General features: G+C 26.0%; 5 protein-coding genes and 1 long non-coding RNA gene across 11 annotated transcripts in view; 3 read left to right on the forward strand and 3 right to left on the reverse strand.

Moving 5' to 3' along the window:
- Nucleotides 1–10,045: 10,045 nt before the first annotated feature.
- LOC112691072 (dnaJ homolog subfamily B member 14-like) lies at nucleotides 10,046–18,052 on the reverse strand. Its single transcript, XM_025565211.1, has 10 exons — nucleotides 17,959–18,052; nucleotides 17,648–17,885; nucleotides 17,476–17,577; nucleotides 17,304–17,370; nucleotides 16,576–16,721; nucleotides 16,390–16,509; nucleotides 16,130–16,278; nucleotides 10,811–10,917; nucleotides 10,516–10,679; nucleotides 10,046–10,454 (listed from the first exon to the last, which is right to left on the reverse strand). Exons 2-10 carry the CDS (start codon nucleotides 17,778–17,780, stop codon nucleotides 10,333–10,335), a joined length of 1,110 nt encoding a protein of 369 aa, XP_025420996.1. The 5' UTR covers nucleotides 17,781–17,885; nucleotides 17,959–18,052; the 3' UTR covers nucleotides 10,046–10,332.
- Nucleotides 18,053–29,617: 11,565 nt separating this feature from the next.
- On the reverse strand, nucleotides 29,618–33,161 carry LOC112691055 (dnaJ homolog subfamily B member 14-like). Of its 2 annotated transcripts, XM_025565182.1 has the most exons (8): nucleotides 32,777–33,157; nucleotides 32,288–32,362; nucleotides 32,121–32,222; nucleotides 31,213–31,371; nucleotides 30,858–30,936; nucleotides 30,231–30,376; nucleotides 30,052–30,162; nucleotides 29,619–29,974 (listed from the first exon to the last, which is right to left on the reverse strand). In XM_025565182.1, the coding sequence occupies exons 1-8, from the start codon at nucleotides 32,907–32,909 to the stop codon at nucleotides 29,826–29,828; spliced, it is 954 nt and encodes a 317-aa protein (XP_025420967.1). In that variant the 5' UTR covers nucleotides 32,910–33,157; the 3' UTR covers nucleotides 29,619–29,825. The 2 variants fall into 2 exon arrangements, with proteins under 2 accessions (XP_025420968.1, XP_025420967.1); XM_025565183.1 differs by lacking the exon at nucleotides 32,121–32,222 and having other exon boundaries at nucleotides 29,618–29,974; nucleotides 32,777–33,161.
- Nucleotides 33,162–33,714: 553 nt separating this feature from the next.
- Nucleotides 33,715–38,055, forward strand: LOC112691057 (protein TFG-like). Of its 2 annotated transcripts, XM_025565187.1 has the most exons (7): nucleotides 33,715–33,757; nucleotides 33,893–33,982; nucleotides 36,007–36,148; nucleotides 36,458–36,679; nucleotides 36,751–36,876; nucleotides 37,471–37,629; nucleotides 37,694–37,920. In XM_025565187.1, the coding sequence occupies exons 2-7, from the start codon at nucleotides 33,923–33,925 to the stop codon at nucleotides 37,918–37,920; spliced, it is 936 nt and encodes a 311-aa protein (XP_025420972.1). In that variant the 5' UTR covers nucleotides 33,715–33,757; nucleotides 33,893–33,922. The 2 variants fall into 2 exon arrangements, with proteins under 2 accessions (XP_025420972.1, XP_025420973.1); XM_025565188.1 differs by lacking the exon at nucleotides 33,715–33,757 and having other exon boundaries at nucleotides 33,923–33,982; nucleotides 37,694–38,055.
- Nucleotides 38,056–45,604: 7,549 nt separating this feature from the next.
- On the reverse strand, nucleotides 45,605–47,250 carry LOC112691038. Its single transcript, XR_003149276.1, has 4 exons — nucleotides 47,170–47,250; nucleotides 46,346–46,916; nucleotides 46,032–46,252; nucleotides 45,605–45,917 (listed from the first exon to the last, which is right to left on the reverse strand). It is a non-coding gene; the product is annotated as an uncharacterized LOC112691038 (long non-coding RNA).
- Nucleotides 47,251–48,322: 1,072 nt separating this feature from the next.
- LOC112691037 (phosphatidylcholine:ceramide cholinephosphotransferase 2-like) lies at nucleotides 48,323–95,935 on the forward strand. 4 transcript variants are annotated; one of them, XM_025565145.1, is made up of 8 exons: nucleotides 48,324–48,779; nucleotides 51,878–52,034; nucleotides 77,570–77,717; nucleotides 93,850–94,192; nucleotides 94,259–94,469; nucleotides 94,895–95,169; nucleotides 95,239–95,414; nucleotides 95,609–95,935. In XM_025565145.1, exons 3-8 carry the CDS (start codon nucleotides 77,571–77,573, stop codon nucleotides 95,765–95,767), a joined length of 1,311 nt encoding a protein of 436 aa, XP_025420930.1. In that variant the 5' UTR covers nucleotides 48,324–48,779; nucleotides 51,878–52,034; nucleotide 77,570; the 3' UTR covers nucleotides 95,768–95,935. The 4 variants fall into 4 exon arrangements, with proteins under 4 accessions (XP_025420931.1, XP_025420930.1, XP_025420932.1 ...); XM_025565147.1 differs by lacking the exons at nucleotides 48,324–48,779; nucleotides 51,878–52,034 and adding exons at nucleotides 62,882–63,324; nucleotides 64,479–64,573; XM_025565146.1 differs by lacking the exon at nucleotides 51,878–52,034 and having other exon boundaries at nucleotides 48,323–48,779.
- Nucleotides 95,936–110,120: 14,185 nt separating this feature from the next.
- Nucleotides 110,121–111,908, forward strand: part of LOC112691034 (protein transport protein Sec24D) — a 12,143-nt gene continuing 10,355 nt past the window's right edge. Inside the window, 5 exon segments of the mRNA XM_025565142.1 lie at nucleotides 110,121–110,323; nucleotides 110,394–110,500; nucleotides 111,010–111,107; nucleotides 111,178–111,904; nucleotides 111,907–111,908. The exon segment at nucleotides 111,907–111,908 is cut by the window's right edge and continues 843 nt beyond it. Coding sequence (XP_025420927.1) covers nucleotides 110,226–110,323; nucleotides 110,394–110,500; nucleotides 111,010–111,107; nucleotides 111,178–111,904; nucleotides 111,907–111,908 — 1,032 coding nt within the window. The 5' untranslated portion in view covers nucleotides 110,121–110,225.

A 111,908-nucleotide genomic window follows, 5' to 3' on the forward strand; every position in this document is an offset into this window, starting at 1 on the left:
TTAGTAAAAAGTTGTCAATAAGAAAAAATGCAAACAAATATTTGTTCTAATTTTTACCGAGTAAAATATAGTAACATTATAATAAACACTACTGTAATTGTTAGTTTTAAATTGCAAATCGAATGGTTAAATTTTATTTTAATGTATTTTTGATCAATTTGTTGTTGTTTAAAATCTTAAAACATTTTACTTTAAGTACGTGTACACAACGCATGTGTCTAATCTAACATGGTTAGCGATATTGGTTCAATAGTTTTTTAAATATAATTTTACCATTTATATGTCTACAGGTCTATATTTTGTATACAATAATATATACTGATTTCTATAGAAATTTTATACTTATTTATCTATGTATATAAAATTATCTTGTCACAGCGATTGTTATTGAACTCCTCCGAAACGACTTGACTGATTTTATTGAAATTTTCTGTGTATATTTGGCAGGTCTGAGAATAGCTTCTAAACTATTATTAAAACACCTAGTTGTTAAGGGTGGCCCTACCCAAACGTATAAATTGTCAACTATTTTTTGAAATTTTTTACAACATGACCCATGTGTTAATCTGAATCGTCTATAGTCTTACATGATAGATGGTAAATGTACAAATGGTTTTCCGAAAAATCTCACTAACGATACTATAACTAATGTCGACCGTTATCCAATATATCGTCGAAAAAATACCTATAATAGTGGACAATCCTTTATAAAAAAATATTAACGGGCAAACGTAAAATAAAAATTTCTTAAATAGAAACTACCATTTTTGACACTGGATTTGGTTCGCTCTATTTTTTTTTTTTTTTTGAACAACTTTGATCTTTACAGTTTTTAGAAACTGTATAATAAAATATGAAAAATAAAATTTAATTAAGGCCGTAACTGGGGGATCCAGGGGTCCGGACCCCCCCCCCCCGAAATTTTGAAAAGTAGAAACATTTTAGCAATGCATATAGTTTATTAACTATAAATTGTATTAAATAACAATGTTAGACCCCCCCCTCCGAAATTTTTTTCCAGTTACGGCCTTGTATTTAATATCAATTTTCGTAAGTATTCAAAGGATTTTTTAAATTAGTCTCTTCGCTTCTTGGGAAAGTTGCCAGGACACTTAAGGCAGCTGACATATAGAACATAGTGAGTCACAACGTGACAATTGTGGTCTGTAGATACTGCATGATATTAAATCCGTATTGGTTATGTATTTGTTGTAGTTGTATTGTTTATAAATGCTAATCAATGAGAGGTGTAATAATGAATCTTCATAATCGAAATGCTAGTATTAACTCATTAAATAAATGATACACCTATTTGCTGATTTTTACTTGTAAAACATAAAACCCTAGTATTCCATATTCTAAATTAATTTTATATTCATAGTAAAATGTATGAAAAAAGCATAAAATTAAAAAATGTAATAAAATTTGTTTAAAAAATCGGTTAAATATTATGATTAATAAAATTATACTTAATTAAAGGTAAATTATTTACCTTTTTGGCCGAATCATTTACTTTATTGGTATAATTTTAAAGCAAATAAAGCAATGATAAACCTTCGTATTTTAAAAGAAATCAGAGCGAAGGTTGGGATTAACAATTGTATATTATAAAACATTGAAATCGTATTTAAGAGTCGTTAATATTCTTATTTATAATTTTGCATTATCTTATAATCTTTACTACCTAAGTTAAATTTACTTATATCTAAATATTTTTTAAATGATTTAAAAAAACTCATGGTTAGCCTTGAATAGAATTTCCAAATCATAAAATCACTTAATTAATAAGAAGAAATATAAACTTTAACGAAGAACATATTTTACATTATTGCTAAATTTTATTTTGGTTTTCCACAAATTATAAATTATTATACTATTCATATTTGCGTATGGTTGGCCTAACATTAAAGACCCTAAAGTTAAATATGAAAATTACTTACAACATTAAAATACATATTTTAATGTAGTTTACGCATTATGTATGACGATATAAAAATTATGTAACCCATTCTTGTTTGAATAAATTTGAAATTATTTAAAATATTGTTGAGCTTACAGAAAACATTAATAAAAAAAATAAAAATAAATGTATCCAATATTGTAGATTTATTACTTATAGACTTCATATTCTTAAATAATATTCCTATATCTAAATACCTATAATTTAAATTTATCATTTTTATTAAAGAACAAAACATAAACATAATAAAAAAATAGTTTAAAGAGTTTTTTTTAATTTATTTGGCCGAGATGTATTTGAAATTAGAAGGAAGAATTCAAAGATAGCAGGGTCGGACTGGCCTGGACCGCAGGGTTGGACTGGCCCGGACCGCAGGTTCGCGATCGCAGACTAGGCCCAAGACTTCATGTTCAATGTTCATATTTTAAAATTTTATATGGTATTACTATTTGATTAATTGAACTGTATTTAATCATGTTTTAACATTAAATGACTCCTTATTGCGATACAGCGATCTGAAAAATATTTAGACTGTTGTCATGACGTCATTGCAGTCGAACCAAGGCCGTAACTGGAAAAAAATTTCGGGGGGTCTAACATTATTATTTAATACAATTTATAGTTAATAAACTATATTCACCGCTAAAATGTTTCTTCTTTTGAAAATTTGGTGGAGGGAGGGGTGTCCGGGCCCCTGGACTCATCAGTTACGGCCTTGAGTCTAACCACTATAGATAAAATGGTTTTGTGTTCACAAAATTAATTATATTCATATTACACAATTATATTATATTATTATTATATTATATTATTATTATATAATTTTATTGTAATATCGGTTTTTCCTGTATTGCTTAAACTCTATTCACATTAGCGGTCTCGGTTCGGTCCGATCACGGTCAAGTCAACATCGATAGTACGTAATCCAACGGCATCGTACACACTATCGATCACGGTCAAGTCTCGACCAGTCGATGCACGATCCAGACCGCCGCGGTCACGAGCTTTTTTATCGAGACCGCCTAGTGTGAATAGTCAACCGCCGCGCTTATCTCGGTCATATACATTGTTTTGATTGTTTTTTTAACACTTTTGTATACTCTGTGGCAACGTGTAGATAGAACTTGACTGATTGTGACCGGTAGTGAGAACTGTACATCATAATCCTTGATCGTGACCGGACCGAACCGAGACCGCTAGTGTGAATCGAGCTTTAGGGTACCAGTGATAATTATTTTCCATCTGTAAATTTGAAAGGTTTTATTTGTTTAGTCGAATTTAGGTCTATATTAAGATTATATTACTGATAACTACTAAACATTTTTAAAGTTGGAAAAGTTTATATGATTTAATTTCAAGTGACTTTCATAAATTAACTTTAGATATTTCTAAAATTTTAGGTTGCTCTTTCAATGGAGCAGCTAACATGAAAAGGCCCTATAATGGTTTACAAGCACAATTAAAAATAACTGTATGTGTGCAATCACGCACGTCTGAAGTGAATACTTTTTATTAAGGAGTAGTTAGGAAGGGAATGATTTTATTGTCATCAGTTTGCTTTTCTGTTAGTCTGGTAATACTGATGGGATTATGATAACTGAAGTATAATACAAAATGCTTTAGTTCTATATTTTCAAGTTTCCTGGCAAATACAGCATCAATGGTAGTATCATTCGTAGGATAATTTCTACTGTTCATCAATCTCAAAGACAATTTTTGTTCAAGGAAATCGAGCAATGGTTGAGCCTCTGGCAATGAAAAGTTAACATTAAAATTTCGTGTCAAAACTACAGGTCGATCGCATTAATATACTAGTTCATCAGTTATTTCCTCGAGTCTTCGGGAACCTGCGACTGTTAATGGTAGCAAAAGGCGTTTTCAAGAATTTTCAATGGGGGGGGCTCTAAAAATTTATTAGAATAAAAAAGTGGGGGGCTCTTCCTCCCACACCCCCCATAGTCATAATAATTACAAATTTTATACTGTACAATTTTAATTTTGATACCCAATAGTAAAAAAAGTAAAACTATGAGCCGGTTTTAATCGTGAATTTCAAGAATGGGCCGCATTAATCTCTTGCTACCCCCGAAACCGGAGGCAGCGCACGCCTATGGTGTATATATAAATATTGGTGTTAGTTAGGTTTTTTAACCTCACACTCAGAGTACATAAAAGTATTCATCGTAAATAATTAAAAGTTATACAGAGGGAATATATAAAGATAAAAAATATAGTTAATTTATGAAAGACAGAGCGTGGAAGTTTCTTGCAATCGGAGCATTTATGTGCTTTTAAGCCAAAAGAATGTATGAGGATAATGTACAAAAATATGAAACATAATAAAATCAAAGCAAATATTTTTATTATTTTACAACGTTCCAGTAAGATACAGTTGAAATAAATAAACTGTACTAAGACTAAAATATTTTCTTATAATATTAGGAGAAAAGTGCATTAATTATCAAGCTCTTGGGTATAACAGTACTACACTCATGTCAGAGCATTTGTTAATTCATTACTCTGAAAATCACTATGAGCAAAGTAAACAATATAGTTCAAGGTATATTAAAAAGACATTAATATCATAGTGAAATAAAAGCGTTAAAAATTATAATCCGTACCATGTTTTCTTTATTTTACAGCTGTATTTGTTTAGAATAGTATCATTAGCACCAAAAACACATTGAATTCAATTCCATTCCAATGAAAAAAAGTGTTATGAAAACATATAACTGGTATCTCCCTATATTATTTGGAAAAATAAATCAAATTGAATGAATTTAACATATTTAAAAAAACAAAGTTATATATAATAACTCTTTCCTCATATTTTTTTGGTAAAACAAATAAAAATTAATCTATTTAACATATTTAAAAAACAAATTTATAATTATATGACATAATAATTTAAAGAATCAATTGATTCATAATCGAACGATAGACTTAATAAACATATGTGTGAACAATAGAATTATAAAAAGTATTGCATATAATTTTTTTATCTGATTGTGTTTATAAAAATATCATTAAAGTCAATCACATTCCTTCTCAATCAAAACATACAGTAGCTCTGTCCTTATATTTGTTGGTAAAACAAATAAAAATGAATGCAATTAAAAAATGTTAAAGACATTTAAAGCATTTAGTATAAAGAAAATAATTTACAAATAAGATAAAACTTACTGGGTTTTCTTATTTTCATAATATCTTATGATATTATATAAGTTATTTTTAATTTTTATATTTTTATTTTTAAATATACATATTAACCTTTTTCAAGATTATTTGCTGTTTAAGCACTTCCCCTGATCTCCATAAGTACTACATAAGTAATATCATGTACAGTTTTTATTAATTATGTTCCTGTAATTTGTGTAAAATATCATCCACCATATAAATTTTTCTATTAAATTCTATTAATTTAGAGGAAAATTCTCTTAATTTCAGATCTGATGTAGATTTTGTAGCCTCTTTTAGAGATATATCCCAATGATTGTCATTCTCTAACAATCCTCTTCAGAAGCATACCTAGGAATTTTTTAGGGGGGGGGTTCCAAAATTTTTATTTTATCTGTTCTCTTATTATAATTATAGTTTAACTCAATACCAAAAAATCACTGTTAATATACTATACTATGATTTATACATTATAGGTATATTATATAATCTATACATTTTGTCTGTTGAAGATAATGGGAAATTAAAATACACTATATACTATTATTATATACTATTTACTATTAAATCGTTGAGTATGTAGAAATTTCAATGGGGGAGGGGTCCGGAACCGAACTCCCTCCCCATGGGTACGCCCTTCATCCTCTTTCCTTACATGCATCTCGAAATATCAAAAATTCCTGATTATTGAGCTTTTCGAAATGTTTGAAAGAGTTTGACTCATGTACAGTAGCGTATTTTCAATTTTTTTGGGAGGAGAGGAGTTAAATTATTCTAAAAAATAGGTGATTTACAATATTATAAAAAAATATATATATGGTGAACTAATAATTATATTATTCTATTATTATTATACATGCAAAATAAGTTATTTACAGCCAAATTATATAAATGAATGTTCTCTTTCTATGTACCTTTGTATCAAGTCATTTATGACTTTTGAACCTTTTTCTTCTTCTAGAAGAAGGGTTGAGACCCGGAAACCAAACCTTCCACCCAAAAATACATGACTACCCACGTACATAATGTAAAATCATTCTCAAGGAAACAGAATCATTCCATATTACTAATATAAACTGTGTAAACTCAAATCTAAGTCATCTCCAGATATGATACCAGACCAATTCGAAGCAGGACTCCATGAATTTTTTGTTTTCATTATCTTTCTGTTGTGTTCCAAGTGTACCTCAACATACATAAAAATTCTTGAAAATTCTTCGTGGTGAGTGTTAATTTTTGTGGAGAAGATAGTCGCTCTTGAAAATTATATTCAGTAAAATGGACACGTTCTAGATGTACACTGAGGTGTATGACGATGGGATTCCTTTTCGTTTTTTCGATTATTGCACAACAATAAAATAACAATTGCATGTTCGGGTTTTATCCGTTGAACTGACGCTTTATTTTCTTATTTTTCATGACAAAAGCATATGTCCTTCTCCGAAATCTAATCTATCGCTCTGTACAACATTTTATCAACATCGATTCCGTAGTTTCAGAGATCATTCTGGTGAACTAGGTTACTAGGTGTAGCTTTGTGAATGTATATAAATTATGCGTAGATGTGAGGTAAGCACTTAATTTACTATCTATTAGAAATATCTCATTCGATTTTGATTATAAAAAAAAGTTTTTTTTCAAAACAAGCATACATTCTAATAATATTTTGTTTTCTTATTAATAATTATTCCTTAAATTTTTTTATTTTATAATCATTTTTTTTACATAAAAAACCTAACAATTTCTTAAGAATTATTGATTCTTGAAGTTTTTCTCGAGTGATATTATTGTTATGTATATTGTCTTAATGTATTATATTCTTTATGAAAGCTTTCTAATACATTTTCTGACAGTTGTTCTTACTGGAAAAGGTAAAGATTTTTAATATCAGCTTTGTGTAATAATAGTTTGTGAATAGTGGCACTCATTTAATACCTTCCATAAAGTGAAATAGCTATTTTGATCTAAATGTTAATCAATGTAAAAAATTAATAATTGAATAAATCTAGTAATAAAGTGGTCCAGAAAATAAAATTTGTTTCACTAAGAGAAGCCACGAACAATTATAAAAGAATAATTATAATAAAAGACGAAATACTAAACGTTTTTTTTTGTACAACATGAAAAAGTAATTTATAGTGTATATGCTTCAGGGACGAGGTCAGGAGATATAGTAGGGTTTGAGTGTTCAACCCCCCCCCCCCCGAAATTTAAACAAATTTAGAAAAAAGTACTGTTTCATATTTTTATACAATTAAAATTTAATATTATAAAAATTTGCCATGGATAATACAATAATCCATAGTCAATCTATCTAGTATTATTAAATTAATTATTACCAAAATTAACTTGTGAAATAAATACGTTTGAAATACGTGATAGTAAAAATATTAAACCCTCCCCTCCCCTGAAAAAATTTCTGAGAACGCTTTTGATTTGCTTGCTATAAAATGTTAATAAGTGATAAAACTAAATCAGAAAAAACTTGTGCAGTTACAGTATGAGCAGTTGACTATTTTATCGCTTGAATAAAATAAATAAAAATAATAGGGATAGGTTCTCCCACACTTCGAACCCTCGAACTTTAAGAAATTCGAACAATTCGAAGTTCGAGAAATATGCAAGTTCGAATTCGAACATAATACATAAAGTTAGTTTAATAAAAAAATATAAATCAATAACTAACAAGTTATATAATAATTAGAAATAAATTTTAAATAATAACATTACTTAATAATTATACTTCTATTATAACATTAAACTTTTTAGTTTGTCATACCTAGTTAGTTAAAACTCAAATTTTTAAGTTTTAACTTTTAAATGTTTTAATTTTTCAAAGTTCGAAAGATCGAAAATAGTTCGAAGTACCAACAAGTTCAAGTTCGAGTTCGAGAAAAAAATTATGTTCCGAGTTCGGGTTCGAGTTTGTGAAAACTTCAGTTCGACCCATCCTAAACAATAATTACATTAGCCAACAATTTATTAGTTTTTATGTACCTTAAATTTAATGATGTTATGCATATGATTAATGAATTAAAATAACTATCATTAGATCAAAAACTCATCAACAGCTTTCATCACTAATCTCAAAAGGAATCTACATATAAACCAAAAAATTAAAAGTAACTTAAAACATTTCGGTAGCAATTTTATTGACTTCATATATAACTGATGATGTATTATTAATTCGAAATCTGTCATAAATTACACATTTATTCATTAACAACTTTAAAAAATTTTGTTTAAAAAGAAGATAGAATATGTAACACATTCTTGTATACTAAAAATATCTTATAGCCATATTATGTAATATTAAATATTAATAAATAATAAAAAAATAAAATAAAAATGTATTAAATGTACTTGTAAATTAATGTATAAATAATTAAATAAAAACCCAGCTTGATGTAATATTATACTTATAAGTATGACTGATTTTGAATCCAAAATTTATCTTCAGGTTTTTATTTATTTATATAATTCTATATATAATCTATTTGTTTATTTATTTATTAATAATAAATTGATAGTGTTTGATAGGTAAAGAATATATGGATAAATTTACTTAAATTTATTAAATACTATTAAAGACCAGATTTTACCTTTTTTTTTTTTTTTTGTATAAACTGTATAAATTTAATAGGAAATTATGATAGGAAACATAAGAGAATACAAATTACATAATTTTTTTTCAAAATTATAATATTATTAATGCCGCATTCATGATATTAATACTTTTCAAAAATCATTTTTTATAATAGAATATAAATTATATGAATTGTAGTTATTTCTTATAATTTATTAAAATGATTATTTATTTATTTGTTTTATACAAGTATACTATGAAAACTGATAAATTGTTTAAAAAAATGTTTTTTAAACATTATTTTTCAAAAAAAAAAATATCATTTAATTATTAAATTAATACAATAAAAAAAATAATCTTTAAACAACAGATCACTAAATAACATATTAATATGACAATAAAACAAATATATAAATAAAAACATATAAGCAAAAAAAAAAAAAACCATTACTTGAAGCTATTTAAGATATGCCTAATTTCAAAATCATTAAATTAAAATTGTACATTTGTAACATAATACTTATAAATTGTCTTGTAATATAAATATAAAGAATAGGTATAATTCTTTATAGATATTTTCAAGACCAATAATTACCAATACAAATAATAAAAATGATTTATCATATTTTAAGTTTTAAATATATTTTAGTTAAACCCAGGTAGTTTAAAAACAAACAGAATACAATAGAATATAATAATTAATAGATAACAAAAATATATAAAATTAACAACTAACTTTTATCCCAATATTGACATAAAAAAACAATTTAGTGTCTTTTACAATGATTATTTCAAATATTTTAAATATTTTTATCTTATGATAAAAAAATAAAATTGATAACATAACACTAGAAAAATGATTGGAATTAACACATTTAGTTATTCTTGAACAAGTTATTAATGTGTTCATTTACAATAATTCAAAATGCATTTAGTTTTTTGTTAACCTAAACAGCTTTGTTTCAATTATTTTATATTTTGTCAATGTGCAAAATAATTATTGTGTTTATCATACACATAAAATCAAGTAATATAATAACATTTTTAATGTGAAAGAAACTCACTATTAACTAAGTATTAACCTAGCCATTGAAAGTAAAAATTAAAAATCGTAATTGAATTTATTTTTTTTTTTATAAAATTATCATTATAATTATTATAATTTTAAGTTTCAGAATTTATCTTTCCTTAAAATTGTATTAACACCACAACACTAATTATAAGTTTTTATATACTAAACCAGAAAAAAAAATTTGAATAAAAAACAATAGAATTATTACAATATGAGCTAAATTTATTAATTTTTAAATGATAATCTTAGGGGACTTTGTTTTCAAACACAAAAAAAAATATTTGTTTTTATAGCATAGAATATTAAAATTAATTATATATGTGTGGAACATTCTAAACACTTTGTATAATTGTACTACTTTAAGAATGCTATTGAAACACGAATATTACATTTTACTATTTCTATCTACTTTTATATTATAGATTTAGTAAAATGTGCTCATTGATAATTCCACACCGTGCACATTTTACATAAACATCTATATTGATTATTTACATAAAACAAAACATAAATAAGTAATATTATAAAAATATAAATTTACTTATACTTTTGTTTCATTAATGTTTGATACTCTTCACAAGATTTCATTTGGTATTTACTTGCTTTATTAAATAAGGTAGAATCGTCATTTAAGCGTGCTCTCCACATTAAGGACTCATCTAAAATATTTTAAATTTTAGTAACAATATTGAATACATAAAAAATTCAAATACATCATACAATATTCTTTTTCTCGTATACATTTGGTGCGAACTGTATTTATATAATCTTCTTCAATGGTATGCTCTAAACGTCTTAAATCACCAGTATAGTCCGTATGAAAATTATCTTTTACATAATATGAAATATCTCTAAATGATGTATGACGATGAACGGGATATTTTCTGAATTAAAAAACAAAAAATATATTTTTATATATTTAAATAAGTTTATAATACATAGAAATAATGTTAAAATATACATTTCATAATCACCATATGGTAAAAGTTAAATAAATAAATACAGAAATACTCACGAAGAATGTTTTAAACTGTACACAGGATCATAAGAAAAATTTGAAAATAATGACAGCAACAATAGTAGAAGAATTGGTAATAGTTGAAAATATATACTGGATGATTCCTATTAACATAATATTATATTATACTGATTGTAAGAGAATTTTATAGATAAGTTCAGTAAATATTTGCTTATATTAAAAAGATAATAAAAGGTTCTTCAATTTATCAGCCATTTCAGGTAACTAAATTAATTTTATAGAGAATTATAACTATGGTAAAATTGTTTTATTAAAATGTGTTTGTTGTTTTGTTATAGAGTAAGACCTCGATAAGACAGAATCGTTTAGGACCATGAAATTTTTCCATGTTAATGGGGTTTCCGTTTTGACAGGGTTAGTTAATTATATGTAATTTGAAAAAGGACCACAAAAATGTTCCATAATACCGTGGTTTCCGTCTTACCGAAGCTCTGTGTTATTTAGGTTTTACTGTACCTACTAAATACTAATAACTTTTTATTTTTAACTAAAATATAATAATAAATTAATCTGAATACTATATTTTTTTTATCCTTACACAGTAATTTATATTTCTGTTTACAATAAAATATAGAATAATTTAAACTGAGAGTCATAGCTCTAAGGAGCATCACGAATGTTGGTCAGTGAAGCAACAGCAATAGAGAGAAACATGTGCAACTTTCTTAGCCAAAATGTTTTGACTAATAATTATTGTATAGTATGTCTTTAATAGTTTGGTTGCCACCAAAATATTGTGAAGGGACAAACTATCCATTGAATACTTCTGATAACTACAACCAGTTCTTAATTTTAAATCAGCAATAATTAGTCTAATTCAAATTAAAAATAATATAAATAATAAGGACTGATATTAGATTAAAATATATTACCTCATTAAAATAATGAGTAATTAATTAAATAATTAAAAAGGTGTATTTATAAGATAAAGTAATGTTTAAAATGCATCTGATTTTAAGTTTATGGTAAAATAAATAATATGATTGGTCACTCCTGAATGAGTTTTAAAAAGTTTAATAAATTATCAGAAAAATAATTATCGATCAAAACCAAAACTCATGAATAGTAATAAAATACATATTGTAATATTTTAAAACATTCAAATTTTAAATGTTTAAACATAAACAGAATATGGTTTAATTTAACTTAAGACTTAAATAACTATATCTTTTTTTTTAATAGCAGTTTAAATTGTTTTACACCAAAAAGGTTCTTTATGATATTAAAATTATATTGAGTTAATTAAAACTATGTAAATAGTCAGTATAATGAAATTTATAAATTAAAAAATAAAGAATATATATTATTTTAATAGCAAATAAATAAAATATTATTATACTTTCAATAATAAAAATTTTGAATTTTTTAAAATATATTATATTAGAAATTCAAATTTCAGTTGAAATACAATAATGGTTAAACACTGAAACCTAAATAAGCAAGTGTATATCAACAAATTTTAATGTATACCATGTTACTATAATCCTTATAAAATATATTATAGATAGTACTGCTATTTAGTTTAAAATAATTGTATTTAAATACTATTTACTTTGTTTAAATAATTTTAAGAATTTTAAAAAATAAATAAAATTTATTTTATGAAAATATAAATGTATGTATGATATAAATATATCTATAATATGATATAAAAATTGTCTAACATTTAGGAATTAAAAATTAATTATAAAATTATAACTTTTTTTTTTTAAAAAAATAAGAGCTATATAAAAATTTCAAAGACCGCTCATATTATATTAGATAGTCTAGGTTAATACATAATATAATAATTATTAATTTATTGTAAGATAGAAAAGATAATAATCTAATTACAAATTACAAAATTCATTTTAAAGATAAAACAATAATTCAAAAATTACATCTTATTCCAACATTGTAACCAAATTGGACTTAAACTATTCTTAACATGTATAACATATAGGTAATTAATCAATGGGAAATCATATCTTAAAATGAATTTTATATTAGTATATTGTTTTTTTTTAATGTATAGATCAGAAATTTTTATTTCACAATTAAAAACAGAAATTCCAACATCATAATTTAAAAAAAAATTGTTCATAAAATAATTAAATATTAAATAAAAATTTAAAATTATTAAATGGTTAATACTTGTAAATTAATAAATAAATAAATAAATAAATAAAAGCTTAGATTGAAGTATTATTATTTTTCTAAAGTATGACCAATTCTGAATAAAAATTTCAACATCAGGTATATAAAGTCAATAAAATTGCGACTGAATATGAAAAAATAAAACTGTAACTCTATTCTGATTAGGAAAAAAAATAAAAGTCAGTCTCTTATTTGTAATTTTATGGAAGTTTTAAATACCTAATGATGAAATTTTAATTTTAAACTAATCAAACTTTACAAATTTAATAATAATAATAATCCAGATGATGCTTTTATTTATTTATTTCTATATATTTTAAATTTTTTTCTAATTTACATATTTTAAATATATACATTTCTTCTACGGTTATTATAGTACCAAAATTAAATTTATAAGATTACAACATATAACAATTTATTTCATCAGGCGAGTAACAAATTTAAAATATATTTTCAAATGTATTGTGTAACTAAGAAAAAGTTAACTCATAAATTTTAATCTTAAGTCATTGCAAAACCAAAAATTTATTCAAACAATTAATTTAATAAATAATAAAAATACTGTCAATACTGTCATTTTATTAAAATAAATATTGATTGTTGAATTTAATCTAAAAAACACTTTATGAATAAGATTTATGTTTCAAATTTTTATAAAATAATTAATAATGCTAAATTTATGACACATTTTTGTGTACATTAAATTAATAACACAAGAAATAACTGTGTAATAGAGTACAAATAGATAATAAGTAATTTTTTATAGAAATATTAACATAAAAAGGTTCTACTTTGCTTTGATCAGATTATTATAGTCTATAAAATATTATTATAAAAATAATGCACAGACATTTTTATAAGTATTTAATAAATACTATTTTATTAATCAAAAATCCAACAACAATGTTATCATCAAAGATTCTATGTTTATAGTTCTTAAATAGATAAGTTTTAAAAATAAAAATAAAATATACACAAAGCAATCTTTTAACTATGAACCAATAATTAATTTGGAATATTTTAAACAATTTTTAAATTGTTCACATTTTAAAATATATTGAGCTCTTCTAAAGTATTATTTCTTTGTAAAAAATAAATGAGTAACCATCTTTAAGAATACTTGATTTTTATTATTATTATTTATTTTATTTAGTTATTTATTTATTTTTTTTTTTTGACATACCAAAACACAGCAAACTATTTTATTTAATAATTAAAATATTTGTTCTTAAAAGGTGATACATGAATTAAAAATTTTAATTAACAATAATTAATTCTTAGTTACAAAATATTAGGGGTCTGTAATGTTTTTTGAATACCATTATTGTTTCAACTATGGCAATAATGTAAATAATAAAATTTTTATTACATTATCAAAAAATTATTTGTTTATTAACTATTCATATAGCGATTATTATATTTATTTCTGTTAAATATTAATTATTATTTATTTAAGGAAAATATCTATTTAGAAACAATTTAAAATTCTGTGAAACTTTTAAAAAAGTTTGAAATATATATACAGATGACATGAGATAAATTATTAAATAATATAAAATTTCTATTTTATATTACTCAAAATATACTATAAATTTAGAAAACATAACAATATAATACAATTTTAGTATTGAAATTTACTTAAAAGTTGCCAATATTAATGTATCAAATTGTTGCAAACTCCTATTAAATACACCCAAGTTATTATTAAAATTAATAAAATTTGTGTACATCATCGTAATGATATGGGCGTAAGCAATCATATATTTTTAAAATTTAATGTATAATAAAATAATTATAAGAATTTTTAGCCATTAAAGATAAATAATATAACGATAAAATATTACAGACACACATACGCGTGCACACACACACACATAAAATTAGATAAAGGAACTCAGTTTATAAAGAGATGCGTTCTTATTGTCTTTGGGTACAGACGGTCAAAGGCGAGTATAAAAGACTATGCAGATTGGCAATGCAATAAGATGTAGAGAGTTTTAAACATTTGTAATAGTTCAAAATACATGTATTAATGTATGTTAAAAAAGTTTAAATAAAATTAACAATAGTGAGTAAAAGAAAAAGTTATTATTATTTTAAAATACAAATTGGTCACCTTATCTTATACCTCAGACATCAACCACCATTTCAACAGGCAAGTCGATACAAGGATCAAATGTAATATTGTTTATTTATAATATAATAAGTACTTGAGTTAAGAACATATAACTATTCCAGGTAACTTCGTAACTAATTTTAAATCATGCCATAATTTAAAATTTTTGTAAAAAAAATTATTTTTATTTTTTAATTAATCAAAAAATGTCCAAATAAAAATCAAGTAAGCAATATTATTAAAAATATCAATTAATTTTTTTTAAAATATAATTTAAAATTATGGATCCAATATAGAGGACAAATTGTAATACTATTGATGATTCAAGAATTTCATCAGACTAAAAAAAAAAAAAAAAAAAAAAAAATTATAATTTTTAATGTAAATTATAAAAACTTAAGACATTGTATAAAAAATACACAAAATTATTTTAAAATAAAATAAATTTAGCTATTATCAAAACTTTTTTCTAAGTTATTTATAATAAAATAATAAAAAATTAAATTAAAATTAAAAATTAGTAAATAGTTAATACTCATAAATTATTATATAAATAAATAAACGCTTAATCTAGAGTATAATTGTACTTGTAAAGTACAACTGGTTTCAAATTAAAAATTCATCACCAAATATATACAAAGTCAATAAAATTAAACCAATAAAGACGCGATTTTATTGACTTTGTACTTACATGATGATGCATTTTTAAATCGAAACCGGTCGTACTTTACGTGTATAATTATACTCCAAATTAAGTATTTATATATTTATTTCTATATATAAAGTATCTATTTATTTGTTTATACTTCAATAAATTTATAAAACTTTATACTATGAGGTCAAACGTGTTTAATTATCTTAATATACTTTAACCACTAAAAAAATTCATACATTTTTCGATTTTGATAGAATTAAGTATTTAGTCATATTTTGAAATTATTAATATTAAATTTATGAATATTTAAAATATTACTGGTTCTTTATTTAGATTTATATTTAAAAAAAATATTCATTATTTATTATAATAAATAAAATAAGCTTACCTGTTGTTGATGATGATTGTCATTGTCAGAATCAGGTGGCCAGCGCCTTGAAAATGATCGAGTATAATATGGATTAGTCATTGGTCCCTGTCTTGTTGGAAAAGCTCCATTAAAGAACATATTGAATAGTTGTTCAGCTGTAATATCCGCTAAAAGAAAATTATTTCTTTATATACACAATTTATGTAACAACAAAAAAATATATATATTATATTATATTATTATTTAAATTAATATTATAATTTTTAAAATCCACTTACATTCAAACCCATGATCATAATTTCTATGTACGTGATCAGAAGTCATACTTTCATGACCAACCTTATCATATCGTTTTCTTTTTTCTGCATCAGTCAAAGTAGCAACAGCATTACCTACAGCTAATTATGAAACATAAAAAAAAAATTAATTAATATTCCAGAAAATGTTCACATACGATTTTATACTTTTAAAAGCTTCAGCTGCTCCTGGTGCATGATTTTTATCTGGATGTAATACTAGGGCTAACTTTTTATATGCTTTTTTTATATCGTTATCAGTAGCATCTTTTTTTATGTTAAGAACATCATAAAAATCTTTGCAATTGTTAACTCTATAAATAAAAATAAAATAAAAATTAGGATGTACAATTTTAAAGTTTATTGTATAATTAATATAGAATCGTATAGATTTCAGAGCTTTGATAATTTAATAGAACTATAGTAAAAATTCTTAGTTAAATTTAATTAAACAGTAAGAATTATATTTCTAATTCATAAGTACTAATAAAATAACTTAGGTATGGCATTAAATACAATTTTTTTAACAATAATAATACCTACTCATTTTATTAATGAATTTTGGACAATATTTAACATGATCTTCATTGACCCCCAAAAATTATAAGAACTACTAAGAAAATTATAACAATGGTTTATCTTGATCATGTTCAATTTTAATTAAAAAACTTTGCTATTTATAATTTTTGCTGTACACTTATTTATCATAAAATAATTAATTTAAATTACATTTTTAACAAATATATTTCTTATTTTATTCAGATTTTAAAAAATATTAAGAAATTATATCCATCAATGATTTTTAACTAATTTTTTTTTTTTATTATTATTATTATTCAATATATGTATGCATCCAAATATGTAGTAGTTAAGTACTGATAAATATATGCTGTTACTTTTTAACAATGTCCAACTGGGCTTTTGTATACGTAGGCTGATTAGCTCTATCTGATCTAGGACTACCTGTACATAAAATTATTATTATAATATAAATATATATATATATATATATAATATACAATTTATATTATCTAATGATCTAAAGTTAATTATGTGTTAATATAGTACCTGGTGGTGTAATTTTACGTTTCTTGGTATTTTGTCCATCAGCTTTTACATTAGAAGTAGAATTTTTTCTTGCTCCTTGACTTTTTAATTTGTTTAAAAGTTCTGTAAAAAAAATAATTTATCTAGTAATTTAGTAAATAATTTAAAATGTAAAATAATATAAAATATCAACCATCTGCATCAGAAGTAGGAAAAAGTCTTTTGCTTTTATTAATGAATTTTTCTGCTTTTTCGATGTCACCTTCACTGATATAATATTGAGCACGATCTAAACATCGATAAGCCTCATCTTTGTTCACTTCCATAGTTAAGATGTAATTGTATTAATAAGAAAAATTATTTACGAATTCTATTCTCAATGAATACACACGGAGTGCTTTGACAAAAACATTCACGAAAAATAGACGTACCTAATTAAAAATCAAAATATATGTCATTTCAACACTTAGAGTATTAAATACAGAAACATAAAACGGTCTTAACTGTATAAATAATATTTGTAGAAAATTGACTAGTTAAAAGAGTAATCAAATTGGTTAAGCACCTAGTACTATATTGGTAGATAATAAGTACACACATTAGTCCAGAATTGTAAATGATAGAACAGAATTGATCAAAATTAAAAACAGCTGATCGATAGCTCGACTACCACAGACTACAGCACAGTCCCGGCAGGAGCGTCTAAACACAGGAATGCACCTTAAGCATTCTGCGCATGCACGTAATTTATTCCATTATCTTAATGTTAAGTTGTTACATAGAGCTACTCTTAGATCATATGTTCTAAGGAGTTACTCAATGGGCTGTTATCAATATATCATATCAAATCACTATAATACGATAATAATATGAGTTATGAATCAAACTATTCAAAATTTAACTACGTACTTTCTATATAAATAATATATTGTCATTTTATTTTAGTTGTTAAATAATAATGTTCAGTTTCGTTATAATTTTTTTTTTGTAGTAGTATATTATTGAGATGTTTAGTTTCAACTCTAGTATAATGTACTATGTATACATTATATTTTTTCATATGTATTTTATAGTTACTACGTAATTACAATTTACAATTATAACCATTAGCAAATTAACAGAAGTAATATGAACCACGTGCGAATCGCAAAATCTCGAATAGGAAAAAGTTGTAAAAGAGCATTAGCAACCAAATGTATCCAGTATATACGCTCTGCTTATATTTGTTACTATCATTTACTTTGTCTATGTTGATGTTATATTAAAGAGTGTTAAGTAAAATATTAGTAATTCCGTTATAAGTATTCTTGATAAAGTTATTAATCTAACTCTAAAATCCTTACATCCTAATACTGTGCAACGGTGTTGAACTCACAACTCGGCACACTACACTAGTTGATTTTAATTATTCATACTTGTACTTACTATTAAGATAATGTCATTTATATACAGTTCTCGACTTGGCAAAATTAAAGAAGGGGGACTCTATTTACTTTAAAAAAAAAAAGGACGTCCCCAAAACTGGCTGAGCGTTATGATTATAGCGTAATAATAGTAGAGGGGCGCTAAAATTTCTGAAAATTAGTTGGGGTACTCCGTCCGCCTGCGCCCCCCCTCAAGTCGAGCACTGTTAATATACATATTAGATAATATTGAATTTTTATGTTTAAGATGTTTGTGAATTGTTTTGTTAATACTCAATAAAACATTTAGTAAATAGCCTTTGTGTTATACATTTTGATAAAGTCTGGTTTATGAAATGTTCAAATAGGTAATTGGGTAAATGTAGATATAAATAAACATTATTAAAACCCATCTTAACATATTAGATAGTTATTGGTATTTTGATTTTTTTTTTTTCAAATGTATCTGGTATGTATAATGATATATTTCTGAAATGGTCGAAGCACAAAAAAAAGTGTAAAATACGTAATTAGTATGTTCAAATTTTTAATAGTTTGATTCAAAACTCATATTATAATATTATCGTATTATAGTAATTTGATTTAATATATTGATAACAACCTAACATGATTGTGGTGAATAAATTACGCACATGCGCAGAATGCATAAGGTGCATTCCTGTGTTTAGACGCTCCTGTCCCGGCAGACATTATCAATTTATCAGTACATTAGTATAGATAAGACTATCTATAACCGCGATGACGACTGATGAAATACTTTTGAAAACGTGGAATGGTCGAATGGAAATTGAAATTGTGATTTTCATACTACATCAAATACACATCTATAGGGAATTTTCCATTACCAATATCAATGATCTGTTTAAAGAATATGTCTCCAGATTGATCATTTTGCAACATGACACGAATATTCTAGTTTAAATGTAGGTAATACCTTGACATTTTTTCACAAATTGGAGGATTTTAAACATGCATTCAGTTCATCAGCTGCGTTGAACGTGGAACCACTGGTAATGTTTGGCAAAAGTCTCCTGATAATGAAATTATTGCGCCACCAAATTAGTTTTGGTTGTTCCGTAAATCTTTTAGCGTTCTATCTAAAGCCTCTAAAGATTTTTTATGCGCCATCGTGCATTCATCCCACACTATTAGTTCATATTGCTGCAAAAACTTTGCCATTGCCGAATTTTTGGAAATGTTGCAGGTTGTAGTTTTGTTGCTTTGCCTATCCAATGGCAGTTTTAAAGCTGAATGGGCTGTTCGAGCTCCTTCAAGCAAAGTTGCTGCGATGCCTGATGAAGCAAGAGCTAGAGCAATTTCAATTTTCGAGCGAATTTTTGCCAATATAAAAGTAATCAAAAAAGTTTTTCCTATACCACCAGAAGCGTACAAGAAGTAAATCCTTCCAGTTCCATCATTTATTACTTTCACAAGAGTATCAAATACATACTTTTGTTCTTCGTTCAATAGTGAAAGATTTATTTGAATCGATTCTTTCAAAATATTGAGATCATACAATTTTTCACATTGTGATTCATGATGAAAAGCATTATGCATTGGGCGATTGGGCACAGCCATCCTCAATCGATATAATAACTTGTTTGACATCATCAAGCACATATCCTCAATAGAAATCAATGCCTGATCGTAAATTTCTTCACTTATTTGTAAATTCAGATTCCCTGTTCTATTGCGTATATTAAATAAAATATCGTCACACATATCATCTTAGAATTTTATTCACATATCAATTGGTTTTGATAGGAAGCATGTACATATGATAATGGAAAACAATGTATTTGATGAGCTTGTGATGAAATTACAGCATCATTGAGAGTTTGATCTCAATGTGCATCGTTTTCTAACAGTTGCAAATGATGACAGGCTTCTCTGTAAGATCCGTAAAATTCACCATGAATTGTTCGTAAATGTTGGAATGATGTTGGGCCACGTACATTAACTAATAGCAGTCGTAAATGAAAACATTCATCGTTGTTTGGATGAACGGAATAAATTCGACCTATTGCATCGATTGAATATACACCTGGGTAACCTAGAACTGGTTTTCCTTGTTTTCTTCGCATAAATTTCTTTTTTTGATTGATTCCAAGTATAATATTTTGGCATTTCAGAATATAACAGTTTTTGTGCGAAATTATTATTTTGGCACGTCTCGAAAAAAAATGGTTAAGGTAATAGATGGTGGCTGGTGAGCTCTCTGCACCTACTGCATTCTGAGCTATAAAATACATCTCTATACTCTCTGTCCATTTTCTAAGTGCACGACTAAGTGAATAACTGTGGGGTGTCTTTCATGAATTAGAAAAAAAAAAAATTCGCCAAAATGCTTCATGACTGCTACCATAACGACCCATTTGGTATTGGATTACTCCATCATTCGAATTCTCTGCACCAAATCCATCGGTGAATATGGAACAATCCAGCAATTATCTATTTAAAGCTTGTTGAATTATTTTAACAATTGTCAATCTTCCATTCTCTGCTAGTGATCGCCGACGATAGAGTGGAAAACCATTATTTCCAGTAATTGTTTTCGATGTTTATGTTCGTGGATAGCGCTTTGAACATTTACCATCTACCATACACGGTATATTTTGATTAAGTGTTTCACATGCACCATGTATCATGTTTTTGATATATACCTCATGCAAGCCAGGATCTACTTGTTTATTAGGAATTTCAGCTGATATGAATTCATCAATTTTATTTGACCTAATATTTTCAATCAACCAAATCAAAAAGTGTGTATGCGGCAATCTATGTTTCTGCCACTACAGAATAAATCCAGCAGTGTGTCCTCATACGTAATGTAAACACACAATGTTTAACAATTAAATCCATTTTATATGTTAATAGTTCTAATTGACTTTTAATTTTACTTTTTTTTAATCTTTTGTATGGGAATATAAAAAATGTTGTTTTTAAACTTTTTGAGGCAATATTTTAAAATGTTTTTTCCATAAGAACCATCTTCGTACTTCAAGGAATATTATACAAAAAGAATTAGACAAAACGGACCGGCCGTTCTCGAGTTTTAGCGAGACTAACGAACAGCAATTCATTTTTATATACATAGAGATATGTATGTTTGCTGTGGATTGGTGGAATTAATAATTAACATTTATGATATATTTGATTTTAATTTTATTTTACCCGTGGAGAATTATTATATTAAATAGTTTTTTTAAACACTTACGGTATAATCATTGATAATTAATAAATTATTTTAAATGATAAATAAATGATAGTATCATTTAAGTGTTCATAAAAGTGAAATTTATGTTTATATATATTTATAGATTAAATGCCTAGTAATAAAAGGAATGATATTATTAAGTTTAAAAATTAGAAAAGCCTGTCCGCAACTATCGATTCTTTCAATTTCTTGTTAAAAAAAAAAAATATATATCGCTGCGTAACATTTGGAGTTTATTTCATTCATAAATTTAATTAAAGAAAATGTCTGTAAAACCATTTTGTTACTCTTTTTACACAGAATGTAAAATTAAGGTATGAGAAAAATAATACCACAATAACTCTAGGGATTCTACTCCAATCTGGATTATTTAACCCCTATTTAGGACTTATAACAGGGGCATATTTAGACTTACTTCTAGGTGGGAGGGGGGGCAACTCAAAATTTTTCTTTAATTCAGGCTCAAAATGTACAAGTCAAATTTTGGTAATATTTAAATTGGGTGAATCCTAATATTTGTTTTTTTTTTTTTTTAATCTTATGTCAGATTCACTTAGAATCGACTTTTGTGTAGTTATTTTTTAACACCTGTCTGAGTTTTGAAAGTTACGCTTGTGTTTTATTTGATTTTTCACTAAATATGGACCCGACAAAAAGCCCAATTCAGTATTCATAGCCACGCGTAATTTGATTTCGTTACAAAACTATCCACATTGAAAAAATTCCTTAAATACGTTTTCAGGGGGGAGCGATCGCCCCCCCCCAAATACGCCTCTGACTTATAAACAACGGAAATGAACTAACCCATAGAATAATAGAAAGGATAATTGAAAGTAAAAGGGACCAAAGACGTCCGAGAACTTAATTTGTCAGTCAAATTATCTCCGAGACAGGGATAATAAGTTACATCGAACTAAAAAAGCTAGCTAAGAACAGAGCAGAGTAGAGAGCATTATCCAATTGCAAAACCAACCTTAAAGGTCGAATACTAAAAAGAAAGAAAGTAGATATTTAACTGTAAACTAATTTCGGATTACTCTCATTTAGTACTAGAAAATTAAATCATACAATATCATACATCATCTTCCGTCATCTACTTAGTTCTAAATCTAGATCCCAAATTTTCAGTTCCTAAAAGGTATAATTTCTGGCTGGCCTAAATTTCTTCGAAATACAGCGGGTTGGGACTAACATAGTTCAAGTCTTTTAAAAAATTTTAATGCCGTCATCAGAACAAAATCTGCCTACGATTCTATTATTTTTGTCTTTTCCTCCCTCTCATATCTTTTTTTTTTTTTTTATAAAGTTTATAGAAAATTTAAAATCTACATTAAGGCTACAATAATTAAATTTGAGGGAGGAATGACAATGATGGGACGATGAAAAGGGAAGCTCACAGTAGAGCTACCTTTATATGAATCTTACATTTTTTTAGTCAATATTAGAGGTCTCTGGACCAATTGCGATTTAGACGTCGGGTAGGGTAGCCTGGAAGAGATTTTGAGTGTAGTTGAAATATTAGTTGGTTTGGGTAACCTTACAATTAGGAGTGGAGTCTTTGGTAATAAGTGGCTGCTGTCTGGTTGATGGATGGGACTTTGAGGTCTTTATGTAGAGTGGCATTTGTGACAAACTAAGGGACTTTGGTGTGCATGCGGAGGCATATGGATTAGAACGCTTGAATAGTTCTAAGATTTGACGGTTTAGCAGAATCCTAAAGGGCAATTCCGTATGACCATATTGGTTGGAGAAGATTTTTGTATGAAAGTAAACGGTATGACAAGTTCATATTAGACTTGAGAAAGTGTCTGATAATATACAATAGTATACTTTAAAAAATTGTTGGTCAAGTTTTTTTGTTTACATGCTATGGTGTTTGTAAGATTTTATTTCCAAAGGTCAGTAGCGGCTCGAGTTTAGGTGTACAGGTGTAATAACGACTTGTATCAAAAGAATATATCCGGTTCTCTATTTGCTAAATTTTACAGTAGTAGCTTACTGTAGAAGACTATATATTAGATTCTTATATAAAAATTAACGCTGAATTTCCACCAGAAATATGGTCAGAATATTTATCATGGACATTACGCACGAATAACAATAGCGAATTTTCCCATGGATATTAAATAGTTCGTTTAATTCTTCTCACCTTAATATTTTTAATTCTATAGATATTTTAAAAAATATACAAATTGATACTTATATAGTGTTACGAAGTCAGTGCTCAAGGAATATAATAACAATTGAAAAAAAAAAAAATGGAAGAATTAGAAACTAAAAAAATTACTAAAATTGAATTAGTGAAGCAATTTTCATTCAAATTTTTACCTACATTTCAACATTCCGTAAATGGTGTCGTTTTTTTGCAATTTTTCATCTGTTTTCCGCAATAATTATTATTGGGAAAACGATTGAGAAATATAAAATGAACTAATATAACATTTGCTATCGAAAACCATCCCTGATGTTGTTGATAGGATCAATTTTATTAAGAAAAATCGTGTCCACATTCATAAAAAATAAAAATATGTGTATGTAAAAAAAATAAATATTTATAATTGTATAGAGTCCACGAGGAGTTAAACCCCCATCCTTGACTACGCCCATGAATATAAATATATACATAAAAGGGTAATATATAAATAAATATAATATACTAAATGTCTATATGCATAATTCGAGCGTAAATCGATTTACTAAATAGCGCAGAAATAAAATAAAATAATTTGTACAAAAAAGAAAAAAAATGAAGACAATAAAAAAACGTATGATAATATATTTTTTTTGTTTTATAAATGGACATTTACATTATAATTACTAAATTACACACAATTCATTTGAACATCACGAGCCGCCACTGTTATAGGTACGAGTAGAATGGTGTACCCTATTTACTTTAATCATTGGTTTTATAATATCAAATCAAATTTAAGAAAAAATTATTATAAAATAGGTACCTATTTAAAATGAATTAAGCAGGAAAGTGTACATTATAACACAGATTAATACATTTTTGAACACCATGGAATATAACTTACAAAATGTATTTCGGATGCGGAAAAATTCAAAGTTGTCTGCCTCTACATAGTGGACTTGAAATTCTATAACAAAACACCTTACAAATTTACGCACACTAAAACTGAACAATAAGCATACATAAGTATCGCTGTTTTGTTGTATGTACCTACATCCATTCAGACAATAAAGAGCCATAACATTGATAACGACGAAAAATCAAAATAACATGGACTTTCTAATTCTTCTCCCTGTGATCTACAGTTCAAGTTTCCATCTACAATTTTATGACACTTCATACGTTGCACTTTTGTTTGTACCAGTTATCATTGTCGCTTCTAATTTTCTTTCTTACACACCTAAGTAATTATTACGTCTTCCTAAAATCCCGGATGAATCTCTATTCAATGATTAAATGCTGTCCAATTATCTTAGTTCCCAACACGTTTTCACTGATGGTTCCGTGTATACTAATTCATGTGGCTTTTTCTTTTTTATCCCCACGCACAATATTTCTTTTTCTGATAAACTTATCGCTCTCGCTTCGTCTTTTACTACTGAATGTTACACCATAAATAATGCTTAAATTATTTTAGTTAAATACGTTTTCCAATTGTATGACAATACAAAAATTATTTTCGTTTTTTTGGATGGCTAAAAAGTAATGTTTGCTACTAGAAAATCCGATAATGATAATAATAGCATCCATCCTACATTTTTTAATTTTATTATTTTTGTTTAAATCCAGAGGTGTTTAAGTTCACCCCTTGCACCCTACTTTCGACGCCCATGGCTTCTACTATATTACATTATGGTATTGTGGTATAAGTGAGTTTTTACATTTCTTATTATTATTCCATTTTTGTTTATCGTTTTTTAGTTTTTTTAAATTCTATTACTTTATACTTTTTTTTCTTTATAATGCTTTAATATTTTAATTCTAATATCATGAAGAGATTATGATTGGTATATCTGCTCCGCAATATGATTTACTTTACCTAATTTGGTTTCTAAATTTTTGTTTTTTCATAATGTTATTAATTTGATACCTCCAGGAGCTTTCTAAATATATCTTCTTTGTTTATGATTCTTGAACAAGATGTTTGCTAGCACAAGCAAAAATTGTTTGAGTTTTTCGTCTCTTTCGTTTATTTTTCCTAGTCCGAAATTTCTTACTATATATCCATCGTTTTGTTCTCTTGCTGACACATTCTAAATACCTAAAATATTGACGTTTTCTCCAAATTCTATCATATTTAAAACTTCATTAATATACCGTACACTTCTTCAACATCATTGACATCATGCATTGTGGTTGGTATAAATATTTGAATAATTATTAGATAGGAATTTATTTTACCACATTGTATATCCATCAGGAAATCTACTCCAGTGTATGAATCATTTGAACCTATGTGCACAAATCTATATTCATCACTCTAAAAATCTCTACATTCAGGTCATATTCTTTCACTATGACTTTATGACAATATTCAGTCAATCATTTCCAGTTTAAGATTTTCAAATTGCCCACATCATCCAAGAAATCTTATATTCCAGATACCAATTTTTTTTGTAACTTCACTTTGTGTCTTTCTAGATAGTCTCCACCTGGACATCCATATGGGAAACTATTTTGTATCCAGAATTTTTTACATTGAGTTTGTAAATACTAGATTTGTTATATGGTAGTTTCTCATCTCCTACCATATTGCAGTACTGTAGTCTTTGAGATAACTTTCAGTACCATCTACAGCTATTTGATATGCAGCTGTACCAGCCTGTTTGGCCTCGACCTACATCCACCACTGGATAAGCTGCTGTTCACATTCAGTCTCTTTTAGCTGCCTTTTACAGGTAGGCAAAAACTAAATTTGACTAAATTATGCTAAAAGTTATGTTAACATAGCCAAAAAATATTTCATAATTTAGGAATAAGTTACTAAAAAATGAGATTTAAAAATAAAATAATAAATCAAAATGTAAAATATATATAAACATTTAACTGACAACAGTTCGATATATTTAAATTATAGCAAAATATACACATAAAGGTTAATAATAATAGGTGTATTAATTACATTAATAATTTTTATTCCCAAATCTATAATAAATATGGTTATCTTTCATGAGACTAACCAACATTAGTACACAATATTTAATAACAAATTATTTTATAACTAACTATTAATATATAATACACTGATATATTAACTAACTAAAAAAAACTCAAAGAAGACATGTTACATTGTCTCAAGTCTCTATACTGTATAGGTGCTATATAAAATCATGAGTGACATATTTTTATTTATTTTTTAAGGGAATTGTATCTTACATTATCTTATATTTAATAAATTTAATTTAAAAACATGTATATATTATTAATGATTAAATTTCAGCAATAGTTTTCAATTCCATGAAAATAATTAACAATCACTCTAAGATCTATGAAAAACAAACAAGTAAAAAAAAAATGTTATTATAAAAGTTGTTAAATCACCAAAAATTTTATAATAATTAATAATCATGTTCAAATACAAATTTTATTATGTTTACTGAAGATGAAGTAGTTCTAGAAATTGTTTCAGGATATTTTATAAATCAAAATTAATACAATTTATAAATTAGAATAATAGCAAAATTAAATCATGATTTGTACCTGAAAGGATAACAGTTGAAAAAAAAAATTAAAGTTATATAAATTTCAGTTTTTGTAATTTGATTATATCATGATTTTACCCTTAAATTTTGGTATAACAATTTAAACAATATTGTTATACACTAAATAACATTATACAGTCAAATACTTAAAATAAATATATAATTATTGTATAATATACAAAATTATTAACAGAAATATACACTTTTTTTTTTCAAATAAATTAATATTAATTCAAGAAGACACCGTTAACAGGAGGGTTGAAACCCACAGCATCTGTAAATTCGAAATCTGACCCCACCCTCTAAGAACAAAGATATATAGCCACCGGAAAATAATAACTGTTTTAAATTGATAATGAATGGAAATAATAAAATTTATTATCCAAATATGATGTGTAACTAATTAAAAAGAAAAGCTTATTTCAGTTTATTAAAAAAAAAAAAAAATAAAAAAAAAATATGAAACACTAATCTATTTCATGTGAACGGAACATTTCAAATTTTTTACAAGTTTAATACATACAACTACTATGCTTCTATTATAGTTTGTTTAATATATTCTATAAGTACAGTGTTTCTTACTAATTTTTATACTTATTTTCAGTGAAATCATTAAATAAAATGTTGAAGTAGCAATTTACACAACTTACACAACTCACAATTTGATCATAAATGAGCAGATATTAATGCATTTATCATATTTTTCTATAAAATCCAAATTATTTTTTGAAGATAGATATGTGATTTATTACTAGAATAATTTAAATAACTAATTTAATTTTGTTTATTTATTATTTTTACTATAGTTATCATATTTTTATATTTACTCTTCTTTTAATACATATTTGAGGTTTTTTTTTAATATATTAAGTTAAATATTCCGAACTGTATGATGATTATTTATCCAAAATGAGAAAGTTATGCAGACAGGATACTTGCCCATTTGTTTGATAAGTTTTCAGATTTTTTAATACTTAGTTGTTTCTAATATTTTGATATGCACATTTTTCAAATTAACAAAGAGTTCAACAACAGTTTTTAATTTCACATAATTTTAAGAACTTTTCATTTAATGTTATACATTTTTAATAGAAATCATAAATAAATAATTATACATTTACTTTTCGTTAATTTTTATTGATGCATATTTCAAATACATTAAAAGCATATATTCATACATTATACTACATAAATGCATGCATACCTCTTGATTTTTTAGAGGATGAACACACACTCACTAATCATATATAAGTATTAAAGGTTACTGATTTCATGGTTTGTTAATGGTGAAATGTCTAGACTTAAATAGTGGTAATGTTAATAAAATAATTTTGAGTAATTTTTTTGGACAAAAATTCTTATTACTTCACAAAATTGGAAATTAATTTACTTATTATTTTATAAGTATTCACCCAGAATGAATCAACGAACAAACCATTAAGGAAGTTAACAGATAAATTATTTGAAAATTATAAACATCCTGAAGTAAAGTTTCTCAACAAAATTATTTTCCGAATGTAAATTTTCAACAATAATAATTATATATTCACGTGATTACTACTCACCCAAATATTTATTAATTTATTTAAATTTCGTAAATTTTTTCAAACTGTTGTTTAAAAAGAAAATTCTAGTGAAAAGAAGAAGAAACTGTTTATTAATTAGGCGATATTACTTAAACAAAAAATGACAAAAAAATTATTAGGAAAAATAAATTTGTAGAATTTGATTGTTATAAATTTTAATCAAACTATTATTGTCATTATACTTTATAAGTATTCTAACAAACAATATTATGTAAATTAAATACAAAAATTCATAATTTACATATTAAACCATATAATATTAAATTAAATGTACTATCTATTTTTAATCATACCTTTAATTATTGGATGATGAGTTACAAACAGTCCTAAGTATGTTAAAATAGAAAAAAAACTATTCTTTCTTTCTAGGACTCAACAAATAAATTATATTTTTAACATTAAACCAAACTAGTATGAGCCATTTCTTTCTGTATCTTTTTATTTTAGTTTTATTACATTAATTAATATTCATTCAAATGATTCATAATAATCAAAGGTATCTTCAGTTTCAGAAACATATTCAGTATCTTCAAATTCATCAGAAGAATCACAAGGTCTTTGATAAAATTTATATGGGTTTCTATGTGCACCATATGGTGGTTCGTAGCGGTTATAAACTAAAAATATAATAAATTAAATTAATATTTGGAAATTTCTCTTTTTATTAAAATATAAAATTTAGCATACTACTTACAACAATTATTTCTAGTATAACTAGATGTAGAAATAGATGGTTTCCTTATACTTAAATCATACGTTCTACGTTTTTTACAATCACTTAATGTATCAACAGCATTACTAACAACTGATAAACATAAAAAAATAAAATAATTTACATTCAAATGAAATAATAAATGTTTAATTAATTCTTACCAATAAATACTTCTCCAGAACCAGGAGCTGGATTTTTATCTGGATGTAATAACAACGCTAATTTTTTATATGCTTTTTTTATTTCAGGAACAGTTGCAGTATATTTTATATCCAACATTGTATAATAATTTTCACTATTTTTTACTCTAAAAACACATCATAATATAAATGTATAATATGAAAAAAATTGAAGGATACATATATATATATATAAAACATATCGAATGAAGAATTTCTGTAATGTATACCAATACATATCAGTCACAAATTATTAAATTATTGCTGACTTAAATAGTAAAAGAAATTAAAATAGCAGTAGCTTTTAATATTGCACATTCGCTCGATTTTTTTTTTTTTTTTTTTGTGAGAGTACTAGAATGAAAATCAACAAATTTATATTAATTATTAGACTTAAAATACTCAACATTTTAAATTTTGGAAATCCTGAAAATTCTGAGTGGTTTGGGTGAACGTGGATATTTAAAAAGAAAATCCAGAATTAACAAATAAAAAATACTGAAAAGTGAGTTAATTTTATACATATTTGCATGTATGATTATAATTTTAATATTTATAAATCAAATAACATAACAATTAAACAACCTCTTATAACTAGAAAACACTTACTTTCTGACAACATTTGCTTGTTCTTCTGTATATTTAGGCTTGTTGTCCTCTTGTATTTTTTTAAGTTCTTGAAGAAGTTCTAAAGAAGGTTTTTAATTTAAATTTTTTTATAAATATTGTAGCAAATATTTACTAATATTAAAATTATTTTAATATATTTTTTTATTCACTTTATTAATTTTTTTTATATTATTTAACATAATACTATTGAAATCTCATTAATAACTAAAAAAAAAAATAACTGATTAGGGAAAATTAAAAGAATACATGAGGTTTAACATACTATGTACTACAATGTCTATCAAATGTTAATAATATTAATATTTTAAATTTTTTTCTCAACAATAATAATTACCATCAGCTCTAGTTGTGGCAAAAAGTTTTTTTGATTTCAGCACATATTTTTCTGCCATTCCGTACTCTTTCCTTTTTATACATTGTTCTGCTTTTTCAAGACAATTATAAGATTCATCTTTATTAATTTCTTTAAACATTTCATATGAATAAGCAGTACCTGATAAAAAAAAAAAAAAAATTATATAAATATTAGATTTTTTTTTTTTTTGTTGAATTATTAAAAATTCTAAATTTCCATAAGTCTAATTTCTAAAATTCTAATATTTAAAAATTCAATAAAATATTGACATTCGGTACTTTTTTTCATAGTAATAAATAAAACAAATATTAAACGAAAAAATATGCAATATCAGACAATATTCATAGAGAATTTTGGACATATTGGTGTAAGATAAGAATGTAATGATCAGCACAATATGCTACCACATCAATTTTGATATTGAAAATTTTAATAAATTAAATCATAAAAAAGTTGAAAGTAAAGAAAAAAAAATCATATTCGCATTATTTACACATTAATTCAACATGAATAAACATAGTTTCAGTTTATTTAATTTCTTCAAAAGCTATAATTTTGTAAATTAATTATTTATTATTTTTTACCTAATTGCTTAGCTGAAATGTGTTTAACAAAGGAAAAAAAAACTATATACCTATTTTACCAAAAATGCATCAATATTTTTATTTAAGCTAAGTTTACAATTTTTGGATTAATTTTATTGCTTCAAAAATATATTCTATTCTATTTTATTGTATATTTAAAACTAATTGTTTTAACGAATACATGTTCGTTGAATAAATCAACAAAAATAATTAAAAATAAATAGTAACTAATAAAAATTCATAAATAATTTTTAAAATGAACATCTCTACATAAATAATACATTTATAAATTATTCAACCAACTTGATTTATAGCTTTTTTTTGGCTGATTTGATGATTGTCGTGTAAAACCATCACTTGATGATGAGTTAGAATGATCGCCATTATAAGATTCATCAGAACCATCTTTTAATAATTAAAATAAAATAAAGTAATATGTAATTAAAATTAATTATTTATTTTTCACAAACCAGACATAGATTGATTTTTCTTCATTGTCCGACACTTTTGATTTCTTAACTTAGACTTCAATTTTAACATTAAACCTAAAAATACATTTAATTATTTTATAAATAAACATAAATTATATATATATGGTACACTATAGTAAGGCGTACATAAAAAAAATAAAGACATAAAAATGAAACAGAAATGTTCTAAAAACATAATCTATATGACGTTCTACAAACATTAACATTTTAAAATTAAGAGATTGTTTAGTAGATAGTGATTTTTTAAATATTTATCAGATTTTTATAAATCCTTACAACTTTTACACTTTACAACTATTATGCAATAAGATGTATATTAATTTTAGGACCATTCATATCTTTGTGGAGTAGGGTCATATTTGATTAGCCACACACCCTAAGAATAAAGTTTACACACGATTATGATAGGAATATTAATAATTCATTAAACAATTTCTTTTGTTATTTTATAAATAAATCTGAACTCACGTCTTGTCTCATTTGATGGAAATAATTTATGAGCTTTAACTGAAAATTTCCATGCATTATCCAAATCTTTTTTTTTAATATATAATTTCGTCAATTCAATGCAGCGAGAAGCTTCATCTCGATTGCCCTCCATAGTCTTTCAATATCAACACGTTTGTAATATCATAAAATTAATAAAATAAAAAACTCTATTCAACTTTAATGTAAATGTATAACAGAAATCTTATAAATCCATATTTTATTATAATATATAACAAACGGATTAATTAATAGTTTGTTTAAAACTGTACGATAACTTTAACGGTTGTTCTATAATATCATTAAGACGTTTATTACTTAATTATAACACAAATTTAATGTCAATAGTCAATACTAAGATATGAAAAAGAAAAAGAATTTATATCTGAATTTGAAATAATAATAAAAAATTAATAATTATTTGTGTACAAATATAAATAACACTGATAAATAGAATTCCACATTATTCAATAATATTTAATATTTAACATAACTGCAAAGATCGTCACAGTATTAACTATTGACCAAATGATTCCAGTATTATATATATATATATATATATGCCATAGTTATTATAGCTATTATCTAATTTGTTGCGGTACCATTTGTACTTATTGCCCTCAACCACGTTTTATACAGTATCTTAAACCGTACCCCTAACTATGGTACATATTATGACATAGTATTCTGTCTATGTTGAGACCATGGTTTTAGAAGATAAGACCGTGATTGTGACCAACTCTTTTTTAGCAAACAAGGTGACCAACTCACTTTTAAGATTTTCTTTACTCCATTTTGTTATGTTCATTTTTTTTTTCTTTGGTGATAACTGCCTGAAAAATAAAATTTTTACGCTTGATTATTTTATTGTTTCGATGTTTACATAATTTCTTTATTAAAATATTTTAGTCATTTTGTATTTATATTCTACGTTTTCCCAAATTTTGTATTATACTTATAGAGGTAAATATGATACATGATATTATTTTCTTACTATGTTGTTTAAACGATTTGTTTTAATTATAATTTGTTGAGTACGATAAGTATTAATCCATGACAATGTTGTTTTTGTTTGTTTTTAACATTTTTAAATGTTAGACTTAGACGTTTCCACTTATCTCAACTAATATGGAATCAAACAAGTCCACGTTTCAACCCATAGACTTAGCGGGCAAAGTTATCATTAAAGTATGTGTGTTTTTGTTAAACCTTAAATATTTTTTTAGTGCGTCATATAATTTTTAAGTTTTAATAGTTAAAGTATAATATATAACTTATATTTTTTCTATTTCATTTAACAATAATATTAATTATTTATCTATTTAATTAAAACTATTAAATACATTGAATATCATCAGTTTTCGAATTGATTGTTGTATGAAATGCATCTATAAGCCAACATAAACATTTTACTTTTAAAACCTTTTAATCTACATAAAACGTGTTAAATTATTTAAGTATATAATTAATGTTATTTTATTTGTGTTTATGTTAAAAAATAATTGTGATATAAAGTATTTTTTTAAATTTTAGCTTCGATTTTACAATATATCATTAATGATCTGGTAATATTTTTAATGTATCTGTTTATAAAATAAATTGTTTTAATTGAATTATCATTATTTTCAAGTAAATTAAAATAAATATGATAAACACAAGCAAATACTTTCACTTGGAAAATAAGTGTTATTGGCTATTTAAAACTATGATCTTGAATTATATTTTGTTTTAAGTGAACTATATTAATCAGTATCATTGTATATTGTAATACTGATTCAGACATCAGTTAAGTTAGCTATTTTACAAATATAAATTTTAATCATTACAAATAAACACAGTTATAAGTAGGGTTTGTAAGTTCATGCTCTAAAAAATGCCTAAATAAGCATCAGTGGCATATATAGAAAATATTTTTGGGAGGGGCTACTATGGACAGAGTTAAATTACCACTGCTATTTAAGAATTACTAACAGGACACAGTAGGTACTTATCTACATTTTATTTACAGAATGTCCCAGAACGATTTGACGTTGGACACAAATTCTTAATAAGCACAAAGCACCATTAAAATATAATAAATGTTTAAAATAAGTTTTTTCGTTTAGGAGGAGGCTGTAGCCAACTAGGCACCTCTCCCTTGTATAGGCCACTGATAAGCATGCATTTATGCACTTAAAATTGACAAAATATGCATTTATATGCATTAAATGTCTAAAATTATGCACTTTAAAAATGCTTATTTAAAAAAATCATAAATCATTTTTGAAATAACATAAATTATCGATTTATTTTTTCATAGCTATATTTTTTTTTTTTTATGTCACAATTAAAAAAAATAAATTTTAAATACTATTGAATACTTTTCTTGAACCTTCGTAAACTGGGTACAATGTATTTATTTTTTTCGGTAATTCATTTTAAATCTGAAACTTTTGAAATTAATTTACTCATTAAATCTACGAGTATCTAAAAGATAATTAAAGAAAATATAATACAATTTATATTTTTAATTTTATTTATATTTTCCACTTCGATTTCTTGATAGATTCTAATATAATGTTGTATAATATGCCCGATAAAATAGAAACATGCATAAATATGCCAAATTTGCAAAAACATGCAAAATAAGATTTCACATATTTTTACCATGGTAAGTTGAAATAGATTTCTATGTAATCTAGCATTAAATACAACTTTGCAAGATTGATATGAACTTTTGCATGAACTTACAAACCCTGGTTCTGTAACTATAAATTACAGTGTATGCTGATTGAGTTATTTGTAGATGTATGCCCAAAGGTAGAATATAAAAAATACATATTAACTAAAAATACTAATTATAATAATTATATATAATGATACATTTTGTATTCTGTTCTATATCCATTTATATATGTCATCATTGTGATGGACTTACAGAATCTTATTGGTGAATATATTTGAATCTTTATATTTTTAAATTTATTATAAAACTTATTATAATATTTTGTACAGTCCATATCATGGGAAAATAATTTAAAATAATATTTCGACATGGTAACTGCAGGGTTAATTGGTCACTTGCTAACCTGATCTGATTGAGTTATTTCTCCATTCTTTGATCACTAGTTTTTAGGCGTATAATCGTGTAATGTGTCATTTTAACAACATAATTTAGTTTTAAAATAATTATTAAAATATAACTATAAAATTTTATAATTTTATGTATTTAGGTTCAATTAGGTGAAGATATAAGAAAAGTATTACTTCATAATGAATCAATTACATATGATGAATTATTACTTATGATGCAACGGATATTTAATGGAAAACTAACTGCAAATGATGATCTCACAATCAAATATAAAGATGAAGGTAGAAATTATTTTTTTTCTAGATTAATATAAAATAGGACTTTTTTTTAAATTACTTAAGTCCATTGAAAAAATCTCATTAATATAATACTATACTTAAATTTCCATATGCATAATAAATGTTATAATAATCCTATAAATTTATATTTTTTTTTTAACCGATTTCATGAATTGTTAACTATAAAAAATATGCTCTATGTATTTTATTAAAAATCATGATAACCTTTATGTGTAGTTATATTACAATGTATTATATATATTTAATAGCTATATATTTGTATATTTGACTTATATTATTATAAAATTTTAGATGGAGATTTGGTTACGGTATTTGATAGTCAGGATTTGTCATTTGCTTTGCAAACGAGTAGAGTATTAAAACTGCAAGTTTTTATGAATAATCAAGAAAGATCAAAAGCATCTTTAAATTCTGAAGGACTTCAGAAACAATTACGAGAAATAAGAGATGCTGTGACATGGTTATTAGATACAATGGATATTAATGAAGGAAACAATATGTCAAATCCTATACGTAATAATAATTTACATAAAATTAAAAGCTTTGCGATAACTATGTGTCTTCCTATTCATTTGTTTTATTAGAACAAGAGCCATTAAATGTTATAACACCAGAAATACCAACAGATAATGGGGTTACAAAAGAATTTGATCCATTGCGAAATTCAAAAGAAGAACGATCAAAAACTCCTCAAGCATCACTAGTTAAATGTAAGAGTATTTTTGGTCATCATTTATGAGCAATTTCTTTATAAATAGCCTAATATATTTTTTATATTTGTTTGATACAGTTATTAAATAAATACAATATTAATTATTTTTATTGTTTTATACCTGATGGTATAAATTAAAACCATCCGTAAATATTAGTACATATTATGTAATAACATTCCAAGAATTAATATTTAGTTATTATTTTTAGAGTACTGACTGCAAAACTGTTTTATTTTATTTTTTTTTTCATTAAAAACAGTATATATTTTTAATTTTGGTTTTTGTCTGTCACAATCTTATTTTAGTTATTTGGAATAAAATAATTTTTTGTAATGAATTTTCTTTTAATTTACTTATAAGATGTATATATAAATACACTGTACAATTTATAAGTCCACTATTATTAATATAGATCATATATTTTATTAAAAACAAGTAGGTCGGAAATAATAACTGTATTCAGTAGATGATGTATAACATCTGAATAGATATATACTATGTATTCTATGTTTATTAGTAACTAAGATTAATGCAATTTATGAAATATTTAATTATATTATTTTTTTTTTTTTTTTTGTATTTGTATTTTAGCTGAATCATCTCAAGAAAATATTGTTCCATCTCAACCACAAAGACAAACACCACCTGTTCAGCAACAGTCCCAAATTCCCCAAAATTTGTTTAATGGACAATCTCAAGGCTCTATGAATCAACATAATCCATACTCTGGAGGACAAATTCCACCACAAGGTTTATAAACATTTTATGTTATAAATAGTTAATTATAAAAAATACAAAAAAAATCTTTTTATAGGACATCAAGGTAAATGGTTAAATACTTATCCACAAGCTGCAATGAGAGCATCCTATCCAACTGCGCAGTACTCTTATCTGTACTCAACACAGATACCAGCATCTGGATACTCTCAAATTACAACACAGATGAAGCCACCTACTAATCCATCAGTTCATTCAATGTATTATTCAACAAATACAACTCCTAACCCACAATATTCAGCTACTCAGTATCAAGGGCAATAATGATAATTTACCAAAATAAGATTTTGAAACCACCTAAGTGAATGGACTGATAATTACCCATTTAAAATATAGTAATTGTATTTTATAACTACCCAAAAATCATTAAATATTTATTTCAATTAAAAACAATTATAATATTAGTACCTTATAAAACTGAATGATTAAATTAAACAAAAGATTTTTTTTAGTTTGTAGTGTTTTCAAGTATGGAGTTTTCTTTTTTTGAATTTACAATTTTTATATTTAAAATTACATGAGTATATAAGATACAATTAAGTAAACTTCTTATTTATGTATAAGTATATAAAATAGTACATTTATTTTCTAATTCTTGTGTATACTGGGTTTAAAGAACAGTAGATAATTTTTAGTTACAGATTTTTATCAATAGTTAAGTAAATTATTTGCAAAAAATTAATAAATTTATCCTACTAATATACTTTTCAAATTGTATTTAAAGTATTCATTTTATAGTCTTAAAAGTATTAATTTTTCTAGCAAAGCTGTTTAAAATATCATAAAAATACTCAACTTTTTAAAATGTATTTACATAAAATATATTTTTTTTAAAAGCAATTTATATACATTGTAATTATTCATTGTCTTAGCAATTTTTCATTATATTTTCAATTTATTTAATACATTTATGTTTACATTTAAAATATATCGAAAAAAAGATATCCATTCTTGTAATTAATTTTGTATGTAATATATTTGAATACTGCTCATGTATTGTAATGTTTCTACTTTGAAATATTAAAATAGTTTGAATAAAAATAATTATAATAAAATTTTTTTCTTATAACCTGGGTTAAATTGTAGTAACAGTGATTAGAAATTATCAAATCTCATCAAACCCCATATGGTTTAAATCAGTGGTCGCCAGCCCATGTCCGCCAGAATATTTAGATGGTTCGCAGAAAAACTTAAACATTACTTACAGAATTTTTTTTGTCGTTATTTCCCCAAAAAATAAAACCCTAGACATGGTTTTATGTGGATAATAGATCCATTTGCAGCAAACAATTAAAATAACAAGTTAAATTTGACCAAAAAGAAATACCTTATCAATTTATTTAACGGTATTTATGTAAAAAGCTATTTTAAGCTAAAAGTGATCTGTAGAATTTTGAGTATGTATTTAGTGGTTCGTGAGGTCCAAAAGGTTGGCGACCGCTGGTTTAAATAACAGATTTCCTCAGTAATTATTTTAAAATGGTTAAAAAATATTTTATTTTATTATGTTGGCACGATTGAACTCTCATTTGATGTTTTAATAATTCTAAAATTCCAAAAAAAATTTCTATAATAATTTAAATTCAAAAAATTATAGGAATCATGGTGGTTCTGGCAATTATATTAAGAAAATGAAAGAAAATGTACGTTTTGTCAACTATGACTGTTTGCCATTAACAACCATTAATAAAAATAGTTCAACTGAATTAATCGTTTTATAACTCATGAATTCTCGTACATCTAAAGAATGAGAGTGGTCGTTTTTCTAAAGTATTATTGTTAGCATTAGGAATTTTATGTGCACTTTTCACGATATGTGTATGAAGTAACTGATTTTCAATGTTTGTTTGGGGGGACATAAGTGACATATTCGTATTATTAAGTGTCATAAGTTGAAGATTACTTTAACACGCACAACAGCAATTTTGCTAACGAAGCCGTCGTTTCGTGCGATTGTCATTATTCTGACCGTAATGTTTTTATTGAAAAATTATTTGAACTCTTCGTGAAATTTACTTAAAAATATCTATCACGTATTTTTTTATGTTAAATTCGAATTATAAGAAACATGAATTGTACAATCGAAAAAATAGAAATGTATTTCTACCATCAATTTTTACCTACGAATATACAACATATTATGTTCGTTGTATTTCCACTACATACTTTATCCTTGGTCACATAATCACATTAATCCATTGTATTATTATTTCATAGAGGTTGTAAATATTGTAAAAAAACTTAAAAATGCCTAATATTTATGTACCTATTTGAATAATCTAGAGTAGGAAATGTAAAACATAAAAAGGCTATTTCTCGTTAAGTTCTGGGTGTAATTTATTATACCAAATTCACTTTGCATTTTCAATTTTATTAGGTACTAATAAATGTCATCTTTGTCATGGAATTTACTATAAATTTTTTCAAGCGGAAAAAAAGAGATTTTGCCAACTTCAGGATCAGGGGCGGATACAAGGGGGGGAGATAATGGGGGTAGTTGCCCCCCCCCGTTTAACAAAAAAAGTATTAAATTTGACTTTTATAATTAATATTTCATTTTTAGAATTTGGGCCATCAAAATATGTATACCTATCATTCTATTCCCTTTTCACTATTACTACTTACTACTGCAGCTTTTACGATAACAGTAATCAATAAATCTATTTTTAAATTAACTATGCATGCCGTATACAATCATGATTTTACTGCTACTTGCGAGGCTTGCATTTGATTGTCGCTGTCGTATCATTCAGATTAAAATCATCTTGTTTTGATAATATTGTGTTAAAAATATAGTACAACATTGATATATTATCGAGTAAATTAAGTAATCGCATATTTGTTTTTCTGCACTTAAGAGATTAAAAACTTGGCTGCGGTGCAACATGTTACAATAAAAACTTTCTAGATTGGCGATTATACATTGTCATCGAGATACATCAACATATTGACATAGATGAAGTGATAGAAAAAGTGAAAAAATAATAGAAAAAAAGATTTTATAATTTAAAATATTTTATTAATTTATTTATATATAATATTTATCATATATAATAATTAGCGGCAATTATAAAGATTAATAAGTTTTTTTTTTAAATAAATACATAAAGTTCTTCATTATCTAAAATATAAACACCTTTTTTTTAAATAGATGATATTTTTTTAGCCTATAACTAATAAATTGCAACCCCCCCCCCCCCCCCGTTTAGAGCCTCTGTATCCGCCCCTGTTCAGGAGTCCATTGGTTTCTTTAAACGGAACTGTGATTATTTCTCTCCAATAATCCATCTGTGCATAACATTTTATATACATTTTGCCTGATTGACAGACGAATCCCATTCGAGAGTCAGTAAAATATGCTTATTATCGAGGTAATTCAGGCTGTCACCATATGTAGCTGAAAAATAGTCTATTCGGCCATTCAACACACGATTATTCAGCCTATACGTAGACACGGTGAGCTGCTTCCACAAAAAAATCATATTTCACCCGTCCAACATTTTTTTATTCATACATTTGAAAATAAAGGGACATTTCCTTCTACCACCGAGACCTTTTCGATTTTATCCCATCACTAGGGTAGATACTTTTAAACACTGGCCTCATGGGTACTTGAAATTTGTATATGTCTTGTGTTTTCCCACCTTACCTAATTTAAACTGTCTTCCGTCCCGAGGTCGTAATTGCACGTTTCAGAATCAAAACGAGACTTTGAAGCGTATTTCTTTATGTTTGTATTTTGCCCTAAACTCCTAAGTTAATTATAATCATTTGATAATAACCACACTAGATTATATCTATACATTAGTGGTGTAGTGGAGGGTACACAGGGGTACACGATGTGTACCCACTTCCATTTTTTTCAGAATATGCGTGTACCCAATAAAAAAAATCAAGTTTCTTTATTTATTTTATAAATATATTAACATTTGTTAGTTAACAATTTTACCCAGGTGTTTCATGTGAATTGTATTATATTATCATCGTTAATTTTAATTCGTCATGTATTAAGTATCACTTGAAAATTATTTTACAATATGTGCAATTATCATGCAATATTTTATAATTTATAGTTGCTATAAATAAAAATGAAAATGTATATTGTCTGGGGCGGTCGCAGAAAAAAATTTCGAGGGGGGGGGGTTGAAAAAATAAGAATAATTACCGTTAGGCCCATATTTAAAAATTTGGCGCCCCCGAGCATATTATTTATGCCCCCCCCCCAAAAAAAAATAATAATAATAATAATATAACACTTATTATTTCGTCCATAATCGAGATTCTTTATTATTAAAATATAACTGTCGTTGCTATCAGCTCTTATAAAGGATAATAAGGGTGCTTTAACAGCTGTATAATGAAAATGTACTATTGGAATAATTGCTGTGTGAATAAAATGAAATAAAAAAAAAATAATATTAAACTTTAAATGTACTGTATAATTGAATAATCATGATAATAATAGTAATAATAATAATAATGTAAATAATAATAAATTTATAATAATCAGGATTTTGTAATTTATCCACTTTGGCTTAAAACATTTATTATATTATTTTTTATATAATAACTTATAAATGAAAATCGTTTAATACTTTTTTTAACTAACAAATTAAACAAATTATGACATAATACAACATACCATTTTCTTTTTTTTATTGTTTTATTTTTTTTTTTCATTAGGTACATCATTTTTAAAATTAATTTTGCTAAAATATTTTGCCACCCCTATGACTTGACGCTCCCGGACATGTGCCCTCTCTAAATACGGGCCTGATTACCGTTATTTTGAAATAATTGACTATTGACTATAGATTGACTATTTTCGATCGTTATCACATGACCATACAACACAAAATTTAGAGAAACCGTCAATCATAATGTACTATTGTAAATAATATCATATCGATTATGTATATTTACTTATTTTTACTTACCGACTTACAAACACGCATTATCTTTACGAAGTATTGCCATCATGGAATTTCAAAAATTTGAGTTATAGTACCAATACCTTTTAGAACGTTTGGAAATTACAAATTATTACAAATTCACTTTTCTTAACAAAACATTTTTTTTCTACCATATTTTAATTGTATTTTGAACAATTCATTTTTTTTAAGGTACATAAAGTAGGATAACTACGTTTGAAATTAATCATCCATTAATTTGGGGGGGGATTGAACTCCCAAAACCCCTCCCTGTGTCCACCACTGTAAATTGTAATATGTGAGACATAGCTGTAACATTTTATCTAGCACAAAATTTAAACTAAATCATAATAGACCACTGAGTTATATTACATTCAAAATAAATAATATTGTATAGTTCATATTTGATGACTGAGAAATTATATTTTTAAGAAATTTTAAGGGGGTAAGAGGGGCATAGCCCCCCACATCATATTTTTTTACTATGGAAATAAATAAGAATTACTTATTGGCTTCCTATATATATTTGAAGTATACACTATTCCTTTTTTCTTTCTCCTCTTTTAATATATATATGATTATTTTATCATTATTTATAATCGCTTATTCCATTTTCAGTGATCTGTGAACGACAAGTTATAAATAACACGTGTGTGCACAATTAAATATCGACTAAACAAAACTGAAAATAAATGCCAGCCGCAACGTTCAGCCGTATTGATGGAAACCAGTAGACACACACAACGTTCAATTGCAGCTTGGAACAATTACATTTACCCTCACGTCGGCCCTGCCGACAAATGTTTTTAAAAATTGGAGAAATCGGCAAACTCCATCACACATCCAGTAGGATGCCTGTGCTCAAAGGTTCCGCCGTAGCTCACTCGTATACGACGGCACATATGGCAAGACGATTACTGTGCACGTAAAATATCGGATGTGCGAAAACGCGTATCGCTCGTACCCGGTGGTAACGCGTACGGTGCGACCAGTGCCGCGTTAAGCTATGTAACCACCCCGTGGCAAATTAAAATATGCTACTCTTAAGAAAATTACAATTCAAAATAAAAAATAATATATGTAATAGAAATAATATGTATTATAGTTATACATTCACACAAGAAAAATTTTAATTAGGTATATATTTTTTATTTTATGTTGATCCACAAAAATTTGCCCTCGTTAAACGCGACTCTGGGTGCGACCGACGATCACTAGGCGGCGTAAATACGTCCGCGATACACACTCAGCGGCACGACGGTCGGACGCTCACAGACCAAGTGTCGCCTGAACCGGCCTGGAGAAAAGGTGTCCGCGACAGGCGATAAGAGTCCACCGCGAGAAGCGCGCCCATAGAAAAGTCGAGAACATTCCCAACCGGCAGTGCTGCCCAGTGGACCGGTTGCAGCGGGAATGGCTAATTGTGATGGTCCGTTTGAACATCCTCCCCCATGGGAAATTCATACTTCCGTTATAGAGATCCGATCGCATCCGTTGGTATTTCTCAACGCCGGTCCTGTCGTGTAAATGGTAACGCGCACGAGATTACACATTTTAGTTTAATACAAAAAAAGAGAAAAATAAAAGAAATGGAAAATTAAAATGCATAAGAGTAAGACAACTAATACACAAACAACGTAAAATAATTTACATAACAATAATAATAAAAATAAAACAACAATAACATAAGAGTTATAAATTTGTGATGTCAAATTACAGTCTCGCACATAAAAAAAAAAGAAGAAATTTGACTTACATGTCAGTGTTGGAGCGACGGAATACCTAACACGAACCACAAATAAACCGGAGACAAGACATTTTTATGTGATATAAAACAAAAAAAAAAAGAATATATAATTAATAAATGTTGTTTGATTACGATTACAATCAATTATTATTAATTAATTAAATAAATAAATTATTAATTAATATTATTAATTACAATTGACCTTAACTCTTCCGAAGTTCAAACGCGGATAGTAAAATTAAATCAACGACAAAAATGGACGCAATTTGTACGATAATACAAACCGACAATTAAGAATGTTTATTTTCATTTTTTTACTTCTTACACGGTTAGTACAAAGGACGATAACGACGCGTTAACATTTTACCACATATTGCGCATATTGCGTTTAATGTAATCGGTAGTTTTACCACAGTGAGTTCGTGTGATCAGTGGCGTATATAGGTTTTCATTTTGGAGGGGACCGATTATATATTTCATTTTTGGGTGGAAGGGAAGAAGGAAGCACACTATTACGAAAAAAATTACTTTAACACTATAAGATTTCTTGACTGTCTTTAAACCATCAGAGAAATAAGAAACTCAATTTTTTTATAGATTTATTATTTTTTGAAAGTATAAAAACTACAATGTAATAAACAATTTTTTTATTAGAGTCAAAATTCACCATATATTTTCTTAAAAGAATAAACATATTTTATAAATATAAAATTTTATATTATCGCATAAGCAACATTCTTAGTGTCGCGACAAAGTTTCGGAAACCTCCAGCATTAAGACATATCCATGTTAAAAATAACAATCTTTAACAATGGTGTTTTTATTTCGGAGGGGACTCGGGCCCTCTCGCCCCCTCCCCATAAATACGGCCCTGTGTGTGATGACGGTCTGCTTAAAAGTAACGACATTATAAATTAAATATAAACATCACAAGTGCATGCCATGAGCACCTGATCTACCGCACTCATAGCACAGAACATGGTCGCATTGAACAATGGGCTAGAATACAAATTTAGGCGGACATTTTTTTTTTCTTAAACTTACTGTAAATTATTCAAAAAATACAGTAAAAATAATAAAAAAATTATAATCACTATTGAACGGTATTTTAGTAGGACAATTCAATTATAATTGCTATATACATGAATTGAAAAAAAAATTGTTACACTTAATTTGAATATATTTACTTTTTACTTTTTACTTTTATCTTAAACTTATTATATAATAAACTATAAAGTACATAATGTTTATTTAATTAATATTAGTGTATTTAATAATAATAATAATAATATTCTTTATTCAGTCTGTACTCGAGGTAGTATCGGAACTAGAGTTGTTCGAATCAATGTCACTTTCGTCATTTGAATTATTTATTTCTAGAATTAATGATTTCATGGCTTCATCAAGCTTGCACTTTTTTTTTCGGTTAAGTCTAATACTAGATATATATGGGTAAGATGACGTTAGTAACTTATGTATTAGATCTTCATTTTGTTTTAATCTTGATATTTTTCTGGTGTGATTCTCTCGAATATTTTTAAAATCTTTATTACGCGCTTCTTGTGCCTCTTCTGATAGCAAACCTGTAAATAATAGTTAAATAAAATAAACGCTAAACATGTATATATATTACCAATTGGTAAGATAGCACATCGAATTACATCTGCACCGTGAATTAAAATTTTGTGTACACTTACCGGCATGTAGTACCTTGGGTACAATTCTACATATAGTTGTGCTGTTTCAATTGCATATTTCTCAAACCGGTTGGTATCAATTTCCATACCACATGCTAGAATTCTCAATATAACACCAGATTCTATAATTAGATTTAGATCTATTCTAGTTACATTGGCAGTTTGTTCATAATTGTGGAAAAATCGACGAATGGTGTTCCCATCATTAGTGGTTCCATTCCCTATAAAATTGTGTAGTATTTGTTATATATATAATATTACAATGGAATAAAAAAGGTGCGCATTTATTAAATGAAATAAAACTTTTAAATTACCTTGTAAAAATACATTAATCAATAAACCAGTTTCATTCCGAAATCGTTCTTGAATATATTTTTTACGAGTGGCCAAACATATTTTATCTTCTTCACTTACGACCTATTACTATGCTTTTGCAATTTATTTTGAGTGACAAAAATAAGCTCTGGTGAGGTATAAATTTTAGTTAAAAAAATTATTTTGCTTTTAGATCTATCACTACAGTCAGAAAATAATTTTAAAGGTCGTTCAACGACTTTATCTCCTGATGATAATGGCAGTGGAGTTGTGTTAGGCAGTACAAATTTTTTTTTTTTAGCTATTTTGTATTATTATCAATAAATCTTTTCAATACACGTGATGATTTAACCCATAGTTTTGACAAAACCAAACAAAAATTTAGTATTTTTTTATCAATAGCCATTTCATTATCAGGTTTCCAATTCTGACCATTATATTTTTATTTAAATATTAGAAGCAAAAATCGTCTAGAATCAATATTTGTAGGATTTAAACTATCCCTATTACGTAAAAATGTAAATAAATCTTCATGAGTAAAATTTCTTAAACCATCACTACTAGAACAAGCTGTAACAAAAAAAATTACGGTCATTACAGATGTAGGTCGCTGCAGATGAAAGTATAGTTTTTAAAATACTGACAACATAACTGATTATACCTATAAGTCAGTTTACGATAAATTTGGATTAACTTTTATTAACAATCTTTCAAAAATTGAAAATATGTTTAAATAAGAGCATAATATGCTTATATTATAAGGTCTATTGAAATAAGTATTCAAAGTTAGGATTTAATAAATACATTAATATTTTTAACTTACCTGTTAAATCAATATCCATTTTGACAAAGATTTAAAAATATTGAAATCAATAAATGAGCACTTCACAACGCTACACAGTTAAATGTCTCAGAATAGATAATCAAGTAACAAAATAATTTATATTCGTCTTATATTTTATCTATAAAGATACGGTTATCTCTATAATATATTTATACTATACCTAATAGAGGAACTATAATAATATTATTCAATAGGTTGTATATAACAAGATAACATAATTTGAAAAACGATTAATGATAATTTCAAAATTGACTTTTGTCCGCCTAAAATTGTATTCTAGTTCACTGTTCATTGGTCGTGTAATATATGCGTTGGAAGAGTACCTACACGATTTTGTAAACATTTTCGAGTACTCGATTCGATAAAAACAGTGTTGTACTTGTAAATACGAGTACTCGATTTTACTCGACTTACTAAATCAAATATTTGACTCCACTCGACTTAAATCAAATATTTGATTACACTCGACATTCGTCAAGTACTCGGCATTTTTCGAGTACTCGAATTTTGAACTCGACTCGAGTCGACACCAAAAAAACAGTACTCATCTAACTCTAATATACATATATACCAAGGTGGGCAAGTTAATGAAAATAATTAACTCGAGTTAAGTTAAGAGAACACAATATCAATAAGTTAAATGTTAACAGTTAACAATTCATAAATTTAACTCGATAAGTTATAAGTTAATAAGAAAAAAAATATTAACTTAACTCAGTTTGAAAAAAGTTAATCTATTTTTTTTAATTAGTAAGTAGATCACATAAAAAATGACTTCGTTCTTTAGAAAGATTTATTTCCTAAATTATAATAAACAATTCTATTAAATTTTTTATTAAAAAAATCAAAAAAAAAAATAACTTTTTAACTTAACTTTAGCGTTTTACCAAGTTAATGTCCACCTTTATATATATATAATATATGTCAATGGACACTATTAACTGCAACGTCGCGCCGCCGCTAATAAAACATTATAATTTGATATCGGCCAAATCAAATGTGTCGACGGTAAGTTGATTTGATAGTAATAATTGATAATAGGTTTTTATATTTTTGTATTTTATTCGTTCTAAATAAGGATTTTTGTAATCTTACGTTGACCACGTCGGCTAGGTAAAAAACTTTTTATTATTATTATATTACGGGATGTTTATTTTACTAAAGCTGGCACAACAAATCTCACGAAATTTAATTTTGGTGATATCCCGTTATCAAAATCGCGAAAACCGTACCAGTCCCATGTGTCGACACGAATCGCTGATTGTACACTGCTTCCGCCGCGTTACACCGTCCAGTTACGGTCCGTGCTTACCTGCGGCTACTGTTCTTTTTCGTGTTTATCTTACCGCTCGAATGTAAATATTATTATTATGTTTTTGCAACGCGGGTTGACGATAAGTGGTGACGACACGTTGTTTTGAAAATCAACCATTTACTTTCGCTCCCTTTTCTCACGCGTACGAACGTCGCAGCGTTGCGTCTGCCGACCGAGGGCACGTCGTCGTATTATCGCGTAATCGCAAGTGCTGGTGTAATGCCGGGCGTAGTGAGCAGTGCCCGCGGATCCGATGGAGGTCAGAAATCAATCTGTGAGTTTTAATCGTTCGTTTCTACGTACGATTATTTAATTATTTGTCGATTTAAAAAATAAAAAATTGACCTTACCGTGTTCATGACCTCTGGGATTGTATGGTTAAAGGTTATCGATTGCATTCGAAACTAGAATGGGAATCATTGAGATGGACACCGCGTATGAGTGTTGCCGTCGAGTTATTATTATAAATGAATAATAACTATTAGTGAGCAATGTTGTGAGAATAGAATTGTGTTGTTATTACTACAATATGCTAAAAAGTATATATATATATATATATATATAAATAAAAATCAAGATTACAATAATAATTATGTAAACAGAATTGTATTTAAGTTAACTAGGTAAATAATAATAATTATCGAAGTGTTTTACAAATTATAATAAAATCAACAAAAAATTATTTAATATACTTTTATTAATTTTCTTACTAAATACTTAATTGTTTGTGATATTTTTGATATGTTAAGTGTATAATTGATGATTACTTATGTTATATGTGTTATTGTGATTTTGATAATTGAAACAATTTTCATAACAATAGAAATTAGAGTTATAACATTATTTTTATAATTGTGTCTAGAATATGGTTGGTTTAGTTTTATTTTATTTTTTTCTTTCAAAATTTTTATTCTATATGAAAGATATTTTTTTACTACACTTTATTTATAGTATTTTTTTAATCAAGTTTCTGGAATATTTTAGGAAATAAGCTAAAATAATAGCTGATACAGTTTACGATAAATAACTGTCTATACATAATTGAATCAGTGACATAAGGAATGACATTTATACTACCCAAGTTACCGATACTGAGAGATGCTCATACCTAAATAAGAATCTGTATTTGTTGTTATTATTCATAACTTACTGAGTGTCTATAAATTTAGGCTTCAAGTGCTATTGGATTACAACTAAAGATCTTATAGATATTATGCCATCCCTAGAAAACTTTTAACCCATGTAGTGATCGTATACACTTTTTGTTCATTACTAATATTTATAAGCTTATAGGTTATATAAAAATATTAAATTAAAAAAAAGAAAATGTTTTATTACAATTTTTATATTAATTTCAAAAAGTTAGTTTTTTAACTTTTAATGATTTGTAAAATTGCATTATACTATATTTATTTGTATTTGATACCTGCTTGCAGAGGTGGATAGGTAGTTTTTTTGTTACAGGGAAATATTTTAATGGAGCCACCAAAATGAAAAATAAAATTTGCTTATAAAAAAATGTATTATATTTACTTATCCTAATTTAATTTAAATAATTTAACTATAAAAAAAAAATAATAAATTTTCATGAAAAAATTAATGGTATCAAGGGGGCCACCGACATAATATAGGGCGAAGGCCCACAGGGAAAATCCTTTTTTCCCTATGGGCCTATCCACCCCTGTCTGCTTGTATATCACTTATAGTATAGAATTAAATCTTACTGTTTCACATTTGGCACCCATGTTTGGAAGGATAACATATATAAAAACATCACAAAATTAAATTAATTGAAGTTACAGTTTGATAAGATGGGTAATGTTGGCCTTTGTGTCAATTATTAAATACCTAATTCGCATATAGGTGACTACTTATAGGAGAAAACGGAGTTCTGCATGTCATCTGTTTAATTAATAATTGTACTTTTAAATTAACTTGTTATCTATTAATAGGTTCTATAACTTTTTAAATACATAGTTTGTTAAATGCAATAATTATTTTAAATTTAATAATTTTGATGTTAATTTTAATATAGTCAATTTACTCTCTTAAATTATTTAAATATATTTTATGGTTTTATCTGAATTATCAAATTAATATAAATATTTTTTTTGTTTTTTATAAAAATAAGTATTTGAAATAAAAAATTAAAATTTAATTTATTTATCATCATTAGCTAGCGCAACAAAGTAGTTTGAAAAAATTAGCCAACTGAAATTTCTTAAAGTACCAATTATGAGATGTTGTTAATTTATCTCAGATATATTAGAAATATAATCATAATTTTCAAAAGTTGTTAGTTTATTTTTACTTGTACTATTTACTTGCATATAAAATTGGATATATACCAAAGATTATGTATTAATATCAACTATATGTACAATATATTGAAACAAATAGACTGGCCTGATTTTGTTAGGCTATAGATTGTATTTTATGACTGTCTTATATATTAGAAGTTTGACATAAAGATTTTTTGGAATTTAGAGAGGGAAAAGAAGATTTAATTTTATAAGGAATAATTTTTTTTTCCTTTATAGTGACTAAACTAAACTACTCCAAGTTAAATTTTAATTATTACTTTAATCAAATCAATACTAGTTTATAATATGTAATGTATATTTAATAATATCTTTTTATTTTTGTTAAAATTATAATCATTTTTTAAAAATAATAAAATTCATTTTCAATAGGTTTACAAAAAAATTGTTTATGTAAATTTTAACCGACTTGAGCTATAGTAGGCTGGTTCAGACTTATTTTATACCTAATTATAAGTTTGCAAATATTTATAAAGTAAATGAGCAGTTTTTATATTTAAATTATTTATTTCTTTTAATGTAATAATTTTTTTTTTAAATGTTAGTATTCAATTTGTTATAGTTTGATAAAATCAGACGTATAATATAGGGCCTATATAAAGTTTAGGTGTAAGTCTAGTTTATAATTTCATAACATAATCAGTTAAAATATTTGAAAAGTCAACAAATAAACTGTTCATCATCAACCATTATAATATAAATATACAAAGTTTCCATACTTAGGTATTTTATTTGTTCATAGATATAGAATAATAGATCAAAATATTTTATATGTGTGAAATAAGTAAAAATCTATTTTTATAAAGTTTATACTCTTAAAATTATTACTAATATTTAAATATAATTTATAAGTATAGTAAATGACATTAAAAATAATACAATTATTATTAATATGTTTATAATTTAAATATTTTATTATGCTATACATTCCATTGATACCTAATCTATATATAATGAACTGTTATAAAGTAATAAAGTCTATGATTGTCACTAATTTCAATAGAATATTGTGTTTATGTTGTATTAACTAAATTGTTATTGTTGTTTTCAGAAACTCAAATGTAACTCATTGGAGTCAAAAAATTTAAATTAGGTGGTTTAAAATTATATTATTTGTTGAAATCATATAAAATATGGTTTCTTTAAATATTAATGACTTCAAAGCAAGATTAAAGTAGAAAACTCCTTAAACAGATTTCTTATTTTGGGTGAGTTTATTAAAAATATATATTATAACTAGTTTAAGCATAATATTTCAACAAATGATAAATTATTTGAATTTCTATTGTATGATATAGTAATATTTATTTTTATTATTATTTATTTGTGATAAACGGGTAATAACCCTTTTGTGTGAGCAATATCAGGTTTACATTTTAAGTATTTTACAGTAAGAACTAAAATTAAAACAATATATATATTGAATATTGAAAATATATGTAATATATTGAAAGACATATTTAAGAGTAGTATTGCCTTACATTTAATTATTTATTTTATTTTCAAAGTATTCTATACCTTAATTATACAACAAATTATTACTCATTTAATACTATTATTATGTATATTTACGTATATTATTAATTACTCGTCTTAAGGTATTACATAAACAATTTGGTGAAACTGATAATCTTTTTATATACATAGGTAGGTTATAGTGTTCGAGTGATATTAAAATATTCTCTCAGTACTGTTGGTGTTCCTTAAAATTTATTCTGAGGGTGGGGATTCCTATAATTGTAATAATATTGAAAATAAGGTAGGCGATAAATTCTTTTAAAAACACCATTTGCATTTCCTGAACTTACCTTTGTATATTATATATACTTAACTAACTTTTTAGTTTATATACAGTATAAATAAAAACAGTAGTAGTGATGTATAAATTTAAGTATTTTTACATATCTATGGTATGAATGCAATACTTAAAAATATCACTATTTTTTTTGTAGACAATTGATATAATCACTTTTTTTGCATGATAAATTGTTTATTTACTTTTTTTTGAAAAATTTGTTAAATAATGTTTAAAAGTTAAATTAAATCAGAATTTAATGTATAGTATGTTGCTTATATGTATAATATATTCATTTAAAAATGACAAATTGTAAAGTTGAATCTATAAAATATTATATATTATTTTCATTTTTATATTTTTTTATTACTATTATTATATTATTTTTACTTTCAATTTTTTCTGTTGTAATAAACTCAATTATTTATTTATTCAATGGTGGATAACTCTGATATCTAAATGTTCTGCAGAATATGAAGAATATATGATAATATAATTTTTATGGTTCTGATAAATTTATCTAGGTTAATTAATGCCTTGGAGATAATGGAAATTATGGAATATGTATCATTAAGCTTGTGTTTACAATTTAAACAATAAGTTTGAGCATATATTTGAAATTTTTATTTAAAAAATAAAAATTAAATAATTAAAAATAAAAAATTATTTTTAGACTTAAAATGCAATACGTATTCAACTCAATCTTATTTAGTTAGTAATTATAATTATTATTACTACTCTAATTTAAAAATGTCTGTTAACATTTTTTTTTTCTTTAGTACCTATTTGAAGTTGGAATTTCGTCAACTCTAATCATGAAAATTCGATTATTTTAAAGACATTTTTATTTATTTTTATTTATAATATAATTAAAATATATTACCTACATCATTTATTATTAATAATATAATTCTATACTTTTTAGAAAAAATTGATCCTCATCTAGTTAAAATTTGAAAATATGCCACTGCATAGTGATAGATACAAGGTTTGAATTATATCTCATTTTTCACTATAATCCTATGTCCCTGTCAAAAGAGCAAATTAACGATAAAGGACAAGAACTTGGTCCATGAATATTCAGTCCCTTTTCATTAATATTTAAAAAAAAAAGTACATGATTATTATTCATATTCATATTAAATCAGAAGTCTTAGATGGTTAATTCACAAGAAGGGGTTAAATACGTAATTTTTGTCTTAGTAATTATACAAATTGATATGGTATAGACTTGCATAGGGTTCTACAGGTTCCACCGGAAAAAGGAAGTGTCAGTTTTGAGGCGTGGTACCACTGCACGCAAACTTGCCTTTATGCGAAAATATCGATTCTTGACATTGTGGAATTTCCACCCAAAATATCTAATACGCCCTTTTATCGTTGTTCCTATTTTTAATGAGGGTGGTGGTATTTCTTTTTTTTTCTGGGTATTAGTCCGTAATAGGTCAGTAGTTAAATTTATATTTTATTCTTATTGACCAGAATAATTTAAAATTAATTAATTGTGGACAAACATTTTAGTTATCATGTGTTATATAAGAGCAATAAGAGTAATTTTGGAAAATATAAATTATTTATTATATTTAATAATTTATTATAAGTTTCAATTGGTATTATTGATGATGTTCAATTTAATTTTTCATTAATAATATATAAAACACTCTAAAGATTTATGTTACTACTGTTTACATTATACTTTTTTTTTTCTTTTTTGAGAGAACATTTATGCTTTAAAATATATAAACTTAATACAGTCATATGACATCCTTGATTTATTCAAATTCCAAAGGTTCAAAGTATTTTTTCTCGGTTTCAGACATTTTAGTATTTTATAGATTTTTCATAATTATATTATACTGTATAATTTATACATAACATACTTGTAATGAATACACATTAATTTTTTAAAAATGAAAATTAATTATTTAATTTCGTCTTTTTTAATAATAGTTTAACGTGTTACTAATAATATTTTTAATTATCTATATGACTAATAATAATAATTCAGAAAATATAATAATTACCCATATATCTAACTTAAAATAATTCCCACAATACTTGTTATTAATAATTTTATTTTTTATCTAAAATACCATTTTATTGATATTTATTATTTAGTTAGTAATTTATATAAATAGAATAAATATCAACAGAGTAAGTTATTATTTTATTAATGATAATTTTGAATATTGAATTCATCTAGTGGTAATAACCTGATTAACGATTATAAAGTTATTATTGCAAATTATATTATTAAATAAAATCCAGTGTGAGCAAAAAACAAAATTTCGTATTTTGATTCAGTATTTAGTAAAATATATTTATTTAATATATAAATATATGATAAAATCTATTGAATCTTTTAAGATGGTGTATAAAAAATGTGTTAACGTTTCGAATTATATTTTTATTTTTAAATTTTTAAATTTGGTTACAATAATTTTATTTACACTAATTACAAGTTAATTGTTTTTAAAACAAATATATAAATTGTGTTGTACGAATTTTTTATATCCATTAATAATAAGAACTAATAACTGGATAATCGATGTTGTTTGTAAGTTATTTTTGGATGTTCTAATGTGGTTCTTTGAAAATGTTTTATAGCTATTAGACATGTTCGTGACAAATATCGCCATATAATAAAAATACTTGTCAAAGATGGGTCAAGGCTATTGCCTAATAAATAATTATTTTAAACTCAACAAAATGTATTTCTTTTAACCAACTTCGAAGTATTTTTGTCTTGAATGATTATAAACTTATTTATTGATTTAAAACAATTTTTTGATTAATTAATAATCTTTAAGATTAGTGTAGAAGATTATATAACTTAAATTAACCTTTTTTCGTAAAAAACTTATAACTTTTTTATTATGTACTCCGTCGTATATCTGCATTAAAATAAAAGTTACTAAATACATTTAGTTGATACAATACATAATAAGTTAAAGTAATCTTAACATAATATGGATATTATATTTTGAACATGTCTTAATAAGATAAAGCATGTTATCTATAAGTCGCCGTTAGTAACAATAGAGAAATTATAAAAATATATATATATATATATATCTACTAACAGTTTTTTTTTAATTTATTCTAATGATCATATTATTTTTAGTAACTAAAATTATAAAATAATAACTACTACACTTGTGTCTTGGTAACAAGTGAATAATTATTAATTAAGTTGTTTCAAAGAAAAATAGCATAACGAATAATTATTTTTAAAAAAGTAAACAATTAATAAAAAATTTAAGATAAATCAATACTAAGAATATTAGTTTAAATTGTACTCTTTTTTTTTTATTATTCAGTTATACGATCTTATATATAACTTAAAATATGTATTTTCTTATATCTCTTATCTTCCTGACTTTTAAGACGTAAAATCTCCCGATTCCAAGTCTTTTAGGATTTAAAACTAGTCATTTGACCTTACCCCATTAATTAACCTAAATATTTTGTTTTGCAATATTATTATTATTAATTATATTGAAAATGTAGCCAGCTGCATATTAATATAATAATATATACATGTTTATAATTCTTACTAAATTAGTGTCCTACGGTAAAATATGACATTTAAAATATTTGTTTCGTGTTTGTTTTTTTAGAGTAAACGGAAATTATTACTCCATAATTTTAATTAATAAAATGTCTTAAAATGTTATGCATCTATTAACAAATATACTAAATGTTAAATAAGTAATTAATCAAAAGTTATGCTGTTAGTATTAGGAACCATTAATTAAATACCTCTTGTTTATCTTTAACTTATAATATCCAAATATTTGAATGAGTTATTCATTATTTAATTTTAAAATTCGAAGATTAGGTTATATTATATATCAGAGGTAGCAAAATTTTTTTCGGCCACGATCTACTAAAAATATACGTCAGCTTTGAAGATCGACATTTTTGGAAAAATTTTTTATAACCCAGAATAAAAGATAAAAACTATACAGATAAAACTAATTGACAATTTGTTTATAACCACCACGATTAATTTTCGTGCACGTGGCCTAAAAATAAATTTTAACATGATCGACTCTGAAATCGTCTGCGATCGACCGTTTGGCCGCCCCTGTTATATATTATATATTTCATAAACTGAAGAAAACAATTTAACCCTGTGAATATAAAAAATAAACCTACATTTAAATTATCATTACCTGTAATGTCACAATATTTTTTACTGTGTTTTAATCCTACGTATGTTCATGTTTATTTTAAATTATATTATACTTGTCAGGTCAGTGGTGAGCCAAGCTATTTTAACACAAAGAGAGATGATTTTAGTCTACTCACCCACCCAATATTTTATTAAACATACAAAAAAAATTTTGTTCGCTACGTTTACTGAGATATCGAGACCTAATGCACAATAATTCAATAAAAATAACACACATTTCAATTTAACGTCAGTTCTTGTAGAGAAAACCAGAAACTGTGAGTGAGAGTATGATGCATTCATGTTCATTATTAGTATATTATTAATTATTATGCTTTTAGAGTTTATACCACGAACTATAACGCGTAATAATTATAAAAGTATAGCATACAAAATTAATATTATAATTTGTGATTTTAACAAATTAATATTGTAAAGATTTTAAGCGTATTCACAACAAATGTATTAATATATAATTAGATTATTTTGTTGCATCCATTAATTCATATTGATATATATATATATATATATATATATACGCTAGTACTCCTAGGCGTGTCTACGAGTCGTTTATTTCATTTAATGTCCAGACATGACCTGCACAATTTTACTTTAATTATATTATCAATTAATACTAGTTTAAAGTTATGATTCCGACAAAATGAGGTTTAGAATTATTTTATTAGGAATTAAAAATATTTGTTATTATATTTGTTTATGTATTATAAGGTAATAATAATTTTTTATAATTTAAAGATTGTATTTTCTTTGCCTTTTGGTAACTCAGTATCGCATTTATATAATTTTCTTGCGTTGACCTGCTAAAAACGTCTGGTTTCGCTTAAGAACAGTAAGTTAGTAATTTTTTAAAATTCGATTTGTTAGTAATTTTCTGTGTAAAAATCTCATTTAATTTAGTTAATTTAATTTTATTCTAATTGTAATTTAGTATTCTTTTACTATTTTGAATTATAATTTAACTATTTACAATATGCTATTAATTTTTTTTAAATACATTTCATTATCATCGACTTCATTGTGGTATTTATTAAACATTTATTATCAACTCGTTAATAAGTTAAGTTATTTTTATTTATTGAAATATTCATGTAGAACAATTTATTAATTAATAAAATCTAATTTATTATACTGTAGGTACATCGATATATGTTTTAAAATATATTATATTCTTACTTTCAACCAAAATTTTCAGATATTCTTGATTTAAAGTATAAATATTATTTATATTTTTATGTATAAATTGTATACCAATAATATAAGACTGATATATTCCTTCTAGTGATTCATATAAGACGCTTAAAATAGTTTTTACTTCATTTGAATGTCATCAAAAATATTGTATAGTAATTATCTTATACTTAAGTTAAAACTTGATTATACACTTTGTGTTTTGTGTTTAAAGTACTTCAAGAGTAATTTTATATATTACGTACATTGAAGTAAGTATATTTCATGACCTAGATGGTTAGATCTACAGAAGTACAACTATGTTCTGTATAATATTAATGAAAATTATTCTCAAAATATTTTGCAATTGACTAAAACTCATGTATACATATCAGTTGAGAAAAAAAGTCAAAATTATTATTACAAGTTGAGAAATTAATTGAGTAAAATGTCTAACCGAACAACACGTATAAGATCAATGATGTGATGACGTCACTCTTCTATTTTCAATAATACAAATTTCACTGTATTTCATTATATTTAAATATTTTCACAGTCCTATCTAAAACTTAGATACATTTACTAGCCTACGAAAAAAGAAATGATTAAAGTTATGTAAGTAGAGTCGTTACTACAAGATTGTGAGTTTTCGGGTAGGTATATTATAATTGCGAGGCTCATTTTCCGTATATATATAAACTGTAGTTCATTATTTTATTTATAATTTTAAATTCTTTTCCAATTTCATCTTGATTTATTTTATGATAATACTTATTCTATGTACCCAATTCTATAAATGTTTAATAAAAATGGTTAAATTTACAAACGTTTTTTATAATCTATTTTTGATCACGGGCCAAGATATTGAATGGATTTTTATTTTTTTTAATCAATCTATCTTAACGATGATTTTCTATCTAAAATATTTTTCAATATCATAAGAATCTATTGAACACTATTTTTAGCGCTTTTTTTGTTGGTATTTTTCAATATTTTAAAGGGAATTTTAGAATTTTAGTAATTTTAAACTATTTTCCATCAATGCAGAAAAAACGAATAAAATTATTACTTCTTCAGTATAGTAAAATTTAATAATGCAGGAATAGATGACGAGTATATAAGTATAATTAATAATACCTATATACTATATAACATAAAATAAATAAATTGTAATAATTTATTTTATAAATTTACCTACATAATACATTTTTTTAAATGCATTTTTGTATTTTAAGGATATTGTTATAGGAGTCTAAGAGTATCTACATCTGGTCTAATAATATAATAAATAATATTATAACTAATGATAGATTATATAAATATTATTATTTTAGTTATTTGTTACCAATATTAAGATTATTTTTAAATATTACTTAAGTTATAAACTTAACACTATAATAAGTTATATTAATTATTGGTACGATATATTAAAAGTTATGAAAACCGAAGAATGTTGTTATGGGTTAGGTTGTCCACTCTCTCATTATTTTATATTAAATGATTTATTTAAAATTTAAAAAAAGGTAGTATAATATCATTATACCTTTTGTTTTAAATATTTGAAATGTTGGTATTATTTTTTTTCTCTAAAAATAAATGCATTAACATTTAATAAAACGTTGATTATTTAATGATTAGTACAATCATTATACTTCAATATTGTTGTGGTGAAAGAGCGTGATCTCAGACAATATTACTAGGGGGGGGGGGGAATGGATTTCAAAAAGTTGAAAACCCATGCTCTAAGGGATCAAAATCTAAAGTTTATAGTTCTTGTTTTGTTGTTTTTTTTTTCGTTCTCCAAATATTTTTAGGTTTTATAATTTATTATACTATTTGTAATACTATTATGTATCTAATATAGAACATCAAAAGAATATGGAAACAACTAAAAATTAATTGATATGCCTTATGTATGGCAATTATATATTCTAATTAAAATTTTTCACTAGAGCACATTTCATAATTCAGTAAAATATGATGATACTGAACATAAGGGTTTAAAGACGCCCATGAACTATTTCATTAGTCGTATGTATTAAGAAATCAAGGATTTTTGTTATCATGCTCTCAGTTTTTTGGTTTGTAATTTAATTTTCTTACAAATTTTATGTATCTATTATAATGTATATAATCCTTATAGATATATAGTTCTTATTATTACTACAGTTATCACTGTTATAATGTTTAATGACTTTTTGGTATGGATTTTTACGTACAGATTTGTCTTTTTTAAACTTTAAATTAGATTTTAAAATCAAATATTATTAAAAAATTATTTAAAAATATATATTTAATTTTATTATATAAAGTTCTTTTGTATTTTATTAAATGAATAACACAATCTATACAATATCAACACACTATATAATATACAGATTGAGATATTCTTAAGTAAAAATCGATGATGATTATGGAATACAACGTAATGATATACTATCATTATTCTATTTTATAAGGTTGACAAGAATATGGCCCTCTCGCGGTTAATTTTTTGCCGAATATTTAATCCTCTCCCCCTCCATCTAATATCTGTGTTGATTTCCGCCTATAATTTAAGTGTTGTAACATTTTGAGTTTATAATTTATGCAATAAACAGTTTTATTGGAAAAATGGGAGAAAATAATCATCGAATTGAAGAACTATTTGAACATATATTTTACTTTTCAATGAAAAAATATAAGTGATCTGTGTTCCTTTTTTAAAAGGTAAGACATTTTTAATGTAACTAACAATTTTATTTTAATAGAAAAAAAAAAATTGCTTGAAACATTGCTAAAAAATATGTTGTTTGTAAATTATTAAAACGGAAACTATTTAATATAATATAAATTTTGAAGTTAAATGACTAAAAAATCTATAATTCTATTTTATTGATAATTTTTGTAGGACCTAAAACAATATCAATATCTTAAATTTAAGTACACATAATATATTGTAGTTAAAAACCTTAGTACATAAGTATATATATGACTTATGTAATATACATAAGTACGTACATAAGAGAAAATGTACATGAGATTGGTTTTATAATATTTATAACACCGAATAATTTGTTGCAGTACAAGCAAAAATGACGGTTTCAATAATCGAGTATGTGTAGTTAATAATAATATTGTTAAAATTTAAAATACTATAAAGTAATAATATTTACAATAATTTTTAATATGATACACGATACATATTTGTACATGATAATCAATTGTTCAGTCATCCAGAAGCAAACAAGCAGTGTTTGAAAAGAACGTAGTTTGTTAATGCGTTTATGTTCATATTTTTTGAATGACATGCGAACGTCACTTGCTTTTTTTCAAATCAAACGTGAATGAAGTTTATATTATTAATGAATTTGAATGATTTTTGGTGCGTTCAAATGTATTTATCACAGTGTCGGTCTGACTCATGATTGGGCCTTCGGCAAAAAATTTACAATGGGCCATTAAACAACATAAATTGGAGTGATATTCAATAAATACCTACTAAAAATGTTTTTCTCGCTACGCTCGAATTCTACTACAAATTTTAATTTTTATTAATTTTATTAATTATTTAATTTTTATATTTTTCCGAAGTCAATATTATCGAATTATCATTGTGTTCGTGTATATGACCATTAACAACACTTATCTCAATTTTTCAAAGTATTTATATTTGTTTGATTTTGATTAAGAAAACAAAAATGTATAGATTTTAGCACTTATACCTATGTCTAATAAATCACGTCAACAATATTTCAAGGTTAAGATAAGAAAATTATAATTTTAATTCAATTCAGAAAAATAATTAACATGATTTTTATATAAGCGTGGTTGCTTTGAGCCCAGAGGCGGATTTAGGAGAGATTTAGGAGGTCAGGTGACCCAAAATTAATATAAGTTGAGAATATTGGCGTCTTGAAGACTTCTTATATTTTTTAAGTGAACAGACTTTAAGTTGAATGTTAAACCAAATTGGCAAATGCCCCAGTTCTCCCCCTCAAATGACGCCACTGGCTTAATATAATAGTAAAATAAAACATCTTTATGCCAGACCTCATGTAAGATTTCATAAAATAAGATAAATGTTTACAATAATAATTATAAATAAACTTAAAAAACAAATATATGATCGTATTGTTTTTTTTGTTACATGGAATACATTTATAATCCACTTTCAGCTCTAATAAGTGGCCTCTTGAAATAGTTCTCTAGCTAAAGATCCGTCCCTGATTGGGCCCCTATTATAAGAATAAATCTCAAGTTCCCCGGTGATTGCCGGATACCCGGAGGGGGGGGGAGGTCAGACCGTCACTGATTTACTATTTTAAAATTATATGTATAATAATAAATATTGATTATAATATGTTTAAGTATAGTTTTTAAACATAAAGTAAAATACATTTAATATACATTTTGTAAAAGTCCCATTAATATAGAGTACAGGTTGATGATTCCTAATTATAAAATTAAAAATTCATACGAACGGCCAAATGAACGCGTTCATTTTTTCATAGAATTTGAACGTGAACGTGTTCACCTAAAAAAAAATTAACATGAACGAGTTCAGTTTTTTTATGAACATTTTGAAAATTGCAGACAAGTAATAGTATTTAGGTTACAAGGAAAACGATGGGGGTGCTTGTCTTCTTTTTACTACCCCTCCGCGAAACGCAATCTTCGACCATATGAACGGTTTCCGTCATTTAATACCGAATACCACATGGATTTGAACGATACGATGTATTGGATAATTGGAATTTCAATTTTCATAAAATTTATTTTCGTGTAACGGGGCATATTAAGTGAAATGTCCTTGTTGAATCGCCGCCGTGGACGCCACAATCGTCAGCACTGTAAAAATCGGAGCCATTCGCAGCGAGCGGCGGCGTTGCGCGCGCGTCTCTCCGCGACTTGCCGTGACAACGACGACGGTGGTGGCGGCGGCGGCAGCGGAGGCGACGGCAGCGGCGGCATTGGCAGTACACTGTCTGGTCACGAGGCGCATGGTTCTTACTCGTCCGTTTGACCCTGCGCTCGTCGTAAATTGTGTGTTGATATATCCACCGCCGCATTCGGTTCGTTTTCGTTTTAACTTATTTATTGTTTTTTTTTTGCCACCGAAATCACCGTTATTGTTATCGTCGGTGCCCCACACGCTTCTTTTGTGTGCACTTGATAGCCGCGAAGTCGCCGTTTGCCGCCCGCACTCGTTCCCACTCGGTAGCCCCCACCCTGTGCACGCGATAACTTGCGATGGCGTATTCCGCCGATCTCTCGTTATCGCGTAATAACATGTAACACGCGCTCGGGGCCCATCGATCCACGGTTTCCTGTTAATGGTCTCCTCCGCGTTTACATGGTGAGTACCGATTTATAATCTCATACCACAGCTGCTATTGCTCTCGCGGCGCGACGGACGTTTGTGCGCACGTCGTAGGCACGCCATGATTTTTCTCGCCAGAACTAACGTCCGCGACGGCCGGTTAGCTGCAGTGATTATTTTTACCAATAGTCTTTCTGTTCGCCTCCAGGCGGCCCACAGTACCCGTTGAAAATATTATTGTTGTTATCTCTTTCGGTTACTCGCGCTCGGGGGGTCGATACTTGGGTGGGTGGATCGTCGCGGGGCCGCTGTTCCTCCGTGGTGTGATGACCACAATTAATTCGACGTCGTCATCCAATTTCATGTGCCGCGCGCGCGTGTGTGTGTGCGTGTACGTTTGTGTGTGAGTGAAAATTAACTTCGAACGCAATTTACCGGTAAAAGTGATAGTGTTACGCAACCTTGCAATGGCCTTATTTGCAACTAGTATTTTTATAGTAATTCCATCGGACAAGGTTTGAAATTCGACCGTAATTACCATCCAGTAAACGCATAATATAAGTATTCGATAATAACAGTTTTCGGTCACGGTAAAATAAAATTTCGTACGACCGATTAAATTGAATACTTAAAATACTCGTCCCGTCGGATGTCCCGAAAAAGCTTACTTGATGCACAATAATAATAATCATATTATGACGTCTTTGAAGGTTGTTTTCGTGAGTCATGTTTAATACGATCCCGTCTCGCCGCATACGATCGTTTTAGATGTACCCGGAGCATTAGTTTGATTTCGTTGAGAATCCAGTATTTTTTTTTTCATTTTTTCCAGCGTTTCAATTTCCACTCCACTTGGTCTGAACTACATGATTCGACTGAAACACCTTCAAGTAACAACACTGGTCTTAATTGTTTATATTATAGGGATGACGTAAAAACACGTATTTTTTTCTTTAAACTTCTTTGTATTTATAAATGAATAATGTGCGAATAATGTGTTTCTTATACTTCCGGGGTAATAAATTATAATACGCATCATGAATAATTTATGTGGATAACATTGAAATATTATGACTCGGCACCACTACTATGTGTGGGACTGTTCGGACGTCACCGTGTTTTCATTTTACATTTCCTATGCAAAAATTTGTGTATTTAACTGTGGCCATTTCTATTTTTGTCTATTCTAGTTCTATACCTGTAATACAGTGGAAGCTTAAACAAACGTGTCCTCCGTTAGAGAATGATTTTGAACACATAGTCACGTATGTCAACATAATATCAAGTATGTGTTGTTCTGATATTTGTTCTGATATCCAAACAGTATTATCTTGTTCAATTCATGTTTTTAATTGTATCTTTATAAATAATCAAGTACATAATTTACAATTGACTTATAACTAAAATTTCGTACAACCGATTGAATTGAATACTTAAAATACTCGTCCCGTCGGATGTCCCGAAAAAGCTTACTTGATGCACAATAATAATAATCATATTATGACGTCTTTGAAGGTTGTTTTCGTGAGTCATGTTTAATATGATCCTGTCTCGCCGCATACGATCGTTTTAGATGTACCCGGAGCATTAGTTTGATTTCGTTGAGAATCCAGTATTTTTTTTTCATTTTTTCCAGCGTTTCGATTTCCACTCCACTTGGTCTGAACTACATGATTAAAACACCTTCAAGTAACAACACTGGTCTTAATTGTTTATATTATAGGGATTATTTATATTTACACAACACTATAATTTGAATTTGTTTTCGGTTTAAAATATTACATACACTTGTCTTACTTAATTCTTATTCTTATTATTTTTCCCTATTTAAACATTTTATACAAACTGTTACAGCTTATACTTTATTATATTGGGTTCTAAAGATTTGTTTGATGGATGATTTTATCCGAGGTTTTACTTTTTTAAATAGACTTCTATAAATTTTGTTATATGACGTTTCGTGTACGAAAAGTGTTTAAGAATAGGGGCTCAGTCACTTAGGTTAATTAATATTATTTGTATTGGGAGTTTTCTGAGTGCGTCCCGAATCACGTTTTTTTCTAATGTTCCGAGTTTGTCCAAAATAAGGTGATACCCGATTGCGTCTCCCTAAAAAAGGTCATATTTTTGACATAGCCTTAGTGCGTTCCAGTTTATCTAGAGTTACCCAGGGTACATCGCGAGGAGTTGTAGTCATGCTAAATTATTATCAAAATTAAGGTTAAATGCTATTTTCCTAACGTTATCACCGTTATGGAATCACAATACTCGAACGTCAATATTGGCTACTAGAACGTAATACGTATTCAAACATTAATTTGCTTCATGAATTACGTAGTAATGAGCCAAAAGATTTTTTCAATTATTTGAGAATGGACGAAACATGCAAATTTGAAATATTTAAAACGTATAACAGCAGTAAAATATAATATTCTGTGATAATGTTCATTGTAGTGATAACTGGCACAACTGAAGTGGCTACTAGTATCACAAATCGATCACCTCGTCGTACGACAGATTTTATATATGCTCAAACTTCTCATCAAACAAACTCGTCGTACGACACGTTGTACAACAATATCATACACAGTACGATAATAGTTTGTGAGATCATATCAAACAAAGTTGTACAACCTGTCGTACGACAAAACGTATCGTGTGTGGGACGCTTTAGATTGTAAAAATAATAAAATTGAAAACGGGACGCACTTGGGACATCCCCTTAGTATCTTGTACTTTTTGTATGTATCTACTATAGATGAAGAAATAATATTGTATAAACAAAAGTTTGAAATTCTTCTACTAATATTGAACTAAAAACCACCGTATAACATTAAACTTAAAATTAAGTCTTAGAACTTAAAGTTTCGTGAATCATAATTAATTTATTGTTGCTACTTACCTACGTAATATATTAAATAAGTAAAAGCTTAAGGTCTTTATGCCGATCGTATAATCTTGCAAACTAGTCCACGTGTACTGATCGTGAAACATTGACCAAGCAAAACTGTCGTATTTGGAGCTTACTAAATATTTTTGATTATTGCATTGTAATAAAAAGAGAGTAATTAAGTAATTTAAGTATCTATTATAAATCGTTTTATTCAATTATTTTAAAATAATAAATCTTTATACAATTAAATAAATACATGATGCATATAATTGATTTATTAGTCCAATTTTATCTATATTTTTAAATAATTAAACTACATGATATAGTTATACATAAAAACATATTTATTTGATTTATTTTTAGATCTCACGGGTAACACGTGTCTTTGAAAGGAAGGGAGAGCCCACCGACTCGATGTTAAAATATCTGAGTGGTGGTCACCTTATTTATGTCCCGAATAATTTTTGTACACGAGTTGCATTTGAGAGTATCAACTTTGTTTTTAATATTTTATGCGTTCTTAAAACGTATCACGGTATGTTTTAAAACTTGCATTATTTGTATTGAAAATAGTAAGGGCTTATTACACGAGAACAAATATGATGTAATTCTTCTAATTTATATTCTTCTGTAAAATGTTGTCGACATTCGTAGTTATTGAATTGAGTTGCACAAATATTTCTACTTTTTAATTAAAAATTATTCACCGCATAAGTTTTTTAAAACAAACAGATAGGTTAAACGATAGTTTCTAGTAGAAGTTAGTTCATGGTGACTAATCCCTGAGTTGATAACTTGTCTGTTTTTGCCGAGATTTTTGTGGTGCTATATTCGCGAGCCTACAAATCGTATTGCTGTATCAATGGTATTTCTGTGTCAATACTTACATCTGTATTTTCATTTTATGTTTGGTACGTGGCCTCCCGCTTGGCAAAACCTGTACTGGATATATACTAGGGTTTTAGTGTCCTGGTTGTTATATATGTTGGCTTGTAGGTGCGGGAGACTATTGTATCTTCTTATGCAGGTTAGGTTATGACTTCCTCTCGAGCCTTAATAGTTAGGCTATTTTACATTGTATTGCGTTATCCGTTCCTGTGTGGATAATAAGGTTATCTGATGTGATATCATTTAATATTTATCCTCAACCAATTTCATATGTTTCATATATACTTTTTGTCCACATATGTGATAATATAACTACGACTGAAATGATAAGGGCTCGGCTTAGCTCATCTCAGTGATTTCATACCCAATTATATTAGTTATAAAATATTATATATAATATAATATATATATTAACAAAATTAATAAAATTGCGATTTTAAGTGTTTCAAGGTTATGAAACATTAAAAGTGGAGAATATGAAGAAAGCAGCTACCTGACCATGGAACACTTAAATGAGAGGAAACATATGAATTTTTGATGAATTTTTTCAATTTAGTAAATAGAACAGAATTGGTGTGGAAACCATATTGTTGGGCCATAGTTATATAAATATAAAGTACACAACAACAATATATAAACTTAGAGCTTAATCATTAAAGTCTGTGTTATTTCGATGAATGAAATCCTATATTTTTTTTTGATATGATAACAATGACGGTAAAATTTTAGTTTAAGATAAAAAAAATATCAAGTCCCTTAATAGACCTTATTATGGGATGTAATGTTTCAGCATTGATATTGTAATTAAATATTGAGACTATTCGAGCTTTGGAAAATCTCATTATCTGGTATTTATTAATATTGAGCGTAAAATTATTGTTAATATACCTACCATTTATAAAGAATATTTAAATCAAAGTTAAGTAAATAAGCTTCAACTTGAAAATTAATTAAATTAATATTAATACTTTTATAACAGCAGCAAACATTAATTTAGTGTAATTTTGAAAATTATTGTTATTATTAAAAATAAGAAGTATATATTGGTGTTAAATGGTATCCTTGAGGAACTACCCATGTTACACGTATTGGAATAAACCAATTTTCTTTGTACAAAAAATAACTTTAGGTGGATTGTGTGGTTTATAATTTATATTGATATACTAGTAATTTTTATAAACACTGGATAGGTAATAAGCATAATTATTTACAATGCCATTATTAGTATTAAATTGATAAGTTTTTAAATGCATTGGTAAAATAATAATTGTTGTGTTTGTTGTGTTCCCAAGAAAACCCGTTGTTAGTATGTAATTTTTAGGAAGTCCTAGTGCAATTTTTCTTTTACTTAAATTCTGTTTTGGTTTGTCATAAGTTATACTAAATGTAAAATTAAAAACCACACCGGGTGTTAGTTCCGTGACCGTGATATACTTATGTGTAAAAATGTGAGCAAAAAAAAAACCACTTGTTATAAAGAGCCTAGAACTATTAACTAGCTAACTAGCCTAACTAATTAGCAATGAAAAAAATTCTGGTATATTTTATATGGGTAGTAGTTCTACATTTAAATATAGCTTCATAATATTTTTACCCAGTGTCTCTTCAACGTTACTTTTGAAGTAGTTATCCATTTAATTTGAAGGAACCTTATAATTCAATAAATTTTTATGCGCAATTCGTTATTGATTCATATTTTATTGGTTTACTTAAGTATTAATATATTCTTGAAGGTTTTAGATTAGGATTACAATTTATTTTATTCATTTAAAAATTTGATCTTGACGTTGATGTTACAGTTTTTTTTAAGTTCCATTTCATTATTTACAAAATGTATTTAATCTAAAAACTTGCATACTCGTATTATTGGTGTGTTTATTTTAAATTTATTTCTATACCATAAATCTAGTAATTTTGATTTGTTTAGTATTACAAAAATCTATATGTAACTGTTGGTGAAATAAATTACTCTATATACTCTATACTCTATATTAATTAAATAATTATCTAATAATTTGTTTAACGTACATATATTTAATATTTTTGAAGATAATGTATAATAATCATAATTAAACAATAATTAAATAATAATTAATAAATTCTAAAATATTATAATACTTATATTAAATATTTATATTACCACTTATTTCAAACGTATTTATTTCACAACATATTAATTTTATTGTAATAAATAGATCGACAATGGATTATATAAATTACCCTGGAAAATGTTTATTATATGATATTAAACTTAAATTATATAAAAATATTAAGCAATACTTTTTTTTTTTAAATTTGTTAAGATTTCAAGAGGGAGAGGAGTTAGAACATCTAAACCTCCCTTTTAGACATGCCTCTGGTTAAAATGCTCTTATTGAATTTATAAATAAATAAATAAATTCATTCATTCATTCATTCATTTGCTTGTTTAAATTTATAAAGTACTCATTAATATAATATCATGGATGCAAAATAGTAGGAACAAACATTTTAATATTGAACTATATTGGTTGTTAAAATCATTAATTTCTATATTATTTCTGTATATTTAGTTAAATAAAATTTGAAATTGGACGAAAAGAGGTCTTGGATATTATCACAAAAAAATTAAAAATTACTATCAATATAATTATATAATATATATATAATTTATTATTAATAGTTTTTTTATCATTTTTAATTGATCTGTACATAAAAAATTTTCAAAATAAATTCTCAAACCAATACACAAGAAATTATTGAAAACTAAAGAAATTAAATAAATACGTACTTATAAGTTACAGTTGTATGTTTAAATGTGGTCTCAAGTATAGTAAACTAGTAAACTTTAAAAAGTTCTCGATACGCCCATGTCAATTGGCCTACCAAAAACAATGGTCTATCCATTTTCTGATAGTACAGCTGAAATGATAATAAATAAAATAAATTAAAGAAACACTATGATACCCGGTGCTTATAATACAATAAAGTATTAGGTGTTCTTCTTACTCTTGTATTGGAAAGTAACCCCAGTTACGATGCAAAAAATAAATACCCAAGATTTTTTAATAAATTAAATATTAAATCGAAAATGCAAAGGATTAATAACTTATTTTTCAATTGAGAAATATTTAATTAAATATTTTTGTATGTATATAATAAATTATATAATTATATATTGAAATCGTTATTAAAATGTTATGTCAAAATATTTCATTTTCAAACTGAAGTAATAATTATAATCTAATATACAAATATATTTACATGTATATTTAAAACCTGTGGATGATTTTGATGTATCTATAATAAATTACTATTTAATTTTTTCAGACTATTTTTTTATAAATAAACTTATCAAAGGAAAGAAAAAAAAAATCGACATTTTTAAACTGTTTTTATATTATTTTAGAAAATGAAAAAATATATATAAAATAATTTATTAAAGTTATTCAGTGTCACTCATCTACTTGTATCCTAATTACTTAGACTAAATAATAGAGTTCAATCGGATCTTTGATATTTGTAAATTATATTTCTTTAAAAATAAGTTTAAAATATATATATTGTTATAATATTTTTATTAAATAAACAATCTATGAACTAATTTATTTACCTTTTAATATAAAATTTAGATACCTATTATTTTAAATTAAAATTAAAAAGAAAGGGTCTTAAGATCTGAAAATTTTACACTCAATTTATTTAGTTCATCTTAATATTGTATGTCTGGCGTGTCGGTGATTAATATTTTTTTGCAACATACAACTAAAAGAGATTTACACCTAAAAAATGTTATCGGTTATAAAAAGGGTACTAAATTATTTAGTTAACATTTTATTTATACTGTTGTATTTTTAAATTAATTTTACAATTTTATTAAAAAAAAAAATTAATTCTGATAAATTTAAGTACAGTATGTATTCAATCTCTTACCGATTCGTAAAGTTGATGGCTGCTATTTTCTATAGAATATATATTACAAAAAATATTGTGTTGACATAGGCATTAACGTACACGGATAACTAAGGGACATGAGCATTCGTTAGAAATATGATAAATAAGATTATTCATTTATTTTTATGTTTAGAAGTTTACAGTAACAGTAATTGAAATAAAATTAAAGTTTCTGTTATTTGAAAATGAAAATATCTATGGCACAATTCTTCTACTGGAACTCAATATATGAAGTGACACATTTTTTAGGTAGGAAATTTTAAAAAACAGGCACTAGTTACACTTTTTAAGGCTGGCGTCTATGTATGTACATTATCTTTATGTTTTATAGTGTATATATTTATTTTAATACAATATTAATGATTCTATACATTCTGCATTCGACACCGGATACCCAAATGGGTGCGTTACGATTGCGTATGATACGATTCCGTATGGACCTTTTTCAATATTACGATTGCGTACATTCTACCTACCAATACTTAGTGCAATGTTGCCGTTGTTTAAAATCGTGAAAATTTGTAATATAATTTATTTTAGGAAACGATTGCTTATATTTTTTACAATTTTTATAAACAATATATACAATATAAACAATATAATTTATAAATTTTTATATAACAATTTATACAACCAAATTATATATTTCCAACTAATATATGGGCTGAAGAACCTTCAACAAATAAAAGGTATCATAGTTTTATAAATTATAAGAAAAATTTGGAAGTATTCTTGTACAATATAACTTTAAAGTTTGTTCTGATACATAAAAATAAAGTGTCATAAAATATTTAGATCATTATTAATTCCGTAATTTTTACGTATTTTAATGTCAGAACTACAAATGGTCCAGAGAGTTTCCACAGAACTTTTAACGCTCAATTCTATAACGCACATCCACCAATATACTTTGTGCTTGAGGCATTGAAAGAAATGCAGGCTGAAATCAAAATAAAAATATCCACTATACAAACAAATATATCCAAAGCTATTCCATCTAAAGATATGCAAAAAATTAACTATGTAATAAAACTATACGACCAATTTGAAATAGATGGTAATGTATTACATTTTTTATCAGGGACTGGTTATCGATACCAAGGTTTTAATTTATAACATATAACGTGTATTTTTATTGTATTTTTTATACCTAAATATCTTATATTGTTTTTAATTGACTATAATATTATAATAATGATTTTTTTAAATTATATTTAAAAAAATCATTATTATTTTTAATTAAATTTAATAGTACATGTTGGCGACGTTGCACTTATTTTCGTACCCAATCGTAATGCTTTTAAAGCCTAGGTAGAGAAATCATACACAATCGTATATCACCGACCCAAATAGTACTCAATACTAAAACTATAGATGTAGTTAATAATATGGTTTAGTAAACATCTTTTTTATCTATTTTTATAGTAAATTATTAGTACATAGGTGTTTTAATGTAGTATTCACGAAAAATATTTCTATTATTTACTTTATTTTAGTAAGTTCTTTGTTAACGTATAAGTGAACATACGTATGGTTTCAATATGTATCAAATATATTATTACTAAGATAAATATTTTGAACGTCGTGATATTTTAAATATTTCCTTATGCTTCTTTTAAATGTATGTACACATAGCATATTTTTATCTAGACAAATTTGAATGGATTATTTATTTAGTATCGTATGACCATTTGTTCCTACAGAAATGTAATGATTAATTTTTAGTTTGTAACAATTGTAGGGTTATTTATTTATATTAATATTAAAAAATATTAGTATACTATTTTTAATTATCCATTTTCAATTTGTAAAGAACTAAAAAAAAAACATAAGTTTATAATCTGTTCTCGATGTTTATGTTTTGCTTCAAAGAGTTTTCTATTTAGTTTAGTTAGTTTTTTATTTAGTTTTCTATTTTTTATTTATTATTTTCTATTCAGTCATTATTAAACTAAAGTTATGATTGGGTAAAGATATAAGTATCTGTATGAAAAAAAGAAACTAAATGATTCGCTTAAATTTTCCATGACGAATTACTACATTATTTCTTTTGACATACATACTTTTTTCATTTTCTTATTTCCCAATTATGAACCATGAAAATATTTATTATTGCAATATATTTTTGGGAGATTTGGTCCCTTGAATGTGTATTCATTTCCCGGTTCTATAAATTAATTAAAATGTAAATTAAACAGTGCATGATATATTAGCAATACAAAACTATGTTACTATACTCGTATACCTAATTTAAGTAATACAAATCTTTATTAAATTATCTCTCCCCGGAGTAAACATTGAAATATCCTATTTAAAATTAACTCAATTTAGAATGAATGGTATTTTAAGGTTGTAGCAAAAATATTTAAAATACACTTTTAGGGTGATATATTTAATGTTATTTGCCTGAATTTGTATTATTAAATTTTGAAAATTATTTAATTATTTAATATTATTATTTTTGTAGTATTCGAATAATTATTCATGGTTAAATTAATTATATAAATTCAGTATAAATAGTAATTTTGTAACTTGAGGAGAATAATGTTTTTTTTTTTTTTTTTTTATTACACAATCTGTAAATATATTATTTTTACAATAAGTGTAAGTGTTGTAGTAGATTTATATAAGAAGACTGGAGACTTGAGCGAAGAACCCATCCAGTGATGGGACTTCTTTGGAGTTGCGGATGGGTTTTATTCAGTCAGGAGGTCCCGACACCATTTTCGTTTCAAACGTCGTCCAGGGTCACCTGGAATGCTGGGGGTGGATAAGTTTGAGATTAGAGGATTACGGTGGTTGGAGAGATTTGAGTGGGATCGTTTATACAGAGTTTTGGCTACGATATAAAGAGAATAATGTAACCTCCAAATATGTAATTTTATATTTTAAATAGAATTAGGGTGTTTAACAACTTTGTGTTATGGTTGTACTTACAGATTTTTCTTAAAATATTTCTTTCCAGAACAATGAATTAATTATAAACTTACATTTTAGTACGATGTATTATAAAATTTAAAATCATGTATAGATCTTAAAGTGTGTTATTTTTTCGATTATCTTAGTAGTTTTCAAAATATTTTTTTTTTTAAAAATAATAACTTTTTAACATTATTTGAACCGTTTGTCAAATTGTTGACATTTTTAAATGTTTAAATTTAAAAATGTAACTTTTATTCTCCACTATTTGCAGCAGAAACAAGGAGAGTCATGCTTTGAAAATTTCTATTCAAAATTTTTTTAGATTTGTCGATTCTTAGATATCATTACATTGTTAGGTATATTTCAAATAAATACAGTGCATTAAATTTACGTAATATCTATTTTTAACACAATTGCTTTGTTCAGAAATTAGGAAAATAATGATGTTTAAAATTTTTACGATTTATTTTAATTTTAATGTTTACGTTATGGTAACTTTTAGAATTATTATATGGAAAATGTATTATAATATATAGTGTTTTGTTACAGTATAAAAGTTTTGCATTATATCGATGTGAACTATTAAGTTTATTTTTAAAGTAAATTAGTATTTCTTATAATTTTATGAATCTATGTTTGATTTTATAATATATAGTTCTTTGTTATTTTATTTATCATCCGTTTTATAACATTTATATATATGTATAATCTATGTAGTATATAAACTATGTGATATATTTTTATATTTTATTCTAATTACATTTTTTAAAAACCTGAATTCTTTGATATATTTTCTTTCGGAATATTTTTAAAATGTTTAAATTGTTGATATTGTAAGCATTAAGTATGTATCTTTAAATTATTTATAATGATATTTTGATTTGTTAAAAATAAATTAAATTTCCTAATTGTTATCATTTAATATTAATAAATTAAACCAACATTAAAACATTATTTATCTTGTAATGACTTATCCTTTTCATATTTTATGTTATATTTTCTATTGGACTATATAACGTTTTTACTTATAATTTTACCGAATGTAACCAACCTAATAAAATGTAATTTGTGTTCCAAAATTCCATTAAATATTATTATTCCATTATACATATATGATAATTAGATATTATTTATAGATTTGGTGATTTCATTACATTATTATTGGTAGATAATCATTATACATATGATATAACACACTAGAAAAAAAAAAAAAATTTAACATAGACCCCGTTCTCCCATAAAATATTTCTATATTTATTATCTATATACATACACAGAACGACTGGCGTCACTTCAATGATAAAAATAATGTTAAAAACAGTCATTCTTCATAACTATTAATTTGAAAATACTATAACAATTTTATTAATTTTACGAAAACAATATTGTAGAAGTATTATTGATTAGTTTGTCATTCGTGTTTTATTAGGTAAGTTATGCTGTGTATAAAGGTTGTAAATGTCGTGTTAAGGGTTGTAACAGTAATGATGTTTTATTGACTGTCTGACCTATTAAATGATATTTTATGGAACGTAGGTAGGAATTTGAAGTCAACCCAATAGATAGTTTTTTTTTCTTGCGTACAATAATTTTATTCAATTTTTCATTGTTATTTAATTAAATGATACATAAATAATTATAAAAATGAACAGTCATATATTCTACTTTACTACTTTTGAAACAATCGATTGAGTTTTGACTCATATTATTCAGCTTAACATGCTGACGTCATTGATGTCCTTAGTCAGCCATATTAAATAATTGTTTATTATTAGAAAAAGAAGAAGAACCTATATAACCTAAGTTAATTCGGATTATTAAAATTATTTTGCTATAGTGAAACTATGTCATGTTTTAGTATGACAAGTATATGATAAAATACTAACGTAGATATCTAACATAAATGTAGTGTAGATTATTTATTGATTTTCAGCCTAGTTAAGTTATTTGCTCCTTCGGTCAAAAAATTATAATTATAGCGTAAAATATAACTTATTTATTTTGATATATTTGTATGCTCATTTGTATATTAACATAATCATAGGTGGGCATTTGGTTGAATTTTTGTGAATGGCTATAATAATTCAATGTAAAATAACCTACAAGGGCTTCGCCACTTCACCCCCTTTTCATACACAAGTAAAACTTATTACCATTAATAATATAGATATGTTTAAATTGTATATTAAAAAAAAACACTAAATAATATATATTTAAAAATAATTAATATTTTATTTTTATGACAAATATCTATTTGTATCAGCAAAGATATTCAAAATATCATTGATTTTTATATTTTTTCAATAAATAGTATTCAAAGATCGCTGAACCTATCTTGAACCAACGATGTCCTTAGCCAAGTTTTTATTTTTTTCATTGGACTGAAACTTCTTTTGCAAGTAGCCCAACTATGTAATTGGTATTTTTAATGCTATTGTTTTTGTTGGTATTTTACGATCTTCAAAAATACGAACATATAATTATAAAAACAACGAATAACATTTCTAACAAAGTTTCGATTTTGAGCGACTATTAAAATATTTGGGGGTCTAAGCCCCCTCCCCCGATGTCCACCTATGAACATAACACTGTAAATTACCAAGTACAAATTACTTTAAGTTTTATAATTAAAGTTATGAATCATCATAGTTCAGCTAATATTTAGTGTTTGCTTAATAATAAATTATATAAAACTGTGAAAACGTTATCAAAGGATTGATTATAATTACAAAAAACGAGTATATATTAAACATAACTCTAAAGATATACATTTTAAAAAACGATTTTACAATGCAACACTTATCATTTTGTTTTGACAGAAATATGTAAACAATAAGTATAATGTCATCACTAATTTTGGATAAAACATTGGTAACTTTCTCAATTATTATTATAACATAATATGAATATGATTACAGCTTTTTAATAATTTGAAATTGAATTGAACTATTTATTCATTATAACTGCAAATTCTTCACTTTTATTTTCTAGAAAATTGTTTTATGACTACAACATTTCGGCAGTTCATATAATTATTAATTTTAAATTCAAGAATACTTTATAATAAAAAAAAAAAATAATCTCAAAATATTATGTATACCAATATTATTATTATGTATTTTCTAAAAAACTAACAAAAATAATTAATTTAAATAATAGATGAGTTAATAGAACCTATCTATTGGTATTTTAACATGATTTTCTCCATTATTCTAATAAATTATAATTTTGGTGAAAAATGACTTAATAAACTAAATTTTAATTAACTTAATAACAAACAATGACTTAATATTTTTATCACTAATTATTTAGGTATATTTTATTTGAAAATTCACTTTCTCGTTTTTCATAGTTGAAATAGTCGTTATTTCAATTAATATGTTCATAATTGTTATAAAATTCAATGTATTAGCTTGAAATATACTTTTTTTTTATCAATTTAAATGCCAGTTTATCCAATTATTTAAAACTCAAAATATAGCCTAATTTATATGATAAAATAATAAAAACTATTAAATTATATATAGATATAAATAAATTCATCGTCTACCTTGTGTAGTAATCGAATGTCTCTAAAATCCAATCCCTTTTCGATAAATAAACTTATTAACAATAGTGTTTTAATAATTATTATTATTGTTTCAGGATGGTACTAGAGCCGAAAAGGGAGGCTAACACTGATGGAATCGAAAATAGAATTCAAAATAAAGGAGTTTTCTATACATGTAACGAAAACCACAAAAAAGATTACGTTCGCATTAAAATTGACATGCCTCCAGCTAATGGTCATTTAGTGAGTTATTTAGTTATTTGGTTTTTAATTTTTTTTTTGTACGGTAATGTTTAAAATAAATATATTTAATTCCATACATTTATATTTATACTTAGTTTGATTATTGAATATTGAAATATTTCACGTTTAACTGTTCTACGCAAGGCTTATATTTGAAAAAAAAATGTAGTTTTATATTATTTTGAATGAAAACGTTTCATGACTTTTGTGTTTATTGTTATTTAAAATTATAACGTTATGTAATTTAAGTTTTGTGTTATTAGTGATTAAAGTAGTATTCAAATTTTTCATTTTACGTTATTTTAATTTAAAATGTTATATAACTTAGTTTAAATTTTTCAATGATTTATTAAATATCTACAATATTTATGATTGATCCTGAGTTACCATAGTATCTTAAAATAATAGGTATTAAGGACAGGAGTAGCTATCAACATAGTTGAGCTGTGGTGTGTTAAGTGACATAACTTATATGAGGGTAGGAGGTAGAACTTGAAATACTGCAAACCAGGTTAACACTTGGCCAGTAAATGGCCAACATTAGAAACCAACTCTGCTAATCCTTGTAACAGATTTATTTCGACTTGTCTGCTTACCATATAATTATTTAGAGGATTAAAAAAATATGAACTACGGTCTACATATATATTTATTAGTACAATACCTATATTATGCTATTTATGTATATCTTGGTTCGTGATATGGATACTTTGAAATAATGTAATAAGAATAATGTAAATTTGACTATATTGTCATAATAGGCATAAATGAATCGTTTTAAATAATTTTCTAAATTGTCAGAATGATTTCTAGTTTGATTTGGATTTGAACAGTTTGTTACTTAACAAACACTACATTTATATTGACATTGTATTAAAACAAAAAACATTCTCATCACGAGATTGGAATTTGTTCTACTTGTGATGATCATAGTTAGAAAAATCAAAAAAAATCACTTTTATCCAGTAAAATGACTTAATTAGTATTAGGATATTAGGTCCATTAAATGTCAATTGTCAAACGAGTAATAACAACATTTGAACATAAATACAACGACAAAACTATAAAGACTACTGCGCAATTTGTTTTCATTGGTTGTGGTGGTATGAGGTGGGGATTAGGGACTATAAATAAAAATAATAATTAATAGCAATATTATAAATATTATCTATATTGGCTATAATTATATCTAAACTGTATCATCGCATTAGGTGACGACCGATTTTTCATTTAAACGTGAATATGACTAAAATACAGTCTTTAATGTTTATCGATTGATAATTATCGATAAATCGTATTGAAAAATATTTCCATAAACATTAAACCAGGACGCGCCACATCAAAAGTGAAATGTACATAACGATCGAGAGAACGCGCTGTTAGGTGTTTTCCCGCGGCGTATGCACGCGCTTAAGCCACGCCCAATACTTTGTGATTATCACAACCAGTCTGATAAATATCCAAGCAGGAATAATATTATTTTACAAACGGTCTTAGTGCGCGAATATCGTAAGCATAGGCGTGCGCACGGGTGCAGCGAATGCTGCTTTCGCTGCACCTGACAATTTATCTTGGATTTAGTGAGCTGGTAGATATTTATTTGAAAGGTATACATAGAATGAATAATTTTAAACATATTGAGTTTATAATTAAATTAAAATATAAATGTTCATCAATGTTATTCAAATGAAAAATGATAATATTATTTTATCAATACAAATCTAAAAATAGATGGATAATATTGGGTAAATTCGACGTATCTACACACTAGATTATACAGTATACAAATACAGACACAACCCCACAATGACAATAGCGCATTAACCATTCAACCAGACGTGCAGTAATACTAAAACGGAATAGATGCCATAATTAGTAATCAGTAATCACATAACCGAATCGATTATTATGTTTGTAATTGAATTACGATTTTTCACTGTTACTGCAGTCTGAGTAGTGTCATTTATTACATATGTGATGTTAAATATATTTATAAAAGTATAAATGAATATACTAAATTTCATAAAAATATTATTACTTTTTATTTACAATTTACTATATTTCTTATAACTATTATAGGTTAGTTATAGAGTGATGAATCTATATAGTGGGGGGATATACCATATAATGATTTGGGTACAAAAGTGATTATATGAAATTATAAAATATTAAATTTTTACACAGTGGGGCTAAAAAAGAATTCGGAGGGGGATGCTATATAAAGGAAATAAGTGGGCCGCTTATTCTTTAGGGCCGGTTAAAAATGTATGCTGCACCCGACACAAAATCCTGCGCACACCTATGATCGTAAGTAAAGGTATTGGTGATTGCACAAATATTTGTAATATTCACGAGCGTCCCTAAGTCATTATTACCTAATAACACAGTTTATTGAAATGTTAGCAAAAATATTTATACTGAAAAAATTGTTCTGTCGTAGCTTGAATTGTGGAAAACACATTGTTATAATTGCTCTTTATAAACTTGCTCGGTTAATGAAGTTTTATAAATCTAAAGAATGGCTAATATTGTTATGAGCAGTGCTCCACTTTTGGGGGGACGCAAGGGGACGGAGTACCCCAACTAATTTTCAGAAATTTTAACGTCCCCCTACTATTATTATGTTAAGATTATAACGCTTAACAAGTTTTGGAAACGCTCTTTTTTTTAAAGTAAATAGAGTCCCCCTTCTTTAATTTTCCAAGTCGAGCATTGGTTATGAGTCATAACTTATTGACTATTGTTAGTTGGATGCGTTGTCAAGTAGTCATAGTTGTCCAAGGGGGAGGGGCATGTGCCCTAGGTCGTCCAAAGTATTATGAAGTTAGTAGAGGGATAAAAATTAATGATAAGAAAAATTCGATGTTTTATTAAAGGTAGGTTTTAATTTTTTCATTTATTCCAAAGTATTTAAGACGATACCTCTCAAATTGTATATTACCTACATATACTCGTATATTATTTAATATGAAATAAAATAAATAATGTGTTACATACCTACAGTGATGTATAAATATTATCGAAGGATTAAATATTATTGATAAAAAATGTAATCTAATACATTCCGATACACCAAATAGTCCCGATTCCATTCAACGTCATCCATGCAATAATACAGTATCTACACGTTAAATGCACACGTATTAGATAAATATAATACTCGTAAAAAACAATAACTCATCGAAAGATTAAAATTGATTATCGTTATTTTTACTTATCTTTTGAAAACGGGACGTTTTAGTGTCCCGAAAATGTTCCTGGGGACAACGGGACTAAGATTCAAAAAACGGGAACGTATGGTCACCTTATATTTTCACCACACATTCTCGTATATTAATAAGGTATATTTATATACTTATTCTATACAGGGTCGTAGTTTTTAATTTTAAAGTCCGTGTTTCAACACAACCCACAGCAAGAGTGCTGATGAGCTGCTACCGTGATAGGACCAAAGGTGCTGAGGTTTAACGGGGTGTGACAGACGTAATGAAATCAAATGCTACACGTCGGAAAGCAGCATATTAATGTCTAATTAAAAATATGCTTCTCATAAAAATTGATATTTAATGAAATTTATATTATTGATATTATTTCCAATAATATGGCTTACTGAGTGGTTTTAGAATTCACATATTATTAATATTGTAGTAAATAAGTTATGTCTTAAAAATGACATATTTAGTTTTACACTTGGTGTTGTTTTAATTTTCTTGTTTTAATTTATGAAATAATAGTTTTAGTGCATGTATATGCAAATAATAGAAAGTATGTATTGTATACATTATTTTATGTTGTACATAAATTATTATACATATTATAAACACATATTTGGTGCGCAATTGTGTTGTGATTTTATCAGGTAAAAAGGAATCGGGGCGCAATCGTGGTGTAATTAGTCGGGTCAAAAAAGGAAAAATTGTGCAATCGTATGCACTGAAAAATTAACCTCATCGATATTTATAATAGGTGGTTTTTCATATTATTGGAAATATAGAAATTAATTTTTCCACCATTATCCCCTACTATTGCTGCCTCTTAAATGGGAGGAAAAATAAAGATATATTAATTTATACAATATAATAATAATTTCCTAATAAACATAAATTTGTTTATTTTGTTTAATCTTTAATGATACTTTATATACAAGTATGTATAAATGTGGACTTGAAATCAATATCGGGCTAAGTGCCAAAAAGTTGATATTGAATTATTCACAATTTTTTTGAAACCAGAGGAAAGTTGTAAAAATATATGTCAATAAAAATGTAAGACCCTTTAATAACTTATACTTAACACTACTCATGAAAATATAAGTTTTATTTCGCCCCTTAAAAAAAAAAAAAAATCTTATACTAAAAAAATGATAAAACGTGTAAAGCCACAATAGTATATTCGGTAAAAATTTGCCAAGTACAAAATCATTTTTTTTATTTTTTTTACAAATTTAATAGATCTCTAATACAGATATTTTGGTAATATTAGACTTAAGTTTTTACAAATAATAAAAAATGTAGAGAAAAAAATAGCTTCATTTACTTAATTAATTTTTCGAAAAATTCTTTATTTTCTTCTTTTAGAAATGGTAGCATTTGCTGAAGATCTTTTTTTTTTTCGACTGATATTATATTTTCACATACCTAGGATGGTAAATCCATCTCTTTTATTGTTTTAACTTTCACACCTTTCTTGATGACTTTGCACGCGCTCCAAGCTTTAAGTTCACTGAAGGTAGTCTTTGTTTGCACCACACCGGGCTTATCTTTTGTTATTTTGAGCCAAGAACATTTTGAAATTAGAAGTTTTCCAGTATTTAAGTACATGGCTGCTGCTTTTTTGAAATCAGAAATTATTGGGTTCTAATAAAGTGACAATAAACGGGTTATTCGGTGTCGTGTGGACAATGAGTTGTACCAAGTCCATTGGAACTTCACACTTTTCAACCCTTTTGCACTTTTCAATTAGGACGAAATCTCTGTCACAGGATAGAAAGGAATGCCCAGACACTATGTACTAATGATTAATTTCGTCAAATTTATCTGTGAGTGTTAAATATATCCATAGAAATAATTGTTTTTATTTTGGCCCACACAGTTATCAGACCAAATAGTTTACGTTTCACTGTTGGATTAGAATTAAATTCTTCAAAAAACACATGAAGCAATTTTATTTCCTCTGCGGCCACTCATACCTTCGTGCCATTAGAACATGTGCTCTCTGTTACTGTCACCAAAATGTACACCTAAATTGTAACAGGATAACTGACACAAGTAAAACATTTGACTATGCATTAATGAAGGCAAAGATAAGACCTGTTCTAAATCCATTGAAAACATGCAATAATATCACTGGTAGGGAGCTGAAACAAAGCTGTGTCTTGTTTCATTTGTTGCCTTGCTTTTTCAGCTTTTTTGTGATGAAGTTCTAACATATTTTTGGTATGTTTATCACGCGATTTTGCCGCTACTTCTGCTGATAACAAATCACATTTACTGCAAGTTACGTGGTTAAGTTACATTTACGTGGTTTATGGAATGAGATATTTGGGCATTTTTGTTTAAACGTTTCAAAGAAAAACCTGTAGGTAACAGGAGAGTCAGGAAATTTATCTTTAAATTAACAAAATAGTCTATTGATATTTAAATCTTGGCTTAAATATTCTTTTTTGCTTTTTTTTCTCCCGTTATGACTTTTATCTCTCGGAAAGGAGTTCACATGCTCTATTATAAGGTTTTTGTCTGCATCAGTAAACTTACTTCTATTCTGCGTATTACCACGTGTTTCAGTATACAATTTTTTTTTTTTAAGCACTAGAGTCTCAACTCTGCGTTTAGTAATCCCAAAAACGTCCATAAATAATTTTTTACAGGCCTGTATGATGTTGCCCGTTCCATCTGGCATAGAAAAACATACGGTAACTTTCCGTTTGCTGTCCTTAGGATCATCATACTTTCCGTGACGCCTTCTTTTCACCGGAGGAATAATCATCAAACGCATCAAATAAGAATTTTGTTTACAGTTGTCTTTTAAAGCATAAAAGTTATGAAACAGGAGTTTCTTTTGAGTATGTGGAATACTGCGACAGTGAAACTTACATTTACAATTGAGTCGTCCAGTTGCAAAAGGTAGTATGTCCATATTTTAGTTGCCAAAGGGAATATGTCCAATTTTAAATATAAATTATTTAAAAAACTTCCTTTTCCCCGTTTTTTTTAGTCTAAAAAAGTAAAATGTTTTTTTTTATATATATTTATGAAAAAAAAACATTTTACTTTTTTTAGACTATAGAAATCGTGGATAAGTAGTTTTTTTAAATAATTTATATTTAAAATTGGACATATTCCCTTTGGCAACTAAAATATGGACATACTACCTTTTGCAACTGGACGACTCAATTGATCTTTTCTTTTGGTTCTGTTTTTCCTTCAACCAAAACATTTTTCTTGTTCACGTAAGGTTTTCCTTCACTTCTACGAATTTTTCTTTCATTATGCACTGACTGTTTTTTTGGCATTTTATGAGTAATAAATAGCTATTTTAAGTAAAATAAATATACGTGAAAATATACAGGTAATGTGCGTGTACCTATTCCGTTTGAACGACCAACATATACTGATAACTAGGAACCGGATTTATATGCACAAAAAATCCTCAAAATATGCTTCTAAAATTGCTGTAATATGCTATAAAATATATATTTATTTTTAAATATGTACTTAAATATTCACTTAAAATGTTGTTTAAAATTATGTACAAATATGTGAAATGTATTATAAATGTAAAAATAAGTATTAATTATTACAGTATTAAAAAAAGTATAAAAAAGCTTTTAAAATATTTTGTCGTCAAGTCGACACTTGAATTCTATATTATCTATCTATATATATATGTTGTATATGACTATAATATGAGATATGAGTATGTAATCTTATCTTTGGAAATAATGACCGATCGCAATTTTATTATTATTATGTGGCTGTGAACGTGAAAATACGACGAAAACGAATATATGTGCTATTAATAATAATATGCACTATAAAACTACAAATATGCATTTAGTAGGTAAAAACGTTGAAATATGCAAAATAAAATCAGTGTTATTTTAACAAGAATGATCTAAATCGGAGACAATACTCATCAGATTCAAAAAAAAACTTATTCCAATACATATATGCATTTGCATATAAATCCGGTCCCTACAGATAACTGAAATAATTATTTTTATTATAAGACGGGTCGTGTTATCAGCATGAGAAATAACATTAACATGATCAAAAGTAGAACTTATATATTTAGTGGCATTCAGCGCGTTATTTCACCACAAAATCCCAGCACATAACACACACGTTATCTAGCGGATGTTTTTACCTATAATATTATTAACCAAGGCACGTAACTGTTTCACATGTTATTGGGCTTGGCACTTAGAACATTTTTCCTGAGGTTAATCCAAAAATCAATTTTTTGGCATTTAGTCTGTTATTGAATTCAAGTCCTCAATTATGTTATTAACCATTAGGTATGTATTTTTTAACATATCTTGTATTTTTCGAATTATGTTTAGTTTTCTGGTAATTTATCGTTTTCCATTTATCGTTTTCCGTTTGATTACGTTTAAATATTTCAATCATTATTCATCATGAATAACATTATTTTAACGTTTACAAGCTCTGGTTCTATGCCTATTGTTGATTAAATTATGCTTAAACAATGCTATCTGCTTAAATATTTAACTAATTTATAAATTATTTATTAATGTCTACAAGTATAATTTAATAAAGACAACATTATAAATTACTTGTAATGAATACAATATCATTAATTACGATTATTACGGATTTAAAAATGTATTTATTTTAAACAGCTGTATAGTAAATTCAATTATATACCTTTAAATTAATAATATTAAATAGTTATAAACATAAATAATAAATTATTAACAGTAATTTTAAATGTACTATGTGGAAAACATTAGAATTAATTGAATAAAATACAAAATTCAAGTCCTAGTGTCAAAATCTAGTGTGTAATACAATATACAGTATGGTTAATGTATTATATGTGAATACAAATCAAATATGTTGCATAATATTTAATGTATTTGAAAAATTAAATGCCTATTAAATAATGACATGCCAATAAAAATATCAAAGAAATATTTTACTGTTGTATTTCAACTTTACGGAATGTAGGTAGGTAGATATAGGTTTTTATTTAAAATTTATAACAAAAATTGCATTTTTTAGACTATTTAGATATTCAAGGTTTCATGTAAATTTAATTAGTATATTTTATTATGTTTTATTAAATATACAAACAAGCTGAATTTATAATAATTTTTTAATAAATTGTTTTACTATATTATGTAAAATTAAAAAGTTCAATTATCTTTCTATGTTAAAAATAATGTATATATATAGTTGACACTTAATATTAGTATATTAGTATTACCATATATATATATATATAATTATATATTGTATATATATATATATATATATTATGTTATATTAATATTAGTATTACCATAGCAACAGTTTAGAACCATTCCACAAACTGACATTCTGAATACGTTAATATTCTGTCGTATAGAAATATAAATCTAAAATTTGATTTCCAATTTGGGAACGAGAGACACTGTTATGAAACTTAATTTATTTTTAATTACCTACCGAAAAGAAAAGTGAAATATTCATCCTAATTATTCAATAATGATTATATAAATCTTTTGGTTTTTTTTAATTAGAAACTTATTTAAAATATTTTCAACTCATTCCTATTTGATTATCTTATAATTCTTTTTCAAATCGATGGTATCTAAGTTCATATAAATAATCATTAATATTCAATAGTAATTACTTTTTTTTTTAACATACAATTATTTATAATGATAAACAATTTGTTGAACAATTGGCACTAGTTTTTTTCCTTCGAAGATAAATATCTTTAATTTCATTTATTCATATAACAACTAACTATCTCAAAAGAAAAAAAAATGAACTTTGTAATAAGTATTTACCGACAGTTATTTAGTAAATTATTTTTTAATTCTTTAAACTGGAAAAAAAAAATGTTTTGTGGTTCTTAAAATTAGACGCGGATTTGTTCAATTAACACGTTTTTATTTTTCAAAATAAATTGTATTGGTTTTTATTCAATGTACTTAAACGTACTTAGAAATCTTATTTTTTCCATTTAATATAATCTATTATTAGTGAATAATAAATCTTAGTACAATCTAACTTTTCGCTAAAGTCAGTTAGATAGTAGATAGCAAGAAGGGGGAGCTTAAGGGTAAAACCTCCACCCTTCCCTCTCTCTCAGAAATTCAGTAAAATTATTAAATATGTTTTTATTAAGTAAAAGTGATATATAGATTATATAAGTATGAAAATGTACAACCAAACAAATCCCCCTCCCAAAAAATATATTTTTGTATATATGCCTGGTAGTGTTTATATTTGATATATAGAATCTTTTAACAATTTATAATAACTACTCTTCACAGAAATTGTTCGGTATTGAATAATGATATTCTGGTTAATTTTTTTATTATAAAACAAATGTTTCTGCTATCTGTTAATCAAATGGTTTATATAACGTAATAGACAACATGTAACAATTACTATAATAACATACATTACAATAAGCATATATTTTAACTATTTCCGATTAAAGTGATATTGTAATGTTTATGTATTATTCTCATTGAATACCCAAGTATGTTTCATAATTATTTTATATTTAATAAAATCTTAGTGTAATATAATAATAATAAAAATATGTGACTTAAAATATCGTTAATCTATAGGGCTAAATAAGTTTAACATATTGTACTTAGGATATCATAAAAACTAATAAAAGTATTTGATAAACAAGCTTTTGTTTAATTAATTTTAGTTTGTTTGCTGTGGAGGCCCTATTTAGCGTGTTAAATAAATATATTAAACAATAAGTGAAATTCTAAATTTTTACCATGGTAGATGTATGTATGTATGTGGAGAAAAACTGTTAAATTTTTAGTTAGATTGGCATTAAATGTGTAATTTTTTCAAGTTCAAAACTTAATGTGAAATTCTTGAATTGAAATTTTGCATTTAAGACATAAAACAATTAAACTTTTAGTTAAATGTGAGAACAATTTTTAATTTTTGTTGGTGCGTTAGGTTCTTGTTTATCACATATTTAAGTGATGGTCCCGAAAATATATTAAAATATATGGGGTCACTTGACCCAGGTGATATTTGATACTGTTTAATATGTTCATTATTCTAGGCAGTAAGATAGTAGTCCATTACCTAATCACGATGTGATAGTTAACATGCACTTTGTAAATTATTCTTCCACAACGGACACGAGTTTTTAATCTCTAAGACACCCCAATAGCGTACTTTTATAACGTCCTAACCTATAAAAAGTTTTCGTACCTTCAATATTATATATTTTTTTAATCTAAAATTTTGATCTCTCTTTTTAAATTGATCGCTATGATGCCAAACGATAATAATTTAACATATATTGAGTGAGGTAATAATCAGGCCCGGATTTATAGAATAATGGGCCCTGGGGCAAATAGTTAAAATGGGCCTCATTAAGGCACCAAAAATGTATCACAATAAATAACCTAAAATATTTTTAAATTGTATAGATGTTATAGATCAAAAACATTTAAAAACAATGATTATAATTATTACACATAATATAATAAGTATTTAAAATGTCCATAAGTTATTTTTATATTCAACCAAAATAATTATGAAATACTTCATACAAATAATTTATACATTATGAATAATACACATTATTAAGTACTCTTATTTAAAACATTTTTTCTTGATTTTTTACGAGCAAAAGTTAGTATAGTTTCTTGAAAATCAATTGTTGGTAACAAATCATGTTCAAAAGATAATATTATAAATGATTTTAAGGATTTTTGAGTCTGACTAGTTCTAAACTTATTTTTTATGCATACCAACTTTGAAAATGCCCATTCAGCAGAACAATTTGCAGTATGAATTGTTAAGTATAATTGAATTGCAATAAAATATTAAGAAATACATCTTTTATTTTTATTTCTTCAAACCATTCTAATATTTTATGCACATTTGAAGCATCAAATGGTGGTTTACTGAGATCCCAATACTCTCTAAATTAAACTAACTCATTTTTTATAGAAGGTTCTATGTCATCTTTATTTATAGAAATGAAATTGTCTAAGCTTAAGTTAATATCATTATCTGGCTGGTTATTTAACTTGGTGATAAATAAAAAATGCTGAGATACATAGTTATATGTGATTAACCTTTTATCTAAATCTGTTATAAACTTATCTACAATCATGATATGTGTTTCTATTCTAAATTTGTCAATACCTTTTAAATGAGTTGGATTTTGAGATCCACTTGTACACTTTCTTTTAATTTGTCTTTCATTATCTTTATTTTTTAAAATATTTTTTTAATTTTAAACTTAGTTTTGTAGTTTGATTTTCATAAGTGTTAAACAAATCTCTTAGACTAGCCACAAATTTTTCAAAAATATAAGTAGGTTAAATGCTTTTAATTAATCAATCATTTTACTTTGAAGTTCAACAGATGTTTTATTGGTCCGTTCTAATATATCATTCCATAAAATAGCCAAATATCCGGTTTCTTTTTTTTTAATATAGATCTATCTTAATACTTCTTGCCAATATTCAGTTTCCACAGAGATTTGTCTATGCATTCCTTTATTAATTAAAATAGTTAAATTTACTCTTAATAACCATTTTGTAGTGACATTTTTGTAATTAAAACTATTTTCATGTTGAGTGATTCTTTCACTTTTTTCCACTTATCAAATCCACTGCAGACAAATGGATTGTCTTTTGATCGACTACTTCCAAACAATTTGCACATGAAACAGAAAATACTTCCTTGACTGGGAGAATATAACATGATGATATTTTTCACCGTTAGACAGTGTTCGTACAAACATTCCATTGGTTAGATGTCTTGTGTGATTTTTATCTGTAAATTAAATATATTTTCTGTTATATATATCTATATTATATCTGTTATATATATATATATATTATAGATATTGCTTAAAAATTTAAATTATAACTTACTTGGTAATAAATCACAATTATTATTATTAAAATATCCAGTAATCTTTGGCAATATAGCAGTCAATTCATTTTTTTTTCTTTTATTTTCCTTTTTTGATATCCACCATATGTATACTATAATGTATGTATTTTTTTTTCCATTCATTATGAAATAATTCAAATTAAAAAATATGAAATAAAATAATTCGTATTGCTTGTATAGATGGTTAAATGTTGATATATCCGGGGGCGGATAGACATAATCTGACCGGCCTGGGAAAAATAGAATACAGCAGCCCACATTATTATATCCAAGTTCCAACTAAACAATTACCTCAACTTTAAAAGAACCGACACGACAATCACCACTTTTTTTTTCGACGTTCTTAAATAATATTAAAATTTTTATATATATTATACTATCCAATTTTACACATGTTCTACTCTCTTCTAACAACTCTGCGATTTTTATCTCTTTAATTTTCTGTACCTTCTTTTCTTTTTAATTCGTTTTAAAGCATACCTGGTTATACAACATTTTAGCAGTATTATACTATTTACATGGTTCGCGTATAATTATTGTGGAAACACATAATATATCAGTAATCAACTTTGCCATGGGGTTTTATTATTGACTATATATGATAATTTAAATCTGAACAATCAGTTATCATTATAGCACGGAATTATATGCATTAAAATTCGATCAAATAGTTCTTTCGGTCTTCTTAAAATCTAAAAATGATCTTTCTATTTCTATTTAAATAGGTAGACTACAATGGTGGTTTTATATTGCTTGTAAGTAACTATTAAACTCTCGTATTCAAAAGACGTAGATTTTGATCTAAACAGGATTTACTATTATTATTATTAAAGTTTTCTAAATAATTTCAGTAATACAGCATGTTGTAGAATGGCATTTAATATAACATTTCTTAACGAGGCTATGGAAAAATACATACTCGTATTGTATTAAATTAATTATTTAATTTATTTAATTTATTAAAGCTTATAAGTCATAGTATGAAGATTTAGGAGAAGATTATAGAGAAGAGAATAAGAAATGAGACATCAATATCAGAAAATCAGTTTGGTTTTTTGCTAGGAAAATCGACAGTGGTGCAATTGGTATATGATGTTTGTTAATGATATAGTTTTGATAAAAGAAAATCTGGAAGAAGTTAATAATAAGTTAGATGAGTGGAGGTTAGCTCTTTAAAAAAAGAGATTGAAAATTTGTAGAAATAAAATAGAGTAGATATGTATAGTGACTTTGAAGGAAGATACTAAAAAGTTGATAAGATGAGGAGACCAATAAGTGGTGATGTGGTGGGTGAAGTCGAGAACTTTAAATATTTAGGATAATTTGTGCAAAAAGACATTGGCATGGATGTAAAACATAAGATTAAGTGCTATTAGATGAAAAGAAGAGAAGCGTCGGGTGTTTTATATGGTAAGAGAATTCTAATGAGTGAGACCAACTATGCTATATGATTCGAAGTGTTGGGCGATTGACAAGAGAATAGAATAGAGTACTAGTTTTGAGGAAATGAGAATGCTTAGATGGATAAGTGAAATGACAAGAGAAAAGATAAAAAAAAAGTAACTAACATGTAAGAGATAGTATTAATGTAGCGTCGATAGTGAACAAGATGAGAGTAAATAGACTGACATAGTTTGGGCATGTGATGAAGCGAGAGTAAACAAAAACAGTAAGAATGGTTATTAAAATTTTGAAGATAAAGGAAAAAGAGGAAGACCAAGAAATAGATGGTTGGATATGGTTGTGAATGATATGAGGGCTGTGTTGGTGTTTAAGTAAGGGATGTAGAAAATCGAGCGATTGGAGAATTAAGATAAGGAGGGCGGACCCCAAATAGTTGGGAGAAAGACAAGGGAGAAAAAAAAGAAAAATAATTCAGTGGAATCCAAAATCTATTATTTAGTTTCCATTATAAGTTAAATCTATTAATAAAAAACGAATGTAAAGAAAATGATAAAAAACCGAAGAAACCTTCCAGAAAAAGTGGTTGACCCCGGAGAGTTGAAATTAATTTATATATACTAGAATAATTTAATTTATATAATTACTAGCATAGAATTTACTCATTAGTATACATAAATAAACAATCCATTTAAGTCAATTTATCAACACTTACATTTTATGTTTATAACTCTGTACTAGTAATTAAAATTCGTATGACAATAGTTATTATAAATTACAATATTTTATTTTAAATTTTTTTCTTGTAGTGGTTTTTTTAAATTTTTCTTTTCCTCCTTTCTTTATTAAATTTCAAAAGCATTTTATTAAATATATTTATTTTTATTAATAAAATGCATACTTTCTATCATTTCCTGTATTTTCATTTCTATAATGAATTGTTGATTTTGCAAAACATTGACAGAAAAAAGGAAAATCATGATAAAATCGCAGATATAATTATGTAATCTGTGGTGAACTCATTTCTTCATGACTTCAGAAACATAATATATGTATTGGCTCTATACGTTTCATTCATCCAGATATTTATACAGTGATGGCCAACGCTCAACCTTTTAAATGCAATTTTTTAATGAATTACAAGTATATATTATATATATATATATATATATATATACTTATAGTATATACATTTTTAACTTTTATTTTTTTACTTGATATTTAGGGCTAAACATTTTTAGATTTATTTAAACATAAATAATACCCAGTTTTTCATTATTAAAAATAGAAATATTCTAAATCTATCGTAATATTATTATAGTAGGTATCGCATTTGAAAATACGATCTTTCAGTAATTTAACCCTTTCAGTTTCGATTTTTTATTTTTTGAAAAAAAAATAGACCACTGAAAAAAGAAGTAGATAACTAAGAAAATTATTTACAGAATGTTATAAAAAATATCACATAAAAGGATTTAGGTAATGAAGATATTTATTGAATTTTTAATTTTTTATGTTTATGAAATAATTTAAAAAAAGTAATAAAAAAAAATATTTTTATATTTTAGAGAAGCATTAAATAAAAAAAAAAGGTTTTTACATTTTGCAGTTCATATCCTCTACCAAAACCATTCTATTGTGTATTGTATTTTTCAGATCATACAATATAATTTTTATTACAAGAAATTTTTTTTTTTTTTTTGCCTTTTTTAAATATTACAGCAAACAAGAATAATTTAATTTTTAAATTTTTCATTAGGAAAAATATTTTAATAGGTAATAATATAATAATATATAAGACTATTGTAATATTGTTTTTTTTAAAAATATAAGAGATTTGCATTAAATTCTATTAATTTTTATGTATGATAGGTTATTAGGTAAATACTCATATACACAAAATACATTTAAAATTAAGTAATCAATTTTTTTTTCGTGTACACCATCATAAAATATAGTCTATTGAATAAAATGAGAGGTTTGAACCGCCGGCTCCATATTAACATACTGTCTTAGGTCGCCAGCGGGCTCTTGACAGTCAACGTGTTAAGAAATATGTGTTAAATATGAACAGTACATTAAAATTGTAACTAACATTAAAAATATGTGTTTCTATAATATATTTATATTCTATGTACACCAGTTATTTTTGTGTACTATATAAACATACAGTAAAACCTCGATAAGACGGAACTTTGGGAAGACGGAAACCTCGGTATAACGGAACATTATTTTGGTTCCGTTTCAAATTACATACAATTAACTAACCCCGTTAACACGGAAAAATATCATGGTCCCAAGCGATTTCGTCTTATCGAGGTTTTACTGTATATATTATGTATAATTTTTATAATAATTTATGAAAAAGATAACTTCAGTTTGTTTATATCCTACTTTATATCCTAAGCAAATAAATAATGTCTGCTATAGGGAGGATTATATACTAGATCAAGGTTAAATTTGAATGAATTAGGAAGAAAAATCTTTCCTCTTGAATAATATATTCAAGTGTTTTTTTTCAACTTTTTTTTATTTAGAATTAGTTTTTAATTTTTTTTTTTAATTTGGGACAAATTTAATTATTAATCAATTATATTTTTCAGAATGAAAGACAAAGACAACCATTGTTGGGCTTATGTAAACAGGTGACATCAGCTGTAAGTAATGGTATTGGTTGGGAACCGAGAAATGACAATATTGATGTAAATGGAGAAAATCGTGAGCATCAACAGCCTGTTATGGGTCATATACACCAAACCTTAGCAGACAACAAACATCAGTTAGATGGTGGGGTGTCATCTACTGGAAATGATGGGTTTAATCACAAATATCTCAATAACAATGCCAATGGAACAGCTGTGCACATTGATATGCCAAATAATGTTAATCCACCACCATCAAATGATAAAATTAGAATCCCACAAGAGAAATTCAAGACTTTTGTTGGTAAATGTCAAGATATGTTTTAATAATAAAAACAAATTATGTATTTACTTTTTATTTTTAATTTAGCGTTAATATTGTTGATCATGAATTTTTTGATCACTACTACATCTTTAGCTGTTGTCCACGAAAGAGTACCTGATCGTAATTTGTACAAACCATTACCAGATACATTTTTAGATGCTGTACCTGCTCGAGACTGGGCTCTAGATGTATCTGAAGTATTTATTATTATCAGCACAAATTTGTCACTGTTAATTATTGCCAGTCATAAGTATAGGTAATTAACAATGTATATTTTAGTATGTTGAATCTTTATATAAAAATGAATTGATTGTGTTATATTTATTTTTTATACAATATAATTTATACTTATCAATTTTAAAAATAAGCAGATCAAAAATCATATTTTATTGACATCAACAATACTTAAAAATATTTAATTACTTATTTTAAATTTATAAATTATTCATAAGCATTTTATTAGTACGTTTTTTCATAATTTAATGATATCATGACTTATATAATAAACCCTTAAATTTCCTGAAATGAAATCATAAATTGGTTATATTTACAATATTATGTTATATATATATATATTTTAAATTGTGGTTTAAATTTTAAATTTAATAAAAAATCTAATCTAGTTTTTAAGTATTTAATGTATATTGTATAACATCATATTAATAAAAAAAATTGTTTTAGGTTTATTGTTTTACGTAGACTGATGTTTATGCTGTCCCTTCTTTATCTACTTCGATCTGTTACTATGTTTGTAACTGTATTGCCCATATCTAGTACTACCTATTATTGTTCTCCCAAATCCAACTCTACTAGTCCAGAACAGATCGCTAAACGTGTATTCCAGTTGTTTTCTGGTTTTGGCTTGTCAATCAATGGCAAACATACATTTTGTGGCGATTATATGTATAGTGGACATACTACAATTTTGGTGATGAGCTACTTAATCATTGTTGAATGTAAATTGTATTATTATTTATTATTTTCTTTAATACTTCAAAAATTACTAAAAATGTTTCTATTTAAAGATTCCCCCAGACGTTGGTATCTACTTCATTGGGCATCATGGTTAATGGGAGCTGTTGGAGTATTAATGGTACTCATTGCACACGGTCACTATACTATTGATGTGATTATCGCATATTTAGTTACTACTCGACTGTTTTGGATATATCACACATTGGCCAATAATGTTTATCTGAAAGTAAGTTTTTTTTAATTACCTATATATATATATGTTTTTCTTGTATGTTTAAAAAATAAACCAAGTTAAATGTTAAACAATTTTAAATCTTAACAACAATAATAAGTTATACCGTATTTAAAGAAATTTAACTATAAATTACCTACTTACTATCGGTTTATTTGTATTTGTTTATTTTTTTTTTTTTTTTACAGCATTCCAGTTCTAATAACTACTTAGCTCGATCTTGGTGGTTTTGGCTATTCAAATATTTTGAAGGAAATATAAATGGTCCAATACCTCGCCAATATGATTGGCCTTTACCATGGCCTCAACATTTTACAACAGCAAAATATCGAAATCGAGATAGTTAGCCCAGGTTGCGAATCTCATCCATAAAAAAATGTTCCTTGGCTGTAAAATAATAATTAAATAAAATAATATCACCAACCAATCAACATTTCCATATTCATAACTATTCCTATTTTCTTTGATGCCTGTGTGTATGTGTATGTATGTATGTGTGCGTAAATGCGTGTGTGTTTCTTTAAAATTATATATATAGATATATATATGTATGTATTTATATTTATATATTGTTACGTGCCAACTAATTGCTTAGTGATACATGTTAAGTAAACATTGATATTACAGTGTTATGTTATAAGATATTGCTTTTTTTCATGAATTTTTAATTTAAAAACAAATCCATATTTAACGAATACTTGTAACTAAGAATATTTTCTTAACTAAAACCAATCATAAAATATCGTATTTTAAATGATTCAAAGTTTGACAAAATATAAGATAGTGAAAATTTGTCTAAGATAGTTCAAATTACATTAAAAATTGGTCCAAATCCACATAATCACATAATTAATTGGTATTTAGATGTTTGGATTACAATTCTTAGTGGGTCCTTTGATGACCTTTTACATTGGTTTGGTTATGATGGGACTAGATGAAATATATTTTACTTATAATATTTTTAGTAGATATTATTAATAATATTTGATTGTATAGGTTTTAGGGTTATATATTGGGAAATTGGTATTACAATTATTATTATTTTATTGGTTTTTTTTAAGGATATTATATAATCTTTCAATAATACAGGAATTTTAAAATTGGCAAAAATCAATTTTCATAAAAATATATTGATAATAGTAATTGAAGTTAGCAACGTAACAATATATATATATATATATTTAAATTTGATGTCCCTCAGTGTTCTTATTATATTTTGGTTATAAAACGAAACATTTTAATTGGTTTTGTTATTTACTAAAATGTATAATAAACCCTATGAGGCATCTTGTTTGTATAATTTTATATAACATATTTATTTATACATATTAATAAATTTAATTAATCAAAGTGAATTTTAATCTTTTTAATTAAATTTTAAAATTAATATGTATATTTTTTCTTACTTCATATTTATCTCTACAGTATTATAAAAATTATATATAATGCCTATTATTGTCAGTATTTTTAATTTATAACTATTCTTCTATATACATTCATTAATTAACTCATAACAATTTATACAACATACCCTTACTACATAGTTTATTTAAAATACTACTTTTTTTAAATGTTAAATTGAGGTTTCATTGTTTTACTTATTAATGTTAAACATAGTGGTTAATTTTTTGTTTCAACTCTTTATTAATAAATTTAGCTATTTTTTTACTTTTGTTTATTATACATAATGTTCATGAAGAAGAAATATGATAATTATTAATATAAATAATAATTTATGTTATTAGTGGCGTATTTCTAATGTAATTGTGCAAAAAATAAAAAATTAACTGCACCGTAAAAATTAATTAGACAATTTAATTATACCATGACATATAATAAATAATTGAACATTTATTAATTATCTTGTTATCAATACAATATTTTGTTTGAATTCTAAATATTTTACACTAAAATACTATAAAAAAAAAATTCTTGAACAACCATTGTAAATACGCCACTGTATGTTATTATTGTTACTTATTATTGTTTTTATTTGTTAAAACAAAAATGTTGTAGCATAGAACAAAATGAATTATTATTATTATAAAAAAATTATTTATGTTATTTTAGTCTTTAATTATTATCTAGTCTTTGTTAATTCTAAATTTAATTTTTTTTAACAGAATCAGATCTCTTATGTTCAAAAAGCTTTGCATTATCTCTTCTCCATATATATCTGTCAGTTATCTTGATCAGAACCTGTGCCCTTGAAATGTTACAAAATAACTATTTGATTTACTATATTAATGTATAATTGATATAATCGAGTTCATTATTTATTAATTAATTTTCAACTGTTTTAAATAATTTCACTCAACTTCTTAATCTATATATTTAATAGATAAATACAATTTTAGTTACTAGGTGAATAATTTTGCATTTAAATAATTATTCTATATGTTTTATAATAAAATAATAGTACAGTTATTTTCGATAAATTATCGATTAAGGTCCGTCCTTATAAAAAGTGTTAATATTAATAATGTATTGAATAAATTATGATAATTTAATTATTATTTTATCTTTGTTGAAAATTATAATACATTCCAAAAAGTCTTATATTATAAAATGACTAAACAAATCAAAGGATTTATAATTATCATTCCATTTAAGTTTTAATTTGTAAATAAACAACAGTCATTCTATTACCTATTGTGTACAAAAATGTGTGCAATTTGGTGTTGTGCTTATTAAATAATATTAAGCAGCTTATATGCTTCTTTAGATTGTCTGTGATAGTCTTTGTGATTCACATTGACTAGCTAGAAAATAATATTGTTACCTACCTGAAGTTTTTATTTTTTCTATAAATCCAAATATTGTTTCAGTCTTATGTTTTTTTTTCTACTACAGATTAATAAATTGTCCATTTCTGTGATTTAATTAAAAAGAAAAATATATATATATAATACTAAGCAAAAATAATCTATTTCGATTTTGAATGTTCAGAAAATTACTTTAGTCCCTTGATTATTCTGATCAGTTAACATTGTTATTTGTAATGGACTATTTATTTGAATGTACTCTTATAATTTTCTATTGGTATTTTGAATATTAATAAAATTACATTTGTAGTGTTTTTGCTTATTATTTGTTAATTTTTATCCTTAACATTACAATTTTATTTCATCTTTTGAGTCATTTTTTTAATTTTTATTTTGTAATTTTTTTATTTTATCGATTCATTTAAATGACCTTAATTGGTTGAAGTTTGAAAAACTATATTTACTAACATTTTGTCAACTTGGTATGTATTTTTTTTTATCATATTCATATATTATTAAGAGTCCCCCAAATGATTGAGCAAACTAATATACGAGTACTCTCTAGAGCGGTCGAATGAAGAATCTTTTGACATTTTTTATTTTATTATTCTGTATTATTAATAACTACGGCAGAGTTCTCATATAAATCGATATGTCACATCACATTTCCTAATCATAGCGACAAACCCAAAATTGATGTCCTACATATTGATTCATGTGAGAAATTCGTAAGAAACATGTTACAAGTATTAATTTTTAGATACGAAATAATGTTCTAAAGATAATTAGATAAAACCCAGGTTTTGAAGATTTAAAATTTTTTTATTTTTAAAATTTCAAAAGATTCTTTATTTGGCAATTCCAGAGAGTAAGTAAGTGTATACTAGGTTCCTCAACCATTTCAGTAACTTCCAGTTTATGTTATACTATACTTAACATTCATATTTATTTTTCTGCGGAATAAATATATTATAATTATAAACTACCTACCTATTTATATTAATTTAAATTTATTTACATTCTAGTACTAAACGGTAATAATTATAGATAAATAGTATGGATTCCGAATTATTCTGTATTTATAATACAGTGCTACTTAATATGCTGATGGTTTTTAGAAATTCATCAGTGGAACCCTGTCTATTTCATTATTCCAGTACAGTGGCGTATCTAGAATTTTTTTTTGGGAGGGGTTATAAAAAATGTAACATTCAATTTTTTTTTAATTTTGTGTGTTTTTATTATAATCAATAGACAATACACATACATTAAACATTTTCGAGGGGAGTTATAACCCCCTAACCCCACCCCTAGATACGTCACTGTTCCAGTATATATATGTAAATATCTGGATGTAAATTAATCAACCTGATAATACAGTCCATGGACACCACCATACATACATACATATATATATATATATATATATATATGTTAGATCATCTATTGTGTATGAACCTCTACCTAGTTTTTCTCAAAACTACTTCCAATCTTTTTCAATTCAAAGAAAATAAAATAATGTGTTTTTTACTACTGTGGTAATTTACTCAACTCTACCCCCACCCCAAACATAATATAACTACCCTAAAGTGTACAGCATTTTTTAATTCAATCAAAAATTAATTTTGGTTATTTCAATGACAAACATCAATTGTGAGGTTGCCGCAAGTGTAATTCACGGGGTGCTATGTTTTATAATTTTATAAATTTAAAAAAATACAAAAAACCTTGCTCTTTCTGGGCTTACTGGTCGTCTCTCCAAAAAAACTTGGAAATATTAGATATTTTTGTTACCAAATCACATAATTCACTTTACTATTATACAACAAATATTCTTGATATAAGTTCAGATCATTCCACAGTATTGTTAATGTTAAATACCTTTCTCCTAATTTATTAAAACAATACACTGACCGCCGTAAATTAATTAAAATAAAAAAATATAGTTAATTATCAAACTAAAAATACCTGATGATATTGATTCTGCTGTTAATGATCTTACATTGATTGTACAATCGAGGTCTGGTTTGCCATAATTTTTTTTTCCTCGAAAACACATTAGTTGTCTAGATTTCATTACTAATAATTTATAATAAAAATTATAAGAAATTATTTGTATTGTTATTAAATTTGATCAGTATTCGAGGAAATGATGAATTATTTAAAACATGATTAGAAATTATTGGAATTAATATTACAAAATAACATAATATACCTAGTTATTCCATACTTAGCAATTGCTGAACAATTATATTTTTTTCCCAAAATAGATGAAAACGTCGAAAGTTGTCTTGCTCATAGAATAATTTATAACTTATGTCCATAATACACCTCTACTTTGAATTGAATATACAAATAATTGCTGGAAGTCATTACGGACTACGGTAAATATCATTTCGATTGGAAATACGTTTTTATTTTCGTTCGTAGCTTGTGTGATTTTTCCATATTAGACATTGTGTACTTAAACTAGTGTCTTATACAGTATATCATTTCATTACTATCGTAAACTTGTAGTCTATAATATTGATATTTATTATAAATGTAATAGGAACTTACAAAGTTAATTATACTGGTAAATTGATTCATCAAATATAAATACAAGTAAAATAATATAAACATAATACTCATATTTTAAAATGCAGTCTTAAACGAGTACCTACAGTAAAAATTAAATTGTTTGATTGTTTTATGTTGTTAGTATACTATATAATATATTGGACTTAAGTTTCATGTTAGAAGTCATAGCAAAATACCTACACAGCTATAACAGGTAGATATTTAGTTTTTTTTTTATATTTTGTGAAAATAGCAAGAGTCTTGCGCAAGACCAAGATCAACATTAAGGCGTATACCCAAGACCAAGACCAAAACCAATATTTTGATAGTCTTGGTCTTGGTTTTGTTTTGATCATCACTAGTATCTTTCAAATACGATATGACTCATGGCTCTGTCGTATCTGGTATTAACAGTATAATTGCTGAGGTTCCCCTGGGTGGAATTCTATCTTCCATTCTCTAGAACCAACATATTTGTCTCCAATCAACCAATCACACTAAATAGATGAGTAGCAGACTATGTTGATGATATGGTAATTATCTCCAATGGCTCCCACATAGGGTACCAAGTGGTGCAATTGCACTGATCTCTTGTGGGTCCCGGGACCTACATATATTTGAGATCCCCACTTTGGTCTCTAGAACAAATACTATAAATGCATAACTATTCATCTGGATCTTTAGATTTTTAAATAAAACGTAAAGAGTTGGCAATGCCAAATATGCAAACAAATATTAATAGGTATAGATAACTATAATAATGTTGATTGTGTTTGTAGTTTGTGTCAGGGCTCAGGAAGTCGCTCCAAGATTTATATGTTATTATTTTTATATTTTATGTAACTAACATACAGAAATAATGTATGATGAAGTAATAGATACATTTTGTAAAACAAGCCAACACATATTCAATGCCTTAAATTAAGTCACTGGTCAAAACTATTATGTATGTTGTAGTATTATCTTTAACATTTTTAACAATCAATAAATTATTGTATTTGATCTTTATAGCTTTTGTATCCATAGGCAGACATTTGATCGAATTTTTGAGGGGGCTATAATAGTTCAATGTAAAATAACCCTCAGGGGCTTCGCCCCCACACCCCCTTCGCGTACACAAGTAAAACTTATTAGGTACTATTAAAAAAATTAGATATGTTTAAATTGTATTAAAAAAACACTAAATAACGTATATTTAAAAATAATTAATATTTTATTTTAATGACAAATATCTATTTGTATCAGCAAAGATATTCAAAATATCATCACTTTTTATATTTTTCTATATATCTTTTTCAATATATAGTATTGAAAGATCGCTGAAGCTATCTTCAACAAACGTTGTCTTTAGCCAATTTTTTTTTTTTTTTTCATTGCACTGAAACTTCTTTCACAAGTAGCCGAACTAATTGGTATTATTATTGCTATCGTAAATAGTTTTTTATAATTTCTTAATTCAGGATTTTCAAAATAACGAACAGATAATTATAAAAACAATGAATAACATTTTTAACAAACTTTCGATTTTGAAGGGGCTGTTAAAATATTTTGGGGGCTTAAGGTTAGGTTAGCCCCTCCCTTCGATATCCGCCTTAGTTTGTACCTCAACATTTTAATTTATAATAATAATTGAAAATTAAAATAAATTTTTTTCCTCGAATTTTTTTATCTTTCTGCTGTCAATCTTCCTGATAACCCAATCTGTTGAAATCGTAAATTGTGTCGAGTTCTTCTTTAAAAAACGAAAATAAAAACAAAAAAAGAGTAGAAACTGCTATAATAACTGTAACATATATTAATAAATTCAATACATTTTATAATTCTTTTTGTAGCTAAATAATTTTTATGTTTTCATCTAAATCATTGATTATATAATCAATGCCTAAATCATATTCTCTGCGGGAATCATAGATACCTTCCTTTCATTATTTTTTTCATTATTTTATAGTTTAATTGCTTAATAATAATCAAAATAATACAAATTTAACTTAATTAAAATATTTTATCTATTTAAATAAACCAATAATAATTGTTATTAATAAACTTTATATAAATGAAATTAATATTTAGAAAATAAAATATTGCAGTTTTTAATAATTAATACATCACTTATTTTCATAAAATTAAAATTCAATATACGAGTATATGATATTTGTTTTGGTAAATAAATATATATATTTTTTTAATTAAATAAAATTTCCTGTGGGAGTCACATATATAAATAACGGGGACAGCGAGTGTTATCTTGAACAGTCATCATTCATTTTAAAAATTTTAATTTCATTAATGTTTTTTAAATCTATATACCATATGGTTTTTTTATTTCTCACTCAAGCTAAATAGCCTCCAAACGCAATTAATTAATAAACTTTTTACACATAATATACAGGGTGTTTCTGGAATGGATGAGGACACTAGTATACGCGTACTCACTGTGATGGACCAAAGTAGATTTTTTGAAATTTTTTTTCGATCTCCAAAATCTTGGATTATTCAATTTATTTTTAGGACATTATTATATTTATTTATACGAATATAATATTTTATTTTAAGAACACTTCAAGATAAACAGTGGTGATAATAGTTTGTTGTCAGTGAACACACATAATTAATCAAAACAGCTTTAATACTGTCGACTTATAACTATCATGAAATAATAACAAAATTAGGGTTAATAGAGTTTTAAATTATGTATTTTATTATTCATGTATTAAAAAAAGGTATGAATTACCGGCTAGATCAGTCTTTCTCAAAGTGGGCGATAGCGCCCCCTGTAAGCGTTGGTAGTCTTTAGGGGGACGGTAGGATGTCCGAAGAAATTTTGGGGACGTTGAGTTGGGTTTAGGGGGCAATACAAAAAAAAAATATATATAAATATTATATTATATTAAAAAAGTCTTATTTATATATTTATACATAATAAACATACTTTTAGAATTGACCACAAATGAGGAAATCAAATTCAAATTCAAGAATGGCTATCAAGAATTTTGGCTGCAAAAGCCAATCATGGAACTGTACCCTAGTTTATGGTCGATTGTTCAACGATTTCTGATAAATTTCCCATCATCGTATTTGTATAAACGTGGATTTAGTGCTGTAGCAACACTGCTAACAAAAAAGAGAAATCAGTTGCTTGTTACTGAACGCGGTGATTTACGGCTGTTTTGAGTAAATTAGAACCAGATATTAACAAACTCGTTAATGCGCATCAAGTTCATCCATCACATTAAGTAAATTTTAAATTTTGAATTCATAACTTTTTTTATAGCATGGTTTTAATAAAAATACTTTTAATATGAATAATTTTAACAATAAATGTTTCGTTTTAATAAAAATACTTTTAAGTACGAATAAGTATGCGTTTTAATTGCTGTCATCCAAAAAGCTAATTTAAAATTTATGTTAGAACTTAGAAATTTTAATATCTGTTTTTAAAAGAAATAACAGATGGTAAGTTAAAATATTTTTTTTGTGGGGGGGGGGGGCTGGAAAATTATTGATTCTCAAAGTGGGCGGTGGATGAAATAAGTTTGAGAACCTGTGGGCTAGATTGAACGGTCAGGGATTTTTACATTTTATTATGTATGATCTTCCGCAGGGCCGTCTTAAGCTTTGGAGGGGCCCTTTTAGTAGGTCTACACAAGTTGAATAAAAACATCAAAAGTTTATTTAATAAGATTACTTTATTAATTAAAAACTATGTGTATTTTACAGAATTATAAATGGTATTTTACTGTTATAACTTTCAACAATGAAACTTACCTTTAGTTTATGTGTATCGCATAAGCGTGCGCAGACCTCTTTTTCAGGGTATGCAATAGGCTGCCACTGCCTACCCCCCTAAACTGAAAGTTAATTTGAGCGTTCGAAATTCTGGTCTTAATAACTATTTAATTTAAAATTTCAATTTTTTTTCCTGAAAAAAGTGACTGAATAGCCATTTCTTAATCGTTATAACTTTCTTCATAATTTAAATTTAAAATAAATTACGAAAAAAAAAATTAAATACATAACACTTGAAATGGTTTGAGTAATACGTTTAAATAGGGTAAATAAATAAAAACGTAATTATATACTTAAATGAAAAACAAAATAAATTTGATAAATAATCAAAATTAATCATAAAACGATTCTGCGTACAGTTGAGTTCTTAATATCACCAATAATGTTTTCGGGATTTTAATTTATAGCCATTTCTTGTTCTGTAGTTGATAGCTATTTAATCTCACTTGAATTATTGTACTTCTTAATTTCATTAACACATTAAATCGTTATTATACCATATGATTTGTGTATCAAAAATAAATTAAACTATCTGGGACTGAATATAAAAATATAATAAAAATCATAATGTAATACAAAATCACATAATATACATAAGACCAAATATGTCATAATTTTTATTTATTTTTTGTAATTTTAGAAAGAAAGCTCTATGTTTACGGTATGCAGTTGCATACCCTGCATACCCCCTGCGCACGCCTATGGTATATCGTTAGGTAAGCAACGGTTGTTTTCGAGATTTCTGTTGTGCAAAATCTTCAACTATACCTTCGAAGTCTAGTTTTTGAAGATCACTTTCTATGCACATTATTGACAAATTCGTGAGCCGTTCTTGTAACATAGTTGTTCGTAATTCGTTTTTTATTCTTTTCAGTTGTGAAAATGAGCGCTCCCCATTGCAATTGGTGATCATGAGGCAAAGGATAATCCTTGTGGCAACTTCCACGTTTGGGAATGCTTCTGCTAATTTGTCTGCTTTTATTAAAGAATGTATATCTAAGATACTTAAGTTCACGGATTCATTTCTATAGGCTTTTAAGTATTTCCTTAAATGAAAACATTCTGAATTTAACTCATTAGTGTTTATGTCTTCATGATAGAAATTTGCCAATTTTTTGCATTTTTTTTTTTCAAATAATCAGGTTCGATTGTTTGTAACTGAGTTAAAAAAACTAAAACGATCATTAATTTCTTTGTATGATTCCGATCGTTGATTTAAATGTGTATTTAGCGTGTCGATTATAGGAAGGAACGTTTCTACATAACATTTTTCTTTACCGTCCAACTGCACAGTCTCTGACGGATTTTCTAAAAAAGTGATACGTGTACTGCGAATTCTTTTTCTTTGCAATTAATCTTTGTACTCAGAATTTGGTTTTATTTCTTTGGCGTCGATTCATACTGATCAAAATTATTGCGTGCATTGTTGATATACTCGATAAGTGACGCAAACAGTTTTGTTGCAACATCCATTGTTAAAATATTATTCTGTAAACTTAAACTTGTTTTATTTATAGCTCCTAGAAGGTCATTCCATGTCTTGGTTAGAATAATGGTCTCCAATTTTTTCCATTTTTTTGCCAATACTTTGTGCCTCGTTTCTCGTTTCTGCCGATTGATCAGTGTTTTTAGCGATTACTAATAAAGCCTCAAAAATATGATTATAACCATTGTGCAAAGCATTAATAGCATCAGCGCGTGCAGACCATCTGGTTTCAGATAAGCTTTTCAGAACTTTTTGTCCACCTAAACATTCTTTTAATATCTTCCATTGATTAATTAAACTCGAAAAAAATTGAACAATTTCTGGACGAGTTGAAAGTATGCTACTGCTTCTGAAACATATCCAACCACTTGGACACCTACCAGATAACCAGATGAAAATTGCAAATTTACATTACTCTTTAATTCTTGCCTGTAGACCAGAATACTTTCCAGTCATATTTGCGGCGTTGTCGTAACTCTGCCCACGACAATTTTTTATTAAAATTTTAAGGTTTTCCAAAAAGTTTAAAATCGTATCTGCTATGTATTGCAATTTATGCTCTTCGATAGGAAAAAATTGCAAAAATCTCGCAATAGGCTTTAACAAACCATACAATAAAAGTGAGTTGTTCCACACGAGACAAGTCTGGTGTGGAATCGACGCTTAGTGAGTAGTATCTTGCTGCTTTTATTTTACTAATAATCGTTGTTAACACTTTTTTCCCCATTAATAAATTCATTGCAAATATTTGCAGACAAATATGATGTACTTCCTTTTCCACGATTTCCGTAGTTTTGTATATGATCAGCTAAAGGGTCAAACTTGCTTATTAATTCTAAGCATCCCAAATAATTACCGTTATTTTAAGATCCTAACACTTCATCATCACCCCAAAATCCAATTTCTTTTAAAACCAAAAACTTCACCACAGCAACAATCCTTTTGAGTACACTCTTCCAATAATTGATTTCAGCATTGTATTGGGAAATCAATCCATTATCCATTCCAGCAAAAGTTTTGCTTCTTGAGACATATTTCATCATTGATTGTCTGTGTAATGAAATATTCTCATGTTTCATTAAAAAGTTACTAATATGCTTCCAATTTTTGTATCCATTAGAAGAATTCAAACTGTTGCCTATAGTAATAGTATAATTAAAAATACAACAGCAATAACAATATACAGATTTATTTAATGGTGAATATATGAGCCACCTTCTTTCTACACACTCTCCATTCGTCAATTTGCGAGTGAAAACATTTCTAGTCAAGCTTCTAGTTTTTGTTTTACCACTTAAATCTGTAAAACTTGTAAAAGTTTCGGAGAAGTCACTATTTTTATTCTGGAAAAACTCTGGTTCTCTGATTATCCAAATATCGCGTTTTTCTTCAGTTAAAATATCATCACAGTAAGTACCAGGATCGTGAGATATATTTTTTACAATATGTGTATTTGTTAAATTGCAGTTGCTTAAGCTGGAAGTTTTAAACTCTGATGTGTTAACGACTGTCGTTAAATTTGGAACTGATGAACTCAAAACCACTAGTTGTATCATTAAAAGTGGGATCAATTTCTGGACTTTCAAATTTAGAGGTTCCTTGATATGACTAGGCCGAAAACTCAGCCTGCCTGTTAGTTTCTTCGAGTGTAAAAAATGAAGTAAGTTTAGGCAATTTGCTAATACAGTAGAACTCCGATTATCCGATCGCCAATCAACCGAACGTCCAATTAACCGGACGAGATAAAAAAAGATAACGGCACATGCCAAGTTCACGTATTTGAGAATTGTGATAAAGAGAATATAAATGAGCGGTTGCTTATAATAATAATCCTGCAAATAATCCTGGATATCAAATACTTTCAGATGATGAAATAATTCGTAGCTTATTTGAAGAAGATTGTACTGAAGGAGAGGAAAATGAAACTGACGATTTGACTGAAGGTGAAAATAGGCCATCTCATTCTGAAGCTTTTGATGCATTGGATTTGGCGTTTAAACGGTCTGCAAGGCAAAAAGAATCGAACACCACTCAATTGTTGCAATTAAGAAGATTGAGAGACTTAACTGCTCTAAAGAAAAAGGCAACTCTGAAGCAAACTAAAATATCATAATTTTTCAAAATAAAATAAATAATGTGCCATGTCACTTTAATTTTTAATTTTAAAATATGTTACATATTATAATTAAAGCTTATTTTATTTAAGTTAAATATGATAATAAAATTATTTGTCTATGGTTACGAATTTTAAATTATATTACATACTATTAATAATAAATAGTTACATATAATATATTCATACAATTATATAACTTTTGATATGTTATATATCAATCATCCGGATATTTGCTTATCCGGACCACCCTTGACATTAATTAGTCCGGATAATCGAAGTTCTACTGTATTTTCTTTTTGGATCGCAAGTCTTTTTCTTTTTTCTGAACCACTCAAATATGTCCTTTTTGACATAATTAAATGAGACTAAAACTTACAGACATTAGTAAATGTTATATTTTATATTTTTTTATAGTTAAATAAACTAAACAAAACGGACAAACGGCACACTTGTACTGATTGTCAGTTTTATTGTGTATTTACTGAAAACGTTTAAAATCGAATTCCCATTTAATTCACTGCTTTGACATAATTAAGATAAGATAAATAATCCAGTACATAATACGGACAGGTAGAAACTGATATAGATAATTAAAGAAAACCCTGTTTATGTAATGGGATAAGAAATAAAAGATATCAAATATACCTAATTGCACACAATTATCAAGCGTTATTTATTTAACATTTTAACATTGCCATTTACCTAAGTTTTTTTTTTCTAGAATTTAGAATTATTTTTTTATTGATGATCATATTAAATATCATTACATTACAACTTACAATTTAAAATTGTAATTTTGATTATTTGGAGGCCCCATTTGGTTGGGGGCCCTGGGCACGTACCCCACGTGCCCATAGGGTAAAGACGGAACTGATCTTCCGGTACTATTAGAGAACGTACCTTTGGTAGAACAAGAATCAATGTGGTTTATGTTAAATGATGCACCTCCTCATCATGTAGTCCAATAACAAATGCAATATCTTTTCCTTGACAAACTTATAGATAGAGGAACTGGAAACAATGCTCAATATAGTCCAGGCATAACATGGCCACTACGCAGTCCTGATTTTAACCCATGTGACTTTTTCTTATGGGGTTTTATGGAAGAACAAGTTTATGCCAAAAAAGTAAATAATAAAGATGTACTTTTGATGAGAATTAATAATGTAGCTGATATCATTCGTCAAACACCAAATGTATTGGAAAAAACTTGGAGTTCATTACATCGTCGTGTGGATATATGCATAGAAGTTAACGGGAGTCACATTGAACAACTTTTGTAAATAAAAATTGATTTTAAAATTAAAATGTATTTAATTATGATTTTTTACAATGTTAAAACTGTTTTAATTACTTATGTGTAAGTACTCTAAATGCGGGTAATTATCAGTGTAATTAGTTCGTTAGTTTATCGTCAGAAATTCTATATCAAATAAACGTTTTTATAAAACATAAATTTATCAAATTTTTCGATTTTTAAGTATTAAGTTCGAATAACAACAATGAAACAAATTAAATTCCCAAAAAAATTATAATTTTTGTACACTATTTTTAATATTTCTAAAAACAAATTAATAATTAAGTATTGTTTGTTATATATCATAAAATTAAATTATATTATATTATTATATTGCTATACAATGCGTATAAATCTGCGCTCTAATGATAATCCTTAAATCATTTTATTGTATTTAAATTTTTTAATAATTTTATCTCGCCATTGTGATATGATTGTTTCAATTAACGAACTTCGTTGTTTTCCATTTTTCCTGATCGTTGAGTCCAATTGGTGAAAAACATTAACATAATATTACCGTTACCTATATCATCGATTATTATTTATATATTTATCGTCGCAACATTGCTGCGCAGAGTTTTGAATTTTTTAGGGAAGCCGCGGTTTGTGAATAATCTAATTGGCTGTGAAATAGTTCGGAACGTGGCCTTGGCCGCGCATGCGCACCGCACACTTACGTGGCACGAATAGCATTTTAGCTCTGCCCGACCAGTTGATGTTTTGTACGAACAACTTTCTGGTGATTATACGTTGCGCATTAGAATACGATCCAGCAAATCAACTTGAGATGCTTTAAATGCGGTTAACTATTCTTGTCAATGTCCAAGTGAAAACGATTTCACTATTTAAAGTTGACAATAAAAACGGTGGATTAATTCAATCAAGTAAGAGCTGGTAGTATTTGCACGTCAATTATCTTGACCGTCGTCTGTTGCAGTTATTATACAGTATTTATTTTCTTTAGTTTGCAAGCAATGAATAACTCTCAGTTTGTTCAAGAGCGTCCATTACAACATTATGACACTCCTCCAACATCACAACAAAACGGCCAACATAATACATCGTCAAACAGTAAGTGACTACAGAACTATATAAATATTTTGTATTGATACATATTTTAGGAGTATAATAATTACATTATTAACAATATAACATGTGTGATTGAAACAAATTTAATATGTTTATTGTTTTTGACTCATGACCTTTAAACTTGTAATGTTAATGTAATCACAATATTTAAAAAAAAAAATTAATTTAATGAAATATTATAATCTTAGATTTTACTGGACACATATTTAAATATAATACATTGAATTGAATTGAAAATATACATCTGTAGACATTTAGTAATAAACTTGACTATTGATGTAGTAAATTTTAATGTATTTAATTAAAATAATTGTACACCTCAACTTTTTATTCTTCAAAAATATTATTGATAACATTAAGAGTGTTTTTATATACTTACCAATAGGTACCTATAATATAAAATATATTCTAATGTTTAAATCTAGATAAGTAAAAGTCAATGTCTTTTTTTAATATACTTAGTTAAATTAATCTCTAAATTATTGTTTTAGTTTTATATAGTCAAACAAAAGAACAGTTGAATGATCAATTTTCTCAAATGGGATTGAACGATGGATCGTCAGTTCCACCAATTCAAAATAATTCTTTGGTAAATTATAAATTTATTTTCTTTTAATTAAAATTTATATCTAGTAGTAAATATTATTTATTTGTTTTAGATCAGTAATAATATTAACTTTCAAAATGGATCCCAAATAAATACTCCACAAGCATATTCATCAGCTAGTTTTATTGAACAGACAGGTCCTAAGCAATTTTCTTCATCTGAACCTTATGGAGAACCAACTAATCAAAACGTATTTCCTTCAGATGCTTTTCAAAAAAATAGTAATGATAGAACTCCACTTTCCCTTTTTCCTGGAAGTAGCAATCAATCAAATACTTATGATGGAATTAGTACTCAAGATTCAAGAGAATTTGTTAATGGTACGCCAAATAATTCTAATGAGGCAATATCTTCAAAACCTAATGAATTTAATACAAACAGTTCAAATATAAATCAATTTGGTAATTCTGGATTGAATTCCTTACCACAACAATCACAATCAGCATTTTCTGTTGTTCAATCCCGTTTTCAAAGAACATATGCAAGTAATACAGGATTACCACAAGTTCAACAACCACAATTACTTCCAAATTTACCAAACCAATTGGATTCTTCTGTTCAAAAGTCAGAGTATCAGCCTCAATCATCAAGTTTTCCTCCACAACAATCAAAAGTACCTGGCCAACAGTCTGGCTTTCCACCTCAACCAAATTCTACATCTCAACAGCCAGGCTTCCCACCTCAACCGAATTCTGCATCGCAACAGCCAGGTTTTCCACCTAAAGTGAATTCTACACCACAACAGCCAGGTTTTCCACCACAATCTAATTCTGCAGTACAACC

Source organism: Sipha flava, unplaced genomic scaffold, assembly GCF_003268045.1.
Source record: "Sipha flava isolate LNK unplaced genomic scaffold, YSA_version1 553_pilon_pilon, whole genome shotgun sequence".
Taxonomy (NCBI): domain Eukaryota; kingdom Metazoa; phylum Arthropoda; class Insecta; order Hemiptera; family Aphididae; genus Sipha; species Sipha flava.

Bases quoted from the DNA above. Each gene is read 5' to 3' on its own strand.
- LOC112691057 (XM_025565187.1), top strand. From the start codon at position 33,923: ATGGAATCAAACAAGTCCACGTTTCAACCCATAGACTTAGCGGGCAAA. The intron at 33,983-36,006 runs GTATGTGTGTTT...TTATGTATTTAG, and splicing joins CGGGCAAAGTTATCATTAAA to GTTCAATTAGGTGAAGATAT. The intron at 37,630-37,693 runs GTTTATAAACAT...ATCTTTTTATAG, and splicing joins AGGACAAATTCCACCACAAG to GACATCAAGGTAAATGGTTA.
- LOC112691072 (XM_025565211.1), bottom strand. From the start codon at position 17,780: ATGGAAGTGAACAAAGATGAGGCTTATCGATGTTTAGATCGTGCTCAA. The intron at 16,279-16,389 runs GTAAGTGGATTT...ATTTTCTTTTAG, and splicing joins TTATGATCATGGGTTTGAAT to CGGATATTACAGCTGAACAA. The intron at 10,455-10,515 runs GTATGATGTATT...AAAATATTTTAG, and splicing joins TATACGAGAAAAAGAATATT to ATGAGTCCTTAATGTGGAGA.
- LOC112691037 (XM_025565144.1), top strand. From the start codon at position 63,302: ATGGTCTCCTCCGCGTTTACATG. The intron at 77,718-93,849 runs GTGAGTTATTTA...TATATTTTTCAG, and splicing joins CTCCAGCTAATGGTCATTTA to AATGAAAGACAAAGACAACC. The intron at 95,415-95,608 runs GTAAGTTTTTTT...TTTTTTTTACAG, and splicing joins CCAATAATGTTTATCTGAAA to CATTCCAGTTCTAATAACTA.
- LOC112691055 (XM_025565182.1), bottom strand. From the start codon at position 32,909: ATGGAGGGCAATCGAGATGAAGCTTCTCGCTGCATTGAATTGACGAAA. The intron at 30,937-31,212 runs GTAATTATTATT...AACCTTCTTTAG, and splicing joins TGCCACAACTAGAGCTGATG to AACTTCTTCAAGAACTTAAA. The intron at 29,975-30,051 runs GTAAGTAGTATG...TTATATTTTTAG, and splicing joins TTATACTAGAAATAATTGTT to TTTATAACCGCTACGAACCA.